This window comes from Lepus europaeus, chromosome 5 (assembly GCF_033115175.1).
Source record: "Lepus europaeus isolate LE1 chromosome 5, mLepTim1.pri, whole genome shotgun sequence".
In the NCBI taxonomy this organism is placed as follows: domain Eukaryota; kingdom Metazoa; phylum Chordata; class Mammalia; order Lagomorpha; family Leporidae; genus Lepus; species Lepus europaeus.
Genome location: NC_084831.1, coordinates 102,422,309 through 102,551,093, shown reverse-complemented (window position 1 = coordinate 102,551,093; position 128,785 = coordinate 102,422,309). Strand labels below are relative to the sequence as shown.

Below are 128,785 nucleotides of genomic sequence, written 5' to 3'. Positions count from 1 at the left end.
TATTCGGCAGGAAATAGCCTGAGCATATAGAAGCAGGAAAGACCAGGTTCATCAGAGGGTAAGGAGCCAGTAGATGCCCTGATGGGGGAGTAATGGCTGTGAAGTGCCTGAAATGCGAAGATGAAACGTTAGGAATTTGGTGACGTTTAAATCCAAGTGTTACATAATGACATCCGTGACCTTAAAGTCTGCTGTAAGATGCTAATATTTTCTGGCTTCGATCCGTTCTTCACAAGGTAGCCAGAGCCGATCCAAAAGCGCATCGCTGCCCTACTCAGACACTTGGATGACGCACCCTGTAGCATCCTCATTGCCAAAATGCAGTGACCTTTTTCATCCTTCATCCTATTTGATTTCTCTTTGTGGCACTTGTAAATTACTCTTTCTTAGAAACTTTTAGGTAAGTTTGAAGATGGTGATCTTCACTTCAGTGACACATACACAGAAGGAGGGAAGAGTATAGGACAGAAACCTCTGGGGAAATTCACACCTGGGTGAAGATGAACCAGGAGAGGAGAGAGAAAGACAAGCAGAAAAATAGGAACCAAACCAGCAGATAGGGGTGTAAGAGCATGCAAGGAAAGATAAAAATATAATTGAATGAATTGAGTAATGTTTGGCGCTGGACACAGTCCATAACTGATCACCCTTTCTAGTTCCTTTATTTTGCATTGTAGGAGAACTAAAGCTTTGATAGAAGTCATTTTCATTTTGTGCTCATAGATCTTGTTTTTCTATACAATGGTTTATATCAAACTAATTCCCAAGGAAAACTGATGATCCTATCCTCTATGAATTACCAAGTTAATTTTTTTTAACTTAGTTCTTTTTGTGTATGTACTTTTTAAAATATTTATTTGAAAGGCAGAATGACAGAGAAAGAGGGAGAGACAGAGATCTTCCATCTACTGGTTCACTGGTTCATTCTCCAGTGGCTGCAACAGCCAAGGCTGGGCCAGGCCGCAGCCAAGAGCCAGGAACTCCAGCGGTATTCAAGTAGTTGGGCCATCTGCTGCTGCCCTTCTAGCCATATTAGCAGGGAGCTGAATCAGAGGTGGACACAGCGGGGACTCCAACCAGAACTCCCGTATGGAATGCTGGTTAGCAAGTGGCAGCTTAACCTGGTGTGCCACAATGTTGGCCCCTGGGTATCTTTTTTTTTTTTTTTTTGGCTATAATAATAATAGTTTATTGAGTTTAAATAGTGACACTTTAATTGCCAAATGCTATGATCTTTGTAAATTCCTTGTATACATGATCTTTTCTGTCTTTCTTTGTTGCTTTTTCTTTTTGGAAAGGCTGAATTATAGAGTTATTCCATCTGTTGGTTCACTCCCCAAATGGCCCTAATGACTGAGGCTGGGCCAAGCTGAAGCCAGGAGCCTGGAGCTTTACCTGAGTGCCCCAGGTGGGTGCAGGGGCCCAAGCACTTGGATCACCCTCCACTGCTTCCCTGGGCACATTAGTAGGGAGGTGGATCACAAGTAGAGCAGCTGGGACCTGAACCAGCACCAGTATGGGTGCTGGCACTGCAGGCTTTACCTGCTATACCACAACACCAGCTCCTAAAAAGTCTTTACATGGTAAGTTATGCTTCCCCTTGCAGTACTGACGACCCTTATGGCACCAGTTCCAGTCCCAGCGGCTCCACTTGTGATCTAGCTCTCTGCTAATGTGCCTGAGAGAGCAGTAGAAGGTGGCCTAAGTGCTTGAACCCCTGCACCCTCATGGGAGACCTGGAAGAAGCTCCTGGCTCCTGGCTCCTGGCTCCTGGCTTTGGCCTGGCCCAGCCCTGACTGTGGTGGCCATTTGAGGAGTGAGCCAGTGGGTGGAAGACCCCTCTCTCTCTATCTCTCCCTCTCTCTGTAACTCTACCTTTCGGGTAAATAAAATCTTTTTTAAAAAAGTTTTTACAGGCCGGCGCCACGGCTCAATAGGCTAATCCTCCGCCTTGCGGCGCCGGCACACCGGGTTCTAGTCCCGGTCGGGGCACCGATCCTGTCCCAGTTGCCCCTCTTCCAGGCCAGCTCTCTGCTGTGGCCAGGGAGTGCAGTGGAGGATGGCCCAAGTGCTTGGGCCCTGCACCCCATGGGAGACCAGGATAAACACCTGGCTCCTGCCATCGGATCAGCGCAGTGCGCCGGCCGCAGCGCGCTACCGCGGTGGCCATTGGAGGGTGAACCAACGGCAAAAGGAAGACCTTTCTCTCTGTCTCTCTCTCACTGTCCACTCTGCCTGTCAAAAATAAAAAATAAAAATAAAAGTTTTTACAGTTAATTAATCCTCTTTTGAAAAATCCACACAATCACTGCAGCTAAATTGTTGCAAAATCTTCCATTCTGCTTTTTGCCAGCGCCAACCTTGGCTTTTGCACTCCCCTGATTTCCTTTATTTTGTTCTTGTTTTCATTTTTCTTCATAATTCATTTTTCTTGCATAATCCAAGGAATTGTAAAAGACACCAAAGCCAGCTGTCTTGCCGCCACCAAAATGGGTTCTGAATCTAAATGCAGCAATGACATCCAGTGTGGTCTTGTCCATTTTGATTAGTTTCCCCAAAATTTCTGTCTTACGGATTGTTGCCCCTTCCAGGGTAAAAGACGTGATGACCATTTGTTTCCTCTGAAGGAGCTGGTTGCCCATGAACTTCCTGGTCCAGATAGTTACTGTGTTGTTCATGATGGCTGTTAATTCTCAGGCACCAGGGATGAAAAGAGCATGGCTAACTTGTTGTGACATAGCCAAATTTCCTGAAGTGGTGGTCCCATTTCACATGCCACCAGCAGTGTGTGAGAGTTCCAGTTGCTTTATCTCTTCACCTTGTTTAGATTTTAGCCATTCTAAATGGGTATGATGTGCTACTGTGATTTTTTTTTTTTTATTTGACAGAGTTAGACGGTGAGAGAGAGGGACAGAGAGAAAGGTCTTCCTTCCGTTGGTTCACTCCCCAAATGGCTACAGCCGGAGCTACACAGATCTGAAGCCAGGAGCCAGGTTCCTCTTCCTGGTCTCTGATGTGGGTGTAGGCATCCAGGCACTTGGGCCATCCTCCACGGCCCTCCTTGGCCACAGCAGAGAGCTGGACTGGAAAAGGAGCAACCGGGACAGAATCCGGCGCCCATATGGGATGCCAGCGCCACAGGTGGAGGATTAACCTAGTGAGCCACGGCGCCGGCCCCTGTGATTTTTTTTTAAGAAATGCAGTTCAAGAAGATTGGTTTTTTTTTTTTTTATTTGAAAAGCATAGGGAGAGACAAACATACACAGGTATTCCATCTGTTGGTTTATTCCCCCAAATACCTGCAATAGCCAGAGCTTGATAAGGCTGAAGCCAGGGGTCTGACACTCAATCCAGATCTCCCAAGTACTTCAGCCATCACCTGCAGTCTCCTAGGGTCCAAATTCTCAGGAAGCTGGAATCAGAAACGGAGTGAGGACCCAAACCAAGACACTCAGATATGGGATGTGGTCTTCCCAAGTGGTAGATTAACCACTGTACCAGACACCTGCCCCTCATCGCAATTTTAATTTCTATTTTTATTACCACTAATGGCATTGAACATCTTTTTCAAGTGCTTATTACCATCCATGTATCTTTTATTGTAATATAAATGAAAAAAGTTTAATGTTCAAATCAGGGTAACTTAAAACATTTTCTCCATTTTCTTTTGTTGTTTTTATATTTATTTGCATGGCAGAGTGACAGAGAAGGGGGGAGAAGAGAGAGAAAAAGAGAGTGAGGGAGATATGTTTCATATACTGGTTCACTTCTCAAATGCCCACAACAGCTGGGATTATGCTAGGCTGAAAGCAGGAGCCAGGAACTCCATCCTGCTCTCCCATGTGTGTGGCAGTGCCCCAGGTACTGGAGCCTTCGCCTGCTGCCTTCCAGGTGTCCAATAGCAGGAAGCTGGAAGTGGAATGGGAACTTGAACCCAGGCACTCTGTTATAGAATGTGGGCATTTTACCACTGAGCCAAACACCCACCTGTTTGCCTTATAATTGAGTTAGAAAAACTCTTTTTTAAGAAAATATTTATTTGAAAGCATTACAGAGAGATATTTTCAACCACTGGTTCACTCCCCATATGATCACAACAGCCAGCACTAGACCAAGCGAAACCAGGAGCCAGGAGCTTCCTCCCACATGGGCCATCTTCCACTGCTTTCCCAGGTGCACTAGCAGGGAGCTGGATCAGAAGTGGAGCAGCGGAGATGCAAACCTGCACTCCTATGGAATGCTGGCATCATAGGCTGTACTTTACCCACTACGCCACAACCCTGGCCCTCAAGAGAACTCTTTACATGGTCTGTATGTGAGCCCTTTGTCTAATATAAGTGTTGCAAGTATTTTTATACGGTCTGTAGTTTGCATTTTAATGTTCCTGTAGAGGAAATACGGCCGCAACCAGAGACAAAGAAAGAGAAGCAGACCTCTCCTCCCAACACAGACCTTGAAAAGTGGCTGCTCACTGTTACCTTGTCCACGGAGGGAAGAAGTCCTAAGTTCTGCTTCTGTAAACTCCAGTCATAAATCTGTCCTAATAAATCTGCTCCGGTATCTCCTTTACAAACATACCAGGCCCACCGGCCACTGGAAGTGTGGCCCTAAGTCACGTAGGCTGCAATTTAAACCCACCAATGCTGTAACAACTAAAGTATGATGCTGATGAACCTACAGATATTGTAAGAAACTTGGTATTGTTGCTCAGTTCTCGGGAAATGATTCCAGCTGAGCCCGCTGGCGTAATAAACTGCTTGATCCTCCACTGTCTCTGGTGCCTATTTGACCAAAGGGAGTCTTCCCACCTCAGATTACTGTAACATTCCTAAAGGTGTCTTTCAAAGAAAGTTTAAAAATTTTACTTAAACAAAAATTTTTAAAGGTTTATTTATTTGGAAGGCAGAGTTAGAGAGAGAGGTACAAGGAGAGAGAGATCTTCCATCTGCAGAAGCCAGGAGCCTGAAACTCCATCTGGCCATCCCATGTGGGTGGCAGGGGCCCAAACACTTGGGCCATCTTCTGCTGTTTTCCCAGGCCATCATCGAGGAGCTGGATCAGAAGTGGAGCAGCTGGGACTCAAACCTGCACATATAAAGGATACTGGCATTGCAGGCTACAGGTTAACCTGCTGTGCCAAATGCTGGCCCCAAGTTTTTCAATTTTAGTAAAATCCTAGTTATCCATTTCTTGTTTTGCTTATGTTTCCTGTGTTTTCTGTATCTGAGAACTACCACTCCCAATCCTGTAGGAGGAATATCCATGTTTTCTGAATTTTTGTAGCTTGGGATTTCACATTGAGGTCCATGTTCTATTTTGAGCTAGTTTTTGGCATCAGGGAGGGTTGATTTTTTTTCTCCTGCACACAGATACATGGTTGATCCTGCATTGTTTGTTGGAAAATCTTTTTTTGCTTTTTTTGGCCAAAAAAATCAATCAGTCCACTAAGTATAGGTCTATTACTAGACTCTATGCTGTTCCATTGATCTTTATGCTTATCTTTTCAATAGTACAAAACTATTGAAATCACGTAGGGTAAGCACTCTAACTTCATCCTTTTCTTTTTAAAGTTGCCTGGGGGCTGGCATTTGGTGCAGTAGTTAAGATAACACTTGGTGTGATGGTTTGTTGCCTAGGAGTTCAATCAAACTTCCAGGGCCCCCTCAAGTGAATCTCAATCACCTACCTGTAAGGCTTGGGAGAGCTGCCCGAAATGAAGCATCAACTGTCCTTAACCCCACTGCAGAAACTGTCTTCATCCTGGGGTTGGTGAGTCCTAGAAGATCATGGCAAAGGTCTCCTGAGTGGCTCCAAGAATTAATGCCCAGGAGGGAGCCATCTGGCCACTTGCTTTTTGTTCCGTTTCTAGTAGCTGTGCCATTTCCTCAAGCTCTATTGTAAAATCAGTTACCTGGCCATTACATAAGCTAGAAATCAGACTCTTTCATCTACAGCTTTATCTTTAAGGCCTGTATCTCCTCCATCTGCTTTGTGGCTATTTTGTTAAAAGAAAAAACGTCAGCCCATCTGGCACCGTGTCTAATAACAACACAGAGTCTCTGTGATTTGCCCTGGATTCTTGCTGTGATGCCAAGATCTCATTGCCTCAAACTGGGTTGAGGTTCTTCCTCTCCAAAATGGCCTAAGAATTTTCCTGAAACTTCTCCAGCAGCTCTGCCTTTGGGGTCAGGTCCTTCAGCCCCCTCTGAGCTTCAGTCCACTTCTAGAGCTTGTTGACAGCTTCTAGGAGCTAGTTTTTATCCTGGAGCTCTCCCTCTGATTTTTCCTTGTTCGATGATGTGGCTCTTCCTGATGTTCCTCCCTGGGGCAGTATCTGCAGCTTGCATCTATCTGTCCATACTCGCTTTGCAGTGTGCTGATTTTTGTGGCATCATTCTTAGAACCTCCAGAATGAAGATGTCTGGAAATACCAACTTTTTTGGACTTAATAGGTCATAGACTCTTAGATGTGGCTGGAGTTTGTGTGTCTGCATCAGGTGGACAGGCTAACTATTTGCAGACCTGTCACTCTCATTCAAAATACTCTCAGCAGTGACCACTGCGCCACCAGCCAGGTCCTTTCCTTTTATAGATTTCTTAAAATAGAATTTATTGGGGCTGGCGCTGTGGCACAGTGGGTTAACGTCCTGGCCTGAAGTGCCAGTATCCCATATGGGTGCTGGTTCGAGACCCAGCTGCTCCACTTCCTATCCAGCTCTCTGCTATGGCCTGGGAAAGCAGTAGAAGATGGCTCAAGTCCTTGGGCCCTTGCACCCGCATGGGAGACCCAGAAGAAGTTCCTGGCTCCTGGCTTTGGATCGGCACAGCTCTGGCCATTGCAGCCGTCTGGGGAGTGAGCCATCGATGGAAGACCTCTCTCTCTCCCTGTCTCTCTGCCTCTCCTTCTCTCTCTGTGTAACTCTGACTTTCAAATAAATAAATAAATCTTTAAAAAAAAAAGAATTTATTTATTTTGAAAGAGTTATATAGAGAGAGGGAGGGGAAAGAGAGAGAGAGAATCTTCCATCCACTGGTTCACACCCAAGATGGCCGCAATAGCCGGATTGGGCCAGGCCAAAGCCAGGAGCTTCTTCTGTGTCTCCCACGTGGGTGGCAGGGGCCCAAGAACTTGGGTCATCTTCCATGACTCTCTGAGGCACATTAGCAGGAAGCTAGATCAGAAGCAGAACAGCCAGGACTCAACTATGGATGCCAGCATTGCAACCAGTAGCTTAACTTGCTGTGCCACCATGCCAGCCTGTTACACTATTTTCTGTTCTTCCATGACATGGCATTAGCTGAATTCTTGGACTGTTCTCATAGTTGTTGAAGAATTTGATTAAAAACAATCTAGATGGGAGTCTTTTTTTTATTTCCATCAATTTGAAAGTCAGAGCAAGAGAACAAAGAGATCTTTCATCTGCTGGTTCACTTCCTAAATGCCTGCAACAGAACCAGGACTGGATAGGCCAAAGCCAGGAGCTTGGACATCTCTCTGGGTCTCCCCCAAGGGTAGCAGGGGCCCAGTCACTTGGCCATCACCTACTGCCTTCCCAGGCCCATTAGCCATAAGTTGGTTGAGAAGCTGAGGAACCGAGACTTAAATCACCACTCTGGGTGGTTACAGGTTCCTGAATTTGGCCCGGCCCAGACCTAGCTGGTGTGGCCATTTGGGGAGTGAACCAGCAGACAGAAAGTTTCTCTCTCTCTGCTTCTCTCTTTCTGTCACTCTGCCTTTCAAATAAATAATTATATCTTTACATACTTTTAAATTTAAGAAATGAATGAATCTGAAGGATTTAAATGATGGTCATTTTATTATGGGACAGGATTATTTTAGACAAATTTACATGAAATTATTGAGGTTTATTTCAGGCTTAAATGATTAACTCTTAGTTACCTGGGGAAAAAATCCATCTCTCGATCATTTCTTATAATTGTGGTGTTAGACAAAAATAAGGACTATAGGATAACACAATTTTTATAGGCTCAGACTCCTTTTTTGAAGTTTTTAAAAATTTTTGCATATTTATTTTTATCTGAAAGAGAGAGAGGGAGACAGAGAGAGACAGAGAGAGAGAGAGAGAGAGCAAGCTTCCATTTGCTGGTTCACTCTCCAGATGCCTTCAACAACCAGGGCTGGACCAGGCTGAAGCCAGGATCCAGGAACTCCATCCGGGTCTCCCACATGGGTGACAGGGGCCTAAGTACTTGGGCCATCTCCTGCTGCCTTCCCAGGAGTGTTAACCAGGAGCTGGATCAGGAGCAGAGTAGCTAGGACTTGAGCCAGGCTCTCTGATTTGGGATGCTGGCGCCATAAGCAGCAGCTTAACCTATAGAACCACAACCACCGCTCCAGGCACAGACTCTTGAGCCAGACCGTCTGGGTTTTAATTCTGATTCCACCATTTTAATTTGGTAACAAGTGACTTCAGTTTCTCTCTGCTGTAGTTTTCTCATCTGTTGTAATGGGAATGCTAGCATCACCTACTTCGCAGGGTTTTATACGGATCATATCACTTGATGTAGCTGCATATGTAAGTGCTTAGGATGAGGCTCTGCACATAGTGTGGCAGAGTGATAGCCCTTAATGTTTTCTAAATAGCATTTAGCAATTTTATTACATTCTAAAGTCACCTTGAAAATGTTATAGAAGCCTTATTGCTTTCTAAGTCTAACAGCTTTAATTCCCACGAGGAGTCTAAATTCTGACACAATGTTTTGCCGGCAGCATTTTTGTATGGTTGCCAACCAGGAAGCGTGGCCAGGGCTGCAGATGGAAGGGATCTGCTCAGCAGATGGGTCATCCATTTGTTGGTACCAGATTCATGATAAGCTGCTGACAAGAAATAAGGAATAATCAGAGGTTGCATCTCAGACCTTTGGGAAAATCACACACAGGGGGATAACTGGTACAAGCTTTTACAAAACAGTTTTCTGTGCATCTGGTCAGAGACCAGAGGACCGTGCTGCCTGGGTGAGTGCCACACACAGGCCCAGATGAGATGGCTCATGGATTTCCTCCTGCTAATAGCTTCTGCTGAGACAAAGCCAGGGGCTGGGTAGTCCTCACAAGCCGCATCTCTGTTTGGCCTCCGCACACCCATCCACCTTCTGTGTGAGATGGCCTCACTCCTGGTGCTGTTGACAGCCACCCTACGTGGTCTTGATTTACAATACCCAGTGACCCTGGGCCTCTGGCCACACCCAGTTAGACCAGAGGTGGCACTGATCCACGTGCTGGTTGGTGGCCTGTGACACGGCTCCTTGTGAATAGATGAACTAGGCCTCCCAGATCCTCATGGGAATCAAGCAGTGAGCAGGAGGCACTAAGGAGGTTCACCAGCTTCAAGCCCAGATTCTGAGCAAGCAGTCACCAAAAGTGAGCAGGAGCTATGAGCTGGAGAAAAGATGAAGTTCTCAGGTCTGTACACTGAGAAAACGCAGGATCCATTTTACCCTTAGGGACTTCTCATAGGAAAAGGGGTGGTGCTTGGTGCATGCCCTAATTGAAGGTTCAAAGGTCACAGGGTTTGGGGTGGTGATCTCCAGGAAGCTGTCATGGCGCCTGGGGCATGAAGGAAAGTGAGGCTTAGCTGCATGTTCAGGATTGGGTGTGCCAAGCCTTCAGCCAGGTTGGGTCAGCATGGCAGGTGATGGGATTTGAACAGTGCACAGTGCTCTGGTGCTGAGAGCCCAATCTGCATTCAGATTGGCATTTTTATGGGTATGAGCTCACCATTTCTCTTCCTCCTGCATCCTTCTTCTGGGATATTGCTGGGTGGAGGGCTTACTGGACCAGAATTCATGAAATTCCTCCTGGGGCACTATCAGAGCAGTGTTATTGGACCTAATTGCTGCCTCCCACCCTGCCCCCCCCACCATGCAGGTCTGGGTCCCACTTACAAGGACATGGGCAGAACTTCGGTTGTATAAATCCTGGGCTGCTTCCAAGGCATGCTTCCCTCATTCAACTGCACAGACTTTTCGCTTCTCTGGCCCCTATCCCACGTGCATGCTAATGTCTTCTTCCCTAGCAGAAGATCTCTGCCTCTCCCTCTGTGTGTGTGCGTCACTCTGCATTGCAAAGAGATCTTAACGAAATACAAGCGTCTACTTGTGCAGAAAAGAGTTTACAGGGCAGATCAGAATTGATCTGGTGTCAGGAATGCAATTTCAGGAAGGTTCCATCACCAGTGAGTGGTAAGAATGGCTCACTGCAATGCAGCTCTGATGTGAGCTGTCTGGTGTTAGCTTAGACTTCACAAGGGGAGGGCAAAACCCCCCATAACATTCAGATACCAGCTGCAAAACTCAGGTTCCCAGACTATGTGACTTCTTGCTTTTCTGACCTATGGGTGTGGCGGGGTGACTTGAAGTCTAAATTGTCTACAGAGTATAGCATTCCCCGGGTGGCTATAGGTTATAGATTGCTTTGTTGGGTCACTTCAAAGCAGAGGCTGTGACCTTGCAAACATAAATATCGGTCTGTTCACTCGTTGCAACCAACATATTTCTGGCTCCTGTACCTCCATTTGCTTCATAATGGCCAAGGCCACCAGGATGTGAGAATATAGTTCCTGCTTTCTTCTCCTGGTTGCAGGTGGCATCAAGGTCAGTGACGCCATGTCTGACCACAGTTAGGTGTAAACAAGTCAGGGGTTAAACATCTTTAAAGACAAATAAAGAGAAACTGGCTGATTGGCTGCTTTCTGCTTCTGTAAGTCGCCTTCCCGCTTACACAAGCCTGCGCAAATGTGATTAAATGATAAGAAAAGAAGGTGGGGCGGGCACTGTGGAGTAGCGGGAAAAGCCACCGCCTGCAGTGCCAGCATCCCGTATAGGCACCAGTTCAAGTCCTGGCTGCTCCACTTCTGATCCAGCTCTCTGCTATGGCCTGGGAAAGCAGTAGGAGATGGCCCAAGTCCTTGGGCCCCTGCACCTGCATGGGAGACCTGGAAGAAGCTCCTGGCTCCTGGCTTTGGATGGGCCCAGCTCCGGCCATTGCGGCCAGTTTGGGAACTAGCACATGGAGGACTTTTCTCTCCCTCCCTCTGCCTCTCCGTAATGCTTCCAAATAAATAAATCTTAAAAAAAGAAAGTTTTACTTTAAAAAGCCCCTCTCACTGTAGTGGGATGCTGTCTTCTCTGGACGTGCTCTGTGAGAGGGCAGTCGCCAGCTGGCTAATAAAGACTCCTAATTTGATCTCAAACACCTCACTGTGTTTTTAATCTGTGCGCCCCACAACATGGGTTATACAGTTGGGTTTCTCACTATGCCCTGAAGTTTGACTATCTGCTAAAATGACTCAGAACGCAGAAAAATGTTCTTATAATTTATTATAGAGGACACAATCAGAACCAGTGAGATGGAGAGAGGGCAAAACCTGGAGAATACCAAATACAAAGCTCCCATGTCCTCAGGGTAGGTCATCCCCTCCCCAGCGCGTCAGTGTCTAATTACCAACCAGGAACACCCACCAGGCCTTGGGGCATCCAGAGTTTTTAGTGTGTGTGTGTGTGTGTGTTTTAATATAGGCCCAATTGATGGAATCATTGTCCTAGGGATGAAACTTAATCTGAAGCCCCTCCCTCTTCCAAGAATTCAGGCTCAATGCTCCAACCCTGTAACCCTGAAACTAATCTTTCCGGTGGGGCCTGCTCAGTGATCTCATTAGCTAAGATACCTGTGCGCCAACGATGAGTCACTTCAGTGGCATGAACTTTCTGGGTCAACCTTGAATAGCAAGGATAATCCTGTCACTCAGCGAATTCCAAGGATTTGGATTTTACTTCCCAGGAACCTGGGATTAAGTCAAGTCAAATTCCTTATTATACAATAGTATGCCTAAAACAACTTGTACAAACAAGATGGTTTATGATGATGAACACCTGCTTTCCTTCTGGGAGTCCAGAATCTGGGTACACGCCAATCATGGGGTGCCTATAGGATCAGCCCCCAGTGAAAAAACAAAACTCTGGACACTGAGTCTCCAATGAGTGCCTGTGGTTTGGTAATATTTCCCGGGAATTGTTGCAACTCATCGATGGAGCACTTGAGCACACTGTGTGTGATTCCATTGGAAAAGGACCCTTGGAAGCACGTGTCTGGTTCAGCCGAGGCTTGGCCCATGTTCTTCCCCTTTGTTGACTGTGCCTGGCATCCTTCTACTGTAAGAAGTCATGGCCATGCGTACTGGAGGGGGACGTGTAGTACCCGCCACAGTAGTCACGGCTGAAGTGAAAACTGATCCTCGGAGAAGCAGGAAGTTGTACTGTAAAAGCTGGGAACTACAATACCCCATCGATAATGGGCGGAACAACCAACCCGAACGTAAATAAGGAAACAGGTTTTTTTTTTTTTTTTTTTTTTTTTTTTTTTTTTGACAGACAGAGTGGATAGTGAGAGAGAGAGACAGAGAGAAAGGTCTTCCTTTTTGCCGCTGGTTCACCCTCCAATGGCCGCTGCGGCCGGCGCATCGCGCTGATCCAAAGCCAAGAGCCAGGTGCTTCTCCTGGTCTCCCATGCGGGTGCAGGGCCCAAGCACTTGGGCCATCCTCCACTGCCTTCCCGGGCCACAGCAGAGAGCTGGCCTGGAAGAGGGGCAACCGGGATAGAATCCGGCGCCCTAACCGGGACTAGAACCCGGTGTGCCGGCGCCGCAAGGCGGAGGATTAGCCTGTTAAGCCACGGCGCCGGCCTAGGAAACAGGTTTTAACTCAGTAATCCAAGTAGACGCAACACCAGCAATAGCACTTTTTTTAAAAAATATATTTGAATGACAAAATGACATAGGGAGAGACAGAGAGATCTTTCGTCTGCTGGTTCACTCTCCAAATGATTGCAACAGCTGAGGCTAGGTCAGGCTGAAGCCAGAAGCCCAGAACTCCATCTGGGTCTCCCACAGGGGTGGGCAGGGGCCCAAGTATTGGGCTGCTGCTTTCCTAGACACCTTAGCAGGGAGCTGGATCAGAAGTGGAGCAGCTGAGACTGGAATTGACACTCTGATATGGGATACCAGTGTCAAAAGCAGTGGCTTAACCTGCTGTGCCACAATGCCAGCCCAGCACCCACATTCTTCTCAGAGCTACATGGGACATTTTCCAATAGTGGACTCCAAATTAAGTCTAATAATTATTTAGATTTTATTTATTTGAAAGGCAGAGTGGCAGAGAGGAGAGACAGAAAGTGATCTCCCAAATTTCACTCTTATAACAAGACATTAACAAGAGAAAAGCAGAACACATTCACTGATTCAATGTTTAACGGGACAGGGGAGCCTTCAGAAATGAAGACCCAAAGACCTGGGGAAAACTATTTTTGTGTTCTGGTTCTGTAAAGGCAAAGAGTGACAAAGACTATTAACTGGATCGAAACGCAGATTTACTATGTGCCTGGAGACACGAACCCAGCAGAATTACCCAGCATTGTCCAGAAGCACATAGCCCCCATTTTCCTGTAGAGAAGGTGGGAAAGGGGCATGGTGACAATTTCTCAGTGAGGATCACTGCAAAGAATGAATGGGCCCGCAGACAGAAACTGGCTTGAAATCTGAATGGGCCCAAGGGACAGACGCCTTACAGCCCTGGCAAGTCCAGATGTGGTTCCATGGCTCAGTCTTCTTTTCAAAATGAGGCAGACGAGGAGATTTCAGGGTAGGAACGGAAGGCAGTTATGTTGCCTCTTGCAGTCTGGTCTTAAAACAAATAAGGAAGTTCCAGAGAGAGCTTCTCCCTGTGCTTGGGTTGGCAGAAGCAGCACAAGACAAGGCCCTTGATTCTGAGCCTGCCTGGAAGCCTTCTGATGTGACTGGACAAAAAGTGTGTGATCTAATGGTGATAAACTCGGGATGTGTGGGAACGTCTGGCACAGCATTTAAGCCATAGGTTGGGATGCCTACGTCCCATATCCAAGTGCTCCCCTCTCCATTCCAGCTTCCTGCTAATGTACATCTTAGGAGGCAGTGGTGATGTCTCAAGTACTTGAGTCCTTGTCACCCACGTGAGAGACTCAGATTGAGCTCCAGACTCCTGGCTTCAGCCTGGCCCAGCCTTGGCCACTGCAATCATTTGCAGAGTGAACCAGGGAATGGAAGATCTCTATTTTTCTCTGTCTCTCCTCACCCCTCTGTAACTCTGCCTTCCAAATAAGTAAAATAAATATTAACAAAAAAACTTTGTTATTGATAAACCTGGATTGGAAGTGTTAAGAAAAATTATCAAACTTAGAAATAAAGCAGGGGGGCTGGCGCTGTAGTGTAGAGGGTGAAACCACCGCCTGCAGTGCCAGCATCCCATGTGGGCACCAGTTTGAATCCCAGCTACTCCACTTCCAATCCAGCTCTCTGCTATGGCCTGGGAAAGCAGAGGAAGATGGCCCAGTTCCTTGGGCCCCTGCACCCATGTGGGAGACCCAGAAGAAGCTCCTGGCTTTGGATTGGCACCGCTCCAGCCATTGTGGCCATTTGAAGAGTGAATTAACAGATAGATCTCCCCCATGTAAGTCTCTCTATTTCTGCCTAACTCTGCCTTTAAAATAAAATACATAAATCTTAAAAAATAAAGCAGGAATATGAATGTTGTTCCACATGGAGAAGCAGTTGGGCCGTCCTCCACCACTTTCCCAGGAACATCTGGAGGGAGCTGGATCAGAAGTCGAGCAGCCGAGACTCAACTGGTGCCCATGTGGGATGCTGTCACGATAAATGTCAGCTTAACCTGCTGCATCACAATGCCAGCCCCAAAGATTATTTTTTTTTAAATTTTTTACAGAGTTAGATGATGAGAGAGAGAGAGAGAGAGAGAGAGAGAGAGAGAGATAAAGGTCTTCCTTCTGTTGGTTCACCCCCTAAACGGCTGCTATGGCCAGAGCTATGCCGATCTAAAGCCAGGAGCCAGGTGCTTATGTGGGTGCAGGGCCCAAGCACTTGGGCCATCCTCTACTGCACTCTCAGGCCACAGCAGAGAGCTGGACTGGAAGAGGAGCAGCCGGGACTAGAACCCAGCACCCATATGGGATGTGGGCGCTGCAGCCGGAGGATTAACCAAGTGAGCCACGGTGCTGGCCCCCCAAAGATGATATTTTTATCTCGTCTTCTGAGTTAGCTGTCATTTGATTGTGGATTCAGGCCCTTTGAGGGACCCCAAATCTGTTACACCTAAAATCGTTCAGGATCTGTTGTGTGGGGAGGGAGGCATCCGTCTCTTAGGCCAGAAAACAAGTGGCTTCCAGCAACCACAGCCCAGTGTTCTGGCGACGTTAGGCAGCGCCAGTGACAAAGCATTGTTGTCAAAGCCCATCACAGCAACCAAACAGCACAACGGTGGGTTTGTAGGGGCCAGAAGTATCCCTGTGTTTTTCCTCCACTCATCCTTGGTCTAAAGAGATTTAAAGGGGAGGACAGAGGCAAAAAGGAGCAGAATGGGGCAGGTGTCATGGCACAGCAGTCAATTTGCCACTTGGGACGTCTGTAGCCCACATTGGAGTGCCAGGTTCAAGTCCCGGCTGCTCTGCTTCAGATCCAGATGCCTTCTCACAAGCACCTTTGGAGGCAACAGATGGTGGCCGAAGTGCTTTGGCCCCTGCCACCCCCAGGGGAGATGTGAATTGAGTTCCAGCCTCCTGGCTTCAGCCTGGCCTGGCCCTAACTGTTGAGTTTGGGGAGTGAACCAGCAGATGGAAGACCTCTTTTCCTCTCTCTAGCTCTTTCAAGTAAAATGAGAAGAAATACATTTAAAAAAAAAAAAAAAGCAGCAGAGGAGCAGTATGGGAGGGTCTGATAGGATAGCCTGAAGACCCCAGCCTTGTGGAGGTCATTTTCTCACCAAAATAGGAAATGAGGGTCCCTCCTTTGAGCAGGGTGGGAGCCAAGCTCGCCTGGGCTCTCAGTCCAGCTCTGCTGTTTACAGAACTCATGACTTTGAGTTTCTATGAATCTCTAGTTCCCATCTGCAAAACAAATCAATGATATGCAGCTGGCAGGTTCTTTTAAAGAGTAAACAAATATTACCTGTGAAATATTTAGTCTCACAGTGCACATGCAGTAGTTGTTTAACAATTAAGTACAACAATTAAGTACTAATTAGGGACTAGCATGTGGCATAGTGGGTGAAGCTGCTGCCTGAGATGGTGGCTTCCCATAGGGACACTGGTTCAAGTTCTGGCTGCTCCACTTCTTTTTTTAATTTGTTTATTTGAAAGGCAGAATTACAGAGAGGCAGAGGTAGACAGAGAGAGGTCTTCTATCCTCTGGTTTACTCCCCAGATGGCCACAATGGCTGGTGCTGTGCCGATCCAAAACCAGGAGCCAGGAGCTTCTTCTGGGTCTCCCACACAGGTGCAGGGGCCCAAGGACTTGGGCCATCTTCTGCTGCTTTCCCAAGCCATAGCAAAGAGCTGGATCAGAAGTAGAGCAGCCAGGACATGAACCGGTGCCCATATGGGATACCGGCACTTCAGGCGGCGGCTTTACTCACTATGCCACAGCGCCGGCCCCTGGCTGCCCCACTTCTGATCCAGCTCTCCGTTAATGTTCCTGGGAAAGCAACGGAGGATGGCCCAAGAGCTTGGGCACCTGCACCCATGTGGGAGACCCGGAAGAAGCTCCTGGCTTTTACCTGGCCTAGCACCGGGTTTGTTGCCATTTTATGAGTGAACTAGTGCGCTCTCTATAACTCTTCCAAATAAATACATCTTTTTTTTTTTTTTTAGAAAAAGTACTAATTGTTCTTTTATAATTGTGAAATTAAAAAAAAATATGTATTTGAAAGGCAGAGCAACAGAGAGAGACAGAGACAGAGAGATCTTCCATTCAGTGGTTCACTCCCCAAATGGCTGGGGCTCCATCAGGCTGAAGTCAGGAACCAGGAACTCTGTCCAGGTCTCCCATGTGGGTGGCAGGGGTCCAAGCAAATGATCCACCTTACACAGCTCACTAGTAGGCAACTGGATTGGCAGCAGGACAGCTGGGACTCACAATGGCACTCTGATATGTGATGCTGGCATTTCAAACGGTGGTTTAACCCACTCTGTCACAGTGGCAGGCCCGATGATGGAATTGTTGATTGTGATCTAGCTCTTCTTGACTCTTCCTGTGGTTTCTGTGCCCTGAGGCATAAAGGTATAATTTCCTCTGGTAGCAATCATCAGTTGTAGCTTGGAACCGTAATTTCCCACACGAGCATATTTGTCCTCCTCCAAAAGCAGCCTCATCCCAACCCCTCAACTATTGTACATCCTAAGACTCTGGCAGCTGAAAATAATCTAGGCTCAACCCATCAGATACAGGCATAAGAGAAGTAGATTCACAAGGGAACTATGCATGAGAGTGACCCCACATCCAGGAATTAGCCTGTTGACACGCACAGTTGTGGTTGAGCTTCTGACATCCAATTCAGATCTTCAGCTGGGCCAATGGTGGTGATGGAGGCATTTTTGCTAAAGAATCCGAGTTGACAGAGTCTATTCCATGGCTTCCTGTGAGAACAGAATTCTTTAGTTCTCTGAGAGATGAGGTGAGGGTTCAAAATCCTACTTTTCTAAAGCGGCCTGAGTGAATTTTATTGTTTGTCACGAACAACCCTGACTGAATACACTTCTAAGTAAACAAATATGGGAAACTTTCTCACCACCCCACTGTTGCAGGAGTCTGTGGTTGTCACAATTCTTTTTCTTTGCTGGGCTGGTGTCTTATGTCCATGAAGAATGTGGAGCATAGACAAGGAAGAGTAAGTAAAGCAGAAGTAGTTTATCAAAAGAAAGCAGAGAAGTTAAAGGAAATACAAAAGAAGACCAGCGCTGTGGCTCAACAGGCTAATCCTCCGCCTTGTGGCGCCGGCACACCGGGTTCTAGTCCCGGTTGGGGCACCGATTCTGTCCCGGTTGCCCCTCTTCCAGGCCAGCTCTCTGCTGTGGTCCAGGAGTGCAGTGGAGGATGGCCCAAGTGCTTGGGCCCTGCACCCCATGGGAGACCAGGATAAACACCTGGCTCCTGCCATCGGATCAGCGTGGTGCGCCGGCCGCGGCGGCCATTGGAGGGTGAACCAACGGCAAAGGAAGACCTTTCTCTCTCACTGTCCACTCTGCCTGTCAAAAAAAAAAAAAAAAGGGGGGGGGGGAGAAGAAAAAAAGAAATACAAAAGAAAAAAACTCCCCGCAATGACCAAAAAAAAAAAAAAAAAAAAAAAAAAACTCCTTGAAGAAGGCAATTGTTTTGAAGTCTGATTGTCTAGGGTTTTGTAGGCTGAAAAAGGGGTGGTTCGTATGATTGGTCTGCAAGAGGGGCAGTTTTGATTGGTTAATTGGATGATAGCTCCAATCAAGACTCAAGAGAAAACACACGAAACTTTTCCCCACGATACACAGAATTTTCATTAGCTGGATCAGTTACAATAGCACAGAAGAGCCTTGATTACAAGGACCTGCATGTGACGTCAACATCCCTCACAAAAACCAATGGTCTGACTTTTCTCAGGTCCTCTGAGACTCATCTCCAGATAGTGGGGCTTAAGAGTTACTTAACATGAGGGTACTTCAACAAGTTCATGGAAAATCTGCATTATCTTTTTTTTTTTTTTTTAAGATTTATTTATTTGAAAGGTATAGGAAAGAGAGCAAGCTCTTCCATCCTCTGGTTCACTCTGCAAATGGCCCCAATGGACAATGCTGGGCCAGGAGGAAGCCAGGAACTTGGAACTCCATCCGGGTATCCCATGGGGTGGCAGAGGCCCAAGCACTTGGGCCGTCTTCTGCTACTTTCCTAGGTGCATTAATAGGAAACTGGATAGGAAATAGAGCAGCTGGGACTCGAATAGGTACTCATATGGGGTGCCAGCATCATAGGCGATAGTTTAACCCACTGTGCCATGATGCTGGCCCAAAGACTGTAAATTTTAATCTGTCACAATCTTCCTTCTGGCCACAAAGTATTTACATTTCTCCTTTGTGCAAAAATATGACCATCTTCTCCCAACACCTCCAAGTGTCTCATCCTATGATGAGCATCAGGCTCCAGCTGGCGCCCAGGAGGACTTCTGGTTACCCATTGCATGAGGGACACCTACACCTGCAGGATTGTTGAGCCCCAGGAGAGATCCTTTATCTGCCTTTTCCCCTCGGGCCAGTCCTGACGCATTATTAGCTGCTCTAGACACAGTCTGTCCTCCATGTCTGTGGGTTCTGCATCTGCATGTGGAAAAAACTGCATCTGTACTGAATATGCACAGACTTTTCTCCTTGCTGTTATTCCCTGGATAATACAGAACTGTTTACTTGTATTGGGTATTATCAGTAAGCTAGAGATGGCGTGAAGTGTATGGGAGGCTGTAGGTAAATTAGGCATACCCACAGATTTTGTTATCTGAGGGGGATCCTGTAACTTGTCTCCCCTGGATACTGAAGGACTACTAAATATTGATGAAATAGGTAATCTCACTTAATTTTCATTTCTCAACTGAAAAAACCCAACAACCCAACAGTCTGAAAGAATGAGTACATTTCCAAGGGTAAAGGAGTGACAGTAAAATCAGTTAAAGTCTATTTGGCTTCCAACTCATTCTGGAAAGATACAACATGGGCTGTATCTCACTGGGACTTAAAGCTGGTGGAGGGAGGTGTGATGAGCTGTGACAAAGGCTGAGGCATTGGCCACAGGGACAGAGCAGATGCAGCAGCAGCTTGAAGAGGTCAAGAGTTGGTGATTGTCCAAACGTGGGCAGTGGATAGAGCCAAGGAGGATTTTCAGACTCTGAGAGTAGCAGACCAGGAGAACGCTGAAATGAACAAATCGGTCACGAGGAATTCAGGTGAAAAAAAGGATCAACCAGCAGCAATTCTAAGGCAACAACTCTAGATCCAGGAATTCTGAATGGATAATTTGTTAACTTAGAAAATTTCCTTTAAAAAATTTAAATTATGATAAATATATATATATATATATATAAAGCTTACCATTTTAATGATGTTTAAGTGTACTGGTCAGTGGCATTAAGAATATTCACCTTGATGCATGATCATTGAAGGGGAACTTTGCCTTCATCCCAAACTAAAATTCTGTAGCCATAAACAATAACTCCCGATTTCCTCCTCCTCCTTCCAGTTTCTGGAGGCCACCATTCCACTTCCTGTCACTATGAATATGGCAACTTCTTGTAAGTGTGGAATCACAGAATATTCTTCCTTTTGTGACTGGTTATAGCACTGAACATAATGTCATTAAGGTTCATCCATGTTGTAGCAAGTGTTAGGATTTTACCCATTTTAAAGACTGAATATCCCATTGCATGTGTATGGCACGTAAAAAAAAAAAAAAAAAGTATTTGAAAGGCCCAGGAGAGGGAGAGAGAGCGCACAATCTTCCATCCACCATTTCTCAAATATCTGCAACAGCCAGGGCTGGGCTGGATGCCTCAGAGCTCCATCTGGGTACCTCCTCCCTGGGACATCATCTGCTGCCTCCCAGGCACTTGAGCAGGAATCTGGATCAGAAGCAGAGTAGCCAGTGTTTGACCTCTGCTGTCCCGTGTCCCGTCAGCACGTGGAGGTCCGAGGCAGCAGCCTAGGCCACTGTCCCATAATGCCCATGAGGCTGGATAACGCAGAAACCACTTTAGACATTTTCCTATTGATGGGCATTTGGGCTGTTTTCACATTTTAGCTACTGTCAACAACGCTGCTGTGAACTTGGATGTACAATATTTGAGTCCCTGCTCTCAACTCTTTTGAATATGTGACCAGAAGTTTATTACTTACTTAGAAAGTCTCTACCTAAATTATATTCTGTGGTAAGGAGTATGCTCTCTTAACAAAGACAGTGGGTTAAAACTGCAGCTGAGCCAGGCCAACAGAAGCCTCTTACACTGTGGGGTGACATTAACACTGCATCCCAGCGCCAGAAACAAGCTTTGTGTAACTCATCTTGGTGCATTCTTAAACCGTTAGCACAGTGCGCTGCCAGGGGTGTTGAACGTTTGAAAAATCCAGTTTCAGCCAGCGCCATGGCTTAACAGGCTAATCCTCCGCCTTGTGGCGCCGGTACACCAGGTTCTAGTCCCGGTTGGGGCACCGATTATGTCCCGGTTGCCCCTCTTCCAGTCCAGCTCTCTGCTATGGCCCAGGAGTGCAGTGGAGGATGGCCCAGATGCTTGGGCCCTGCACCCCATGGGAGACCAGGAGAAGCACCTGGCTCCTGCCATCGGATCAGCGCCGTGCGCCAGCCACGGCGGCCATTGGAGGGTGAACCAACGGCAAAGGAAGACCTTTCTCTCTCATTGTCCACTCTGCCTGTCAAAAAATTAAAAAAAAAAAAAAGAAAAATCCAGTCCCACTATAACGCTTATATTATTAGGCTGTGAATTCGATAATAAGTATCAGCTTTTGACTTATAAAATACTAGTTTTGGTGCTCCGTTCAGCAGCACATATAGTAAAATGGGAACCATACAGAGATTAGCATGGCTCCTGCGCAAGGGTGATATGCAAATTCCTAAAGCTTTTTACACCAGTTTTTTTTTTTTTTTTTAAGGGGGAGGGACTTTTGGGGACAGGTTAAGAGAGACCTGGTTCCGAGGCCCACAACCGTATTGGAGTGTCTGGGTTGCAATCCCAGCTCCCCTTGCAATTCTAGTTTCTTGCTACTGCATACCTTTGGAGTCTGCAGGTGTTAGCTCAAGTAGTTGGGCCGCTGCCATCCACATGAGAGACCTGGGATTGAGTTCTGGTGCGGGCATTAGAGGAGTGAACCAGCAGATCCAAGGTCTCTTTCAAATTAAATGGAAAAAAAAAAAAACAAAACTGAAGTAGTAATGTTTCCATCCTCCTCTGATTCTGCTTATGCCCTTCCATCGCACACGGAAGAGCAAGCACAGTTTACAAAGCTTCTACAGGCAAGGTACAGTAGGCCTTCTAATAGGTCAATTTCGTCCACAGCACGTGGGTTAAAAAAAGAAGAAAACGAGTTGGGGGGCGTGGAGGGAGCGGAGAAAGCGTGTTTTCGGAGTTCAGGTGTTACGGGACCAGCTTGGTGCAGCCCGGAGTCCCTCAACGCCCGTCCCCGGGGGCAGTCCAGGGGCGGCCGAGGCGGCGGCGAGCGCGGCCGCTTCTCCCGCCGCCTTCCGTCGGCCAGGGCCGGTTCCAGGGCTTGGCCCAGCTCGCCGCAGCGCCGCCTTGGCTCAACAGTCGCGGCGGCGGGCCGAGCGGGGGGGCCGCAGCGCGAGCCCGCGCGGGGGCCGCGGTCCCCGCCGAGGTTCCCGTGAAGACCTAGAAAATGGCTTCGCCGCATGCGCCTCGCCGGCCGTTGAGGCGCAAAACCGACGCCCCCGCAGCCGGGAGCCGGGAGTCGGGAGCCGGGAGCGCCGCGGCGGGCGCACGGCACGGCGGACCCCGAGCGGCCCCCCGCTAGAGGGCGCACCCAGCAGCGGGGAGCCCGGGGGCGCAGGTGTGGCGGGCGCAGGTGGAGCGGCGGGCGGGTAACGTCGCCTTGTGAGTCTGCGCGAGGTCGGGCGTCAGGGGCGGGGCCCGGAGTTAAATTGGGCGGCGGCTGGGTCTGGTCCGCCTGCTGCGCTTTGCCTTGCTTGGCCGCCTGGGAGTGCGCCTGGCTCCAGGGTCAGCGGTGAGGACGACCGGTGCTCGTGGAGGATAGGGCAGGGTGGCTCGCAGGAGCAGGGTTTCGCAGCAGACGTCGGGGAATTACTTAGAAGCTGTGATTGCCATGTTGCCTAGATTTCAGGTTAAGTTCTGGTTGTTGGAGACCAGAGTGCAATGAAGGACCGAAGTCGAGACCCAAGTCTGACAGTGAATAGAAGTGATGCTGCGGCCTGTCTGGTGTCCTAAGTCGTTTAGGGAACCGTCCCCCTCCGCGAAATGCCATTTTACCGATGGGTGGGGAGATCATTGATGGGAAACAGCTTGGAGGAGGTGCAGGCTCTTAGGAAGGAGACGGGCAGAACTCCCAAGGGTGTAATTTGTAGCTGACTTGAACTGGGGGATAGAAGGGGTGTCATTGTGCTTAGCTGGGTGGGGTGAGGGGCTAGGCTTCCCGAGCCCGTCTGCTCACGTCTGAAACAATACTTCAGTGGGTATTCCAGGCACTGAACGGCTTTCAAGGAAAGGGAGAGAGCACCCCCCCCGCCCCCCCAAGCTGTTTCTCTTGGGTGTCATTCTCCAAACGGCTTGTATTTACAGCGGAATCGCTGCTGAGTCTCTGGCGAACAGCCTGAAGGGACCATCTGCACTTTTCTCTCGGCGAAACTCGGACGGGAAATGGAAGGAGGGAAGGCACAGGTAACGCCACTCTCGTTTTTCTCGGAAGTTAAAACACCTGGGGGCAGCCACGAGCAGCGCCCGGCATCTCGGTTCTCACGCTTCCCAGGGTGGTGAGCGGAATGAGGCTGACGTAGCCACACCTGGCGTGTCTGTGTTAAGTGACTTTTTTAAAATCACCAGTTGTTAAAATAACAGTCTTGAAACGCTTTCCAAGCGAGGTGCCTCACTGATGGGTGTGCATGGATCACCTGGGGGTTTGAGTGGCTTTGAGTTCTGTCCCAGCAAGTCTGGGGTGAGGCTCAAGATTTTGGTTTAGTGACATTTCCAGGTAAAGACACGGGTATTTGGAGATCACACTTGGCGTACTCCAGCTGTAGATCCCTGCTGTCTGATTGGTCCACAAGGAAGTTGGGCCCTTGAAATGTGGCTAGGGCAATTGCGGAAGGAAATGAACTTTAATCTCATTAATTGAGGGGAAATAAAAATCTATACCCCCATTTAGTTTCTGAAGTCATGTGTAACTTAGATTTCTAATTTTTTTTTTTTTTTGGCTACATTTTCAGTGCACTAATGTGATTGGTAATAATCGTGAAGTTCCCAAGGAGAGAATAATAAAGTTTAAACCTCCACTGTACAGACAGCGGTACCAGTTTGTTAAAGATATAGTGGATCAGCATGAACCCAAGAAGGTAGGGCATCGCAAACACCGAATTGCTAAGATTGTCTTTTGAAGTGTTTTGTCACATAAAGCACACTAGTAAGAAGAAACCTTCTCAGACGGATTGTGGGAGTAGAAGGATGGTGACGTTGTGACGGCAAAGTCCACCGGTGTCTTCAAGAGTGGAGCCAGGTGTTTTCCTGACAGAGGAAGCTAAGCTGGGAAGTAGATGAGTCAGAGGCTGGTAGGCGCCCCCCCTGAGGCCAGCCTAAGAAGTACAGTCACGGGAATTCTGGTCTTGCTGATCAGTGAGGACAGCTGGAGACTTAATCCAACGCCTGTGGGGGAGGGGCTGTCTCCAGTGAGTCCACTCCTGGCCCACAAAGAACAGGTGACTTCCTGGAGCCATTTATGAGGAGTGCCGGGCTCGGGTAGCATTCAGTGCCGCCAGCCAGGTTCACACGTACAGTTGGATGCAGGCTCGCCTTTCTAGAGTAGTCGGAGCACCAGGCAGACTGGTACCATGGCCACAGAATTGTTTTGAAATTAGATGATAATGGGTCTCTAACACCTCAATGGAAAGTCGTCATTTCACACAACATACATATCTGCTTCCTGTGCTAACGCATGGGATGTTCTAGATGTATCCTAGTGTTGGGAAGCTGAGTATCTAGACTTTAATGTTCTGCCTGATGCTCAAGACCAAGATTACTGTGTGAGGGTTTCGTTTCTTCTACTGCACTAGTGTATTTTTGTATATGCACACAGAGTGCAGGTTTTTTTTTTTTTTTTTTAACATCTTTAGCCATCCAGACATGAACATTCAGTTGGAGCATCTAGAATTGCCTTTTTGGCAGTTTAAAGTCCAATATGGGATTTCATATGGTTTGATGTCATTCATGTGTCAAATAAGAAGTCAGAAATGAATGAAAGCAAATTTGATAAAGCTTTGCTTGCTGAAGTCTGATGCTGAGAATTTTTAAGGGTCCAGCTTGTGGTTCTGAATGGGAAACCTGGCTGCACACCTGGTTGTGTCTCTGTCAAATGCAGCCAACAGCAGTGATTCTACCTGACTTTGATCAGGTGGAAGTTCTTACTTGCCCACAGGCCTATGGACTCTGAGATGAATTTGCTTCCTGTTCATACTCTTCTGCCAACAAGCTACTTCCAGAGAGCAGCTCTGTTATTGCCATGAATGTCCCCCTCCCCAAATGAAGCTTTGGGTCACACTTCTGTGGCCAGCAGTGCCTATGAAATAACGCCGTGTCTCATTCTGCAGGTTGCAGACCTGGGATGTGGGGATACATCACTCATAAGGCTGCTGAAAGTCTACCCCTGCATCAAAGAGCTTGTTGGAGTAGACATTGATGAGGATAAGTTACGATGGAGAGGGTAAGGCTCAGGGCGAGGGCTTTGCTACGGCTTATTCTCCAAAGGTTCATTGGGGGCAGCCTGGTCTGCCAGGTGGCAATGTTGAGATGCAGGAAACCTTAAGGCCCTTCCTGAGGGCCTAGTGGAAGGGAATTAGGTGATGGGGCTGCACCCTGTTGAACGGATTGATGCCTGCGTCTCTTCCTGTGGAAGTCTGGCGTGAGTTGGAGAGTTGTCCATGCAAGAATGGTTATTAACACCATGGCGCCCCCTATGTTCAGCCCTTGGTTTCCATTGCTCACAGCCAGTTTCCATTGCTGCCCCCTGGTCATGCTGTGGTGCAACTGGGAACCAAGACTTAATTTCTGCAAGCGTCATGCCTTAATCTAAAACCAGTGGTATGAATTCTACTTGGAGAAAGGGTCAGTTTGTTACTGTCTATAACTCTCAAAAAAAAAAAAAGTGAGATAGAGAAAAGTCCTCCTTCCGTTGGTTCGCTCCCTAAATGGCCACCACGGCTGGCGCTGCGCCCACCCGAAGCCTTGAGCTTCTTCCTGGTCTCCCATGTGGATGCAGGGACCCAAGCACTTGGGCCATCCTCCACTGCCCTTCCAGGCCACAGCAGAGAGCCAGACCAGAAGAGGAGCAACCGGGACTAGAACCCGGTGCCCATATGGGATGCCGGTGCCGTAGGCGGAGGATTAAGCAAAGTGAGCCACGGTGCCGGCCCCAAGGGTCAGTTTTGTAGAGCTTGCTTTAAAATATTCAGACCTCTGGGGAGTCTCCAGCTCACTCAATGAGGCTTTGCCATAGCTATCATTGAGTGTATACTTCATGCACAATTCCTGTATTTTGTGTGTCTGCTTATACATGTAAAGCCCCAGTTAAGTCATTCCAGTAGTTAAGGCATTGAAAAATCAGTTTCAGGTGGCAAAGTCTCATGCATGCCAGGTAAAATGATTTCTAGTAGAGGATTTAAGAGGCCCCATAGTGCTGGACAAAGGCTCTAGGCCTCCTGGCATCTTCTTTGTAAAAAGATCTATCTATTTATGTGAGAGGTAGAATTACAGAGAGGGAGAGACGGAGAGAAAGGTCTTCCATCTGTTGGTTCACTCCCCACATGGCTGCAGCGGCCACAGCTGAGCCAGTCTGAAGCCAGGAGCTTCTTCCAGGTCTCCCACGTGGGTGCAGGGGCCCAAGGACTTGGACCATCTTCTACTTGTATCCCAGGCCATAGCAAAGAGCTGGATTGGAAGTAGAGCAGCCAGAACTCGAGTGCCCATATGGGATGCCAGTCCTGCAGACGGTGGCTTTACCCGCTACGCCACAGCATTGGCTCCAAGCCAAAAGCATTAAAAATGAGAATATTGGGGCTGGTGTTGTGGTATGTAGCTGGTTAAACAAGTGATGCTGGCAACTAGTATTGGAGTTCGGGTTTGAGTCCTGGCCTCTTGGCTTCACATTCAGCTCCATGCTAATGAACCTGGGAATGCAATGGAAGATGGCCTTTGTACGTGGGCCTGGGACACCAACGTGGGAGACCTAGATGGGTTCTTGGCCTCGTCTACCTTTGGCCACTGTAAATATTTAGTTAAAAAAAATCTTTTAGATTTCTTTACTTGTTCATTAGAAAGGCAGAGTTAGAGTGGGAGAGACAGATCTTTCGTCTGCTGGTTGACCTGCCAAATGGCTGCAATGGCCAGGGCTGGGCCAGGCCAAAACCAGAAGACAGGAACTCTATCCAAGTCTCCCATATGGGTCTCAAGGGCCCTAGGACTTGGGCCACCTTCCACTGCTTTCCCAGGAACACTGGCAGGAAGCTAGATTGGAAGTGGGGCAGCTGGGAGTGGAACCGACCCACATATGAGATACCAGTGTGCAGGTGGCAGCTTAACTTGCTGTGCTGTACCAGGTCCCCCTATTTTGAAAATCTTAATGAACAATATCAAATATTCCTTGGCAAGTAACTTTCCATTGTGAGAAAACTGCCCAATGTCAATTTTGTGTGTGTGTGTGTGTGTGTGTGTATTTAAGATTCAGGTATTTGAAAGAGTGCTAGCTTTCATCTTTGATCTGGTTTGATCTGGTTCACATCCCAGATGTCTGCAGTGGCTGGGACTGGGCCAGGCTGAAGGCAGGAGCCTGGAACTTCATCTGGGTCTCCAATGTGGGTGCAAGGGCCCAAGCACTTGTGCCATTCTCCGCTGCTTTCTCAGGAACATTAGCAGGAAGCTGGATCAGAAGGGGAGCAGCTGGGACTTGAACTGGTGCCCACATAGGATGCTGGTATCCTAGGTGGCAGTCTAACCTGTGCCACAACGCCAGCCCCAGCGAGGTGTTTAATACTTTGACAAAGCGAACAGGCTGTGTCATACTTCCAGAAACATAGGGAGAAGGTAGTTTTCAGAAAAAAACTGTAGCATGTGGGCATCTCCAGGTGGATTGTGTTCACAATGTCTCCCCGGCAATAATTGCTTTGCAGGGATCAGCTGTCTCCCTTCATGGGGGATTTCCTCAAACCACGGGATCTGGATCTGACCATTACCTTGTATCATGGCTCTGCAGTGGAGAGAGACTCGCGTTTGCTTGGATTTGATCTGATTACGTGTATTGAACTGTAAGTTTTAAACTGATTTCTACAATATAACTGTCTATTTGAAAAGACCTGAAAGAACTAGCCTCGGTAATCTCTGTGTTCTGGATAGTCAAGTCTTGGTTGGCATCTGTAAGAAAATTAGTCATCTTGGGAATACATTTTCCTCTTTCTGACATTTGATTTAGACATTTTAAATGTGCCAGTCCATTGGGAAATACAGCGACTGCCAAGGACATTTGTACCCCCCTTATTCCCATTCACCTTTTGTTAGCATTTCCCCTATCTGAGCCTTTGAATGCGTGCAGTCTCCCCATCCCAGCTGTCCCTCCAGTTCTTTCCCTCTGAATCAGTTCAGGATAGGTTACACATAGGACAGCTGTTTGCACGCAATGTAAAATTCAGTTTGTATTTCTGAGGCCAGAAATGTTACGTAGCTGGTCACCTGTGCCCTGTTTTCATTCTGAGTAGTCTGGATTTCGGGCTCCCGGCATGGAGAGTTGGGTTCTGCATCCTTGGAAAGCTGCAGAGCAGTGCAGCCATCCTTGCATCCTCAGGGCAGCCCCCCTGGAAGCACGCATCTGCCAGTCCTCACTGGGTTCATTGTAATCTCCCCAGTCAAGGTATTTGTTCCACCACAGTCACTCTTATCTTTGCCTTTTCCTCCCAGCTAGTGAGCAATCTGGGGAGTCCTGTGGAGATCATGCAGACAGATCCTGCCATTCAGCCATACTTGCCCGTGGATTTAGCTTCCTGATTGGTTCTTGTCTGAGCCAGTCATTATCACAGTAGTGGCAAATAACAGTTTTTTTTTTTTCAATTCCCGTGCATTTCCCAGTCAGCCCTTGGCACTTTACCATAAGCAATTTATTTGACGCATTTACTTTCCCGCATCTATTTGACGTCACTATGAATTTAGGAATTCCTGTGTTTTAATGGAGGATTTCTTTTTTCTTACTGCACTTTTCTTACTCGGATGTCCCAGGGTTGGCCAGTAGGGGGCTCCATCAAGATGGCTTTTGTGTCTTTCTGATCTGTCTCATTGTTATGACAGCCTGAAGTCTGGGGCTCCTCTTCTACTGGAATTGGTTATTTCTTAAAGTGTTTCCTCTGAAAGGGGCATGGTGTTGGGAAACCCAAGGTGTGTTTTTCTTAATGGTCTTTTGGTAGTTAAGGGGCTTGCTTGGGGCCAGCTTGCCTTGTGTGTTCAGGTTGATTTCCACGTTTTAGTATACCATTCCTCTCCAGCAGGGAGTTTGCACTGTATTTATTTGCATTTTCTACTGCCTGGCACATAGTAGGCATTTGTGTTTGGCATTCTTTATAAGAAAGACATTTACTGAACAAAGAAGCAATGGTTACAGTGAGAACAGCACCTGGCAATAAATTTTTTTAAAAAAGATTTACTTATTTGAAAGTCAGAACTAGAGAGAAGGAGAGTCAGAGAGGTCTTCCATCTGTTGGTTCACTTCCCAATTGGCTGCAATGGCTGGAGCTGCACCGATCCGAAGCCAGGAGCTTCTTCCGGGTCTCCCATGTGGGTGCAGGGGCTCAAGGACTTGAGCCATCTTCTACAGCTTTCCCAGGCCATAGCAGAGAGCTGGATTGGAAGTGGAGCAGCCGGGACTTTAACCAGTGCCCATATGGGATGCTGGTACTGCAGGCGGAGGCCTTACCTGCTACGCCATAGCGCTGGCTCCTGGCAATAAGAATTTGAGGCAGAGAGAGAGAGCTCTCACTCACTGGCTCTCTCCTCAAATGCCTGCAATGGCTAGGGCTGGGCCTAGCTGAAGCAGGGAGCTTGGAATTCAACTCGGGTCTCCACATGGGTGGCAGAACCAGCTGAGTCAACGTCACTGCACTCAGGAATTACTATGTATTAGCAGGAAGTTGGGATCCGGACCCGAGCCTGAGCTGGGGCTCAATCTCCGGCACTGATGAGGGGCAGGCATCCCAACAGGGGGTTAACCGCTGAGCACATGCCCACCCTTTGTTCTTATTGAGCTAAAGTGCACATAACAAAACTTACTGTCTTATCCATTTTAAATTCAGTGATACTGAATATGTCCACGCTGTTGGGCTCCCATCACTATCATCCGTCCATAGATTACGACTTGCATCCCTGAGACCATTAATAACTCCCAGTTCCCGTCCCTTCACCATTTTCTCTTTCTGTCTGAGTGGAATTCTGCATTACTTGCCCCTTTGCAATGGGCTTACTTCATTTGGCATAATGGCTTCAGGGTTCGCCTGGGCTGTGGCGTATGTCAGAATATCCTTGTAAGGCTGTATGTGTTCATACCAGTTTGTGCAGGCATTTACCTGTTGATGGGACTCTCGGGTTGCTTCTGCCTTTTGACTATTGTGCTTAGCCCTGTTATGCGCTGAGGAAAACACGTAGGGTTATGCCCTCTTTCATTTCTTTTGTAAATACACTCAGAAGTGGAATTGCTAGGTTGCATGGTCATTCTACTTGTAATTCTCTTTGAGGTGCTGCTGTCCTTCTTCCCTTAGCAGCTGTACCATCTCACTGTCCTAAAAGAAGAGTGCATGGGTTCTGATTTCTCCATTCTCGCCAAGTTGTTTTTCTGTGGCTTTGAATAAATTTGATTTATGTATATATTAGAAATAGAGGTATCTTACTGATTCACTGCAACAGCCAGGACTGGACCAAGCTGAAGCCAGGAGCCCTGAGCTGCATCTGGGTCTCCCACATGGGTAGCAGGGGCCCAAGTACTTGGGCCATCATCTGCTGCCTTCCCGGCTGCATTAGCAGGGAGCCTGATCAGAAACAGAACAGCTGGGACTCTAACCAGCACTCTGAAATGGGATACCAGTGTTGCAAGCAGGGGCTTAACGTGGTGTGCCACATGCCAGTCCCTGTCTCGTGCGTGTGTGTGTGTGTGTGTGTGTTAAGATTTTATTTATTTGAAAGAGTTACAGAGGTAGAGACAGAGGTCTTCCATCCACTGGTGCACACCATTCACATCCCAGGTGGATGCAACGGCTGGAACTGTGCCCATCCAAAGCCAGGAGCTTCTTCTGGGTCTCCCACGTGGGTGCAGGGGCCCAAGGACTTAGGCCATCTTCTACTGCTTTCCCTGGCTATAGCAGAGAGCTGGATAGGAAGAGGAGTAGCCGGGACTAGAACTGGTGCCCACGTAGGATGCTGGTGCTTCAGACCAGGGCTTTAACCTACTGCACCACAGTGCCAGCCCCTGTCTGTCTTTCGATAATTGCTTTCCTAATGGATGTGAAATAGTATCTCACTGTGGGCTTGATTTGCATTTCCCTAATCATCTTAACACTGAACATCACCTCATGTGCCTAATGGCCACTTGGATGTATTCTTGAAGTCTATTGGAGTCCTTTGCCCATTTCTTAATCGGGTTGCTTTTTTGTTGTTGGCGTCCTGAAGCCATCTGGGACCCAAATGCCATTTCCTGGGATGTCGGCACCCGCCCGTGTCATCGGAGCTGGGCCGCAGGTATTCCTGTTCCAGTCAGTGGGAAGGGAAACCTCCCAGCGGAGCGCATGCTGAATGCTGTAAGGCTCAGAACCAGAATGGGCACACGGGGCTCCCCTCCCCGTTCTGTGTGGGAGAACTTAGGCTGATGGGCACACCTGGCTGAACAGGAGGCTGGGCGTGTATCCTCTAGCTGGGCACGTCTATGCCTGTGATGACTCTTGGTGCGCAGAGGAATAGATGTCAGTGGACAGCTGTCTGTGTCTACCAGCGCAGTCATCACCCGGAAAGCCTGCTTAGCTGCTGTCCTGATTGGCACACCTGCTGGCCGTGTAGGAGGGAGTGCCTTCCTGCTCTGTGTGTCTTCTACAGGGTTGTCTTGTCCAGTGTCTAAAATCACTGACAGGCTGATACGAGGGAAGCGTGATCTTGGTGTGCTTTCATTGATGTTTCTCTGACGCCTGGGTGGCCACATTTCCATATGCACCACAGCCGCTTGGTTTACTCCTTTGAGCTGTATATACCTTTTTGAGTTTTCTTCTTGGGTTGTTGGTATTTTTCTAAGTCACTTGCTTTCTTTATGTGTTAGGGGAATTATTTGGGTAACTGAGAGAGCAGCTATGTTCTCCCAACTTTATAGTTTGACTTTAGTAGTTTTGATTTTAATAGTTTTATTTGAAAGGCAGAATGAAAGAAAAGTAAAGATGAAGTGAGGGGGTTGGCAGGGGCAGAGAGAGAATCTCCATCTGCTGTTTCAAGCCTCAAATGCCCACAACACCTAGGGCAGGGGCAGGATGAAGCCAGGAGCCAGGGACTCCATCGGGGTCTTCCACGTGGATGGCAGGGCCCCAAGTGCCTGGGCAATTACCCTCTGCCATCCCGGGTAGAATAGCAGGAAGCTAGATGGGAAGCAGAGCAGCCGGGACTTGAACTGGCACTCTGCTGGGCGAGGCTGGTGTCCCAAGCCACAGTTTAACCTGTTCCACCACAATGCCCACTCCAAAGTTTTTGAAAGTGTCATGCAGTAAAATATATGGGGAGGTACATTCCTGTGAATTTTAACACATGTATGGTTTGATGTAGCTGTTATCACAGGCAAGGTTCAAATGGCTCCATCATCCTAAACAGCTTCTTCCTACAACTTTGTGGTCAGCTACTTCCCCTTGGCTCTTGGCAACCTCTGTTCTGTTGTCCTTCACTGTCTTGTCATTTTGAGTGTGATGATGTAACCTTAAGTCTTCATTTGGCTAGTACTTTTTGAATTTTATCCATGTCTATGCATCAGGGGTCAGCTCCTTTTAACCCCTACATTATGCCTTTTGCGTGGAAGTGTGCCTTTTATCTCCCATCTCTTGAAGGATATTTAGATTGTTCCCACTTTGGAGTGGATTACAGATTGAACTGTTACACATTCACACGCAGGTTTTCAGGACAAGTTTCATTTCACTGGTGTGGAGTTACTGGGTCATGGTTTTTATTTTTAATTTTTAAGTTAATTTAAAATTTATTTTAAAAGTTACCGAGTGAGAGGGAGACACACAGAGATCTTCCATTCACTGGTTCATTCCCCAAGTGGCTGCAACAGCTGGGGCTGGGCCAGGCCAAAGTTAGGAGCCTAGAGCTGCTTCTGGGTTTCCCATGTAGGTGCAGGGGCCCAAGTACTTAGGCTCTCTTCTGCTTTCCCAGGCACATTAACAGGGAGCTGGATCAGAAGTGGAGCAGCCAGTGCCCATATGGGATGGCAGCATTGCAGGCTATGGATTTTTTTTTTTTTTTTTTTTTTGGACAGGCAGAGTGGATAGTGAGAGAGACAGAGAAGGGTCTTCCTTTTGCCGTTGGTTCACCTTCCAATGGCCGCTGCGGCTGGTGCCCCATGCTGATCCGAAGGCAGGAGCCAGGTGCTTCTCCTGGTCTCCCATGGGGTGCAGGGCCCAAGCACTTGGCCATCCTCCACTGCACTCCCAGGCCACAGCAGAGAGCTGGCCTGGAAGAGGGGCAACCGGGACAGAATCTGGTGCCCCGACTGGGACTAGAACCCAGTGTGCCGGTGCCGCAAGGCGGAGGATTAGCCTATTGAGCCACGGTGCCAGCCTCAGGCTATGGATTTACTTGTTACTATGCTGGCCCTTAAATTTATTTAAAAAAATTTTTTTTATTTGAAAGAGTTATGGGGGAAAAGGGAGATTTTATACACACACACACACACACACACGGAGGGGTAGGGGGGAGGGAAGGAGAGAAAGAGAAATCTATCTGCTGATTCACTCCCCAGATGGCTACAACCAAATAGCTGCAACAGCCAGGACTGGATCAGGCCAAAGCCAGGAGCCTGGAACTCTGGTATCCCCGTGGGTAGCCGGAGCCCAAGGACTTGGGCCATCTGCCACTGCTTTCCCAGGCACGTTAGCAAGGAGTTGGATCAGAAAGTGGAGCATCCAGGGTTAGAACTGGTGCTCATTGGATGCTGGTGTCGCTGGCTTGGGTCATGGGTTTAAGTGTGTATTTTGCTTTTAAAATATGCTCTATTTTTCTCATGTCAACATTTGAGTTTTACTTACAGGTTTTTCATCATATTTGGCAATCAATACTTAGGGACTTTCCATTTTTTCTGGCTTCTAGTGTAGGGTAAGGTGGCAGCTTCCCCTGTAGTCACATTAGGCTCTGACGACATGCTTTGATTGTATTATTTGCACTGGCAACTCAGGGTGGCTGGATTCCACAGCTTGGGGACCGTGACTGACTAGTGTAACAGTGTGAGTGGTCCTCAGGTTGCCCGCAATGCTTACCACTGACTGAAGGGTTGCGATGCTCTTCCTGTCACAATCCTGTTGAAATGGAGGCCCTCAGAGTGGTGGGGGTGTCCTTGCAGCCTGGCAGGGGAGACTTATCTCCCCCCACCTCTTCAAGGCTGCTGGGTTGCTTGTGATGCCTTCGTTTCTTCAGGGTGTCCTGACTTCAGCAGGATGTCAGCAATCCTTGGAGCTTTTGGGTAACACTGGAATTTTACATTATTGCAGATTTACAGAAGTTGCAGGAATGGAACAAAGAATTCTGTGCTTTACCCAGTTTCACCAGCTGTTTCCATGTGACCCTTTTAGCTTTCTTTTTCTCTGACTTCCTGCATGTGGTTTTCATATGAACCATTTGAGAGTGGGTTGGACCCCATTGTCTTCCTTTACCCAAGTTCCTGGGTATATATTTTCTAAGAAAAGACTCTTACATAACTATGGTATAACTACCTCATGAGATTAATTTTTTTTTTTTTGAGGCAGCCAGAGAGAGATCTTCCATCTACTCATTCACTCCCCAAGTGCCCCCAACAGTTAGGGCTGGGCCAGGCTGAAACCAGGAGCCTGGAATTTATTTTTTTTCATTTATTAAACTTTTATTTAATGAATATAAATTTCCAAAGTACAGCTTATGGATTACAATGGCTCCCCCCCCCCCATAACTTCCCTCCCATCCGCAACTCTCCCCTTCCCTGCTCCCTCTCCCCTTCCATTCACATCAAGATTCATTTTCAATTCTCTTTATAGGCAGAAGATCAGTTTAGTATATATTAAGTAAAGATTTCAACAGTTTTCACCCACATAGAAACACAAAGTGAAAAATACTGTTTGAGTACTAGTTATAGCGTTAAATCACAATGTATAGCACATTTAGGACAGAGATCCTACATAAGGAGTAAGTGCACGGTGACTCCTGTTGACTTAACAAATTGACACTCTTGTTTATGGCATCAGTAATCACCCTAGGCTCTTGTCATGAGTTGTCAAAGTGGAAGTTCTCTTCTCCCTTCAGAGAAAGGTATCTCCTTCTTTGATGACCTGTTCTTTCCACTGGGATCTCACTTGCAAAGATCTTTCATTTAGGTCTTTTTTTTTTTTTTTTTTGGCCAGAGTGTCTTGGCTTTCCATGCCTGAAATACTCTCATTGGCTTTTCAGTTGGATCTGAATGCCTTAAGGGCTGATTCTGAGGCCAGAGTGCTGTTTAGTGCCATTCTACAAGTCTGCTGTGTATACCGCTTCCCATGTTGGATCATTCTCTCCCTTTTTTGTTCTATCAGTTAGTATTTTCAGACACTAGTCTTGTTTATGTGATCCGTTTGACTCTTAGACCTATCAGTGTGATCAATTGTGAACAGAAATTGATCAAATGGACTAGTGAGATGGCATTGGTATATGCAACCTTGATGGGGTTGAATTGGAATCCCCTGGTATGTTTCTAACTCTACAGTTTGGGGCAAGTCAGCTTGAGCATGTCCCAAATTGTACGTCTCTTCCCTCTCTTATTCCCACTCTTATATTTAACAGGGATCACTTTTCAGTTAAGTTTCAACACTTAAGAATAACTGTATTAATTACAGAATTAAACCAATAGTATTAAGTAGAACAGACAAAACAATACTAAGAGGGATAACGTATTAAGTTGTTCATCAACAGTCAGGGCAAGGGCTGATCAAGTCACTGTTTCTCATAGTGTTCATTTCACTTCAACAGGTTTCCTTTTTGGTGCTTGGTTAGTTGTCACCGATCAGGGAGAACATATGCTATTTGTCCCTTTGGGACTGGCTTATTTCACTCAGTATGATGTTTTCCAGATTCCTCCATCTTGTTGCAAATGACCGGATTTCATTGTTTTTGACTGCTGTATAGCATTCTATAGAGTACATGTCCCATAATTTTTTTTTTTTTGACAGGCAGAGTGGACAGTGAGAGAGACAGAAAGGTCTTCCTTTTGCCGTTGGTTCACCCTCCAATGGCCGCCGTGGCCCGCATGCTTCGGCCGGCGCCACGCTGATCCAAAGGCAGGAGCCAGGTGCTTCTCCTGGTCTCCCATGGGGTGCAGGGCCCAAGCACTTAGGCCATCCTCCACTGCATTCCCGGGCCATAGCAGAGAGCTGGCCTGGAAGAGGGGCAACCACCAGGACAAAATCCGGCACCCCGACCGGGACTAGAACCCAGTGTGCCAGTGCCGCAAGGATTAGCCTGTTGAGCCATGGCTCTGGCCCCATAATTTCTTTATCCAGTCTACTGTTGATGGACATTTAGGTTGATTCCAGGTCTTAGCTATTGTGAATTGAGCAGCAATAAACATTTTTTATTTTTTATTTATTTTTAAATTTTTGACAGGCAGAGTGGACAGTGAGAGACAGAGAGAAAGGTCTTCCTTTGCCGCCGGTTCGCCCTCCAGTGGCTGCCGCGCTGCGGCCAGCGCCCCGTGCTGATCCGAAGGCAGGAGCCAGGTGCTTCTCCTGGTCTCCCATGGGGTGCAGGACCCAAGCACTTGGGCCATCCTCCTCTGCACTCCCGGGCCATAGCAGAGAGCTGGCCTGGAAGAGGGGCAACCACCAGGACAGAATCGGTGCCCCGACCGGGACAGAACCCAGTGTGCCGGCGCCACTAGGCAGAGGATTAGCCTGTTGAGCTACGGTGCCGGCAGCAATAAACCACTTTTAAGGTGCAGACCACTTTTTTGTTTGCCAATTTAATTTCCTTTGGGTAAATTCCAAGGAGTGGGATGGCTGGGTTGAATGGTAGGGTTATATTCTGGTTTCTGAGGAATCTCCAGACTGTCTTCCATAGTGGCTTAAGCAGTTTGCATTCCCACCAACAGTGAGTTAGTGTCCCTTTTTCCCCACATCCTCGCCAGCATTTATTTTTGGATTTCTGAATGTGAGCGATTCTCACTGGGGTGAGGTGAAGCCTCATTGTGGTTTTGATTTGCATTTCCCTGATTGCTAGTGATCTTGAACATTTTTTTTCATGTGCCTGTTGGCCATTTGGATTTCCTCTTTTGAAAAATGTCTATTGAGGTCCTTGGCCCATCTCTCAAGTGGGTTGTTTTGTTGTTGTGGAGTTTCTTGATCTCTTTGTAGATTCTGGTTATTAACCCTTTATCTGTTGCATAGTCTGCAAATATTTTTTCCCATCTGTCAGTTGCCTCTTCACTCTCCTGTTTCTTTTGAAGTGCAGAAACTTCTCAATTTGATGCAATCCCAATAGTTAATTTTGGCTTTGACTGCTTGCGCCTCCGGGGTCTTTTCCAGGAAGTCTTTGCCAGTGCCAATATCTTGCAGGGTTTCTCCAATGTTCTCTAATAATTTGATGGTGTCAGTCATAGATTTAGGTCTTTAATCCATGTTGAGTGAATTTTTGTGTAAGGTGTAAGGTAGGGGTCTTGCCTCATGCTTCTGCATGTGGAAATCCAGTTTTCCGCACCATTTATTGAATAGACTGTCCTTGTTCCAGGAATTGGTTTTAGATCCTTGATCAAATATAAGTTGGCTGTAGATGTTTGGGTTGATTTCTGGTGTTTCTATTCTGTTCCATTGGTCTATCCATCTGTTTCTGTACCAGTACCATGCTGTTTTGATTACAACTTCCCTGTAGTATGTCCTGAAATCTGGTATTGTGATGCCTCTGGCTTTGTTTTTGTTGTAGAAGATTGCTTTAGCTATTCGAGGTCTTCTGTGTCTCCATATAAATTTCAGCATTTTTTCTAGATCTGAGAAGAATGTGTTTGGTATTTTGATTGGTATCACATTGAATCTATAAGTTGCTTTTGGGAGAATGGACATTTTGATGATGTTGATTCTTCCAATCCATGAGCATGGAAGATTTTTTTCCATTTTTTTGGTATCCTCTTCTATTTCTTTAAGATTTTGTAATTCTCATCGTAGAGATCTTTAACATCCTTGGTTAAGTTTATTCCAAGGTATTTGATTGTTTTTGTAGCTATTGTGAATGGGATTGATCTTAGAAGTTCTTTCTCAACCGTGGCATTGCTTGTGTATACAAAGGCTGTTGATTTTTGTGCGTTGATTTTATATCCTGCTACTTTGCCAAACTCTTCTATGAGTTCCAAGAGTCTCTTAGTAGAGTTCTTTGGATCTCCTAAATAATCATATCATCTGCGAAGAGGGATAGTTTGACTTTTTCCTTCCCAATTTGTATCCCTTTAATTTCTTTTTCTTGCCTGATGGCTCTGGCTAAAACTTCCAGAAGAGCCTGGAATTTAATCCAGGTCTTCGACATGGGTGGCAGGGACCTGACTACTTGAACCTTCATCTGCTGCTTTCCATGGTGTTCTTGGCAGGAAGCTGAGAATGGGGATCCAGGCACACTGGGTGTGTGATGTGTACATCCCTACCTGGGACTTAACTGTAATGGGTACAGTTCTGTTGTCTGTAGCCCATACTTAACATTTGTCAGTTGTTTCATTTTTTAAGATTTACTTATTTACTTGAAAGTCAGAACTGCACAGAAGGAGAGGGGGAGAGATCTTCCATCTGATGGTTCACTCCCCAATTGGCCACGATGGCCAGAGCTGTGGTGATCAAGAGCCAGGAGCTTCCTCTGGGTCTCCCCGATGGGTGCAGGGGCCCAAGGACTTGGGCCATCTTCCACTGCTTCCCCAGGCCATAGCAGAGAGCTGGATTGGAAATGGAGTAGCCAGGACTCAAACCGGTGCCCATATGGGACGCGGGCACTGCATGCAGCGACTTCACCTGCTATACCACAGCACCGGTCCCCAGTCATCTCTTTTTATAGCTGTTATTACATTTAGCTGTAATCTAAAGTAGTCCAGGGCTGCATGGTGCTGCAAGTTGTCAGGTTTGCTTGGTCTCCTGCCCTCTGGCCTCGGTCTGCTCAGCCTCTTTGCCATCCTATTTGCCCTTGATGTTTCTGAAGAACACATACTAGTTATTTTGTGGGGTGTCCTCCAAGCTGGGTTTGTCTTTCCTCATAATTGGCCTCAGAGTGTGTGTTTTTGACAAGAATACTGGAGAAGTGATGTTACACCTTTTAGGTACATTACAGCAGGAAGGGACAAACTCATGCTTTAGGAGACGATGCTAACACAGCCCTAAGAGCACAGCAAACTGCCTTTGTTGGTTAAATGTGCACCATGGGCAGAGTGGAGAGTGGGTGTGATTGGACTAGATGCATAACTGTTCTTAGATCATCTAAGTACTACAACATATCCACAGAAGGAACAATCAATGTGTGGAGGGAAATTATGTTGCTACATCAATCAGGAAAATAATTCCAATTGAGGTTAAATGTGATCATGTCTTCTCCACTAACCATTTTAGAATAGAACATCTGGATTCGGGTGATCTGGCCAGATTTCCCGAAGTGGTATTTGGGTACATGTCTCCAGCCATGGTTGTCATCAGCACACCAAACTCGGAATTCAATCCCCTGTTTCCAACAGAGAACTTAAGAGATTCAGACCATAAGTTTGAGTGGGACAGAATGCAGTTTCAGACCTGGTAAGTTCAGAAACTTTTTTTGGGGGGGAGGGGCTTAAACCTCACAAAAGTCAATCTTGATGTGAATGTTGAATGTATTACTCGTTTTTTTTTTTTTTTTTTTTTTTTTTAAGATTGATTGATTTATTTGGAGAGAGGGTTTCCAGATGGCTATGACGGTCAGAGCTGGCCAGGCCAAAGTCGGGAGCTTCTTCTAGGCTGCCTATGTGGGTGCAGGGGCCCAAGGACATGGGCCATTTTGCTGGGACTTTCCCAGGCCATTAGCAGGGAGCTGGATTGGAAGTGGAGCAGCCAGGACACAAACCAGTACTCATGGGATGCTGGCATTGCAGGGGTGACTGTTGTACTCGCTATGCCACAGCACTGTCACCAGCCCCCGCCCTCCCCAAGTTGTCCTTACTTTCACCCCATGAAGTCGATTCCCAGTGTTCACTCTAGCACGAGATGAGGTCATGAGAGAACCAGGGCAGAACAAGGGCAGCAGGTCCCTTGGGGGTGAGGGCGTCTGTGTTGGCTGGAGACGAGGAAGCCGAGAGGGTGCCTGGGCTTCCTGTTCCTGCCCAGGGGGATCCCCTCGGGCTGTGCCTTTCCTGATGTGGTTCCACACTCACAGGTGTCGGGTTGTAGCCCTGTCGTCTGCTTGCCCACCCCTGCACGCTGATCTGCCCCCTGCTCTGATTTCAGGGCTTTGTTCGTGGCGAATCGCTATGGTTACTCTGTGGAGTTTACTGGTGTGGGGGACCCGCCAGCTGGAGCCGAGAGCGTGGGCTTCTGTACCCAGATAGGCATCTTCCGGAAGAATGAAGAAAGGGCCGCCGAATCGAGGGTTTCGGAGCGGCAGGACGAGCACGTGTACAAAGCTGTGAGTTCTCCAGGAGGGCGCGCTCGGGGCAAGACCGTGCACCTGTGGGCGGTGGCGCTCTGAGTGGAAATGAGTGTGCGGGAGGCTGGCTCCAGAACCCTTCGGGCCCTCCGGCTTTGGCAGGCGTGGGCTCGGGCATCCCTTGTGCCTGCCCGGCCTTAGCCCTGTCTCACCAAGCCTGTTACTCCGCACGACTTGTGCTGCAGATAAGACAGCCCTGCAGCCGCCTGTGGGATCTGTTGGGGTTATCAGCGGTAGAGGGGGCCCCACAGCAGCTCCTCCCCAGCTTGGCCCAGGAAAGGACTGCTAGAACTGAGCTTCCCAGACCCTTTTGGTGTAAAGACACAGGGTGAAGAAACACACTTTCCCTTTTAACTGAACCAGTTTTCCCGCCATCCTTTTGCTGTGATACCAAGTAGGAATATTGTATTAGTGTGAATTGGTAGAACCGTGGTTAGAAGCTGTTGAACATTAGAATTAGAAAGCTGATCAGATAATATCTTTTGCCTATAGATTGATGCTTATTATTTTAAAAGATACTTATTTGAAAGGCAGAGTTATAGAGAGCTTCCATCCTCTGGTTCATTCCCCATATAGTCACAACATCTGGGTCTGGGCCAGGCCAAACCCAGGAGCCTGTGACTCCATCTGGGTCTCCCACATGGGTGGCAGGGGCTCAAGCACTCGGCTGTCTTCCACTGCCTTCTCAGGTGCATTTAGAAGGGAACCGGATTGAAAGTGGAGCTGCCACGACTAAAACTGGTGCTCACTGCAGCTTAACCTGTGCCATAATGCTGGCCGCCGATGCCCATTATAACTGAGCCATTTATGATTAGCAGGATCTGACATATCCAAAATGTATATATCATAATCTTAATGTTATTTTTAGCTATTTGAAAGGCAGAACAGGAGATAGACAGAGACAGACATACTTCCATCTGCTGGTTCACTCCCCAAACATAGCCAGGGCTTGGCCAGGCTAAAACCTGGAGCTCGGAGCTACATCCAGGTCTCCCACATGGGTGTCAGGGGCCCAAGCACTGAGCCATTAATCTTGTCCTGCCTCCCAGGATGCATGATCAGGAAGCTGGATCAGAAGAAGAGGTGCTGGGACACAAGCAGGCACTCCAGTTATGGATATGGGCAGCCCAAGCAGTGGCTGAGCCCACTGTACTGCAATGCCCACCTCATAGTTTTATGTGTGTGTGTGTTTTTCTTTTTTTTTCATTTAAGTTTATTCTAGAGAGAATGACAGACCCAGAGCTCCCATCCTCTGGCTCACTCTCCAGATACCCACAGCTCCGGCTGAAGTTGGGAGCCAGGAATTCCATCTGGGTTTTCCGCTGTGGGTGGCAGGAACCCAACTTGTGCTGTCACCTCCTGCCTGCCAGGGTCAGCATCAGCAGATCTCTGGAGACAGGAGCAGAGCTGGGCCTTGGAGCCAGGAACTGTGATATGGGACGCATGGGTGCCAAACGGTGGCCTCAATGCTGGGCCAGGTGTCTCCTCCTCACAGTTACTTATTCCGTGGCAAAAAGTTACGGACGGCCTTGACGTTCTTCCTATATTCTAAGTGCCGCCTTCCCTTCAGGTTTTCACAGCTTCCTACCCAAGTCTACAGCAGGAGAGGTTCCTTAGACTTGTCCTAGTGAATGAAGTGTCCCGACAAGTGGAGAGCTTGCGGCTGAAGCACCTGCGAAGGCTGAGAGAAGAGGGGGAGGGGTTGCTGGGGATACAGCCACTGGAGAATGACAGCAACTTCCCCTCCTTCGGGCCGGTCTTCACTGACGCAGAGAAAGCCAGGATAGAGAATTCTCCCAAACCCTTTGTGGCGGGAAGGAAGTTCTTTGTGCCCCTGCGAAGACTCGTGGCCTATCCCAAACTGCACCGCATCTGCCCTAATGAAGACGTGATGAGGTCACTGGTGGACGACTGCGTCAGCTTGAGCAGCGATGGTTCTGCAGTGGTGGTTGACCTACACGATCATTACGATTACCTGTTTGAAATTTGAGCCATGCGTATTTCCTGAGATTCAGGGTCTTTAGTGATAGTTGGGCTATCACTACATTTTTAATTTTCTGTGTAGTCATAATTCAGGTAATTTTTTTAAGTTGTACCCCAAAAGTCATGTCCTTAGCAGGTAGACAGGTGAGTCTGACACAGAGCCAGACTCCTCTTCACCTAAGAAGGATTTAGCTAAAGGTGGTAGGTTTTCCTTTGAAACCAGAAGTTTTCTGTTTTCTCAGGAATGAAGAAGTTGGACGTGGTAATGTGTCAGTTTTTAACTTATGCATATATTATGTTAGAGTATGTTGTATGTGACATTAAAAGTTTTAAAAGAATGTTAGCATCTATTTTATTCAAAACTCTTTTCCCCCAAGGGTTCAGAGTAGCTCCCAAGTCTAAGACCCTCTATCCTGTGGACCAAATTCGCATCTGAAAATACTTAGTCTGAGACATCATAAAGAACGCAGGTGCTTGAAAGACAAGCCATGGCACCATGTAATCACTGTCCATGTCTTTTGGGTACCTTCTTCTCTGGGAGCTTCCAGGGTGGAATTGGGGTCATAGTAATACTGGGAGAAACAAAGATAGCTTTGCCGAATGGAGGAGAAATGGTGGTTTATTTGAAAGGAAGAATTAGAGGGAGAAAGATCTTCAAACCATTGGTTCACTTCCCACATGGCCACAATGGTTGGAGCTGGGCCAGGCCGAAGCCAGGAGCCTGAAACTCCATCTAGGTCACTCACATGGGTGGCAGGAGGTCAGGTACTTGGGCTGTCTGCTGCTGCTTTCCCAGGAACATTAGCAGGGAGCTGGATTAGAAATGGGGCAGCTGGGACTTGAACCAGTGTTGTAGGAGCATCTCGGGCAGTGGTTCAACCTGCTTTGCCACAATGCCTAGAAACCCTAGAAACAATGATTTAAATGAGACACACGGGCCCAGAGGTGAGCTGGCCAGGTACTGCAACAGCCTACCCTAGGGGCCCAGATGTCTGCCTTGCTTGGGGGGCATATTTTTAGGACGCCACCTGGAGGACAAAGCTGGCAGTTTCAACTGCAGCTACCACATGTGTGTTCCAAATCAGCAGGAAGGAAGAGAAGAAAAATGGGCCAGAGGCAAGCTGTCTGGTAAGTACTGCTCCGAGTTGTTGGGCAACACAGCTGCTCACTTCATGTTGACCAGAATGGAGTCTCGTGGCCACACACAGCAGCAAGGGAAGCTGGGAAGTGTGGTCTTTACTCGGGGAAGCCATGTGCCCACTTGGGGCCTGACAGACGAAGGGGAGAGGACATTTTGGCAACTGTGACAGCTCAGCCTCTGCAGTGGGCTGTGTGGCAGTGCAGGGGTGACGCCTGGAAAGGTCTCCTGGGGCAGTCGTTGTCAGGCTGAGTGTGGAAGGGTTAAATAAATGGAGAGTGGATTTGATGAGGGGATGGAGAGAGGCAGGATCCTGGAGGAGAACGGTGTTTCAGTCCTGTCACCATGAACCAGTGGATTTCTCAGGCTGCCACGTACCTACGCCGATGCCCTGCCAGCACTCAGGCCTGCCTGCCTCCTGGAGGTGTGCGTCACTCGTCCACACTGAGAGCTGGCTGGCCTCTTCCATCCAGGCCTCTGCACAGCCTTCCCCGGGGCGCTCTACCCATCACTGCTCTTGCATGTGAGAGCCATGGGTTCTCGCCAGGGGGAGCCGTTTCCAGCTAACCCATGACCTTTGTTGAAGCCCAATCAAATGAATCCCCAACCCAGAGGCCCTCCAGGGCGTGTGGAGCTGCCTCTCCATGTCTTTCTGCAATATCTATACCCTCATTCTCCTTTTTCCCCCCTTAAGATTTGAGAATCAGAGAGCTGCAATCATCTGTTGGTTTACTTCCCAACTGGCCACAATGGCTGGGGCTAGGCCAGGCTGAAGCCAGAGACCTGGAACTCTATCTGGGTTTCCCCTGTGTGTACAGGGGCCCAGGCACTTGGGCCATTTGCGGTTGCTTTCCCAGGTGCGTTAGCAGGAAGTCTGATTTGAAGTGGAGCAGCTGGGACTCCAACTGGCCCTCCAATATGGGAAGCCAGAGTCATAAGCTGTGGCTTAACCAGCTGTGCCACAGTGCTGGCCCCTGAACCTACATTCTTGAAGTTTGTCTTTTCCTTTCTGCTATGACACAGGTCTCTCCTTGCACACTGAAAGGTACCCTGGCAATCTAACGCCAGGGGTCAGCAAATGCTCTTAACAGAGTCCAGCAGCTCTCAATAAAAGCATGTAAATGAGTGGTGTGACCATGTTCACTTACATGTTAAAAAAAAGACAGCTGACAGATTTTGTTCATACTTTGTGGACTGGTTTTTTAAAAAATTTATTTGAAAAGCAGAGTTACAGAGAGGGAGAGACAGAGCTTTTATCTGGTGGTTTATTCCCCCAGTGGCTGCAATGGCTGGAGCTGGGCTGATCTGAAGCCAGGAGCCAGGAACTTCATCTGGGTCTCCCACATGGGTGCAGGGGCCCAAGGACTTGGGCCATCTTCTGTTGCTTTCGCAGGCCATAGCAGAGAGCTAGATTGGAAGTGGAGCAGCTGGGACTTGAACTAGTGCCCATTGGGATGCCAGCACTGCAGGCAGAGGCCCCAACAGCACAATTTTTTCTATAACTGCCTTAAAAAAATTTAAATTACAAGAGTAGAAGATTCAGGCAGTTTAGAGCCATGTAAAATTTTTAACTAAACCTCTTGATAGGGACTCTAAGTTAAATATTCACCCTTAATTCCTGCCTTCACAGCCTGCTGGGATCTTCCAGGTCATAAATTCTGCTTCTCGGGAAGGGAGCAGGTGCTCACCATTCATCATAGAATTCCAGTGGATAAGGTGCCCTTTTGTGATGCTGTTATTTCACCAAAATGCCATTTGCCATATTTTTCATGTACCTTTATCACTGGCAATATATTTTATTTCTGTACACTATTGATTTCCTGTGCCTTTACAAAACAGCGTGCAATAGTGCACGCTGAAATCAAGTTGCTCATATGGAGGTGGTGAAGAAATGAGGTATCCCTGAATAGTTTGCTCCACAGAGACAATTATCAAAGGCTTCTTCCCAAGTCACTGTAAGTGGACTCCAATTTTGCAAGATCCAGTGGTCTTTTTGGGAAGATTGTTCCTCTTTTAAGTGACAACCGTTTGAATGGGCCACATAGCTTGTTAAGGCAGAAATTTCAGGACCAGAAACTTAAGATATCTTTGGTCCAAGGAATTAAAGGGTATTGTATGGTAATGAAAAATGTGCTTCTGTATGAGGTGGAGTTTATTATTTTAAAAAACATTTAGAAGAGTTACAGAGAGGAAGAGAGAGACTCCCCAAATGACTGCAATGGCCAGGATGAGGCTGAAGCCAGAAGCTTGGAACCCCATCTGGGTCTCCCTTGTGGGTGCAGAGGTCCAAGCACTTGGGCCATCTTCAGCCACTTTCCCAGGCACATTAGCAGGGAGCTGGATCAAAAGTGGAGCAAGGGGAACTCAAACCATCACTCATATGGCATCTGGTGTCACAGGTAGTGGCTCAACCCGCCAGGCCACAGCACCAGCTCCAAGGAGGCCATCAAGGATTAAGTCAGTACCCTCCTTTAGAGTCTGAGTGCTGTGTGCCTGGCCCTGTGGAGGCGGTGTGGGGAGTAGTGGCACTGAGGAAACTTTTGAGGGTTTGGAGAACAATGGACCCTGCCTTCCTGGGGGGTGCTAGGTGACAGCTGCAGCACATGTGGTTCCTAACTTGATGGCCATCTTTAGGGAGCACCAGGAAAGGGGGGGGGTGGCAGTTAGGAATATTGTTGAGATCTAGCAAGTAAATTAGCAGGAGCTGGAGGTCATAAAAACTTGTACAATAAATAATAAATACAAGGTTTTTCTTTTAGATTTATTTATTTGAAAAGTAGAGTGACAGAGAGAAACAAATGGCTCCAACAGCCTGAACTGGGCCTGGCCTAAGCCAAGAGCCAGAAACTCCATCTGGATCTCCCCCGTGGGTGGATTCTGGCTTTGGCCTGGCCCTGCTCTGCCCTGCCCCAGCAGCCATTTGGGGAGTGAACCAGAGGATAGAAGGCATCTCTCTGTCACTCTTTCAAATAAATACATCTTTTTAAAAAAGGAACTCTAAGCCTTTCCTGGGTATTTCCTAATTTTTTGTTACATTTCTTAAAATGTGAGATGGACTATTGCCACCCATGATTTTCTACCTCACACCAATGAGAGGAAAGATTTCATTGTGTGCTGCCACCAGGTAAGTGGTACAAAGGTACAGGAAGGGAAGAGGTGAAAACAGGTGAAAGGGAAAGGGAAGGACAGGGGAGAGGAAGAGGGAAACACTAGGTGTTGAGGGAATGGGTGGGCTAAGTCATAGCATGGGGGCAGGCCTGGGAACTCCATGCCAGAGAAATGGCAAGGCAGTCTGAAGGTGCAGGGTAGAGGTACTGCCCAGTTCTGCTGTGGCCTGCAGTTATTCTGTGTGACCTTGTACAATCCCGGGTACTGGGGAGGAGTTGGAAGATTTTCCCTTGAGTGGTCACATACCCCCCCTCCCCCCTTTGGCCAATGAACAGGTGTGTTCTCATAGTCATATAACCTTTAATTTGAGAAGGCATTTTATGTACTATTATTTATTATTTTAAAAGTTTATTTTTTATTTATTTGGAAGGCAGAGAGGGAGGGAGAGGGACAGAGAGAATCTTCTGTCTGCTGGCTTACTCCCCAAATGTCCACAACAGTCAGGTCTGGGTCAGGCTGAGGCCAGGAACTCCATCCTGGTCTCCCAGGTGGGTGGCAGGGATCCACGTACTTGAGTCATCATCTGTTGCTTCCCAGGCACATTAACAGGAAGCTGGATCAGAAGTGCAGCAGTCAGGACTCGAATTGGCACTCTGCTATGTAATGTGGGTGTTGCAAATGGTGTCCTAACCCGCTGCACCAATGCTGTTAGCCCACATATAGGTTTTTTTTTTTTAATTAATTTAAAAAATTTATTTTGGAAGGCAGTGAGACAGAGAGGAGACAGATTTCTTCCATCTGCTGGTTCACTCCTTTAAGTGTCCACAACAGTCAAGGCTAGGCCAGCTCTAAGTCAGGAGCCAGGAACTCAATCTGAGTCTCCCATATCAGTGGCAGGGAACCACTTGTGCCTCCCTGGATGTGCGTTAGCAGGAAGGTGGAATTGGAAGTGGAGCCAAGGCACTTGACGTGGGATGTAGGCAGCCCAAGTGGCATCTTAACCACTGTGCCAAACAATCACCCCATGGTTTTTTTTTTTTTTTAAGATTTATTTTATTTATTTGAAAGGCAGAGTTGCAGAGAGGCAGAGAAGACAGAGAAGTCTTCCATCTGCTGGTTCACTCCCCAAATGGCTGCAACTGCCAGAGCTGGGCTGATCTGAAACCAGGAGCCAGGAGATTCTTCCGGGTCTCTCACACTGGTGCAGGAGCCCAAGGACTTGGGCCATCTTCCACTGCTTCCCCAGGCCATAGAAGAGAGCTGGATTGGAAGTGGAGCAGCTGGGACTTGAACCGGTGCCTGTATGAGATGCCGGTACTGCAGGTGGCAGCTTTATCTGCTGCACCAAAGGGTCGGCCCCATCCCCGTGGTTTTTGGATAATACGCATTTCTATGACCTTTTTGAAGACCTCTTGTATGCGTGGATTTCAAATATTTTTGCATCAGGGTCCAGTGCTGCGGCATAGTGGGTAAACCTACTGCCTGCAGCACTGGCATCCGATATGGCCACCAGTTCTAGTCCTGGCTGCTCCACTTTCATTCCAGCTCCCTGCTAATATGCCTGGGAAAGCAGCAGAAGATGGCCCAAGTGCTTGGGCCCCTACACCCATGTAGGAGACCCAGAAGCAGCTTCTGGCTCCTTCTTGGATTTGGCCCAGCTCTGGCCCTTGCAGCCATATTGGGAATGAACCAGTGGATGGAAGATCTGTCTCTCCAACACTCCCAACCCCACCTGCCAACTCTGCCTTTCAAATAGATAAGTAAATCTTAAAAAAAATATTTTCCCACTGAAACTTACCTTTTAAGTCCATTTTCCACTAACTTTTTGAAGCCCTCCTGTATGTGCAGAAGCTTTATGTAGACTCAGGTTTGTCTCAGTTCACACCTGTGTCCCCAGTGCTGCAGGGCTGCCCAGGAGAAGTCTGCACCTTTCTCAAGACCTGGAACTTAATGAAAGGAAACGCTCTGGGAAAAAGTTGTAGTGGTCTTCTCACTTCTGCTTTCCTATCCTCACACAATTTTCTGAACCAATTGATTTCTTTAAAAATTTCTGCTTATTTTTTTTCACTTTACTGGAAAAACAGAGAGACAGACGGAGAGAGACTTTTCAACCCTGGTTCACCTCCTAAATGCCTGCAACAGAAGCCAAGAGCTCGGAATTCAGTCTGGATGTCCCATGTGTGTGGCAGGGACCTGAGTACTTGAACCACTTATTACCTGCAACCTCCCAGGTACCTGTGAGCAGGAAGCTGGATTGGAAGCAGAGGAGCTGGAACTCGAATCATGTACTCTGATGTGGGATGTAGGTGTCCCCAGTGCTGACTTGACTGCTATGCCAAAGGCCTACCCCTTAATTGATTGTTTAAAAACATACAAAAAAATGCAATCTTTTAACATATGGTTTTTACTGAACATACATAAGATTCACCTTTATTATTAACACTTTACAAATTAAAAATTGCTTTTTGTAAAAAAAAATTCCAGGATTTATCATTGTACATTTGAAACAAAGAAATACATAAATATGAAGGTCATTCTCCAAGTATCAGAATACTAATGGAATCACTTCAATAAAATCTTACAAACACATTTGCATGATTAACCACACACTGTATCAACTTCCAAAGGATCAAATAAACACATGTGAGGAAGGTGATCCTTAAAATAAGATGTATTTAAAAAAAACCCATCAACTTGTATGAACTCTAAATGTCTTCCCCTGTATGGATTTGGTCAATGAGTATTGCCAGTAGGAAAACTTTTTGTTATATACCTAAGGTAAACATAAACATCTGAAAATATGACTATGTGGAGTAAACGGCTTTGTCAGCTTCGTGGTATGTGGGAGTAGCTATGCAGACCACCCACGTAACCATCTAAAATATACTGTGTACACATCATATGGAAAGCACATACACAAGGGAATAAAATAAAGCGTTTGTTTCCAGAGCAGTCTTACATCTGGCTTAACATAGGTATATTTTATCCTGTATATTTTAGACTTCATGTTCTTGAACATCTCAGCTATGAACATTATGTATGCATAGTACCTAGGCCAACACATGAGTAGTGGCATAACACAATTTCATCTTCAGTACTTGATTATATTCACAAGACGTACCATTGGAGAGAACAAGAGAGCTGAGCAGGCACAATTCCTGAACTGGCCAAGTTAAAGAGCATTAAGAAAATAAAATGCACCTCCTCTGCCCCAGACCTAAGAGCCCTGTCTGTCTCAGAGAAGTGTGATGTGACACTTCAATAAAATGTTTAATAATACTGTCAACTTGAGCTTACACAGTGGTCTAGTCAGCACGGAAATCTGAAAGCCTAAAATTACTCCTGCATGCTTTATTAAAACTTACTGCCTCTGGAATTTGAATATGTTTTGACTGGTGGTTAGCAGAGGTTGTTTTCTTTGTAGCCACAAATGGGCTAAGTGGTTGACCTCTGTGGCCCATAGTTTTGTACAAAAAAAGCATATACAGAAGACTCTATTTTAGATATTACTCTCATTTTTAAAAATATTTATTTATTTATATGAAAGAGAGAGTGATAGAGAGCGAGTGCGAGCAAGATCTTCCATCCGCCCTGTTCATTCCCCAAATGACCAAAACAGCCAGGGCTGGGCCATGCGGGTAGCAGGGACCCAAGTATTTGGATCATCATCTGCTATCCTTCCAGGCACATTAGCAGGCAGCTGGACGGGAAGCAGAGCAGCCAGGACTCACACTGGCACTCGGACACTAGATGGGAGCATCCTAAGCAGTGGCTTAACCCACTGCACCATTATGCCTGCCCCCTATTCTGCTAGTTTTACACTGGAATGGGATGGTGGAGTTTGGGATTCTTGGTCAAGGCTTTTTCAAATCATAAGCACAAATACACATTAGCTTGTTTGTACACAGAGAACTTCAAAATCACCAAGGAGAGTCAACCATAAAATGTAAACTGATGGCCTAGCACCTTCTCTCCCCTGTACTCCTCTCAGTCAACAGCTCAAGTCCCAGGGAGCAGGTCTCCAGGCTGGCCTGTGCTTTCTCCAAAACAAGATGCATAAGACTGTAATTTATCTCGTCATAGATATACAGCTTTGAAATATGTTCAGCCTTTTTCTCTAGGAGAGAATTAGAAGAAGTCCTATACATCTACAAATCCTCCAAGACTAGGTGATTGTAAATTTAACTTTAACATTTAAAAAGTCAATTATTAAGAATCTAAATTTTCAGTCCAATTTCCTAAACTCAAAACAGAATCAAAAGTGGACTTGGTATTTGATAACTAGATTGTTTTCAATAGCCACAGGGTTAAAATATTAGCAAAGCAAGCTCTATGAAGAGAAAAACTAGAAAGTAAGGCAGACAAGTAGGCAGCTCTCAGCACATACTTTGAAGTGGCTGTGCTCAAATCTGAGGGCAAAGCAGACCCACAGGGATGGAGCAGAGTAACTCCAAGCTTCCACTGACCTCCGAGGACATAACCATTAATCCTTTCTTTTTCTAGTCAGTGTTTATATTTAGTAAAATATTTGTTATATTTACTACTACAAAATAAATTTAATTGATAGCTGCTAAAATTATAAGGCCATGAAGTTTATACTTGTCAAAATCTCTGCACAGTTGAAGAATTCTGTACTATTCTGCATACTGAGAGTCAGTCTTACTTAAAGGTCACCAGGCCAAGGGCAGCCAAGGAGGAGAGAGACAGGAGGACAAGGGCCCTGTCCTGATCCCAGCACCTTTTGTATTTCTGACAAATGTCCTCAATGGACCCCACTTACAATATACATCGATTATTTTTAAAAGCATAAAAGCATTTGCAGAAGTGTTAATAAAAATATAGCTAAGAAATAATATTTTGAAAATAGAAAAATATGCTTTAAAAAGTCATAATAAATATTTCTTTAAACAATACCTTCATCTTTCTATTAAAAACTTTCTTTGACTCTTTCCATAATATATAATGAATTTTATTTGAAGAAAGAGAACAAGTCTTTACTACTTTTCCTTGTTTAAACTAAAATGTTCAGGTCAATGTTTTTCTTCAAAATAAATCTTAAAAAATAAAAAGTATAACTAATGACTCAGATGATTCTCTTTCAACATTCAAAATATTCTAAAACAGGGTGTCATCTTTTTAAAAATTTCAAAATCTACTTGTAAAAATAGTGTTTGATTTTAATATAGAATATCCAATCCAATCCTTGAAATATAAAAAAAAAAATAAGTCCTAACAAGAACTATTCAAAAATCTCCAAACCTTTACATTTGGATACTAAAAATAATATAATTTGTCCCTTATTTTGCCAACATGAAAATACTTCAACCAAAGTAATTCTATTCTGAAATATTATTGTCATTCTTGGGCATGATTTTGGAAGTGAAGACTGGGAAATGCTAGTGCTATACAATCCATCTTTCTTTAAAGACTGAGGGATTCTAAGAAGTGGAAACTGTTGTGTCGGATCAGAAAAACTCTTAAGGTTTATCTGCTGTGCTATTAAACTGGATCTAGACCACATATTGTGATTTTACAAATTCTATCCGTGCCCCCCAAAAATAACCAACCTCAGATACCATAAGGGAGAAAACATACAAGTGACACCTGGCCACGCGGAACTGAACCTCAGGTCTGCATCAGGAGCATCAAGCAGCTGTCCCTGTCTTCTACCCGCTACCACGTCAGGGTGGTTTTCATTTTCAGACAAGCCTGAATTTACATGGAAAAGGCTGCTCTGTTTCCATCATGTCACCATTTCCCTCTGGTTCAAAATTTTGATTTCTGAAACCTTCACATCTTAACGTTCACTTATTTAAAAGAGCTCTTCTGTTCAGATGCCTAATGGTAGCCTAACATTCAACAGTACACTTATTTTGAGTTTTTTATACCATACATGCTAGCGGGGCTCTGCAGCTCACCTGGTATTAACAATAAGCAACAACATACACTGCATAATAATGGTGTCATGTTCATTCACTTATCTCTGACTTAAACACATTTGCCATTTTGATTATATTCAGAATGATTATTAAGCATTTTACATGTTTAAATTGTAGTATAACACTTCCCCAAAGCATGAACACTCACATTTTATATCAATCAAAAAGAGTTCATAAACTTACTACAATACTTGTAGGTAGTATAATATGTAAGATTTCATTAACAGGAGCACAACTATCTTGACGGAATTATAGGGTTTAAATTATATTCACTATTGTCTCTCAAATGTAAATTTGAAATGAAAACATGGAGCCCAAACCTGTTGAGCACCATTGTCACAGATTTTACACCTGAATAACAAATGCAGATGCATCAAAGTGCTGTTTTCCTCACTGGGATGTTCTGAAAGCAAGAGCAGGCTTTTCACCTCTGTGTGCAGGACCACAGGAGCAGTGCTCTCCCTGGCATGCTGGATGATGACCCCTGCTTGTGGGAGGGGAAGGATGGTTGGTGGGCACTCTCCAAGAAGAAATCAGCATCAGCTTTCCTCCTGACAGACGGACTCCATTTCCACAGGTTCATTTTCTCTGAACAGCTTGAATGAAACGCCTGGACACATCAACTGCCCACACTTCAAATCCAGTGGGAAGTTTCTGCTTAGCAGCTTGACTTCTAGCGTTTGATGACAACTTGTTCATAAGCACCAGACCCTACCCTAAAATATCAGGGGGGGAAAAAAAACTTCAACATTTTCAGCTGCAGTATTTAGAATGGTTCTAAGTAGCAATACATTGTTGTTTTTTTTTTTTTTCATAATATACATTTTTCCACGAACTATTTGAAGATTCTTCTTCCTCATGGATTTAAAAAAATTTTTACATCTCGATAAATGAATCATCAAAGACACACATATAAAATGGAAAGATATTCTTTGCTCATGGATGGGAAGAATCAATATCATTAAAATGTCTACACTACCTAAAACCATCTATAGGTTCAATGCAATCTCTATCAAAATACTAATGACATGTTCCACAGAATTAGAAAAAGCAATTCTAAAATTCATATGGAATCACAAAAGACCCAGAATAGCCAAAGCGATCCTAAACAAGAAAAATCACAGGTCAATGGAACAGAATAGAGAGCCCAGAAATTAATCCAGACACACAGCCAACTGATTTTTGACAAAAGTGCGCAGACCATACAAAGGAATGAGGATAATTTCTTCAACAAATGGGGCTTGCAAAACTGGATGTAAATATGTAGAAAAATGAAATTAGATCCATGCCTCTCACCAAATACAAAAATCAACTCAAGATGGATCAAAGACCTAAATTTAAGATCTGAGACTATGAAGCTGCTGGAATAAAATGTAGGGGAAACACTCTAAGACATTAGTATAGGAGTTAACTTCTTTGACACCCCCAAAGCAAGGCAACAAAAGCAAAATTAAACAAATGAGATTATATCAAACTCAGAAGCTTTTGCACAGCAAAGGAAACATCAACAGACTGAAGAGACAACCAACAGAATGGGAAAAAATATTTGCAAACCACCCATCTGACAAAGGATTAATATCTAGAATATATCAGCAACTTTAAAAACTCAACAACAAAAAAACAACCAATCCAGTTGAGAAATGGGCAAAGGACTTCAATAGACATTTCTCAAAAGAAAAAATATAAATGGCCAACAAACAAATACATGAAAAAATGTTCAGCATCACTAGCCATCAGGGAAATTAAAATAAAAACCACAATCAGATATCACCTCACTCCTGTCAGAATGGCTAAAATCTAAAACATGGAGTAACAAACGCTGGAGAGGACATGGACAAAGGGGAACACTTACACACTGTTGGTGGGACTGTAAATTAGTGCAGCCACTGTGGAACACAGTGTGGAGATCTAAAAAGCTAGAAATAGACTTGCCATATGATCCAGCAACCCCACTTCTGGGTATATACCCAAAAGACTTGGACACAATGTATCAAAGAGATACCTGCACCACCATGTTTTATAGCAGCACTGTTCACAGTAGCTAAAATTTGGAACCAACCAAGGTGTCCATAATCAGATGAATGGATAAAGAAAATGTGTTACAAATATACAATGGGATATTATCCAGCTATAAAAAAGAATGAAATGCTACCATTTGCAGTAAAATCGATGCAACTGGAGGGCATCATGTTGAGAGAAATAAGCCAGACCCAGAAATACAAATACCGCATGTTCTCCCTTATGTGGGAGCTAAAATTTAAAAAACAAACAAAAGAAATGTCTATGTAACAGTATTGCTGCAAATATAGTTTTGTAAAACTCTGTTTTATAACTTTGTCAAATCAATGGTGAAGAATGCTATACTACTATATTTAATAATCTGTGATTATCTTAATATTTACTGTATATGGGTGAAATGGTCATCTTTCCATTCAATTATTGTTTATACCTATTGTTTACATTCCCTCTAAACCAGGTTTTTTTTTCACTTGTTAAACTTTTTATTCAATGAAATATTAAGGCTTTTTACTTTAATGTAAATTTAAAATGTGTTATCTTACAAACCAAAAAAAAAAAAAAAAAAAAGAGAGAAAAAGGGAGATGGAAGGAAGGAGGAAAGGAAGATCACTATATTAGAATTATGTCTATAAATCATACTGGATGTTCAAAACTAATTAAAAGTTAAAATTAAAAAATTTTCTTTGCACAAAAATAGACTTGTTTCTTTCCATTTCTTAAGAATGTTTTTGTTTTGTTTTGTTTCTCTCTCTTTGTAAAATTCTTTGTCCCTAAGAACATTCTGAAGTTCCCTTGTACTGACACTGGCAGTGCATCGGATCTTTTTTTTTTTTTTGACAGGCAGAGTGGATAGTGAGAGAGAGAGAGAGAGACAGAAAGGTCTTCCTTTTTGCTGTTGGTTCACCCTCCAATGGCCGCTGCATATCGCGCTGATCTGAAGCCAGGAGCCAGGTGCTTCTCCTGGTCTCCCAGTGCATCGGGTCTGGTACTGAGTTAATGATCACAGTCACAGTCTTCAGTTCTAACAGATGTATGGTGTCTTCTTTAAAAAAGATTGAGTTACTTATTTAAAATACAGATACATACATATACACACAGATGCAGAGGGAGGACAAGAGAGAGAGAGAGAGGAGGAGAGAGAGGAGAAGGAGAAGGAGAGAGAGAGAGAGAGAGATGGATCTCCCATTCACTGATTTATTCCCCAAATGCCTACAACAGCAGTCAGGCCTGTGCCAGGAGCCAGGAACTCAATCCGGGTCTCTTGCAAGGGTTAAGCCATCACCTACTGCCCACCAGGATGTGCATTAGCAGGAAGCTGGACGCAGTAGTGGACCCAGGACTTTAACTCAGGCATTCTGACATGGGATGAGGGAGTCCCAAGTGGCATCTGAACTGTCACACCAAATGCCTGCCTGGGGTGTCTTAATGTACCTTTCTAGAAAGTCTGAGCATTTTTTTAAGTCAATACACAATTGTCTTCACATGTCTTCACAGTGTTGCAAATTATTCTTGCATAATGCAGATTTAGAGAAAGTAGCCTGAAGGAGGTTTAAGAGACTGTCAGTTGTCCCTTTAAATCTATTCCCCTCTTCTTCATGGTTTTAAATGGGTACAGGCTGCTTGGGTAGGGCCACAATTCCTAAACTCGCATACTTCAAAAAAGATAATGGAGGGGTTGGCGCTGTGGCATAGTGGGTAAAGCTGACGCCTGCAATGCTGGCATCCCACATGGGCGCCGGTTCGAGTCCTGGCGGTTCCATTTCCGATCCAGCTCTCTGCTATGGCCTGGGAAAGCAGTAGAAGATGGCCCAAGTCCCTGGAACTCTACACCACGTGGGGAGACCTGGATGAAACTCTAGGCTCCTGGCTTCGGATCGGCACAGCTCTGGGTGTTGCGGCCAATTGGAGAGCAAACCAGTGGATGGAAGACTTCTCGCTCTCTCTGCCTTTCCTCTCTCTGTGTAACTCTGACTTTCAAGTAAATAAATAAATCTTTTTTAAAAAAAGACAGGGTTAAAGATAATTTCTAGATTTTTTAAAAAAGATAATGGAGAATGGAATTAAAAATGTTGATTTTAGTGAAAAAATGTTTAAAATCCATGCATACACAGCCTTTTCAAATTATACATTTTTCCATGAACTTTTTGAAGATGCTCTGTAGGTGTGGCCAAATATTTAAGCTTTCTTCTGGCCGGCGCAGTGGCTTAACAGGCTAATCCTCCGCCTTGTGGCGCCTGCATACCGGGTTCTAGTCCTGGTTGGGGCGCCGGATTCTATCCCGGATGCCCCTCTTCCAGGCCAGCTCTCTGCTATGGTCTGGGAGTGCAGTGGAGGATGGCCCAAGTGCTTGGGCCCTGAACCTGCGTGGGAGACCAGGAGAAGCACCTGGCTCCTGGCTTCGGATCAGCGAGATGCGCTGGCCGCAGCGGCCATTGGAGGGTGAACCAACGGCAAAAAGGAAGACCTTTCTGTCTCTCTCTCTCACTATCCACTCTGCCTGTCAAAAAAAATAAATAAATTAAAAAAAAAAAAAAGCTTTCTTCTATGACAGATGAATGGAAGAGGTGTGCCAACTTCTATGCTGCTTGTTTAAAGGGAAACTGCTTGTCCTGGACTGGGAGCAATCCAACTTTGACAGTGCAGGGTATCAGGATGGTGAAGTAACAAAGTGGAGGGTCAGTGACTCGCCATCTGGGGCACATTTTTCTCATCAACCTGCCCAATGTATTTTTGGGTATTTGTTACAGCAGCTTAGCCATTATCCTAATATGTCTGAAACAACTGACTTCTATTAATGAAATATGACATTTACCAAAAGAATTAAAATTTGCAAGCATTGGGAGTAAATTCCCAGATAGGCTATTTAAGCTAAGCACTGGCCTCCTTGGCAGAAGGGTTTACTGTTGCTGCTGGTGCACTTGGACTTGGGCCTATGTTACAATGGAATGAAACCCGCATCCTCCCTCTGCTGCCCCTTGGTCTGGCAGGGTGAAAGTTTCCTAAAGCCTGTGAAGCAGCGCAGTGTCTTTCAGATGACACCTGGCTTTAGATCTGTGGGTGTGGCATCAGGGAAGAGCCTTACTGTTTACAGTCATCACCATACCCATTACTTTATCTGTACAGATGTCCGCTACCTGACGCTGCACAATGCTGGCCCCTTGCCCTATTTAATTAAAAAACCTTATAAATCTTATGAAGTACCTCCATTAAACTACTATTTTACAGAGAAGATACTAAGGCAGAGGGAAGACACCAAGGACACATAGTTCAAGTAAGCCTGTGTTGTTAACCTCAGTGATGTAATTTTTCTTTTTTGGCAGCTAGAAAAAAGATGCTGTCTGCCACGATCATGGGTGGACCTGACTAAGCCAGGTCACTAAGCCAAGACAGGGATGAAGCCCACATCTGTCCACCCCATGGCTCGTTCTCTTTGCACTAGGAGACATTATCACTAACATTCCCCAGTCTCCCTGTAGCACCAATATTAATAATCCATGTCAACCTCTAATGATCTGTTTAGGCTTTCATGGACTGGGTGATCATTCCAACATTCATTTAAAGAAGGTGGGAGCCAATATGCCTTTACATCCTAGGTTCCAGATGATCTCTCAACTAGAAATCATCTTTCTCTCTCTTGAATAACACACTAATGGTGAGCAGCTTTCTGTGTGCCGGATACTGTAGACTTTACCTAAGTGCTTTTGAAAAAACACTTTTACAGAAAGTCTGCACAAAGATCCTGAGTGAGGTAATTTATCACTTTTGCCTTACAGGTCAGGAAACAAGGTTTACAGAGGCGAATGACATCAGTAAACAGAAGAGCTGGACTTGACCTCAAACAGCCTGGTTTTTATCATTCACCATCCAAATTCCCTTTGGTTGGAATTATATATATATACATATATATATATTTTTGCTGTTCTTCTATTCAAATTGATAATGGCCAGGACTTACTGAGTATATTATGTCATCTGCCCTTTAGAACAACCCCAAAGGACAAGCATGATTATCTCCACTTTCCAACAGAGGAACTAAAGTCCCATGGAAGTGACTGATTCACCCAGGCCCCAAAAGTGGTCTGGCTAGGATGTGAATCTAAGATGCTTGAACTCCAAAACCCATGTTCTGTCCACCACTCCTATCACTGTCCTCACAGACATTACTTTCCTTCCAGGTTCTCTGTCACTTGTCTCTTGTTCTCATTTACCCTTCAAAATCATGGCTAGTTACTTGTCTAAAATGCCAGTATGATAGGTCACATCCTGGCAAGAATAAATGGCAGCTTCCCACTGGACAAATGAGTCATGGCCAATGGCTTCCCATTGAACACATAAGAAAAATAATATGTTACGGCAACAAAGGCCTTTTAGAACCTGGCCCCAAGACACCTGCCAACTTCATATCCCCAAACTCCCCTGCACTTCCCTCTTTTCTCAGACAATCTGTTTATTGGCAACTAAGTAGGTTACATTATTCAAAAGCCAGTAAAGTACAGTGGTTAAGAACAATGGGCTTTGAACTCAAGGAGATATGAGTTTGAATCTTGGTTTTACCAGTTACTAGTGGTTTTTTTTTTTTTTTTTTGAATACTGGTAGGTGTTCTAGCTTTATTTTATTGAAATTTTGTTTATTTATTTGAAAAGAAGGGAGACAGACAAGAAGAGAGAGTGATTAATCTTTCATTGCTACTTTACTTTTCAGATGCCCACAAGTGCTGGGACTGTGCAAAGTTCAATCTGGGAGCCTGGAACTTGATCTGGGTCTCCCATGTGGGTGGCAGGGACTCAAGTACTTGAGCCATCATATTCTGCCTCCCAGGATGCACAGCAGCAGGAATCTGGACTGGAAGCAGAGCAGCTGAGATGTAAACCAGGCACAGTGATATGGAGTGATATGGAGATGCCCAAGTGGCTTCTTCAATACTGTACCAAATGCACACTCCCCTACCCCCTCCCTTTATTAGTTCTAAGGCTTGGGTCAAATGATTGGTACTTCTTTATATCTTTGTTTCTATTTAAAAATGTATTCATTTATATATTTTCATTTTACTCAGAAGGCAGAGAGATAGAGACAGACAGAGAGAGATCTTCCAACTGCTGGTTCATTCCCCAAATGCCCATACAACAGGTAGAGCTGAGTCAGGCTGAAGCCAGGAGTCTGAAATTCACAGCTGGGTCTTTCAGGTGGGTATCAAGGTCCCAAGTACTTGGATTAAAAAATATTTACTTATTTGAAAAGCAGAGTAACACATAGAGGGAGGGAGGGAGAGAGAGAAAGAGAGATCTTCCATTCGCTAGTTCCCTCCGCAAATGGCTGTAATGGCCAGGGCTGGGCCGGGCTGAAGCCAGGAGCAGGGAACTCTATTCTAGTCTTCCTCATAGGTGGCAGGAACTCAAATACTTGAGCCATCATCTGCTGCTTCCTAGGTGCAATAGCATGGAGCTGGATGTGAAACAGAATCGGCACTTCGGTATGGATGCAGGCATCCTAAGCAGTAGCTTAACTGCACCACAATGCCCTCCCAGCTGCTGCCTCCCAGGATGCATCAGCAGAAAGCTGGATTGGAAGCAGCATAGTCAGGACTCGAACCAGGGACTCCCATATGTGATGTACACATCCCAAGTGGTATATTAACTGCTGTGCTAAATGCCTGCCCCACTTACTAGTTTTGAGGCTTTGAACAAATTATCTCTGCTTCTTTGTATTTTTGTTTCCATTTAAAAAAGACTAATTATACTATGTTGTAAGCATTCAAAGAGATACTGTAAGACATGAATAAAATATATACGTCTGCCTGCTCCATAAGCAACAAATGCTGAAAATTACCTATAATTAATGTTTATTACTATATAATTATGTTTTAATTATTATACCTATACATTCTACTTATCTTTCCCATACTCGCCTGGCAAGTTCCCACTCATCTTGCAATCTCCCAAAAGCTCTCTAAATGTCCACTATTCCAGGCAGTTTTCTTTGGCTGAGTCTGGTCCCATCTCTCTTGTCTAAGATTTCCTTGTACTTCTCTGTATTGCAGTTCTTCCCATATTATTACAATTCTTTGTCTATCTCATCTGCTAGAAAGGATCAAACAGTAAATAATTAGACTGTGTGGGTCATATGGTCTCTGCCGGATTACTCAACTCTGTAGAGTCAAAGCAGCCACAGGCAACAAAAATAAGCAGGCACTGTCGTGTTCCAAGGAAACGTTACAAAGAGTGGGTCAGCTTGGCTCACAGCCTCTGTCTGCCAACCCCATGTGCTAGCTCAGGGCAAGAGCTAGGCTAATCCTCCGCCTTGCAGCGCCAGCACACCGGGTTCTAGTCCCGGTCAGGGCACTGATTCTGTCTCTGTCCCGGTTGCCCCTCTTCCAGGCCAGCTCTCTGCTGTGGCCAGGGAGTGCAGTGGAGGATGGCCCAAGTGCTTGGGCCCTGCACCCCATGGGAGACCAGGAGAAGCACCTGGCTCCTGCCATCGGATCAGCGCAGTGCGCCGGCCGCAGCGCGCCTACCGCGGCGGCCATTGGAGGGTGAACCAACGGCAAAAGGAAGACCTTTCTCTCTGTCTCTCTCTCACTGTCCACTCTGCCTGTCAAAAAAAAAAAAAAAAAGAGCTGGATCCTTCCTGCTTGCATCTTTGTCTACAAGTTGGTCCAATAAACAGTCAACTGAACTTAATGAGCAGAGGAGTCAATGACAGTTAATGAAAGCTCTAAACTGTGCCACATCTACAGACCCCTTTTCAAATTACTCCCTCATAGCATTTTTGTATCTCCTCCTCTTAGCTACTTATCATATCTGACTGTAGTTAGCTGATGTTAGGTGTTTGCTGTTAGACTCTACCGTTGTATCTTTTGGACCTTGCAGGGTTCTACACATAGGAGGGACTCCTTAAAATGACAGTTGGTGGGAGAAATGATTGAAAAATTCTTTCAGGCTTTGGGCATGAGAATAGTATAACTGTTTTAGTCCAAGGGGCTCCAATCTCTTCAACTCTGCCTTATTCAGTGGTTGAGTAGGGACTGTACATGAATCAGTGTAGAAAGAGTAACTATCAGGAGAGCACAGAAAGGCAGAAACCAGGCAGTGGGCAAGCCAGGAAGTGGCCATAATTCCCAAGGTGTTCTCAGCATCTGGACTCACTACCATTTGAAACAGTTCTGAGAACAAGAGGGGCAAGCTGTCTTCATCGGAATCTGAGTAAGTATCAAACGGTGTTTGGTTTTCACAACTTTTCTTAGTATGGATGTTAGAGTCTATGGGGTAGGTAAAGGAGGGTACAAGAAAGGTTAGTATCAGTTTATGTAACTGAGTGGCTGTTTAAATGTTCACAACAGATAAGTGGCTGGAAATGTAATTTTGTTTTGTTATTTCTAAAATAAAGACTAAGAACACAGGTGTTTGGCCTAGCAGGTAAGATGCCTGCACCCTCTATCAGAGTGCCTGGATTCAGTGCTCACCTCTGCCTCCTGATTCCAGCTTCCAGCTAGTGCAAATCCTGAGAGGCGGTAGTGATGTCTCAAGTGATTGGGTTACTGCCATTCATGTAGGAGACCTGGACTGGGTTCCTGGGTTCTGGCTTTGGCTTTAGCTCAGCTCTGGCCATCATAGGAATTTGGGCCATGAACCAGCAGATGGGAACTTGTTCTCTCTTTGCCTTTCTGCCTCCCTTTCTATTCATTTGCTTATCAAATAAATTAATTAAAATTTTTAAAAAAGATAGATACCCAGAATGAGGAAAACTGAACCTCAACTCTTCTCTTAGTAATGACTAGTATTTGTATTTTCTAGCACCAGTCTACTAAAACAGTGAAATCTTCATCCTCTATTCGTGAGCATTGTTTTTAAGTTAGTATATATTTCAATAAGATACTGATTGGACTACGTACCTATTTGGAAGATGATGACTGCCAAAGGTTGTACTTCCCCCAGGACCCACAAACAACCTCAGTCCTTCTTCTGCAACACACATTCAAAATGTTTGTTATAGGTGTAATTAGTAATTACCAAATAATATTCATATTGTAATTCATATTTTACCCAGCTTTTTAAAGAAATAAAAAACTTCAAAATTAAAATGAAATACGTGTTTTAAAGCAGTTATTTCCCTTCAACTCCCCGAAAGTTCTTTCTTTTAACTGAGTAACAAGGACAGCTCTTCCTACAAATTTGCAAAACAAGTAAGGTTTAATTATTTCTCTTTATAACAAGTTACATAATGAGACTAGGTCCACTGTTAAGTACTCTATGTTTACTCTGGAAAGAGTAATTACACCTTTCAAATTGGTGGCATATAAATTTTTAGTTCTGGGGAAAGAGCTAAAGAGGGAATGAAGGATTCCGTTTTTACCACTGTTCCAGACCGCCACTTTAACCCTCCAATCTGTAACAGTGACTGGAAGCCTTTACAACAGATGCAGACACAGCAACGAGAGAGCCATTATTACAAAAGATAATAAAAGTTCTCTTTAAAATTGATCTCTTCTAACTGAAGTTTGCTGCTTTTCCAGATGGAATATTTATTCTCAGAAACAAATAAGCTACAAGTTATCTGGAGAATTTTTTTTACCTTGAGATTTTTATGGGCATAAAATGATTTTACAAATAAGCAGCGGTTAGTATCACGGTGTGCTGCCTCTTTACTGCTGACCACCTGGATTATAGACATTTTCACTTCACAGTTATCTGCACACCTTCTGCACTGGAATCCAGGCTGAAGTCTTGACTCTGCAGTATTTTCTCCACAACATCATCGGCATCCACTCTGGTGTCATCAACTCGCTTCAGCTGAGATTCCACAGAATCTTGTTTCACTGGGCATCTTTGGAAAGAATTAAATTTTTCCACCTTTTTATTATGTTATGAAAACAAAGGGTTTTTTTTGTGTGTGTTTGTGTGTGTGTGTGCTTAATTTAAATTTATCCTTTAAAGTAAAAGGATACCTGTTAAGTTTTTCTGAAGCCATATCTTCTTTATCAGTTGTATCAAGATTGGGTTCAGCTATTTTTGGCTCGATCTCATCACATGGCTCTAGAATACTTTCAATTCCTGTTGATGTACTTCCCACTGAGGTATTTCTCCTGTGGCACAGCTCTGAGAAACTAGATGACCGGGAGTGACATGAACTATACCCTGTAGGAGAAAACCACTTTGGATATAATACTTAAATCAAATCCCCTGCAACTTAACATCTTTCTCCCACACCATAGCAGTTCCTAGACCCTTTGGAACAATAAAGAATTCAACTTCACTGTTATCCTCTACCTGATACTTTTGACTGCTGGCTTGCATAGCTTGATGTTCTAGAATGTCCACAGGCACCGAGTTCATCTGGAACAGAGGTACTCTTTGCTGAAAGATCTGCAATATGTCACACCATGATGTTACTATCACTGCCAACAAGTTAATGGTCAATTTACATTCTAATCTGCAGCTTTTATAAACTGTCAAGTTCATTTTCAAGAAAAATAAGGTACAAAGTGATAGATCTTTTAAGTACAACAGATGCAATGTTACGGAAAAAAATACAAAGTACTTAAATATTTTTGTTCACTGAGGAACTGCAATATTTTTTATAACATTTAACAGCACTTTTCTCTTAAAACTATTACAGTTTTTTATGTTCAATATTTCTTTAATAAAATGAATTGGGTTTTAGTATTTTTTTAAGATTTATTTATTTATTTGAAAGGCAGAGTTACAGAGAGAATGAAAGAGAGAGATCTTCCATCTGCTGGTCCAACTCCTCAAATGGCTGCAAAAAATGCCCTGCATTTTTTATTTAGTAATAATTATTATGTAATAATAAAATTGCCAGGTTTTAGTATGGTTTTTGAAGAAATCCTGCTTTCTCAAAAACCTATCACAGCAGTAAACTAAAAAGCACTTTATTACTTTAAATTTTTAAAAAAACATTTGTTTATTTGAAAGGCAGAGTTACAAAAAGAGAGGGAGAGACAGATATCTTCCATCTGCTGATCCACTACCCAAAGGGCCTCAACAGCTGGCACTAGGCCAGGCCAAAACCAGCAGCCTGGAATTCCACTGGTTCTCCCACATGAGGTGGCAGGTGCCCAAGCCCCTGGGCCATCTTCTACTGCTTTCCCAGGAGCATTAGCAGGGAACTGGATCTGAAGTGGAGCAGCTGGGACTTGAACTGGTGCTTATATGGGATGTCAAGCATCACAGGTGGCAGCTTTACACACTGCATTACAACAAAAGCTCCCTGAATTACTTAATGCTAGCGTTGCTAATGGTAACCTATAATTTGGGCAATATCTGTGGCTTACATCAACTCAGCATGAAATGTAGCACTGAGAGTAAAAGTTCTTAAGAAATTGACTAGTATTCAATGTCAAAGTAAATGTACCAAAAATCAGTGCCATGGCATTTATGGTAGTTCTCTGATCAACTGCATGGTTTAGATGCAGTTACATGTGTCCAGAACTAGGGCCCTTCCAAAGAATACAGAAGTGTGATCATTTTCATTAGGGTGAAATATTTGGAAGCTAGAACCATTTTTAACTCAGAAGCAAAAGGAAAGCAACTGAGTAATACAGCTGTTACAGCAGTAGTTCTAAGAATGCTACTGAGTGCATTTGAACAATAAATGCTGCCAAACAAGTAAGCTCCTGGGGTGGTCTGGCCCTTCTGCAAGGTTTCTCATTTTCAGATAGACCCTACATATCCCAAGCATCTGGTCCCAAATCCAAGGTTTGCATCCCAACAAAAATCTGATATCAGAGAATTGGTTCATACCAAGAATTAACAGACTTAATTCTTTACTCCTGCTTTGGCTCAGATCTTAACTCATCCCTTTATCTTCTGGTTTTCAAAAAGTCTATTCATTCAATAAATATTTATTAAGCTCTCATACCAAGTTAGGTGCCTGATACTGTACAAAGTATAGCAGGTGAAAAATACATAAGACAAAATATATAAATAAGGCAGAAGTAAGTAGTTACAATACAAAATGGAGGGCTGGTGTTGAGGCATAGTGGGTAAAGCCACTGCCTGCAGCACTGGCATCCCGTATGGGTACCAGCTGGAGTCCCAGCTGCTCCATTTCCAATACAGCACCCTGCTAATGTACCTGGGAAATCAGTAGAAGATGGCCCAAGTCCTTGGGCCCCTGTACCCAAGTGGGAGACCCAGAAGAAGCTCCAGGCTCCTGGCTTCAGATTGACCCAGCTTCAACTGTTGTGGCCATTTGGGGAGTGAACCAGTGGATGGAAGACCTCTCTCTCCTTCTGCCTCTGCCTCTCTATAACCCTGCCTTTGACAGGCAGAGTGGATAGTGAGAGAGAGAGAGACAGAGAGAAAGGTCTTCCTTGGCCGTTGGTTCACCCTCCAATGGCCGCCGCGGCTGGCGCGCTGCGGCCAGCGCACCGTGCTGATCCGATGGCAGAAGCCAGGTGCTTCTCCTGGTCTCCCATGGGGTGCAGGGCCCAAACACTTGGGCCATCCTCCACTGCACTCCCGGGCCATAGCAGAGAGCTGGCCTGGAAGAGGGGCAACCGGGACAGAATCCGGTGTCCCGACTGGGACTAGAACCCGGTGTGCCGGCACCGCAAGGTGGAGGATTAGCCTGTTGAGCCACGGTGCCGGCCAATAAATAAATCTTTAAGAAAAAATACAATATGGCAAGTATTAAAATACACGCACTGGGTGGGGATGGCGATGTGGCACAGTGGTGTAAGCCACTGCTTGGCAGACCACATCCCATACTGTAGTGCTGGGATTGAATCCTGTCTTCACTTCTGAACCAGCTTCCTGCTAATGCACCTGGGAGGCACTAGATGATAGCCCAAGTACTTGGGTTCTTGCCATCCACCTCAGCTGAGTTCCTGGCTCCTGGTTTTGGACTGGCCCAGCCCCAGATGTTGCAGGCATTTTGGGAGTGAAACAGTTAGTAGATCTCTATCTTTGTCCCTCTGCCTTTCAAATAATTAAATAAAAACTTTAAGTGGAGGAAAGACCTTGTGGAGGAGGTTTACTCTCCAGACTTTAACGATGTAAGCAATTTCTCAGCTAGGTGAGGCAGGCAGAGGCACTGGCACAGGAGAGAGGATGCCTTTCTGCAGAGAAGCAGCTTGCTACGTTGGCAAACAGGGTGGTGGCGTAGATAACTGAGGGGAAAGGAGGACGGTGAGATGGGCGGGTGCCTGCTGACTCAGGGCCTTCCACGAGCCTAAGGAAGGAAGCAACTGAGTGGGTCTAAGCGAGGGTGTGACACAACCAGATCTGTGTTTTGGGAAGATCACTTTGGGATCTCTGAATTTCAGTTTTAGGGAGGCATCCAGGAATCCTAACTGAATTTAGAGGACAGAGTTTGAGGAATTCCCTACCCATCCTGCCTCTGCTTCATCAACTTTTACCTGGATTTCTATCTTGCCAGACAAGCCTACAAAAAATTACAGGCTGTTGGCTCCCACGATTTGCTTGAGCCAATTCTTACAACATTTATTTAAAAAATCAGACCAGAATATATTCTGACATGAGAACAGGTAGGATCCTGGGCCCCCTGAGCAAGTGCCAACCCGCCTAGGCCTAAACAGAGCTGGAAAGTCTTGACAGGGTGAGAGAGAATCTGACTGGTTTCCTTAGAGAGAATTACACTGGCATTTCTCCTGAACTTGAAGCCTCTCATATAGGGCTGGCCTGGGCTATGGACGTTACTGCCCTATTTGGAAAAATTCCTACCAATTCTAGTTCCAAGCTACTGAGGGATTGCTGGGTTCTCTCAAGGTTTAAATACTCCCCATGTTCCAACAAATGTTCCAAGGATAAGTTCCCACTGAACTACCAAAAAGGACGAGGGAAACACTTTGAGATCAGCAAGGGGCTCTGCCACTGAAAGGATTTACTTTTGAAGAATATTTGAAAGAGGGGGAGTCTTTTACCTTCAATAGGGAGAGCTCTTTATTCACCCTGTGACACAGCCTGAACTCTAGTCACTAGGCTAGAAGTCCACAAAACCTCTTAAAGTATGGATAAACATGTAAAAGTCAATTCTTTAAAAATCATTTTTCTGTGCCAGAAGTTTATCATTCCTTTAGGAATTGTGTCAAGGCAGGTTTTCAGCCTAGTAAGACACTGGTTGAGATGCATGTGTCCCACACCCGGGTGCCTGGGTTTGGTGCTCAGCTCCCAATTCCAGCTTCCCGCTGCTGTGGATTCTGAGAGGCAGCACGTAACGGCTCAAGTGGATGGACTGAGCTCGTGGCTCTGGGCTTGGGCCCACACCAGTCCTAGCCATTATGGGCATTAGTGGATTAAGCCAGAGAATAGGAATTCTCTGTCTCTCTACCTTTCAAATAAAAGTAAACAAATAAAAATTATGCCAATTACATGCTTAGTGGCATTTTGTGGTGACCTTTCCCCTGTCCACCTTAGTACCTATCTCCCTCTTGACCAATTTTGTTATCCCCTTTAATAAATTCATATTGTTTTATTTAAAAAAATCTAAATTCAATGAATTTCATTATGCCGAGGATACAATGACAAATGAGACCTGATCACAAAGAACTTAGAGTCTAGAGGGGGAGAAAGATAAACAGACAGATTGCAATGTAACATGTAGGGGCCAGCACTGTGGCGTAGTGGGTAAAGCTGCCACCTGTAGTGCTGGCATCCCATATGGGTGCCAGTTCTAGTGCCGGCTGCTCCACTTCAGATCCAGCTCTCTGCTATGGCCTGGGAAAGCAGTACAATGGCCCGAGTCCTTGGGCCCCTGGTACCCTCGTGGGGGGTGAGTGGCTTCGCATAGGTCCAGCTCTGGCCATTGTAGCTATTTGGGGAGTGAATCAGTGGATGGAAGACTTCTTTCTCTCTCTGTGTGTGCCTCTCTGTAACTCTGCCTTTCAAATAAATAAATCTTTAAAAAACAAAACAAAACAAAAAACATGTACATAAACTGGATCTTTCAAAAAGCATTTGGAAATTTGTACCTGGCATTCAGGGGGGAGGTCCAGAGGCAACACAATTTGTGATTTTACACTCATTGGTAGTTAAATCCAAGTGTATAGATGGTATTGCCTAGGAAAGGGAGAAGATGGGACCAAATCCTGTGGTTTTAAGGGGAAGTTGGGAGAAGATGGAGAAGTCTCCATAAAGCTAGGAAAGGAAAAGTTAGACAAGTGGGATCAAGGGAAGAAAAAGCTTCAGGAAAGAATAAGTATCCATGTCAGATGAGGACAGGTAAATGCCCAGAGGATTTGATGATCATGTAACCGGAGATATCACCAAGGGAGAGAAGACAGGAGCTAGACTGCAAAGGTGTTTAAGGATAAGTGGGCTTTATATTCTTTCTATAAATCTGGCTAAAAAAATTGTGTGATACAAATATCATTTCATGATGCTGTCTCTCTTTTTATCCATCATATGTATGTAAATATTTGCAAAGAGAGGGAGAGATGGGGGCATGGGAGGGGAGAGCAAGAGCATACCAGCCTGCTGGAGCCTATAGCAAAACAGAGCTAATGAATTTTTATTTTTATTTATTTTTTCAATATGAGAAGGAATTCAGAATATTTAAATGCTGAATGGACAGAGCAAATGGAATGGTTTAAAAGTACAAAAGATTCACTGATCCTAAATCAGGAAATTTCATAGTCACTACTAAGGTGGTGAAATTTTTATCACATTATATCACCTTTCTTTTCATTCTGTCAAATATATCCTGCTTACCTAACTTGGGACTCTCTAAGTCCTTTCCCTCCAATCTGGCATTTTCTCTATCTTGCTGTAAAAAAAAAAAAATATATATATATATATATATATATATATATATATATATATATAAAATTTATTTTCATTCTAAAGGCAGAGAGCCAGAGAAGAACTTCCATTTTCTCATTCATTCCCCAAATGCCTGAAACAGCTGTGCTGAAGTCAGGAGCCCAGAACTCAATCAGGATCTCTCAGGTGGGTGGCAGGGACCCAAGTACTTGAGCCATCACCTGCTGCTTCCTATGGTGTGCATTAGAAGGAAGCTGGATTGGAAGTGGAGCTGGGACTCAAACCTGGGCATGCTGGTATGGGCCCAAGTAGGGTCTTAACTACAGGGCCAAACACCAGGCCCTGTGCCCTGTGCCCTGCTTTTGACTCCTAAAGCAGATTATGATTGTTGCTGCAAGTGTGCCTGCAGAAATGGATCTCAAGGTGTGGTCCAGTGACCAACAGCATCAGCATCACCTGGGAATTGTTAGTAATGTGAAATTTCAGACCCAACTCAGATCCATGGAATGAAAACCTCTGGCTGTTGTCACAAGCAGTCTGTGTTCTAACAAGCATTCCAGGTGATTCTGATAGACACTGAGGCCTGAGAACCAGGGACAGGGGAATGTGACTCCTGAAAGAGAAACAGTATCTGAGAAGTGATTGGCAGAAGTTGTTTGGCCTGGGGAATGGGGAAAATTCTGCAGTATTTGCTGTATCTGTGGGGAGTAAATGCATATAATGAGAGTGGGGGTGTCACTGCACATTTAACTTTTAACCTGCCAGAGCACAACACTTTTTTTTTGAAAATATTTATTTATTTGAAAGTCAGAGTTACTGGTTCATTCCCCCAATGGCTGCAATGGCCAGGGCTGGGCCAGCCCAAAGCCAAGAGCTGCATCTGGGTCTCTCACGTTGGTGGCAAAGGCTCAAGCACTGGGGCCATTTTTCTCTGCTTTTCCCAGGCCACTAGCAGGAAGCTGGATCAGAAGTGGTGGAGCTGGGACACAAACTGGCACCCACATGGAATGTTGGCATCACAGGCAGCAGCTTTACTTGCTACACCACAATGGCAGCCCCTGTGCACAACACTGTAGACAAAGTAAGTCATTGTCTTAACCAATAATTGCACAATTAAAACCCTGCTGATTCTTATTGGCTCATGTCAAGTCATATGCCTGTAAGATTTTTTTTTAATAAAGATTTTTATTTATTCATTTGAGAGGTAGAGTTACAGACAGTAAGAGGGAGAGACAGAAAGGTCTTCGGTCCATTGGTTCACTCCCTAAATGGCTGCAATGGCCAGAGCTGTGCTGATCTGAAGCCAGGAGCCAGGTGCTTTTTCCCAGTCTCCCATGTGGGTGCAAGGGCCCAAGGACTTGGGCCATCTTCAACTGCTTTCTCAGGCCACAGCAGAGAGTTGGACTGGAAGAGGAGCAGCCGGGACTAGAACTGGTGCCCATATGGGATGCCGTTGCCACAGGTGGAGGATTAGCCTACTGTGCCATGGTGCCGGCCCCATGCCTGTAAGATTTTTAAATCTAGAAAGGCTTTAGGAATCTTCTAGGACAGCAAATAGTATTGTTTCTTTCTTCTTATTTTTTTAAATCACAGATTGCCTTTATTCCATCCATTTTTTTCTTAAAGATTTATTTTTTATTTATTTAAAAGGGAAAGTTAGAGAGAGAGAGAGAGAGAGAGAGAGAGAGAGAGAGAGAGAGGTCTTCCATTCACTGGTTCACTCCCCAAATGGCTGCAATGGCAGAGGCTGTGACAGACCGAAGCCAGGAGCCCAGAGTTTCTTCCCGGGTTCCCACATGGGAAAAGGGGCCCAAGCACTTGGGCCAGCTTCTGCTGCTTTCCCAGGTGCGTTAGCAGGGAGCTGGATCAGAAGTGGAACAGACTGGACATGAACCAGTGTCTATATGGGAAGCCAGTGTTGCAGGCGGTGGCTTAACCCACTGCACCACAGTGCTGGCCCCTACTGTTTCTTCCAAGGTAAAAAAAAAAAAAAAAAAAAAAAAAAAAACCAGTAAATTACACAACTGTACCTGCTATTCCAAGATGGACTTTCAGGGTCTCTCCACCTTTTCTATCTTCTTCCAGGGACTCAGATTCGCCAGCAATTGGTATAGACATTGATGTAGAGGGAGGCCTGTAAATAAACATTGCTAAAGATCAGAACTCCAACTATGGGTGAGCTTGAAAGTTTGAAATACTGTTGGAGGTGAGCTGTGTAGTCAGGACACAGTCTTAGAAAACCATCTGGTAATGTTATTCCTTTGAAGATGAAAGTTATAAAAATCAAGTACTTGGATCCCTGCCACCCACCCGATTGAGATCTGGGCTCCTGACTTCAGCCTGGCTCAGCCCTGGCTATGGCAGGCATTTGGTGGATTGAACCAGCAGATGGAAGATCTCTCTCCATCTGTTTCTGTCTTCCAAATAAAAACAGAAAAACAAAAGTAATACAAATAAACAAGTAATGTATAAGCATCTTTTCAAAACAAAGTTCATGGTGGGGGGAAGGTGTTTTATACAGAAAAAGGTGAGACTAGAAAGTTCTGAAAAGGCAAGCCTCCATCAGTGTGTACCCACATGGTAATGGAGGGGGCTTGCAACTCTCAGCTCAGTGCAGAACAGGGGCAAGGCTTCTCTGAACAGGAGAAGGAGGCACCAAGCTCTTTGTATTTGGGACTGGAAGGAAAACCCCTCATGCCTCCTGCTGCAGAGACTAAGCTCTCTTGCTGGCCCCACTAATAAATGGAACCTATGGTTCATCCTGGTTTCCACATGAGAAACCAAGTAGTTCAACCACCTTCCGCTTTCTTCCCAGACAGATTAGCAGGAAACTGGATGCGAAGCAGAGCATCTGGGACTTAAACCTGCACTCCTATTATATAAGATGTGGACATGGCAAGTGGTGGCTTAACCTGCTGTGCCACAACACTGGCTCTAATTCTTATTTTTTCATGCCAGTTCCTTTGTTTTCCTTTCCCAAGTGGCCTCGTTACAGTCTCCATCCCTCCACCTCTCAGGCTCATTTTCCAGTCTTTCAGAACTCTCAACCTTGGGCCTCCCCTCTCTCCTATAGGTCTTCCCTGGCCAGCACTACCCTCCATCTGACATCCTTGTTCTGTATCAAAAAACCTGAAGAACTCCACCCCCTTAGGAGTGTCAGCCATCTGTACCACCTGCTCTAGCCCTGGGGCAACTGAACATTACAGAGAAAATGAACTGACCATGGGGATGGACATCGCAGCAGCTTTAGAATCCAAAATCATGGCTGGGCCTTGGCAGCTCTCCTGTCTCCCTAGACAACTCAGTCTCGTTCAATAACTACTCAGCTGAGTGTCTACCCTGTGCCAGGTTTTTTCTTTTTCTAATACTCCTTTTGTTCTGAAAATTTTTTTAATATTTCTTTTTTTTAAAGATTTATTTTATTTATTTGAAAGAGCCACAGAGAGAGGCAGAGACAGAGAGAGGCAGGAGTTACACCGATCCAAAGCCAAGAGCCAGAAGATGGCCCAAGTCCTTGGGCCCCTGCACCCATGTGGGAGAACCAGAAGAAGCTTCTGGCTCTTGGCTTTGGATCGGTGCAGCTCCAGCTGTTGCGGCCATCTGGGGAGTGAATCAGCGGATGGAGGACCTGTCTCTCTGTCTCTACCTCTCTGTGTGGCTTTCAAATAAATAAAATAAATCTTAAAAAAAAAAAAAGAGAAGAAAAAATATTTCTTATCACAAATGGCTTAATGGAGTTCAATTATAGGATGAAAGAGATGGGATTATTTTAATTTTAGAGTAATGTTAAGAACATATGAAAAGGGGCAGGCGCTATGGCATAGAAGGCTAAGCCTCTGCGGGCAGTGCCTGCATCCCATACAGGTGCTGGTTCGAGTTCTGGCTGCTCCATTGCTAATCCAACACCCTGCTAATGCACCTGGGAAAGCAGCAGGAGATGGCCTAAGTGCTTGGGTCCCTGCACCCATGTGGGAGATCCAGAAGAAGCTCCAGGCTCCTGGCTTTGGCCTGGCCCAGTCCTGGCTATTGTGGTCATTTGGGGAGTGAACCAGCAAATGGAATACCTCTTTCTTTTTTTGCCACTCTGACTTTCAGATAAATAAAGTTAATCTTAAAAGAAAAATCGCTGTCTAGATAATTTACACCATTCTTTTCTGCTCTAAAATAATGTGATTTTTATCTATTTGATATATATTCAAAAATAATGTGACAAAAATAATTTACCTTTTGCATCAGTAGTTCAAATTATATTTAATAAAGCATGTGCAAATGCATGAGTATGTTACAACTCTCTTTTTCTCCATTGACACTTGAGCAATTTCAGATATTCAAAAGAAAAACTAGGGCTCGATTCTTCTGAAAAAAACTTTTATGTGTTTGAGATTAGGTAATGTCTGTTTATTCCTATGAGCTACAAAAGTCTTTCTCTATAAACGCTACCCTGTCAGAAGTACTTTTGTGAAGATAATGCAGAATATTAGATGATCTCCTTTTGAACTCTGCATTATCTGGGTTTCACAGAGAGAGAAAATGGCAGAGAAAGGCACAAAAGGGGAATATCCAAAGTTCATGAGAATGCATTTTCTTCTATTAAATTTTGCTGATAATTTTATTCCATCCTAAGATGATTGCACTAGAAAAACAAATTGTTACCTGAGAGACCAAAAACAGAGTAACAAAAATGATTCAGTTCCAAGGGAATAACAAGCAAAGAAGCCAAGAAATTATGTTTTGTGAGATGATAGCACAGGAAGGCTAAATTATAGGGAAATGTATATTTTTAATCAAGAATTGATGTGTATTAAAATATGTATTTTCTTTTTCTTTTTTTTTTAAAGATTCATTTATTTATTTGAAAGGCAGAGTTGCAGAGAGAGAGAGGTCTTCCATCCTCTGGTTCACTCCCCAAATGGCCACATCGACCAGCACTGGGCAGATCCAAAGTCAGGAACCCAGAGCTTCTTCCAGGTCTCCTTTGTGGGTGCAGGGGCCCAAGGATTTGGGCCATCCTCTACTGCTTTCCCAGGACATAGCAGAGAGCTGGATCAGAAGTGGAGCATCCAGGACTCGAACTGGTGCCCATATAGGATGCTGGCACTGCAGGAGGCGGCTTTACCCACTATGCCATAGCACTGGCTCCTAAAATAAGTATTTTCATCTTTATAAAATAGAATGTAAGTAAAGAATTAATTGGACATTGCTTTTACAGCAAGAGCTATTTAAACACAAAGTTGACATTTGGGGAAGTATTGCTTACAATTCTAAAGATAATTTTCTCAGATTTTTTTTTTTTTCTCTTTTAAAGAGGCAGGGAGAGAGAGAGAGAGAGAGAGAGACAGACAGAGAGACCATCCTGATGATGTTAGTTTTATCCCCAAATGCCTGTAATAGCAGGACTGGGCCACTTGAAAGCTGGGAGCTGGGATCTCAATCCAGGTGTTCCACGTGGGTGACAGGAAGCTAACTACTGCAGCCACTGCTCATTAGCAGGAAGCTGAAATCAGGAATCAAACCCAGGCCCTTCAGTGTGGGCTGGGGGCATCCCAACTGGCCACTGCTGCGCTCCACGCTTACCCCTCATCTTCTATCGTTAATGTCTTCACGACGGTCAACAGCAGTCCTACTGTCCTTGCCCATTCAATTAATTCTTTTTTTTTTTTTTTTGACAGGCAGAGTGGATAGTGAGAGAGAGAGACAGAGAGAAAGGTCTTCTTTTTTGCCGTTGGTTCACCCTCCAATGGCCACTGCGGCTGGCGCATCGTGCCGATCCGGAGCCAGGAGCCAGGTGCTTCTCCTGGTCTCCCATGCGGGTGCAGGGCCCAAGGACTTGGGCCATCCTCCACTGCCTTCTTGGGCCATAGCAGAGAGCTGGCCTGGAAGAGGGGCAACCGGGATAGAATCCGGCGCCCCAACCAGGATTAGAAACTGGTGTGCCGGCGCCGCAAGGCGGAGGATTAGCCTGTTAAGCCACGGCGCCGGCCCCCTCAATTAATTCTTAAACTCTCAGAGAAGACTTCCACACATTTCCTTTTTCCCCAGACCCTCACTTTACCTTCCACTTCCTTGTTCTCTTATGATCACTTTGTTTCCTATTTCCCTAAGAAATCAGGAGCAATTAGAAAAAAGCTGATTTACGGTTCTACTTTGCACACATGTGCATCAGTAGCTGTGTTCTCTGCCTTCATCCCCTTAACAATCCAAGGATACTGTTCTATAAATATCCCTTTTTTTCTTCTACCCATCAGTGTACAAATATGACATTCTCGATTCAATCTTAAAAATAAACTAAACCTGTTGCACCCCACATCCTCTCTTTACTTAGTTTCCCATCTTCCCATTCCTTCTGGTACATTTTTAGTAAAGTTCCTCGTAAGAATTGTTTATACTTGATGTCTCCAATATTCTTCTCCAAAATTCTCCAACCCACTCCAAAATAGCCTTAGTCTAAAAGCATTTTTTTAAAAAAGATTTTATTTATTTGAAAGGAAGAGTGATAGAGAGATGGAGAAACTGTGGTGGGGGGGAAGGGAAGGGAGCGATACAGAGAGAGAGAGATAGAGACCCCTTCCATCTGCTGGTTCACTCCCCAAATGGCTACAATTGCTGGGGTTGGGCCAGGCTGAAGCCCAGACCCCAGAACTCCATCTGTATCTCTCATGTGGGTGGCAGGGTTCAAGGTGGCCATCTTTTGTTGCTTTCCTAGGCGTATTAGTAGGAAGTTCTGTCAGAAAGCAGAGCAGCTGGGACTTGAACAAGCACTCAAATACAGGATACTTGCATCACAGGTGGTGGCTTAACCTGGTTGCACTACCATGCCAGCCTGTCTAAAGGCATTCTACCAAAGTACTTGTCGAAGTCACCAACAGTTTGCATATTGCAGATTCGAGGTCATTTCCGAGAGCTACTTCAGTAATGGACGGCACAGGTGATTAATCCTCCTTTCCAAAACACTTTCTTCACGTGGTTTTCAAGGCAGTTCCCTTCTTTGCATTCTTCCTCCTATTTCACCTGTTGTTCCTTTGCTGGTTCTTCCTTACCTCTAGAACCTCAAACACACAGACATGTCTAAACTTCAGTCTGTAGTCCTTTCATTTTCTTAAATCTACGCGCACTCCTTCTAGATCACTTTATCAAGTCTCATGGTGTTAATTACCTTCCATACGCAACGATGCAATGATTTCTACATTTATATCTCCAACCTGGGTCCCTCTACTGAACTCTGCAGCAGACACACCCAGCTGCCCACCTGACATACCCAGCTGGATATTAACCGGGGATCTCAAACACAACATGTCTAACACCTACGCTCCCAGCCTGTTCCTCTTGTAGTCTATGTTGTCAGTAAAAACAAAACAAAACAAAACCCATCATTCTTCCAGTTACCCAGAGCCCAAATCTGTTCTGAAACAGCCTCACCTGTCTACGTCTGTCCCCGTTCCCTTTGTTGATCTCTCAAACTATTTCCTACTGAGCATCCCTAAATCAGGTAATTTTATTCCTCTGCTCGAATCCTCCACTAGCTTTTGTCTCCTTCAGAGGGTAAGTGGAAGCCTGACTCTCTCTGGCTTCATCTTCTATTGTCCTCTTCATTCATTCTGCCCTAGACACACGGATCTCCTGGCAGCTACCTGGACATACCACAAACTCACTCAACACTTCTGTCCTCTTCTCCTCTACCCTGAACGCTCTTCCCTACATATCTGCAAGGCCTGCTTAACCCCTCCTTCAGGTTTCTACTCATATATGATCTTAACAAGGCCTTTCCTGACCGACTGGCATAGAATAGCCACATTCTCTCCATTACTGCCCTGCAACCCCGCCTTACTTTTCTCTACAGCATTTAGTATCTTTAGAAAGATTTATTTATTTATTCAAAAGGTACAGTTACAGAGAGAGAGGGGGAAGGTGAAGAAGGAAAGGGAGAGGGAGAGGGAGAGGAAGGGGAGAGAGAGGGAAAGAGAGGGGGAAGGGGAGAGAGGGAAGGGGAGAGAGAGAGAGAGAGAGAATTTCTTCTATCTGCTGGTTCACTCCCCAAATGGATGCAACAGCTAGGATTGGATTAGGCTGAAGCCAGGAGCCTGGAATTCCATCAGGGTCTCCCACATGGGTGTTCGGGCCCAAGCATTTGGGCCATCTTTTTCTACTTTCCCAGGAACATTAGCAAGGAGCTCAATCAGGAGTACAGCATCCAGAACTTGAACCAGAGCACATATGGGATGCTGGCTTCTCAAGTGGCAGCTTAACCCACTGTGCCACAATGCTGGCTTCATCAGTACCATCTTTATATTATATATTTACTTGTTTGTTTGTTGCCTATTTTCCTCTTAGGATATAAGCTCCAAGATGGCAAGGATTTAATATATTTTGTTTACTGCTATTTCTCTAGTAATTAATTGCAAAATTAATAGGCATTTGTTGAAGAAATGAAACCATTCACAGAAATCAGATTAAAAATTTTAGTTTGCATAATTTTACTCAAAAACTGAAGATGTCTTAAATAATTTATAGTGTGGACAGCTCATTTGGTAATAGGTACAAGTAACTTCTTTGAGGGTCAGGTCAGTCTCCCAGGAAAGGAACTACCCCTTCACTGGTACTCACCTGTAAACATTACAAAATAGTATTGTAAACATCTAAGGAAACTAAGCTCTGTTATATTTTCAGATAGAAAGTCCATTTCTTGGGCATCAACTTACGTTTTAAAACATGGATCACCAGACATCAGCTGCATACTTATTAAAACCTAAACACAAGAACAAGAAATATCAGATTATAAAAGATTTCAGAGCAGAAGTCATGTTCTGCTGATCTGTGCTTTCACAGCACCACATCTAATATTTTCTATTTAGAAAGCATTAAATAAAATGATTGTTGAGTCTGATTATGTCTAATGTGAAAGAATTCCTTTATTCAGATACACAGTCTCATGCCGCACGATGATGTCTTGGTCAGTGACAGAAGCGTACAGGACGGTGGTCCTGTAAGATGATCGTCTGGTGATGTTGTAGCCATCACAGTTTGTGTAACAACGACAAAATCACCTAAAGATGTTTTCAAGAATATATTTTCAGAGCTGGCATTGTGGCATAGAAGGTAAAGCTGCCACTTGTGACGCCTGTATCCCATAGGGGTGAAGGCTCATGTCCCAGCTGCTCTACTTCTGAACCAGCTCCCTGTTAATGGCCTGAAAAAAGCAGTGGATGATAACCCAAGTGTTCTGGGCCCTGCTACCCTGGTGGGAGAATTGAATGGAGCTCCTGACTTCAGCCTGGCTCAGTCCTGGACGTTGCAGCCATCTAGGAAATGAACCAGCAGGTGGAGGTTCTCTCTTTCTCTCTCTCTAACTCTTTCAAATAAATATATATTTTTTTTAAAAGAATGTATTGGGTCGGCACTGTGGCATAGTGGGTAAAGCTGCCACTTGCAGTGCTGGCATCCCAAATGGGCACTGGTTTGTATCCCAGCTGCTCCACTTCCGATCCAGCTCTCTGCTATGGCCTGGGAAAGCAATTAGAAGATGGCCCAAGTCCTTGGGCCCCTGTTCCCGTGTGGGAGACCTGGAAGAAGCTCCTGGCTCCTGGCTTTGGATCAGCTCAGCTCTGGCTGTTGCAGTCATTTAGGGAGTGAACCAGCAGATGGAAGACCTCTCTCTGTCTCTGTCTCTCTCTCTGCCTCTCCTTCTCTCTTTGTGTAACTCTTTCACATAAATAAATACATAAATAATTCTTAAACAGAATGTATCTTCATTGTTAAGTGATGTATAACTACAGTAAAAATCACTTTTAAGAGTCAAAACTTTATAATTGCAAAAATCAGAATGGAAAAGATGGAAGCAGAGTGAATGCTTCACCTCACCTTCCTGTGGGTGTGCGGCTTTGCTGATCCAGCTTCCCTGCCTTTACTCCCAGATTCCTCTGGGGTGTAAATGCCTGAATGTTTCCCTATACCCTGCCATGTGGATGTTTCAAGGGATGCCTGCTGGTGGCTTCTAAGAGCAGAAAGCTTCCAGCCTTCAGCTAGAACCTTCGAATGCTTTCTGCAATGCTGCCTGTCTTTACCTGCTGACCACCATTTAAAAGGCAGCCACAGGACCTTTTCACGTCCTAATTGGAGTAATAATAACAGGAACAATAACATTAACAATCACAGTTTGAGAATTCAATACGTACCAGGCATAAGCAGCTGTCATATATGCATTATATATTATATATTATTGTGTTCACAGGTATAATTTCATGTAATCTTTGATACTTCTATGAAAGAATAACACTTTCACTTTAAGTCCAGAGAGTTGGCGTGATCTTTTTCAGGATTAGACAGTGATAAAGGGCAGAACAAAGGTCTGAATCTAGGACTACGTCTACCTAAATTCATGATCTTAATGGATAAAGCAGGCTATGGACATTCCTGCATGTTTTCCAGTTGATGGCTGTGATGTCTCTTCTATAACCTTACTCCACTCAAATCTCTTCACTCCAGTGACTCTACTATTCTTCTTTTTCCCTTTCAATGCCAAACCTATCTGCTGTGCTACTTTTCTCATCATTTCTTCTTTCGTAGATCCCCACATCTTGCTTCCAACATCAGAACAACACTCCGAAGCAGATGGAGACAGAACTCAAAGCTTTTAAGCAATTGTGTAATGAAGTAGAATAAAGAAATGGGTTGGAGGAGATGAAAAGGTGGTTTTTACCTTTTGTTTAAAAAATACAGGGGCTGGCGCTGTGGCGCAGTGGGTTAAAGCCCCAAGCTGCAGTGCCGGCATCCCATAAGGGTGCCGGTTCAAGTCCTGGCTGCTCCATTTCCTATTCAGCTCTCTGCTATGGCCTGGGAAAGCAGTAGAAGATGGACCAAGTCTTTGGGCCCTAACCCTGTGTAGGAGACCTGGAGGAAGCTCCTGGCTCCTGGCTTCAGACCAGGTCAGCCCCAGCTGTTGCTGCCATTTGGGGAGTGAACTTGTGGGTGGAAGACTTATCTCTCTCTGCCGCAGCCTCTCTGTGACTCTGCCTTTCAAATAAGTAAATAATAAGCACTAAAGAGAAACACCTTAGGGTCATAAAGTGGAACATTTGCTCTCTTCACTGCTTCTGTAATTGGGATAGGTTTTCACCCTAGCTGGCTAAATATTTCAGGGGTGTGGTCAGTGTATGATTTGTTTTTTTTTTTTAAGATTGATTTATTTATTTGAAAGTCAGAGTTACACAGAGAGAGACGGAGAGGCAGAGAGCGAGAGAGCGAGAGAGCGAGAGAGAGGTCTTCTATCTGCTGGTTGACTCCCTGAAATGGTCATGACGACTGCAACTGTGCTGATCTAAAGCCAGGAGCCAGGAGCCTCTCCCGGGTCTCCCACGTGGGTACAGGGGCCCACGGACTTGGGCCATCTTCCACTGCTTTCTCAGGCTACAAAAGAGAGCTGGATTGGAAGTTGAGCAGCCTGGACTCGAACTGACGTCCATACGGGATTCCGGCACTGCAGGCGGCAGCTTTACCTGCTACGCCACAGCGCCAGCCCCAGTGTATGATTTTAATACTGAGTCACTTTTTGTCTTTGATGGCTCAAGGGTGTTTCAAAAAGTTCCCGTTATCTGGGTTTAACATCTGGCTCTGGCTCTTGTCTTTAGTTTCCTGCTAACGTAGACCTGAGAGGCAGCAAGTAGTTGGGTTCCTGCTACTAACATGGGAGACCTAGACTGAGTTCCTAGCTCCTGGCTTTGGCGTGGCCCAGTTCTGGCCAGTATGGGCATTTGGGAGTGAACTAGCAGATTTGAAGCACTGTCTCTCTCAAAATTAAAAACTCATAGTTTTATTCAGATTTCATTAGTTTTTACCCTAATTTCCTTCCTTTAAGATTTATTTATTCACTTGAAAAACAGAGAGAGAGAGAGAGAGAGACAGACAGACAGACAGAGACAGAGACACAGAAAGAAATACTTTCCATCTGCTGGTTCATTCCCCAAATGGCTACAATGTTCAGGACTGGGTCAAGCCAAAGGCAGGAGCCAGAAACTCCATCCAGGTCTTCCACATGGGTGGCAGGAGCCCAAGAATTTTGGCCATCTTCTGTTGCCTTTCCAGGTACATCAGTGGGGAACTAGATTGGAAGTGGAGCAATCAGGACTAGAATAAGTGCTCTGATGTTGGCGTTGCAGGTAGCAGCTTAACCTGATACCAAGACACCAGTCCCTATTTCCTAATTTTAAAAAAAAGTTATTTATTTATTTACTTACTTACTTATATTAAAGATAGAGTTAAAGAGAGGGAGAGGGAGGGGGGATAGGGAGGGAGAGAGAGCAAGCGAGCGAGCGAGCGAGAGCTCTTTCATGCACCGGTTCACTCTCCATATGGTTGCAACATCTGGGGCTGGGCCAGGCTGAAGTCAGGGGCCAGGAACTCAGTCCAGGTCTCCCATTTGGGTAGCAAGACACCAATCATTTGAACCATCACTGCTGCCTTCCCTGGGTCTGCATTAGTAGAAAGCTGGATAAGGAGCTGGAGCCAGAAATCAAACCCACGCACAACGATGTGGTATATAGGTGTCTTAACTCGAAGGCTAAATCCCCACCCCATTCATGCTTATTTGAAGGCAGGGAATCTCATTTGTTGAAAAGGAAATCTTGAAATGTGCTTACTTTAAGAATGGAGTTATCCTGTCTTGTATTTTTGGTATCATAGCCTTCCAGTAAACAGCGCCGAGTGGTATTTCCTGATCCAGCAAATTCTGCCAGGTTTAGATCTGCAAAGCCCAGCTATGAAAAGAAAGAGAATTACATTAACAGAATATTTAGCAGGCTTCTATCATATTCTCTTAAAAAAATATTCAACCCATGCCCTAGACAAGTTCAGTTGTATGAAGTTTTTGTCATTTTAATAATACCATCCTATTTCACTTGCTTTATATATGCTTTTAAATTGGTTCACTTTTCATAAAAATGTAATACCTACTCCATTCTTTTTTAAATTAAATTTATTTATTTGAAAGGCAGAGTTACATAGAGGTAGAGGCAGAGAGACAGAGACAGAGAGAGAGAGAGAGAGAGAGAGAGGTCTTTCATCTGCTAGTTCACTCCCCAAATGGCCACAATGGCTGGAGCTGGGCTGATCTGTAGCCAAGAGCCAGGAGCTTCCTCTGGGTCTCCCACACGGATGCAGGGACCCAAGGATTTCAGCCACCTTGTACTGTTTTCCCAGGCCATAGCAGAGAGCTAGATCAGAAGTGGAGCAGCTAGGACTCAAACTGGCATCCATATGGGATGCCGGCACTGCAGGCAGTGGCCTTACCCACTATGTCACAGTGCCAGCCCCACCTATTCCATTCTTATCTTAAACAATCAGATCTTTGAAATCACAGATTTCATGTGCCAAATATATTCTTTCTACATATATTAAAATAAATATATTGCTGTTGAAGTAAAAATAATATGTATCAACCCAAAAATCCTTACAAGTACGGAAGCACTAGCAAATCCACAATGATCATCTGTATACACAAAAAGAAAAGCATGAGACTCTCCTTTCTCTATTCTGGCTCATGTTCTATGCTGAGGTGACCCCTGGGAACTGTAGAGAACTGCAGGCAGCTGCAGGTTATTGAGTTCTTACTCTCCATGCAAGAGCTAGAATGATCTCAGTGAATCACAACTTTCTTTAGTATAAGTCCCTTCTCTTTCACCACCTTCCATAACATTTACTCTGCTTATCATTCTTGAGCCGAATCTCTCTTTATGGAACCCACTTCCTCTCTTTCCCATAGTTCTTTCCCACATGAACCCCTTCTATGGCTACCCAGAAGTTCAGATCAAACCCATTCCTCCTCATTATTACTACCCAGGTTTGGCCTTCATTTTCTGCAGCTACAAAACATTGCCCTACAGTTTTCTTTTGATATGGCTCAACTCTATTTCTTATTTCCAGGTGGTACAATGAATCAGTCTCATTCTACCATCATTTTTAGAACAAACTAAGTCTACTCCATATCATTGTTTATAAAGTCTTTTGTTGACAGCAACAAAAGAATGGAATGTGCAATTAAGTATATCTGTGAATATGTAATAAAAAGCATTATGTATTTCAACACTACTGATATTTTAAGCTGTTTAAGATTTTAAAACACACAACAAACAAGTACAAATGGCACTGAAGGGGTCGGCATTGTGGTACAATGGGTTAAGCTGCTGCCTGCAATACAAGCATCCTATATGGTACCAGTTTGAGTCCCTGCTGCTCCACTTCCTATCCAGCTCCCTGCTAATGCACCTGGGAAAGTACTGGAGGATAGCTCAAGTGCTTGAGTCCCTGTCACTCATATGGGAGACCCAGATGGAATTCCAGGCTCCTGGTTTTGGACTGGCCAAGCCCGGGCTGTCGCAGCCATTTGGGGAGTGAATCAGCAGATGAAAGGTGTTCTCTTTCTCTCTCTCCCCTCGCTCTCTTCCTCTCTCCCTTCTTCCCTCCCTCCCTCTGTGACTCTGCCTTTCCAACCAATGAAATAATTCTTAAAACAATGAATAATGACATCGAAGATGACGATTTTAACTGCAGGCTGAAGCAAGGTTGTAGTAACTTTTAACTGGTATAAAAGGAATGAAGAATAAGAACTTAGAGAGCAGTTGAATCCCCAAATTCAGTTAAGTCAGGCACACAAACTACTTCAAACTATAGGCAGCATATTAATTTTCACAGTTATTCTGGTCTTACTGCTTCTTTCAGGGGACTAACAGATCACACTTGTTTGGACATGCTCAGGGCAAAGCCACTCTAACTGAGGATGAGAACACTCATGTGACTGTTTGATTACACATTATCATTATGCCATTTTATACATTTTCTTTTCTCTTTGAAGCTCCAACGTTTCTTTCCTGTCCTTACTCTCTGCTGATGACCTTGCTTTCCTATTCTACTCAGAAAATAAAAGCAATCCAAAGAGCACTTCATTCCACAAGCTCTTACTGCTAGCCACACTTACTCACCTACCTACACTGTGCCTGCATTTGCCTCCCCACTTACAGTACTGTGGCTGAACTGGCTGTGCTTCCGCCTGGGGCCAGCTGCTCTCCTCTTGCCTACTCAAATTCATGACTTCAAGCAAATCTTTCTGCTCTTTTGCCTTCTACAATTCCCCTTCTTTACTGGATCATTCCCAAGAGCATACACACATGCTGGATTTTCTTCCATCTTAATGAATAGAAGAAAACAAAATCGCACCCCACATGTCACTCCAGGCTACTGGACTATTTTCAGCAAAGCTCCTGAATCTTCTGTCCCTGGCCACCTGCCCAACTTCATCTCCTCCCTCTCTCTCACTCATTTAGTCTGTTAGCCACAATGTCTTCTTCCTTGAAAATGCTGAGAGCACCTCGAGCCATTAACCGTCCTATTCTTTTGCCTGAAACATTTTCTCTTAAATGGTCTTACAGCTTTCTCTTTTATTCCACTGAGGTCAATGTTCAAATGTCATCTCTCTAAAGGAGGCTTCTCTGATCCTCCTAAAACATAGCCCTCTTCTCTCCTTTATGCTGTAGCTGTCACCCTACACCTCTACCCCATACCTGCCCTATCTTTCTCTTTTGTTATCATCATAATATGGATACACATACTTACTATTTATTTTGCTTACTGGCTGATCCTCAACCTCATGTAAGAATATAAGCTCCGCAAAGGCAGGGAGTTTTGCTTGTTTTGTTCTATATCCCTAAGACTTAGTGCCAGAAAAAATGCCTGGCACATGGTAGGCACCTCAGGTGAGGACATTTCAAAAAGCTGTGGAAAAATAGAATTATAAAATATGAAGGCTCTTCAAAAAGTTCATGAAAATGCATATTATGGGAAAACTATGCATGAGGTACTTTCCAGTGGTGGGCAGTTGGCACAGTGGTTAAGATGCTGACTGGGACACCTGCATCCCATATCAGAGTGCCTGTATTTGAGTCTCCGTTCCAGCTTCCTCATACTGTGCACCTTGGGAGGCAGGAATGATGGCTCAAGTACTTGGGTTCCTGTCACATATATGAGACCTTACTTGAGTTCTAGCTTCCTGGCTTTAGCCTGGCCCAGCCTTAGCTGTTGCAGGCATTTTGGGGAGTGAACCAATGGAGAAGTTTGTTTCTGACTTTCAGTTAAATAAAAACATTTAATGCCATTTTCCATGAACATTTTAGAGTACCCTCATATTTTCTGAATTAAAAACTGTCCACTGGTTTATTATCCACTGCAATATTGCTAGCATTATTGTGTCACTAAGTTTAAACAACAGAAAAAACTGATCAATCTGTTTTGAACTGCATGTTGTATCCCCCAAAACTCCCAGGTTGAACTCTAGCATTCATTAGGATGGTATTAGGTGATGGGTGGGGCTTCGGGAGGTAACTAGATAAAAGAATAGAGCCTCTATGAATGCCTCTATTAATGCCTTTTTTTTTTTTTTTTTTGGACAGGCAGAGTTAGAGAGAGAGAGAGAGACAGAGAGAAAGGTACTTGGGGTACTGGCTAGCTTTAATTTTCTTTACTATTTTCTGGAGGGAGGCACCATAATGAGTACTTTTAGCCATGTTGTTCCACTTAAGTCTGAGTCTAGAGAGGATAATATCCGTTTTGATGTTCTCAAAGAATTAACTAATCTTGGAATAGTCCTATCTCACATCTACTTGCTTTGTTACTTGTAGTCAAGACCATCATGTTCTTGCAATCAACTAGATTCTGGGGAGTTAGGTAGATGTGGTGGTTAGAATTAGTGCCCAGGCTCTCAGCATGGATGACTTGACTTATGGGGACACCAGTCACAGAGACTGGAAGTACAGTATATAGGTTTCTAGTGCCATAGGCTGAATATCTTTTATTCAAGACTGGAAATGTTTTTGGTATTTTGGAATATTTGCACATACGTAAAGAGCTATCTTGGGGGTTGGGCCCCAGTCTAAACATGAAATTCATTTATGTTTCTTACATACCTTATACACATAGCCTGAATGTAATTTAATATTTTGAAATATTTTTGTGTATGAAACAAGGTTTGTGTGCACTGAGCCACCAGAAAGTGAAGGTGTCACTATCTCAGCCAACCATGTGGTTGTTTGGAATCACTATCATTCCTGACTCTAAACTTTTTTTTTTAAAGATTCATTTATTTATTTGAATGTCACAGTTAGAGAGAGAGAGGGAGAGGGAGGGGGAAGGGGGAGAGAGGGAGAGGGAGAGAGAGAGAGAGAGCGAAATAGATAGATATATTCCATCTGCTGGTTTACTTCCAAAATGGCTTCAAAGGCTGAGGCTGAGCCAAGCAGAAACCAAAAGCCTGGAACTCCATCCAAGTCTCCCACGTGGGTGGCAGGGGTGCAAGTACTTGCGCCACCTTCTGCTCTTTCCCAGGCACATTACTAAGGAGCTGGATCCAAAGTGGAGTAGATGGGACTTGAACTCGTGCCCACATGGGATGCTGGCTTCACACATTATAGCACCGGGGCCAACAATCATTCTCTTTCTTATACTTCCTCATAAATAAATATGTAAGAGTAAAAATATGGGACCCTATTAATACAGTGAAAAAAAATAACATGTTCAGGGTGATTGGGCAGGACACCAGCATCACCAGCAATAACAAACAGGTGGCTTTCAGTACCCACCTATGATGCTGTATTTTGACAAAGCAGCTATTATGCACTGAATGAGTATTTTGTTTTTCTAAGTGAGGAGAAACATCAGAACAACCGAGGGACTGGGAAGTGGGTTTTCTAGGTATGACGAATTCTGCTGGATGGCTTTTAAAAGTGTTTCCTTCAGAGTCATCTGCCTCATTAATAATGGCTTTTGACTTCATTTTATAAACTGACATAATATCTTGCTTTGTTGTGAATGCACACAGCTCTCGTCCTTCAATAAGCCTGTCACACTTTTACTATGTTGCCTATAGGCCTGGTTTCTGCAGCATTACCATCACCTTCAGCATTAGTACCACGACATTCAGAACCAATTAGGCTATTTCATCATTGGCTAATAATGAACAATGCAGCCTCATTATCGGTGCTAAAAACTTTGATATTCACTTCTTTTAACTTACTGATGGACTAGGAAGATACTCCCTTCGAAAACCTGCCAGATCCACACCTCTGTTCACTGTTTCTAGTATGTTGTTCAAAACAGTGCTAATATATATTTAAATTTTGCAGGAATCATCACTATTTTTAAAATTTTAATTTGAAAGATGCATGATGGGGGGGGGAGAAAGAGAGAGAGAGAGAAAGATCGAGAGAGAGAGAGAGAGAGAGAAAGAGAGAGAGAGATCTCCCATCCATTAGTTCACTCCACAAAAGACTACAATAGCTAGGGCTGGGCTAGGCCAAAGCTAGGAGCTTGGAACCCAATCTGTGCTTCCCACATGGGTGTCAGGGACGCAACTACTTGAATCATCACCTGGTGTCTCCCAGGGTGTGAGTTAGTAGGAAGCTGGAATTGGAAAAAAAGTCAGGACTCCAAACCAGGCACTCCTAAATGGGATGCAGGTACCCTAAAGCATTTTTTTTTTACCCCAAAGCACCTTAACACTGTGTCGAACATCTGCCCCTAAACATTAGTTTTTATGAGAATTTCAGCTGCAGGATGAGCAGGACAGTTTTCAAGGAAAAACAAATCTTGCAGTCATCATCTAGTTCAGCTTCCTTGCAATGAACATAAGATGTTGGTACGAAATGCTTATGAAATCAATCAGAAAAGACATTCCTGATCCAAAACCTGATGATCTAAAACCACAATAATGCATTGGTAAGAAATTCATTCTTTCAAAAGTGTGAGGAAGCAAGCTTTTGCCTATCACAGCAAGTTTACAGCTGTGCCTGCTGCATTAGCACATCCCAGTTATGCAGTCCTTTGCATCCTGAATTCCTGCAGAGGCTGTTTCATCAGCTGTAGTCAGAGCTTTTCTGGGGCAATAACACAAAAAAAGTGTTTCATCAGCATTACAGACTCGTCCTGGTGACAGATTTTCATCAATGGCGACTTTAGCAAACTGGTTAATGAATCTTTCTCTTGCTTCTTTATCAGCAGATACTTTATCACCAACAAAAAATGAATGCCTTTTCTTTTTTTTAAAAGATTTATTTATTTATCTGAAAGTCAGAGTTACACAGAGAGAGGAGAGGGAGGGAGGGAGGGAGAGAGAGAGAGAGAGAGAGAGAGAGAGAGAGAGAGAGAGAGAGTGAGTGTCTTCCATCTGATGGTTCACTCCCAAATTGGCCACAACAGCCGGAGCTGTGCTGATCCGAAGGCAGGAGCCAGGAGCTTCTTCCAAGTCTCCGATGCAGGTGCAGGGTCTCAAGGACTTGGGCCATCTTCTACTACTTTCCCAGGCCATAGCAGAGAGCTAGATTGGACGCGGAGCAGCCAGGACTCGAACTGGTGCACATATGGGAAGCCAGAGCTTCAGGTCAGGGCATTAACCCACTGTGCCACAGCGCCGGCCCTGAATACCTTGTCTTTTCTTAAATTTCTGCAACCAGCCTGTTGAACATGCACAGCTCCCTTTGGTTTTTCAGTATAGTGTGACAGACCTTTGCTGTTACATGCTCAGCATACTGTACAAGTGGCAGGTGTTTACTGCAACAATGGCAGATCCACTTTTTCAACAATGATCAACATCTTAATTTTTAACTTTGTGCAGTGTTTTTCTTCTTTTTAAAAAAGATTTATTTATTTGAAAGGCAGAGCTACAGAGAGACTGAGGCAGAGAGCGAGAGAGAGGTCTTCTATCCGTTGGTTCACTTCCCAAATGGCAGCAATGGCCAAAGCTGGTCCAGTCCAAAGCCAGGAGCTTCTTCCAGGTCTCCCACGAGGGTACAGGACTTGGGCCATCTTCCACTACTTTCCCAGGCCATAGCAGAGAGCTGGATCAGATGTGGAACAGCCGAGACTCGAACTGGTGCCCATATGGGATGCTGGCACTGCAGGTGGAAGCTTTACCCACTACATCACAGTGCTAGCTCCAGTGCAGTGTTTTTCTATTTTTCATTAACTTCATATCATCACTTTCAGCACTGAACGTCAATAGTTTCTCCTGTTTCTTTTGGTCATATGTGGGGGTCATTTCAACAACACACTCTTCTAAAAGATGTTTCACTGGGGGAGCTGGTGCTGTGGCTCACTTGGTTAATCCTCCGCCTGTGGCGCTGGCATCCCATATGGGCGCAGGTTCTAGTCTTAGTTGCTCCTCTTTCAGTCCAGCTCTCTGCTGTGGCCCGGGAAGGCAGTGGAGGATGGCCCAAGTGCTTGGGCCCCTGCACCTGCATAGGAGACTTGGAGGAGGCTCCTGGCTCCTGGCTTCGGATCGGCGTAGCTCTGGCTGTGGTGGCCATTTGGGGGGTGAACCAACGGAAGGCCTTTCTCTCTGTCTCTCTCTCACTGTCTAACTCTATCTGTCAAATAAAATAATAAAAAAAAGATTTATTTAAAAAAAAAGATGTTTCACTTGATGGGGCCAGTGCTGTGGTACAGCGGGTAAAGTCACCGCCTGCAGTACCAGCATCCCATATGGGCATCGGTTCGAGTTCTGGCTGCTCTACTTCTGATCCAGAGCTCTGCTATGGCCTGGGAAAGCAGTAGAAGATAGCCCAAGTCCTTAGGCCCTTGCACCCATGTGGAAGACCCAGAAGAAGCTCCTGGCTTTCAACCAACCCAGCTTTGGCCACTGTTGCCATTTGGGGAATGAACCAGTGGATGGAAGACACCTCTCTCTCTCTCTTTGTATGTGTGTGTGTGTGCACGCTTCAGCCTCTCTGTAGCTCTGCCTTTCAAATAAATAAATAAAAATTAAAAAAAAGATATTTCACTCTTACACTGATGTCTAGTTTCTCCAACAGCTTGCCTTTCTGTGCTATAGATAAATATAAAATTTTCCCCTGTTACTTTTCACTGTTACTCAAAGGGATACCTGCAGGTCCTTTTGATATTTTCAGTAACATATTTACACCACACAACACAGAATAAGCAAAAAACAGACAAAAAAAAATCAGTGAGTAACGCATGTAGGCCTTGGTCCCATGCGGGAAATCTGCCATTGCCATGCCAGCCTGCACATGTACCATTTTATTAGCCTTTTGCATATGTGCTTGCATGCAGGAAACTGGGCATACAGGGAAAAGATACACTGTAGATGAAGGAAGCTGAGGTCTTCTTTTTGCTTTGGGAGATACTAAGTAAATAGTGTGATACCCTTGTGGATTTAAAAAAAACAGCTTTATTTTTATTATTTATTTTCATTGTATTTAAAAGGCATTGAGGCAGAGAGACAAACAGAAAGAGAGAGAGAGGGATCTTCCATCTGGTCAGTTCATTCCCCAAATGCCTATATCAGCCAGGTCTGAGTCAGGCTGAAGCCAGCAGCCTGGAACCCCATCCTAGTCTGCCACATGGGTGGCAGGGTCCCAAGCACTTCAGCCATCTGCTGCTGCTTTCTCAAGAACATTCACAGGGTGCAGGATGAGAAGTGGGATTCCATGACTTGAACCAGCATTCATATGGGATGATAGTGCTAATCTTCTGTGCCACAGTGCTGCCTCCTCCATTTTAATTTTTTAAAAATGTATGTAAGAGGCAGAGAGACAAGGGAGGGAGAGAGACAGAGCTTTCCCAACTGTGAGTTCATGCTGCAAAGGCATGCGATGACTGGGACCAGGCTGGTCCGAAGCTGTGAGCCAAGAACTCAACCCGGCTCTCCCACATACAGGAGCCCACCTACATAAATCAAGATTGCTGCCTGCCCCCATCCCCTGGAATCCGCACCAGCAGGAAGCTCGGATCAGGTGCTGGAGCAGGGAATTGTACGCAGGAACATTAATGTAGGGTATGGCATCCTAATCAACATCTTAACCCCTAGGCCAAGTGACCATTTTTGTGCCTGTGTTTTGATTGATATCCATCATAGGAATTCAGGTGTGGAATTTTCCACTTGTGGTATAATCTCAGCACTCAAAAAGTTCTAGATTTTGGTCAACAGCCAACCAGCCTGATTTTATCTGCTCTCAGAAGCCACACAGGGTTGGACCTGGCTACCATCTGGATGAGAGACTGCCTGGAAATATTGGGTGCTGTAGATTTAAAAAATTTTTTGAATTTTTGACATTGACCTTTGAGGTTAAGAGATGCTCATGCAATACTCTTATTACAAATTCTTTCTATTCAGAAAAAGATGAGCACATTTATTAGAAATTCCACACAGCTAGTAAATGTAACAAAGGACAACAGAGTACTAAGAGAGCACAGAGGGGTCCTCCTATATTGGGAAGAGGTAGGTACCAGAATACAACCCAGGTGACACTGTTTAAATGATCGGCTCCCTATAGATTAATGCAAGCCACAGCTCATCCTCTCTAGGGAAGCTGAAATGAAAGAATGACATCCTTTGATCAGTATTAGGATGACTATGCCTATAAGTTATTGTCAGATTCAATTGTTCAGCTTCCAAGTTGCTTTAGTTAAAAACAGCCAAGATTTCACAACTAGAAAATAATTTCATTTTTAAGTCTATAAATAGCAATGAGTGATACTGTAAGTTCCAAAAGAATTAAAGAACACTTACTTACCTTTGCATATGCTTTTCCGCCTTTTAATTCCTGCCAAGGAGAAAAAAAACACTGTAAGGATATAATATAAAGGTTTACAATTAAAGGCATGTCAAATCATTCAGAAGTAGAATTTATATGTTGGCACATATCATAGACAGTAAAATTCTGATGATCCTAAATCCAACTATTTGGACTCCCATAACATCTCCAAAATTATCAGAACTTTTATTTATTTTATTTTTTAAGAAAGCTTTTGTTTAATGAATACAAATTTCATAGGTATAGCTTTAGGAGTATAGCGGCTCTTCCCCACCATACCCACCCTCCCAGCCACATTCTCGTCCCACCTCTTACTCCCTCTTCCATCCCATTCTTCATTAAGATTTATTTTTACTTATTTTTATATACAGAAGACCAACTCTATACTAAGCAAAGATTTCAACAGTTTGCACCCACACAGATACACAAAGTATAAAGTACTGTTTGAAGACAAGTTTTATAGTTAATTCTCATAGTACAACTCCTTAAGGACAGAGGTCCTACGTGGGGATTGAGTGCACAGTGATTCCTGTTGTTGATTTAACAATTGACACTCTTATGTATGACATCAGTAATTGTCCGAAGTTCTTGTCATGAGCTGCCAAGGCTATGGAAGCCTTTTGAGTCCACAAGTTCTGTCAGTATTTAGACAGGGCCATAAGCAAAGTGGAAGTTCTCTCCTCCCTTCAGAGAAAAGTACATACTTCTTCGACAGCCCCTTCTTTCCACTGGGATCTCACTCACAGAGATCCTTCATGTAGATCATTTTTTGCCACAGTGTCTTGGCTTTCCATGCCTGAAATGCTCTCATGGGCTTTTGAGCCAGATCTGAATGTCTTAAGGGCTGATTCTGAGGTCAGAGTGCTGTTTAGGGCATTTGTCATGAATTTTTATTTAATGTGTAATTTTAATCCAACAGAAATGGTGAGAAGACAAGCTAATGGTTTATTTATTTGCTGAGGAAGAAATCACTCAAAAGTATCCTGGGCTCATTGCAAAAGCCTAAGTTGCCAAAGCTAAATTTCTTTCTTGGTTAGTTAAGTACACTAACACGTTATGGAAGGGTTTCAGCAAGAGTTGAAACCTCATCCCAGAGACAATGTTCTTATTTTTATTATTTTTAAAAAAGATTTACTCATTTATTTGAAAGGCAGAGTTACACAGAGAGAAAGACAGAGAGAGAGAGAGAGAGAGAGAGAGAGAGAGAGAGAGACCAGCGCTATGGCGCAGCAGGTTAATGCCCTGACTTGAAGCGCCAGCATCCCATATGGGCGCTGGTTCGAGACCCGGCTGCTCCACTTCCTATCCAGCTCTCTGCTCTGGCCTGGGAAAGCAGTATAAGATGGCCCAAGTCCTTGGGCCCCTGCACCCGTGTGGGAGATTCGGAAGGAGCTCCTGGCTCCTGGCTTTGGATCAGCACAGCTCTGGCCGTTGCGGCCAACTGGGGAGTGAACCATTGGATGGAAGACCTCTCTCTCTCTCTCTCTGCCTCACCTCTCTCTGTGTAACTCTGACTTGCAAGTAAATAAATAAATCGTTCTTAAAAAAGAGAGAGAGAGAGAGAGAGAGAGAGAAAGAGAGAATTCTTCCATCCAATGGTTTACTCCCCAATTGGCCGCATGGCTGGAGCTGTGCCAATCCGAAGCTAGGAGCCAGAGCTTCTTCTGGGTCTCCCACGTGGGTTCAGGGGCCCAAGGACTTGGTCCATATTCTACTGCTTTCCCAGGCCATAGTAGAGAGCTGGATGGGAAGTGGAGCAGCTGCGTCTCGAACTGCAGCCCATATGGGATGCTGGTGTTTCAGGCCAGGGCATTAAGCCACTGCACCACAGCGCCGGCCCCAATGTTCTTATTTTTAAAGATGTATTTATTTATTTGAAAGTCATAATTACAGGGAGGGGGAGAGAGAGAGCGAGGGAACGGGCGAGAGCTAGATAGATATCTTTCATCCACTGGTTGACTTCCCCTGTGGCCACAGAAGCCAGTGCTAGGCCAGTTTGAAGTCAGGAACCAGGAGCTTCATCCAGGTCTCCCATATGGATACAGGGGCCCAAGGATTTGGGCCATTCACTGCTTTCTCAGGTGCAAAAGCAGGAAGACAGATTGGACATGGAGCAGCTGGGACTCCAACTGGTACCCATATATAGATGGCAGCTTAACCTGCTGCACCAGAGTGCCGAACCTAGTATATGCTTTGTTTTTTTTTTTTTTTTTAAGATTTATTTTATTTATTTGAGAAAGACAGAGTTACAAAGGGAGGTAGAGAGAGAGAGAGAGAGAGAAGAGAGAGGGAGACAGAGGAAAGAGAGACAGAGAGGTCTCCCATCCTCTGGTTCACTCCCCAAATGGCTGTAATGGCAGGAGCTGGGCTGATCCAAAGCCAGAAGCCAGGAGCTTCTTCTGGGTCTCCCACACAGGTGCAAGAGCCCAAGCACTTGGCCATCATCTACTGCTTTCCTAAGCCATAGCAGAGAGCTGGATCAAAAAAGGAGCAGCTGGGATACGAACCGGTGCCCATATGGGATTCTGGCGCCACAGGCAGAGGCTTAGTCCACTACTCCACAGTGCTGGCACATTTGATTTTAACTTAAAAATATATAAATGTACATTAATTGGCCAAAGTTTTGGATTTAGAACTTCACAGACAATAAAGTATAAAATAGTTAGAATGCTAGCACACAGGTACTCCGTATGTGTTCACCATCATTATTAGAGCCAAGATCCTCTCCCTGCATCCACTTTTAAAAAATGTCTATTTGGCCGGTGCTGCAGCTCACTTGGCTAATCCTCTGCCTGTGGTGCTGGTACCCTGGATTCTAGTCCCGGTTGTGGAGCTGGATTCTGTACTGGTTGCTCCTCTTCCAGTCCAGCTCTCTGCTGTGGCCTGGGAAGGCAGTGGAGGATGGCCCAAGTGCTTGGGCCCTGCACCCGCATGGGAGACCAGGAGGAAGCACCTGGCTCCTGGGTTCGGATTGGTGCAGCACACCGGCCATAGCGGCCATTTGGGGGATGAACCAACGGAAGGAAGACCTTTCTCGCTGTCTCTCTCTAACTCTGCCTGTCAAAAAAAAAAAAAAAAAAAAAAAAAGAATGTCTATTGGGGCCAGCGCTGTGGCAAGTAAAGCCACTGCCAGCAGTGATGGCATCCTATATGGGCTCCTCTTCAAGTCCTGGCTGTTTCACTTCCACTCTCTGCTATGGCCTGGGAAAGCAGTAGAAGATGGCCCAAGTCCTTGGGCCCCTGAAACCTCATGGGAGACCCAGAAGAAGATCCTGGCTTTGGATTGGTGCAGCTCCAGCTGTTGCAGCCATCTGAGGAGTGAGCTAGCAGATTGAAGACCTCGATCTCTCTCTCTTTCTGCCTCTCTGTAACTCTGCCTTTAAAATAAATAAATCTTTAAAATAGGTCTATTTATTTATTTTGGTTATTTGAAAGACAGAGATCTTCCATCTACTGATTCATTTTCCAAATGGCTGCAAGAGCCACGGCTGGGTCAGGCTGCCACCGTGAGACAGGAGCTCCCCCCAGGTCTCCCATGTAGGTAGTAGAAGCTCAAGTACTTGTGTCATCATCTCTGCCTTCAGGCAAATTAGCAGGAAGCTGGAAGAGAAGTGGAGGCAGGATTTGATTCCAAGTACTCTGATATGAGATGTGGGCACCCCAAGCCATGGTTTCATGTATTGTGTTACAACACCCTGCCCCCTCTACTAACTTGTAAAACACGCTTGGAATTGTCTCTTATCTTTCTTTCATAATCAGATACATAATGCATTACCTATTATTCCCATCTTTAGAACAGTGAAATTAAATGAACTGAGAAGCAATTTATATGAACTCTATTTATTACTGTTCACGAATACTCCCTGCTCCTCCCTTTTGCTGCCCCAATGATGCCAGGCGTGGCCATACCACTAGATCTACCCTGTTAAGAATGTACAAATCTTTCTTCATTGCTAAGTCTCAACATATTCCTTAATATCCCCCTCCATTAAACAAACAAAACTTCCTTCAGATAATCCTTGTCCCTAGCTGATTCTTCTCTTTGCTCTCCTCTAAAGCCAAACTGCTCAAAAGATTTATCTGTGTTTGCTGTGCCTCACTTTCTCATTCAGATGGGTTTTGGTCTTGACTTTCCCTCTGTCTTAAATCTTAAGAATACAGGCCGCTGCCGGGGCTCACTAGGCTAATCCTCTGCCTGCGGCGCTGGCACACCGGTTTCTAGTCCCGGTTGGGGTGCCGGATTCTGTCCCAGTTGCTCCTCTTCCAGTCCAGCTCTCTGCTGTGGCCCAGGAAGGCAGTGGAGGATGGCCCAAGTGCTTGGGCCCAGCACCCAATGGGAGACCAGGATAAGCACCTGGCTCCTGGCTTCGGATCAGCGCGGTGCGCCGGCCGCAGTGGCCATTGGGGGATTAACCAACGGCAAAAGGAAGACCTTTCTCTCTGTCTCTCTCTCTCACTGTCCACTCTGCCTGTCAAAAAAAAAAAAAAATCTTAAGAATACAAATGATCTTATTTGTTAAAGCCACAGGTTGTCTTCATGCTCTTTACCTCTCAGCAGCAGAATGTTAGCTGAACTCTAATTTTCATTTCTTCCTCTACAGAAACAGACTCCTCTACCTTTACTTGAGCATCTGATTGCCCAAACGAATGCCCTTCTGTGTGTTATAATACATGCTAAAACTTAAGTGTTTCTCCCTAGACCCACAGCCACCCAGGTGATTGGCCTCTCCAGTTCGTCCTCCTCAGCAGCAGAAATGATATCATGGAAGATCACGTTTCTCTTTATAAAAATCCTCCAATGGACTCCCAACTACACTTAGAATAAAATATACGCTCTTTACCAAGGCCATAAAAGCCCAGCTGGACCTAGGATGTCCACCCTTATCACCAAGAACTTCCTCTGTTAGTGTTTCCCATGCTTCAGCCAGCCTGGTCATCTGTCATTTAAATATCTTAATACTTTTGAATCTGTTGTCTTTTATGAAGTTTGGAAGAATTTCAGCCACAAACTCTTCTTCTGTGGCCCAATTACATGTACGTTAGACTTTTATACTGTTTTCTACATGTCTTATACTTTTTTCCTGTACATTCCACCCTTTCCCTCCATGATTTAATCTGAATATTTTCTCCTGTCTTATTTTTCAATTTATCAATGTTCTCTTCAGTTGTGGTAAACCTGTTATTAAATCCATTTGTTAGGCTGGTGCCGTGGCTTAACAGGCTAATCCTCCGCCTTGCGGCGCGGGCACACCGGGTTCTAGTCCCGGTTGGGGCGCCGGAATCTATCCTGGTTGCCCCTCTTCCAGGCCAGCTCTCTGCTATGGCCCGGGAAGGCAGTGGAGGATGGCCCAAGTCCTTGGGTCCTGCACCCACATGGGAGACCAGGAGAAGCACCTGGCTCCTGGCTTCAGATCAGCGAGATGCGCCGGCCGCAGCGGCCATGGGAGGGTGAACCAACGGCAAAAAGGAAGACCTTTCTCTCTGTCTCTCTCTCTCACTAACTCTGCCTATCAAAAAAAAAAAAAAAAAAAAATCCATTTGTTGGATTTTAAATTTGTTGGATTTTAAATTTGTTTGGCTTTAAATTTTAGAAAATGCATTCTTTGAGTTCTAGAATTTAATCGCTTTTTTCTAGTTTCTAGTTCTTTGATGAAATTTTCCTCTTGCTCACTAATCAGTTATTGTAAAATTATCTTTGAAGTTTCCAAAATCTGTATCTTTCATGATTCTGTTTTTGTCATCTATTTTTTTTATTTGATTTCTGATCATGCAGCCATGTCTCACAGGAATTGTATATGAAAACTGGAAGCAATAACTTGAGGTTCAGAGTGACGTTTCTGTCAGAGAAGATACATATTTGTGCCTGGCAAGCAGTAAGGTAGATGCAGATTAAGTCTTATTCAAGAAGTCACTGAGCAGATGGGAAGCTGGAGTTTAGTCTTTGTAAGGGCTGCTGTATACAAAACACTCCTCCTAGGTAAATACTCTTAGAGAGCTCAAACTGAAAGCTTAGGCCATTTACTACCAATTCCCCCTTTCCTTATTGGGCGCTGGGCTCTATTTTTGTCTCTTTAGTTCTGTAAGATTGTCGTAATTTCAGCTCAGCTTCTTTGCCACTCAGCCATTCCTTACAAGCAAACAAATGCTTCATGGATAAAAGCAATTCCAAATACCAGGCTCATCTCTTTATGCTCACCTTCATGATTCTAAGTCCCTTAGGTCCTTACTACCTTGGTACCTGTTATTTTTTTGATACTACTTTATTTATTTATTGTTTTTTTCCTAAGAAACTTTTTATTTACAAATACAAACCTCATGCATTTCCTTGGTACCTTCTGATGCATTCAAGAAGCTGTTGATATTTTTTCTAGCTTCTCTGGTTATTCTTAGAGAGAGGGGTGGTCTGCAATAAGCTAGTCCTTTAATTTCAGAAGAATAAATCTCCAGGTTTATTCTACTCTTGGGGCTTGGTATGGGTTGAATTGTGTCTCCCCTCCCCTCAAAAGATAGGCTGAAGTCCTGATTTCCAGTGCTTTTAGAGGTAATCAAGTTAAAGGAGATCCTAATACAACATGACTGCTGTCCTAATAGGGGAGGAAATTTGTACAAGGACAGATACACAGAAGGAAGATGATGTGATGATACAAAGGGAGAAGACAGTTGTGGAAATGGAGTGATGTATTTGCAAGTCAAAGAATGCCTGAGGCAACTGGAAACTGGAAGAGATGAATGTTTCCTCTCCAGTGCCCTCAACCAGAAAGTACAGTCCTTAAGTGTAGGAACTCATTCCAGCTCCCACTGTCATGCCAGTGCCTAGATCGGTATCTGACACACTGCACTGAAGGCACTCACAGATCTGCTGACAGGTGACTGTTTCCCTGTGTCTTTGGTAACAGTGTGTATTATCAAACTTTTTAATCTTCGTCAAATTTACAGGTAAAAAACTGCTATCTTTTTTTTTTTTTTTTTTTTGACAGGCAGAGTGGACAGTGAGAGAGAGACAGAGAGGAAGGTCTTCTTTTGCCGTTGGTTCACCCTCCAATGGCCGCCGCGGTAGCGCACTGCGGACGGCGCACCGCGCTGATCCGATGGCAGGAGCCAGGTGCTTCTCCTGGTCTCCCATGGGGTGCAGGGCCCAAGCACTTGGGCCATCCTCCACTGCACTCCCTGGCCACAGCAGAGAGCTGGCCTGGAAGAGGGGCAACCGGGACAGGATCGGTGCCCCGACCGGGACTAGAACCCGGTGTGCTGGCGCTGCAAGGCGGAGGATTAGCCTGTTGAGCCACGGCGCCGGCCAACTGCTATCTTTTGTAGTTTTAATTTATATGTATGAGATTGAGTATATTTTTTATTTGCTTAAACGCTATTTGCACTTTCTTTTTTATAGAATGTGTATATCTGTGTTTCTTGCCTATTTTTCTGTTTCTTTCTTTTTTGGAGAATCTTTATTACTCTGTACAGGGAATTCAACAGTGTACATTTATCTAAGCTTTTTGGCAAGTTCTCTAGCCTTGGTCTTTTCCAGCTTGGCAATGACAACCACAGATTTGGGAGCCAAGACGTTGCATCCCCAGCGACGGTGGATCACATTGTATCTGTCACTGTGATTGGTCCTGATGGCTTCTTCCACCACCTGCCAGAGTCACCCTGTGTTCCGAGTTCACTTGCATGAAGATGACAGTGGTGCAAATCTTCCTGTGACCAGATTCCCCAGCCGGGCCTTTCCCTTGAAGATGTAGCAAGGAACCCCCACCTTACAACACAGGGTGGGCAAGAAGACAACTGACTCAATGAGATCCACATCACGTGCAATCATTACCAGCTGTGCCTTCTCATTCTCCACCAAGATAGTGGCAGTGTTGATACTTGCCCAGAGGACAGGCAGTCTGGGTGGGGACGTCCCCTTTGCTAGTAGCTTTCTTCTTGGGCTGGACCAGCAGCCTCTGCTTCTTTTGTTTCATCTCTGGCCTGTACCCAAGGGCCAGTTTCAGCAGCTGAGTAGCTGTCTGGCAGTCCAGGGCCTGGATGAACTGGTTAATGTCAGGAGGCACCTTCAGCCACTTACATAGGATGGCCCTCTACCGCTGCAGCTCAAAGTAGTGGGGCAACTTGACAAAATGGATGAGGTCCCTCTTGGCTGGATGTCCTGTCCAATGCCAAAGTTCTCAGACCTTTTCTCAAACAGAAGCTTTACCGTCTTCTGGACTCCCTGCTTCTTCATGACAGCAGAGACCGGGACCACCTTCTTCCTCTTGGCCCCGTCCAATGTCTCTGTGCCAGGTGCAGCAGGATTCTTCTACACTGGGTAGAGCTGGGGAGCTGCACCACTGTGTCCAGAGGAGGATGGCAGCAGATGGAGCCCAGACCCAAATCCCCTTGCCTGTTTTTCTAAAGGGTTGTTCATCTTTTTCTTATTGATCAATTTGAAGATGCTCTTCTTATACTAAATAAATTAGTTGTCTGATGTCATTATAGCTTTTTTTTTTTTTTTAAAAGATTTACTTATTTATTTGAAAGGAGAATTATAGAGAGGCAGAGGCAGAGAGAGAAGAGAGAGAGGTCTTCTATCTACTGGTTCACTCCCCAAATGGCTGCAATGGCTGGTGCAGAGCTGATCTGAAGCCAGGAGCCTGGAGGTTCTTCCAGGTCTCCCACGTGGGTACAGGAGCCCAAGGACTTGGGCCATTTATCACTGCTTCCCCAGGCCATAGCAGACAGCTGGATCAGAAGTGGAGCAGCCGGGACTCAAACCAGTGCCCATATAGAATGCTGGCACTGCAGGTGGCAGCTTAACCCACTAAGCCACAGCGCTAGCCCCTATAGTATTTTTTAATACAAAATTTTCTTTATTTTTTTTAAAAGAAAGATGGAAAGGAAAGAAAGAAGGAAGGAGATGCTTATAGTATTTTTTGGTAAAGCATAAAATATACACTTGAGGTTGTTAATTTGTCAAAATGGCTTCTCATTTGTTTATCTGAAATGCAGAGTTTACAGAAATGCAGAGTTTACATTCACGTGGGAGACCAGATAGAGTTTTATGCTCCCGGCTTCTGCATGGCCCAACCTCAGTCATTGTTGCCACTTGGGGAGTGAACCAGTGGATGGAAGACCCCTCTCTCCCTCTCTCTCTGTAATTATGCTTTTCAAACTAATAAATAAAAATCTTTAAAAATTTGAAATTTATTTTCTTACTGTGTTTATCTTTATTCTAAATCTTTCTCTATTTAATTTTTGATAATATATACACATTTTAGCTTGATAATTTTCAAAGTGTATATAAAATGTGAAATATAGAGTTTACATTTTAAAGCTGGTCATTTAATTTACTAGTAGTGGTGACTAATGGATTACATGGATTACTGTTTTTTACCCAAAAAAGGCAAGATCACATACTTATGTTGGCCATATGAAACTGTCACCTTTGTAGATTATTGGTAATATGCCTCAACCTAATATATGAAAAAATATATATACATACAAAAAAAGACACAGATTTGCAATCAGAAATATTTGTGTTTGAGTTCCTACTTGATTATTTATTAGCTTTGCAAATATGGGCAAGTAATTTAACCTTTCTGAACTTTGGTTTTTGTGAAAACGGGGAAAATAATACCTAATACCTAATTTTAGGGTTGTTATTAGACATAATATATACAGACTCAGAACCATGTCTAACAAAATACACGGCAGAATATAGACCTATAGACATATAGACTAGTACAGATGAGGTTAATACATGTAAGTTCAGTGATAGTGAGATGAAGCTCCTCAAATAATATTTTGATTTTTAATTTCAGCATATTTGCCACAGTAATTTCAATTATCGCTATAAGTGTGAAGATAAATTACATATCACATATTCTAACAATAAAGGTAAAACAGAGGTAAATAAAGTGATGGTTTCTGAAAGAGGAGACATTGTAGGCTAATTTTTTTACCTTCCTCACAGACACTCTGTAGATACAAGGATCCAGGATGCCCGTGGTGGCACTTGCACTCATTTTGCACATAAATGAGAATTTCTTTCTCCAGTGAACACAGTTTGCTTGTACCACTTCCCTAAAAGGGGGAAAAAGATCCAATTAATTATTATTGATAACATATTATAAGCACACATATATATATTTCAGTCATCTGTAATACAAAAATGATATTAAAAGCCAGTATTTGGAAACAGGAAGAGGAAGAAAACAAATTCTTAACAATGTGATCTGAAAATCTTTGGAAGGTTTTAATCATGCACAAGGAAGATAAAAAGATACCAAAAAGAGTAAATTTATGCATTCAATCAATATAAACTGATGCTCTACTATTTATTTATTTAAAGATCTATTTGAGAGCAAAGTTACAGGTAGAGAGGGAAAGGCAGAGAGAGAGGTCCTCAATCTCCCCAAATGGCCACAACAGCCAGAGCAGGGCTGATCCAAAGCCAGGAGCCAGGAGCCTCCTCCAGGTCTCCCATGCAGGTGCAGGGGTCCAAGCACTTGGGCCATCTTCCACTGCTTTCCCAGGCCATCAGCAGAGAGCTAGATGGGAAGTAGAACAGTCGGGACTCAAACAGGTGCCCATATGGGATGCTGGTGCAGCAGGTGGAGATCCAGTCTACTATGCCACAGCGCTGGCCCCAGATGCTCCACTATTTGACAATGTAATTGAGGTCTCACTAGTTAGCACACAATGTACACCTATTTTAAGTGTGTTGGGTATGTGCTAGATGTTTAAAATAGAAGAGGGAAGAACAGAGTTCCTAACTTTGTATGGCTTATGCTTATAGTTAGTGCAAAGGGACAGAAATATAAACACTTATTCTAAGTATAAACAAATATTTATTCTGAGATGAGCTATAGTAAGTAATCTTACTGCAGTGACAAATACAACAGGAGCTAACATTTACTGAGAGTTTGAAACATGCTCATTAATCTCAGCACCACTCTAGGAGGAAGCTGGGATCTTACTCACTTCATAGATAAGGAAAATGAAGTCCAAGGACAGAAGTTAGAAACAAATGATCATTGAGGTAGAAAGTAGCAAAACAGGCATTCAACATAAGGCCTGTTCAGCTGTAAAGCTTGTCCACAAACAGAAATCTGCATTTTTCCCCCAACAACTTCACGTTTTCAAGTTTCCGTGAACATGGTGTTCTATCATTCTGTATAGGCAGAAGAGGGCTCAGGTTTAGAAAAGAAGGATTACTCCCCTAATAAAGAAAGAAAAGAAAGATGATGCATGATTTAAAGAAAGGAAAAGAGAAAGGAAAGAGCCCAGGCTGCATGGTTTTCATTTTCTTAGGAAAGGAGTTATGTGCAGTCACTGCCATGGAGTGACTGATGGGACTGAAAATTTAGACAAAGGCTGAAGACGGGAAAAACGGCTGCAGTAAACGTGATAATTTGTATTAGGACGAGTTAGCATTTACGGATCTCTTCATCAATATACAGAAAACCAAGAATAAGAATTTTAAATGAGACAAAACAAAATAAAACAAAACCAAGTATGTGTTTGCATGTGGCATGTGCAGGTGTTTACTTACATACATATAAACAGATACAGAAATGCAAGAGGAAGGAGTGTATTTTATCATGTTTCACTATGATAATTTTAGCCATTTAATGTTTTGTCATTAGGAGCCCTTAGGTGACTTAATGAATTATAGTATAAAGAGTATACGTTGGCTGGTGCCGCAGCTCACTTGGCTAATCCTCTGCCTGTGGCGCTGGCACCCCGGGTTCTAGTCCCGGTCAGGGTGCCGGATTCTGTCCCAATTGCTCCTCTTCCAGGCCAGCTCTCTGCTGTGGCCTGGGAGTGCAGTGGAGGATGGCCCAAGTGCTTGGGCCCTGTACCAGCATGGTAGACCAGGAGAGGTACCTGGCTCCTGCCATCGGATTAGCGCGGTGCGCTGGCTGCGGTGGCCATTGGAGGGTGAACCAACGGAAAAGGAGGACCTTTCTCTCTGTCTCTCTCACTCACTGTCCACTCTGTCAAAATAAATAAATAAATAAATAAAAATAAAAAAAAGAGTATATGTTATGTGTTACAGGAAACTTTCCATTGAAATCCAGGAGGGGTGCAATTTATTGGTATGGTCACAGCACAGGCAGAATGAGAGTTATCTGGCAAAGGATGGATCTGGAGGTACCTACCGGGCAATCTGAGGCATCCCCAGCAAGAAAAGCAGTAGCTAATCTGTACACTCAAAAATAAGTTTCTTTAAAAAAGTACTGAATAATAATGAAAACAATAAGTAACAAAAAAGACAGGATTATTTTTAATGTTGCTTCCCTCCTAATATCTCTTGGCCTTAAGACTTGCTGAAGACATCAGGCACAGCCTCTGGAGCTCCCCCAGAGCATATGCAGATGTACTGCAGGTGTGTTCCGAGCTTCAAGGCAGTTGACTGCTCCTGTCACTGAGACCCCTGATGAATGATCAGAAAACCAAAAGCAACACTTGAAAAACCTGTTATTTCATGCTTGTTATAAAATTCTATGGAAACTTCTAGTTAAATATGGCAGGTTGATTGCCTGTATTAGCCTTTGCTCCATCCCCCAAAACTCACTACAAAAAGTAAAGGGATTATCTCAATAGACAGAACCATAGAGGAGACAAAAAATGAGTGGCCAGGGCCAAAAAAGTGGAAACTGATTTAGTGTACTAAAGAAATCCGAGTTTTACACTGGTAATGTCGAAAGCTAGGGGCAGGAATCTTAAATTGCTCTTCAAATAGAATAATGTGGAGACAAAGGCAGGGGGCTTGACTGGAAACCGTTTTATTAACCTGCCAACTATCAGATCCTCTCCCTAACTCTCGCAGAAGACAGACGTGCTCTCCCGACAAGGAAAACAGGGACCTCTGACTGCCTGGTTCGAGAGCAGGTATCAGAAATAACAAACAGCACAAGGGCACAGTGGGGGGAGTGACAGATGAACGCTGAGACTTCCAGCCTCCTTCCCCTCTCCTGGCTCCTCACACTCCTGGAGTCAGGCATATATACATCAACATGTGGGAAGAATATTCTCCGGGGAACCCAGCCAGCCTCAAAGGGAAGAGATGGATGTTGATAATTCCAACAAAATAGCCCTGCCAGCTCACCCTACAGAAAACACCCGAGATGATAAGCTCCTCCTCAACGGCTAGAGCCGCAGGTAATTACGAGCAGACACCGGAGCAAGGCCTCTTTGGCAGGGGTCAAAATGAAAAGAAACGTTGACTTCAACAAAACAGAGCCTATGCTGGAAGAGAAAAATCCTCAGAGGAAGAACAACAAAGAGACTGCATGTATCAAAAAGAACAGAATGCTATAAACAAAGAACATACAATGGAACTAGAAAGTGCTCACATGGGCCAGCGCTGTGAGATCTTTCTCTCTGTCTCTCTCACTGTCTAACTCTATCTGTCAAATAAATTAAAAATAAAAAAAGTGCTCACAGAAACCAGAGCTATTGGGATCGAAGTTGTTTGTCATTCTAGTCTGACTCCACCCTTCTTCCTGGCCCAGGAAGAAGTCCTTTATGGACTTGCATCAATCAGGATCTCTTTTCTCTACAGGCACAAACACCAGAAGCATGGAGGGGAGGAGGAGAGCGAAGTCCATCCAGTTGCTCTCTTACTCCTTCCCCGTTAGGTAATGTGATGGGACTGCAGGTTCCCAAGATATGCTCTGTAGTGCTCAGACTCTACACAGTGTGCATTTACAGCTTTGTCAAAATAAAAAACAAATTAACAAACTGAAAAGCGTTATCAAGTACTAAATAAACTGAAAATGGAACAAAAGTGTTTAACACTGCAAGCCATACTTTCTAATTGCTTAAAAAAACCCATAGGAACTTTTTTATTTTTAAAAAATATTTTTAATTTATTTAAAGGGAACATATTTCATATATTTCATATATACAGTTTTAAGAATATAATGGTATTTCCCAACCTCTTTCCCTCACTTCCACTCTCTCCTCCTTCTTTTATTATCTTTTAATTTTTGTGATGACATACTTTCAGTTTACTCTATAATTACAAACTTATTGTAAATGCAGTGAAAATTTTAAATAAATGCAGTACAAAATTTCATATATTCATGAAAATTTTGACACATAGATTTACTGATATGAAAATAAAGCGTATATTCTTATTTTTTCTAATATGTGAAAATTAGATGGTACCTTAGAATGTTATCAAGGCAATTAATCTACAAATTATATCCTAAGTATCAAACATATCTATTAATACTCATTGCAAAGCCCTAAAACTTCACTTTATGATCTGTCACTTTCCAGAATAACAGTAAATCCTTGACAATACTAACTATAGAAATACATCTTACATTTTTATGTAGTTTGAAACACCCTTTTAATATAGCAGCTTTTAAACACCAAAGAGTACATGCTATCATTTGCACAATGATATGCAATAGAGGGCAGCTTTTGCCTGAATAACAAAAATTAGAACAAATTAACTGAACTACTAATGCTGAGTGTTTCTCTTACAAAACCAAATGAAGGCAGGTGTGTTATGGGGCAGTGGGTTTAGATGCTGTTAGGACACCTGCATCTTTTTTTTTTTTGACAGGCAGAGTGGACAGTGAGAGAGAGAGAGAGACAGAGAGAAAGGTCTTCCTTTGCCGTTGGTTCACCCTCCAATGGCCGCCGCGGCCGGCGCGCTGTGGCTGGCACACCGCGCTGATCCCATGGCAGGAGCCAGGTGCTTCTCCTGGTCTCCCATGGGGTGCAGGGCCCAAGCACTTGGGCCATCCTCCACTGCACTCCCTGGCCATAGCAGAGAGCTGGCCTGGAAGGGGGGCAACCGGAACAGAAACCGGCACCCCGACCGGGACTAGAACCTGGTGTGCCGGTGCCGCAAGGTGGAGGATTAGCCTGTTGAGCCATGGCACCAGCCAACACCTGCATCTTCTATCAGAGTGCCAGTTTGAGTTCCAGCTCCTCCACTTCCAACCCAGCTTTCTGCTAATGCGCCTGAGAGGTAACAAATGATGGTCCAAGTACTTGGGTCTCTGCCACCCATGTGGAAGACCTGGATGGAGTGCCTGGTTCCTGGCTCTGGCTTGGCCTAGCTCTGGCTATTGTAGGTATTTGGGGAGTGAACTAGTGGAGAAAGACCTCTCTCTCTCTCTCTCTCTCTCTCTCTCTCTGCTTCTGCCTTTCAAATAAATAAATAAATATTTTAAAAAATGAGCAGGAAAGAAATATTTGCAGAAATACTTATCTATTTCAGTTATAAAGTACAAGATGCCAATGTTAAGTCTGGTGGGCTAAGAAAGAATAGAGATTAAGACTTTTAAGCACAGTATTACAAACATGGGGGAATAACTGAAATTATAGTGTTGAACAGAGATGAGAATAATCTTTTTCCCACATTTTATTTATTTGGTAGAGAGACAGAGAGACAACAGAGATCTTTCACCTGTCAGATCACTTCTCAAACGACCACAATAGCTAGGGCTGGACCAGGCTGAATCCAGAAGTCCAAAACTCAATCCCGAGTCACCCATGTGGATATTAAGGAGCCAAATACTTGAGCTATAACCTGCAGCCTCCTAGGGTAGGCATTAGCAGGAATGCTGGATTGAAATGGAGCAGCTGAGAGTAAAATCAGGCACTATGAAAACAGGATGTAGACATCTCAGGCTGGGACTTTAACTGTGCTACACATCTACCCCTTTATCTGAAAGGCTAAGTGACAGGGGGAGGGAGACACACAGAGAGAAAGAGAAAGAGAGAGAGAGAGAGAGAGAGAGAGAGAGAGAACGCCTCTTTTTTTTTTTTTTAAAGATTTTATTTATGTATTTTAGAAGTAGAGTTACAGACAGTGAGAGAGAGAGACAGAGAGAGGTCTTCCTTCTGTTGGTTCACTCCCCAGATGGCCGTAACGGCTGGAGCTGTGCCGATCCGAAGCCAGGAGCCAGGAGCTGCTTTTGGGTTTCCTACGTGGGTGCAGGGGCCGAAGGGCTTGGGCCATCTTCCACTGCTTTCCCAGGCCAAAGCAGAGAGCTGGATTGGAAGAGGAACAGCTGGGACTAGAACCAGCACCCATATAGGATGCTAGTGGCACAGGCAGAGGATTAACTTACTGCGCCACGGAGCTGGCCCCAAGAGAACTCCTTTTAAAACACAGATTTGATGTCTGTTTAAACTCTTTCACTGCTTCCTTATATCTTACGGGGTTAATACCAGCTTCCTAATGGCCTCTCCATGATTAATCCTATACTTCACTCTATGTCCCACAGTGCCTCACGCTATTTCCTACGTGTATGCACTTCCTTTTGCTTCTATGTCGAATGCTCTCCCTCCCAACTTCCCACATCAGTTTGATTCTAACTCATTTAGTTCAGGACCTGCCTCCTCGGAGAATCTTTTCTCTATTTAGCATTCAGTGGGAAGCCTGGTGTCCTCCCTTTGCCACCCTAGAGCAGGTTACCTGAGGTGGGGGGTTGTGGAGTGGGTAGTGAGGCTGGGAGGAGTTAGCCCAGTCGGCTTGCTCCAACATGCCATCCACTTCTCATCCCCTAGGACAGGGTTCTAATTCCCTTTCTCCTTGTCTTGTTTCTGGAAGACTCTCCTGTGTGTTTAAATACATTTCAAGTGAATAAATATTGTATTTATTTATTGAAAAGCAGAGTGACAGCGGTAGGGGGACAGGCACATGCATGCACAAGAGAAAGACAGTGGGAGAGGGAGAGAGGGGGAGGGAGCGAGAGAGTGTCTTCCATCTGCTGGTTCACTCCACAAATGGCCACTATGGTTGTGCCTGAGCAAGGCAAAAGTCAGAAGCCAGGAACTCCACCTGGGTTTCCCTTATGGGTAGCAGGGGCCCATGCACTTGGGTCATCTTCTACTGCTTTCTCATGCACATTAGCAGGGAGCTGGATCATAGCAGCCAGGACTCCAACCAGTGCTCCAATATGGGATGTTGGTGTTGCAAGCAGTGGCTTAACCCACTGCACCACAACACCAGTTCCATTATAAATGAATTTTAAAAATTCGTAGGAGCAGGCATTTGGTCTAGTGATAAAGACGCTGGTTAAGATGCCTACTTCCCATATTGGAGTACTTGGGTTAGATGCTGGGCTCCTGCTCCTGATTCCAGCTTCCTATTGATGCAGATCCTGGGAGGCAGAAGTTGATGATTCAAGTGGTCGGGCCCCTGCTTTTCCTGTGGGAGACCTGGACTGAGTTCCCAATTCCTGACTTTAGACTGGCGCAGTCCTGTACGTTGCTGGTATTTGGGAAGTGAACCAGTGGATGGGAGCATGTGCTCTCTGTCTGTCTGTCTATCCATCTGTCTCTCTCAAATAAATAAAAATGCATAAGCTTTAACAATTGCACTTTTTTTTTTTTTTAAATCCTACAGGTGCTTTTTTTTTTTTTATTATTTTTATTTTTGACAGGCAGAGTGGACAGTAGAGGGAGACAGAGAGAAAGGTCTTCCTTTTTGCCGTTGGTTCACCCTCCAATGGCCGCCGCGGTAGGCGCACTGTGGCCGGCACACCGCGCTGTTCCGATGGCAGGAGTCAGGTGCTTCTCCTGGTCTCCCATGGGGTGCAGGGTCCAAGCACTTGGGCCATCCTCCACTGCACTCCCTGGCCACAGCAGAGAGCTGGCCTGGAAGAGGGGTAACCGGGACAGGATCGGTGCCCCGCCCGGGACTAGAACCCTGTGTGCTGGCGCCGCAAGGTGGAGGATTAGCCTACTGAGCTGCGGCGCCGGCTTAATTGCACTTTCTTAATAAAAACTATAATCTTTTTAGTTTTGTAACACTAAAATAATGGTACTGAATTACTGAACAATCTCTAAATAAAAAAGGCTTTGTTTATGTGCCCCAGGCAATTATTCAGAATATTTTGCGTTAGTTTTTAATGTGCATGCACATACACACACCTGTCAGAAAGCTGTCCAAACTAAACTAACAGAAAAAGTGAGTTCGTTTATGACAGTTTGCTATACTGATGGGTTACCATGGAAACAAACTCAGACTACTTGGCAACTGAGACAAAAGTCACATTAGTAAATGCTTTCCGTTACATGAGTCATTAGTTTCCTATGAGTTTTATACAGTTGCTTAACCACTTTTAAGAAACAGCAACAGAATATGATTTGTGTTGATACTGTGGAAGGCCAAGTATTTGTGAGATAAAAGGATGAACTGCTGAAAATGTGACATAAAATAAGCAGAGGACTCAGAAAAAGATAATGTTGTTATGGCCATTGTTTATGCTTTGAAAAAGTCAAAGAAAATCTAGAAGGCCCTTAAAAGGTACTAGAAAATAAAATAGGAATTATGAATCCATTTTTGTGACTTACTCTCAGAATAACATGCATTTGTATACTCGAGGCACATATTTGGAATTATACCATGTGTTGGTAATTCAAAGTATTTTTAACTTTTTAAAAACAGAGAAATCTGTTATGAGAAATGCAAGCTGTTTGCCAGAGAGTATAGCACGGAGATTAAGAGCTTATATCTATTCAAATCCTGTCTGTTTGGGTTCAAACCCTGCTTACCACCTGCTACTGGTCACACTGGACACCCGCCCTGACCTCTCTACAATTCCATTTCCTCCTCCATCATGCAGGGGTGGAGAGAGGGGGGAGGTGATCACCGCACTTACATGTGAGGGGAATCTGGGGGAAAAATGAAATATTACACAGTGTTCAGAACCATGCCTGGCTTACAGTATTATCTCGGTGACAAATATCTATCAGAAGTTGTTATTATCAAAGATATATGTATTTCTTTTTATTTATTTATTTATTTATTTATTTGACAGGTAGAGTTACAGACAGTGAGAGAGAGAGAGAAACAGAGAACAAGGTCTTCCTTCCGTTGGTTCACTCTCCAAATGGCTGCCACGGCCAGTGCTATGCCAATCCGAAGCCAGGATCCAGGTGCTTCTTCCTGGTCTCCCATGTGGGTGCAGGGGCCCAAGCACTTGGACCATCCTCCACTGCCCTCCCGGGCCACAGCAGAGAGCTGGAAGAGGAGCACCCGGGACTAGAACCAGTGCCCATATGTGATGTCGGCGCTGCAGGCAGAGGATTAACCAAGTGAACCATGGCGCTGGCCCCTGTATTTCCTTTTTTTTTTTTAAAGATGCATTTATTTATTTGAAAGGTAGAGTTACAGAGAGGCAGAGGCAGAGAGAGACAGCGAGCAAGCGAGCGAGTGCGAGCTGGATCAGAGGTGGAGCAGCCAGGATTCAAACCCGCACCTGCGACCATACAGGATGCCACTGCCGCAGGTGGCAGCTTCACCCACTACACGATAGCACTGGCCCTGATATATGTATTTCTAAATCTGCTTTAGTGTTTCCACCAGAGTAAAAGAATGGTCAAAGTTACAAGCAGAGAATTTTCTTCTTCAACATTAATGAATATTTCTATATTTAAAAACAGGTGAACTAAAGACAAAAAAAAAAAAGCAATCTTTGGGAACTGAGACAAAAATGAGTGCTTTATGATTCCAAGAATAAATTTGACCTATAAAAGTATGGCTTTTTAATCATAACACTAAGGATAATGAATCTCTCACACTCTGGAGGTATTTCTAGCTTGAATAAATGGGTGAATACTAATTCACTGAGGAAAGCTGAACACAAGAAGACTGTACCTTACTTCTTCTTCTTCTTTTTTTTTTTTTTTTTTTTTTGACAGGCAGAGTGGACAGTGAGAGAGAGAGAGAGAAAGGTCTTCCTTTTTCCATTGGTTCACTCTCCAAAGGAGCTACCGCCGGTGCGCTGCGGCTGGTGCACCGCGCTGATCCCATGGCAGGAGCCAGGTGCTTCTCCTGGTCTCCCATGGGGTGCAGGGCCCAAGCACTTGGGCCATCCTCCACTGCACTCCTGGGCCACAGCAGAGAGCTGGACAGGAAAAGGAGCGACCGGAACAGAATCCGGCACCCTGACCCGGGACTAGAACCTGGTGTGCCGGTGCCGCAGACGGAGGATTAGCCTATTGAGCCACGGCGCCGGCCTGTACCTTACTTCTTATTTTTCATTTGTGCATTCATTTTGCTAGCAGGGTTAGGGAGTGAGGGAAATGAAAATCCAATTTGGGACATTTTGAGGTTGAGGATCCTGTGAGTCTCTAATTTAGAAATGTTCAGTTAGCAGATGCACAGTCCTAGAACTCAAAGGAGAGATCAGGGCTGAATGCAAAGGTGAAAATCCTGAGCATGGAAATGGTTGGTGAAGCCTCAGGAATGGATGAGGACATTCAGGGGACGGGGTAGAGGAGGAGGGGAAGAGTGGAGCCTGGAACTCCAGGGCACACCGAGAATAAGGGGGTTGGCAAAGGAGAAAAAACCGTCAACAGAGGGAAAAGCAAGATTATGTCATCCCAGAAACCAAGGGGGCACATTTTAAAGAAAGAATTGTTCAGCAATATCAAACATGGCAGAGGTCAGATAAGATAAAGACTCCAAAGAATCCGGATTTAGCAACAAAGAAGTCAGAGATAACACTGGCAAGTGTAGTTTCAGTGAAAGGGTGGGATAGAAACTGGATTACAATGGGCAGGAGAAACAGGGAACCCAGACCAATCAATCAAGGGTTTTAGTAATAAACTAGAGAATACTGGAGTGGCAGTCAGAGGGGCACATGGGAGGATTTCATTTTAATGTGCACAAGACTCAAGCATGCTTTAGTGTTGCCAGGAAAGAACCAGTGAAGAGAAAAAACTTGGAAGATTTGAGAGTTGCTGTAGGAAATCTGTCCCTGAGAATGTCAGGGTTAGAGTTAGGCTTGTGGTTGGGCTTAGGGCTGGGGTTAGGGTTACCAGCACAAAGCAGTGAAGTGGAGCAGCTGAATATGAATCAGCACTCATACAGGATGCTGGCACTGCAGGTAGCAGCTTTATCTGCTACACCACAATGCCAGCTCCCTCCACTAGTATTTTCACAAGTTTAATTACCCAAAGTAAAAACTGTAGTACAGAGTACAATCAGAAGAACAGCTAAGATAGAGAAGGGAAATATTAATTATAGAATGTTTACATTCTTGAGATCAGGAGTGAAATAAGCCACAGATCCAGTTGGACTAAGACAAAAGAGCACAAAGTATTACAAACAGTACCGTGAAAGCTTTACTCTAGCTGTCTTGGTCATTCTTATAATAATATTACAATGATCCAAACTCATGCAGATGGAGTAAATTATAATTAAAGGCACATCAACACTGTCCAGCTAGTTCCACTTTGAAGGAATGTCTGGGAGTAGAGTGGAAGGGGTCTATGCATCAGAGCAAGGATGAGATTCCACGGAGGTTGTATAGAAAAGGACTGTCTTGGGGCCGGTGCCATGGCACACTACGTTAATCCCCTGCCTGCGGCGCCGGCATCCCATATGGGCACTGGTTCTAGTCCCGGTTGCTCCTCTTTCAGTCCAGCTCTCTGCTGTGGCCCGGGAGGGCAGTGGAGGATGGCCCAAGTGCTTGGGCCCCTGCACCCACATGGGAGACCAGGAAGAAGCACCTGGCTCCTGGCTTCGGATTGGCGCAGTTTCAGCTGTTGCGGCCACTTGGGGGGTGAACCAATGGAAGGAAGACCTCTCTCTTTCTGTCTCTCTCAATGTCTGTAAGTCTACCTGTCAAATAAATAAATAAATAAAATATTAAAAAAAAAAAAAAGAAAAAGAAAAGGACTGTCTTGAGTATCCTTGCTGGGATATTTCTTGAGCAGCATGGGGCTGCTATGGTATCTCCTGCTAAAACTGACCACAGTCAATATAAATACACTTTGTGTATATGCATCACTCTGCATTACTTGACCTGTTTGATACCAGTCTTCACATAGAAAGAAACCGCACAGGGAGCAGGGTAGATGAGTTGGGAAAATTGCAATAAATACATTCAAATTTTTAAAAAATCTATTATTTATTTTCATTTTATTTGAAAGGCATAGCAGTAAAACAGCCAGTGCTGAGCCACACTGAAGCCAGGAACGTAGAGCTCAATCTTGGGCTTCCACTTGGGTGGCAGGGATCTAAGTTTTTCAGCCATCACCCGATGTTACCCAGGATGTGGGAGCAGGAAGCTGGAATTGGGGGTGGAACCAAGACTTGAACTCAGGCACTCTGAAATGGATGTGGGCATCCCAAAGGGTGTCTTAACTGCTGCATCAAACATTCACCCAGCAGTAAATATTTGAAATGACTTCTTAATTATTTTGCATGCTGGACTGATGTTTCTTTTAAGGCAATACAGTATTAGCACATGTGGCAGCAAGGTTTTATATTAGTTACCTGAGCAAAAAAGGCCCTCAAAATAATTTAAAACTTATAGTATTTATTTGAGAGGCAGAGAGAGAGAGAGTGAGGCAGAGAGTGAGCTCTGATCTGCTGGCTAACCAAAATGCCCACAATGGCTGGGGCCAAAGCTGGGAACTGGGAACTCAATGCAGGTCTCCCACCTGGGTGGCAGAACCGCATTATTTGAGGCATCACTGCTCCCTCTACGGTCTGCACTGGCAGGAAGCTGGAGTCAAGAGCCAGAGTCGGGAATTGAACCCAGGCACTCTGATATGTGATGTGGGCATCCTAATTGCTGGTCAAACACCTTTTCTTCAAATTCATTTTTGACTCACCACCATCTGGAACTGACTTACAATTCATCAAATGAGGAAAGGGTAAATGTTAACATTGCGATTGTTACTGAGTTCCTGGTTACTTCAGAATGGCTTATACTTTATTGGTATAATAAGAGAGTTTATAGTTTTCAACTGTATATAATTACAAATGCATATTATTTGTATAACTAGCTTAATGATTAAGTTTAGTAATAGGGATTATAAAGGTAATTTATGGTTGCTTATAAAAAGATCATTTATTTAGCCTAAAGCAAAATTTTGGAAACATTTACCTCCTTTTGTAAGGACTAAACAATCTTTTCTAACTGTTCTCCTGGGGCTGTTATTTCTAAAATTTGTTTCTGCCTTGTACATAAAAACAGTGTTGTCCACAGGACTGTCCAAGCAAGAAACTTGTGATCTTTCTGGAAGTCACACCTTGATCATAAGGAATGATCAAACTGCCCAGGAGAGATACCCAGAGGTGACATTTTAAAAATACAAAACTGTATGGGACAACTAAAGCCTCAAAGAGGTAATATTTGAAGATAAAATGTTAATAACTTTATGCTTAGACATCAACACTACAGAATTCTCAGAATGGTTGCAGTTTGTGAACAAGGAAATATGTAACATTTTAACTAGAAGGAAAATGTCACTAAATGAGTTCATTCTAATGCTATGCTAGTGATGACTCACTTGCATGAATCAAAGTAAACACACAAAGTCCAAAATCAATATTATGGGTAGTTCCTCCTTTCATTACGATAAAATAAACCTTGAGTGTAAGCCAATTTCTAAGCCACAATGCTTGAAAACAGCATTTAATTAGGAAAAAGTTTGAGAATTTCTTCTGAAACCAGTAATAGTTCTTTTTTTTTTTTTTTTTTTTTTATCTTCATTTGAAAAGCAGGGAGACAGAGAGACTCAGACAGAGATCTTCCATGAGGTGGTAAACTCTCCAAATGCCTACAAGAGGGCCTGGACCAGGCTGAAGCCGGAAGCCTGGAATCTAATCCAGGTCTCCCATGTGGGTGGTAGGAACCCAAGTACTTGAGCCATCACCTACTGCCTCCAGGGTACGCATCAGCAGGAAGCTGCATGGATAGTGGAGGTGGAACTCAAACCCATTCTGATATGGAATGTGGCTGTCCCCAGCAGTGTTTAACCACTGTGCCAAACACCTACCACAGTAACCAGATTTTAAGATAAAAATAAAATTTTAAGACAGAAGATAGGAAAATGGGCATCTAGTCTAGTGGTTAAGACACCTACATCCCATATTGGAGGGCATGGGTTAGATTCCCAGATCCAGCTCCTGATTCCAACTTCCTGCCAAGGCAGACCCTGGGAGCTCGCAGTGTTAGCTCAAGTACTTGGATTCCTGTTACCTACATGTGAGATCTGCACTGAGTCCTTGGCTCCCAGTTTGGATCCTGGCCCAACCCTGTCTATTGCAGACATTTGGGAGTGGAACAGCAGATAGGAGCTCTTGCTCTCTGTCTCTCAAATTAATTAATTACTTTAAAAATATATAGCAGATAATACTTTCACTGATCAATTTGCTTTTAATATTTTCATCCCTATTTTTTATGCTGTTCCTTTGCCCCAACCTATAATCATGTTCATATCTCTATCCTAAAAATAAATACGTGAAATAAAATTGCTATGTTTTCCTCTTTTTAGTTAATTCCATTTTTCTTAACAAACCTCCCAAAGAACAGTTATTGTCCATACTTCTACTGCTTCACCACCTGCTCACTCCTTCATTCCCTGAAACCTAGTTTCTGCTCCTACAATTCCCTTGAAACTCCTTTCTCAAAGACTTGCTGATTACCAAAGAGAGCAGCCCTCACACTACTACATCTGTCTACACTATGGCAGAGGTGAGCACCCTCTCCCCCAGCTCTTCCCTCACTTAGCTTCCATGACACGGTATTCCTCTCCAATGTTTTGGTCTACTTTTCCTTAATTAGGTCTTTTTCTACCAAGGTTCTATTCTCTGGGCTTTGTGTTTTGTTCTATATGCTGACCCAGACTTCAATATTTTCTGCATGTGGATTGCTTTAAATTCGTGGTCTTCAGTCCTAACTGTTCTGCTTTGCCTCAGACATAACCTCTCAGCCACCTACTGTATATCATCATATCCCTTGCTTGCATCTTATATTCAAATGTTCAAGCTAAGGGGCCCAGTATCAGAGACAAAAGGAATAAATAGGAAACAACAGAAATATCCAAGCAGAATTGTTAATTCATTAAAGTATATTACGTATTGAACTTTATATATAAAGTTTTTAGTAACATGGAAAGTGCTACTAATACAATGTTCAGGGAAAAAAAACAGGAGAAAAAATTTGTATGTAATTTGGTTTCAACTGTGCACAAAAATGAATTGCAAGAAACTGGTAAACTATATCCCAAAATGCAAACAGTGGTTACGTTTCTTTCATGAATACAATTTTCTTCTTAATTTTTGTTTATTTTCCAAATTTCTATACTGATGTAGTGTTAATTTAACTAATTAACTAATTAATTCAAAAGGCAGAGCAACGAAGAGAGAATCTTTCAGCTGCAGGCTAACTCCCCAAATGGCCACAACAACCTAGTCTGTAGAGTAAAACGCAGCGTTCATATTGGTCTTCAGTGCACCCTTCTGGCCTCGCCTTCACCACAGCCCTCAAACATTTGTGCTCTGCTCCCTCCTCACCACCACGGACTCCACAGTGTATATATATTTATGGTGCTGTCTGGGTGTTTATTAAGTCTGCTTTTCTCCTATATCAAAGCAGAACAATTCAACCCTGTAGATCATTGCTCCTTAAACCTTAGAGGGCAATACTAAAAAATCTTGGGTTAGTTAATAAAGAAAAGAATTGTGTAAGCCTTTTATCCAATCCATAATGAATATTATTGGTACTAAATACTAAACATAAAATTCACTGGCTAAAATGGCACAGGACAATGTTTACACTTGACTATAAATTGCTATGGAAATTAACAATTCCTAACAGAATTTAAGTATGTAAAATCCAATCCTGAAAATTGGACTTAATAACGATAGGCACCATACAGATTAGATTAAGAAAAATTAGGGGGGCCGGTGCTGTGGCATAGTAGGTTAAGCCTCTGCCTGCTGGGCCGGCATCCCATAAGTTTTTAATGTTAACTTACTTTATTTTCATTTTATTTGAAGGGGGAGAAAGAAGAAGAGGAGAGGGGGAAGGGGTTCTGGGGGAGAGAGAGTGACAGGAAGAATAAATGAAAGAGAGACATCTGGGCCAAACTGAAGCCAGGAGACAGGAACTCCATCCAGGTCCCCTTTGTGGGTGGCAGGACCCCAAGCCATCACTTGCTGCCTCCCAGGGTGCACATCAGCAGTAAGCTGAGTCAGAAGCAAAGCAAGGACCTGAACCCAGGCACTCCAGTATGCAGTGCAGGTGCTCCAAGCGGAAACTCTGCGGTGCCAAATGCCCACCCTATGTAGATTTTTTTCCTCCGAGGAGTTTGGATTAGATTGTAATTGAGGGAGCTGGAAATTAAAAGGGAATGCAAAGACTCAGGGAAATGGCCAGAACAGGAGGAAGAATGCTTCACTCTCTCCAGTTAGCGCTAAAAGACTGGGGAGGATGAAGGCAGAGGAGTACGAGCTAGAGAGACACAGGAGACAGCAGGAGGCAAGACTCATAAGAAGCAAATGGTAAGACCTAACATGACTTCATTCTTAAACTCCTTAAGCAGCAGCTGGAGAAACTGTCCTGTATCACCTAGGCCTTGGATATGACATCCACGTTGGGAATCTCCAGGCTTGTCAGTTCTATCACTACCTTTCATCCCTGTAATGGACAGGAAAAGAGTAAAATGAAAGACCTGGTCATCTATTCTCCCTTATTCCCAGTCTACTCTGTTCTATGCTTCTGTTCTTTCTAACTCTGACTCATTCTTCTATTGGGTGTTCTCTTTTCCAACCCATTCTATCATCCCACCTGAAACCCTTGTTCTAGGGTTACACAAACTCACTCATTCTCAATCTCCTTGAAGAACACTGCACTCACTGCCTAACTGAAACCTGGCTCTCATGAGGACACTACTTGTATTGTAAGCCTGCTCTTTCACAACCACAGGAGGTAGTGCCAGCACTTTCCTAACTCTTCAATGCCACTTACAGGCTGTAACTCTTCTATGGGCAAGCTGAAGGCTTAAAAGCTTGAGGCTCATGATACTTGGCTATGTCACGCTCTTTCTCTCCTAGATGATGTCACAGTGAAGTATCTGCTTTGTAATCTTTCTCTCTTCATTCATGACACTCATACTGGCTATTTTAATATCTTGCAAATAACACGCTAGACTCTCTGCCTTGTCCTGGTGTTTTTGTTTGTTCGTTTTTTTTTTTTTTTTAAGATTTATTTATTTATTTGAAAGGCAAAGTTTCAGAGAGAAGGAGAGATGGAGAAATCTTCATCCTCAGGTTCACTCCCCAAATGATGCCACAATTGGGGCTGGGCTAGGATGAAGCCAGGAGCCAGGAGTTTCCTCCAGGTCTTCCACTTGGGTGCAGCAGCCCAGGGACTTGGGCCATCTTCTGCTGCTTTCCCAGGCACGTTAGTAGGGAGCTGGATTGGAAGTGGAGCAGCTGGGACTCAAACCAGAGCCCATGTGGGATACCAGCATTGCAGGCCACAGCTTAACTTGCTGCACCACAGTGCGGGCCCCCGTCCCAGTCTTTACGGCACTGCAGCAACACTCATTCTCTGAACCTTGCCAACTTTCTAGACTGCTTCACTGAAGTAACCACAAGCTTTTTAAAGATTTATTTTATTTATTTATAAGTCAGAATTACACAGAGAGAGGGAGACACACACACACACACACACACACAGAGAGAGAGAGAGAGAGAGAGAGAGAGAGAGAGGGAGGGAGGGAGGGAGGGAGAATCTTCCATCACTGGTTCACTCTCCAAATGGCCACAACAGCCAGGCTGAACCCGGAGCCAGGAGCTTCTCTCAGGTCCATGATCCAGTGGATAGGAGCTCGCTCTCTCTCTCTCTCTCTCAAATAAATACATAAATTTTTAAAATTCTATTATAATAAAAGGAAAGGGACAACAAATATCAGGGACAATTAGCTTGTGCTCTTATTTTAAAAAATTTATTTTCATTTTATTTGGAAAACCAAGAAACAGAGAGAAATCTTCCATCCATTGGTTCACTGCCCAAATGCCCACAAGGCCTGAGCTAGGCCAAAGCCAGAAACCAAGAATTCAACTGGGGGTCTCTTATGTGGGTAACAGAGACCCAGGTACTTGAACCATCACCTGCTGCTCCCCTGGGTGCATGGTCAGGAAGCTGGATTACAAGTGGAGTAGTTCGTATTCAGAACCAGGCACTGCAGAATGGGCTGAGGGTGTCCCAAGTGGCAACTTGACCATTGCACCACATACCCACCCACACTTCTTATTTAGAGATGAGAATGTTGATCCTTGGAAAGTAATTTGTTCAAGGTAGAAATAAAAGTTATTTGGAAAATTGTCCCATTAAGAGGGAATAAACTTGGGCTTGATGCATCAGAGAGCAGAATGAGGACCAATGGGGAAATATAAAAAAAGACATATTTCTACTCAGTATCATATTAGAAGAAATACTATTCACTACCTCAGTACTACCCACAGCTGAATAACCTCGCCCATTTGTGAGAAGTTTATTCTTCATCAGGAGGTTGGGTCACCTAGGGGATGACTATGGCTCTTTTTAATGTCAACCTTTTCTAATTAAGCTTTTAGTGTTCCTTCCTAGGATCACTCTTCCTAAACCATTCGTTTTAGCAGGGATGGCCAGTTTATATTACTAAATATGTATGCATTTCTGTCTCCTTGGTATCCTACCTTTCTCCCACTTCTTCATCCTTTTTCTTTTAGTCAATCCAGATCCTAAATATTCTTCAAGATCTAGAACAAATATCTCGTCAGCTTTATACCTGTACCTGTCACAAGTACTCAAGCAAATGTTAGCTAATATTATTACAGATATTATAATAATGTGAACTGATGACCTCATTTCTGGTTAGGATATAAAGAATTATTTTTAAACTTATTTAAAGTATAAACAAATAAAAGTTGTATATATTTACAGTGTACAAATGTGATGTTTCAATATATGCACTTACTGTGAAATGATATAATCAGGCCAATCAACATATTATCAACTCATATACTTATGGTTTTTTTGTCAGAACGTTTACAACCTACTCTCTTAGCAATTTCAAACATACAATACAATAACTGTGGCACTACACCAAATGATACGTCTCTGGAACTAATAACTAAAACTCTGCATTTCCCCAGCCCTTTATTCCTGGCAATCATCATTCTCCTCTCTGCTGTTGTGAAGTCACCTTTTTTATACTCCACATACACATTTAAGATTATGCAGTATTTGTCTTTCTATGTCTGGCTTATTTCATTTAGCATAATGTTCTCCAGGTTCATTCACGTTGTTACAAAGACAAACAGAAGTAGGAAATTCTTCTCTTTAAAGGCTGGGCAGTATTGCACTGGACAGATTACATTTTCTTTATCCATTTTTCTCTTACAGACACTTAAGTTGTTTCTACATTTTGGCTGCTGTGAATAATGCTGCAATAAAGCATGAGAGTGCACATATATCTCCAACATACTGGCATCAATTCTTTGAATATATACCCAGAAGTGGAATGCCAGATTCAGGTAATAAAGAGTTCTGTGCCATACAGTCAAACATCATTTTGTAATACTGGTCACTTCTGATGTTTTCTATTATTACTAATTTTTATCTTAAAAAAATTTAATGCACAGAAGCACAAGTTGGTAAGATACAGCAAAAGCCTTGTGACTCAAATCCATTTCTAAATGTTAATCCTAAATAATAATTTGGATGTGTCCAAACTTGGCTATAAAGATGCATACTGTAGTTTATTTATAAAAATATTATAAAAAAGAAAGAAGGCTATTGCAAAAGCAATTTGGTTCAATAAATTATGGAAATCCATAATAGGGTAGAACTATATCAAAAGAATGTTAAAAAAGATTTATTTATTTGAAAGGCAGAGTTACAGAGAAAGGGAGAGAGGGAGGGAGAGAGAGGGAGAGAGAGGGAGAGAGAGGGAGAGAGGGAGAGAGAGAGAGGGAGAGAGGGAGAGAGGGAGTCTTCAATCTGCTAGTTCACTCCCTAAATGGCTGCAATGGCCAAAGCAGGGCTGACGAAGCCAGGAGCCAGGAGCTTCTTCTGGGTCTCCCATGAGGGTACAGGGGCCCAAGCACTTGGGCCATTTTCCACTGTTTTACCAGGCCATTAGCAGGGAGCTGGATAGGAAGTAAAACAGCTGGGATTCCAACCAGTGCCCATAAGAGATGCTGGCACCACAGGTACAGACTTAATCTACTATGCCACAGTGCTGGCCCACTATTAAAATAATTTTATAATTATGGGAAATATTAAGTTTAAAAAGTTTAATATACAGTATGATCTCACTTTGGTTAAAAAATGATGTGATAACAGTGTGAGGGAGGATGGGTATTTATTTATGTAAGTGAGTGGATCAGTAAAGGTTTCTATACCAGAATAGACCAAAATATCAGTGATAGTCATTATCTTTCATTAATGGGCAATTTTCATTTTCTTTTTTGCTTTTCTAGGTTTTCCCCATGAATCTATATTACTTTTGCAATAAGGAAAAAAAATCACCAAAAGGATTACACAATGTATGATGAACTAAAATTTTGAAAACATAAATGTACTATGGTCAAAAAAGAAAAAAAAAAATCCGTTCAGCTTGTTTACCAAGTACAGATCCAGTACACAGATGTGCTTACTAGTTTCCTGGACACTCCTGAATCCACATGTGTTTTTGCCACAAGTGCATGCGAAACTTAGAAAAGTATTTAGCTATCAGCAAAAAAAAAAAAAATAAAATAAAATAAAAATAAGGCCGACTGTGGAATCCTACAAAAGTGTAAAAAATGTTTTCTTATTACTTCTTTATTTAATTAGACCAAAACTGTACTTGTTCTCAAAGTCTTAATAAGCCTCAAAGATAATTTAAATGCTATGCCAAAGGAAGAACTATAAAAAGAATTAAATAATGTAATATTCTGCCTTTTTGAAAGATCTTCAAAAATATTTTATTAGTCAAATATTTGTCTTCAGTTGATTAGACCACTATAATTGCACAATATATTTTCCAAACATTTTAACTATTTTACATAAAATCTGACTACTTTTCCTGATTACTTCAGTAACATTTGTTACAAATAAATGCCAATTAGCCTTAGTATTTTTCTAAACCTTTCATTTGAACAAACCTTTCCAGGAAAAAATGGATACTTCTAAAATTAATTTACACTAATCATCTATAAAAAAACAAAATGGTATAAGGCAATTCTAACAGAGAAGTTCAGTGAGCAGGCTTGTGTGGTTCCAACAGACTGGAATGTAAAATCCTCATTCCATAATTTATATTTTTCTGAACAGGCTCTCTATCACCTCAGCTATAGTATGTTATATGTAAAACTTAACTCTTCATATCTTCCAGTAACATAAAATACCCTCCTCAAACAGAACAAAAAAGAATTTTGACTTTTTTACTTCTGTATGGAATCACAGCATCTGTCATCATTCTTTAACCACTTGCTTGAGAAACTTGAGTACAGGTTTTCAATAGCTCCTCCCTTGGTTATTTTAATAACTTTCAAATAATTTGCCTCCCCATCTCTAATCTGTCCCAACTTGAACATCAGCCTGCCGGCCAGTTTAAATACCACTTCAATCACATTACAACCCAGTTCATGAACTTAGATGGAATTTTATCCTACATGCAGTAGAAGCAAACTCTTTATAAACGGCATTCAAAACCTCTTTTTAAGCTTAGCCTATGCTTCTGTTCAACCTGAACTCTGCAATCAGGCTGATTTATCACCAATTCTGTTAACAAGGACTTGCTCAAGTTGTCCTCCCATGCTCACCTACTTTAGCATGCAAATCATCCTCCAGCACACTCAACTGAAATGTTAATATGGTTTTCAATAACCATTACAGCTGTAAATAAACTCTTCCTTAAAAATTTCACCAACATTCACATATTGTCTGATCCACTGATTAAGCATTAAGTCACACTGTCTCCTACTGTCAATTATATGGGTATACCTAAAACCTAATTAAGTAGAGGTAATTCCCTTGTGCCCTTGACAGATGGCTGGAAATTTGGTAAATGTAGAATTAATATCTGGTGAACAAAGAATGATCTGCATGTTTAGTTTTTATACAACCACATGTAAATATGTGTGTATGTGTGCATAGGTCTTCAAATTGTTCATGAAAAATGCACACTATCTTTTCATTATGTTTTCCATGGACTTCTTTAAGCTCCCTCATATACATTCACATATATATATATATATTTAAAAATAGACTTGGTTTTACACATGGGTATGCATATAATAATTATATGTTATATAATTTTCTTTCAGAAATATTTATTTATTTGAAACGCAGAGTTACAGAAAGGGAGGTCTTCCATCCTCTGTATCACTCCCCATATGGCCACAATAGCTAAGGCTGGGCCAGGCTAATGCAAGGAGCCAGAAGCTTCATTTGGGTCTCCCACATGGCTGCAGGGGCCCAAGAACTTGGGCCATTTTCCACTGCTTTCACAGGCACATTAGCAGGCAGCTTCATTAGAAGTGAAGTAGCCAGACTCAAACCGGTGCCCATATGGGATGCCAGTGTTGTAGGTGGTGGTTTTACCCTCTGTGCCACACCAGCCACTATTTTCTAGGTACCTCAAAGACTTCTAGCAAAATGAATGTTGTTTTACATAGATTCATGCATGAGGGTTCCTAAGACCATACCTCCAGGTTTGATAATTCATTAGGAAGATGCGGAGGACTCAACATATGCATGGCTTACTCATGGCTATGATTTATTACAGCTAAAGGCTACAAAACAGATTCAACACACATTTAATTTCCCTAATACAAAATTATGAAAATATGTACTAGGGCTGGTGTTATGGCATAATAGGTTAAGCTGCTGCCTGTACTGCTGGCAATCCATATGGGTGCAAGTTTGAGTCCTGGCTGCTGTACTTCCCATCCAGCTTCCTGCTAATGCTCCTGGAAAAGTGGTGGAGACTAGAGTACTAGGGCCCCTGCACCCATCTGGGAGAATGGGATGAAGCTCCAGTTCCTGGCTTCGGCCTGGCACAGTGCTGGCTATTGCAGCCATTTGGGGAGTGAACCAACTGGATGGAAGATCTCTTTCTCTATCCCCCCCCCCCCCCCCCCCCCCGGTAGCTCCTCTTTTCAAATAAATACAAAAAGAAAAGAAAATATGTGCTGACTACCAAGGAAACTCATTAGAGACTTGGTGCCCAAGATTTTTATTAGAGTTGGTCACTGAGGCTTCTTTTGTCTAGCATGGATGAAAATTTCAGCCTCTTAGGTATTTAGCATAAAAAACACTGTACAGAATAGGTGAGCCACTCTTATTTAGGTAGTTTGGGATCATGTATGGAACTATTTACTATTCAAGTTCCCAGATACCAGCCAAGGGTAACCTTGTAAGTAGGTTTTTCTAAGGACAGCAGCCTTGGGCTTGCTATATGAACTCTTTCCTATATAATTCATTCCTGATTTTTTATGGGAGAAATGGTAGTGTTCACTCTATGTAAACTCGAAGGGTCACATAAAGTGATTTTTTAAAAATTAAAATCTAGTACTTAATTAGAGAAGCTCTGCCTAGACAGGGAACTACTAATTAAAAGTTATGCAATTCTGCGATAATTTACTTGCTTTAGGTATTTCAGGTTTTCTTTTCTTTTCCTTGTAAAATGAGGTATCTTTTGCTAACCAGTTCTTCTGTAGTCATCAGGGTAAAGGAATCCACATAACATCTAAAGGAAACAGATCTTGGGTGAGTTACTGGTCTTCTCTTTGAAGAAGAGAAGTGCTGGGTGCCAAAGCACTGATGGGTGTTCCAGGTACAGCATCTTACCAAACCCTCACAATGACTCCATTTGTAAGTGACTGTTTCATGTTACAGACAGAAGTTCTGAGAGGCTTCCTTATGCCAGGCTTCCTCACTACAGTGTACTCAGGATTAGGATTAAGGCTTAGACTTGCCTTCTTCCAAACCCTTGCTCTTAGCTTTATACCAAAAACCTCTATCAAACTTGAAAGGCACAGGCCCCGTGCTAAGAATTATTTCCCTCTATCAGTATATTTTTTTTTATTTTGATTATTTGGTTATGAGACAGTATTCTTAACAGGATGCAGTGCCAGCATCCCATATGGGTACAGGTTCAAGTCTCAGCTGTTCCACTTCTGATCCAGCTCTCTGCTACGGTCTAGGAAAGCAGTAGAAGATGGTCCAAGTCCTTGGGCCCCTGCACCCACATAGGAGATCCAGAAGAAGCTCCTGGTTCCTGGCTTCGGATCGGCGCAGCTCCGGCCATAAGACTATCTGGGAAGTGAACCAGAGGATGGAAGACCTCTTTGTCTCTACCTCTCTGTAGCTCTGCCTTTCAAATAAATAAATAATTTTTTAAAATATTATTTATCTGGATTAAAATCAGGTTTTAGTTGAAAGAGAATGGGATCAGGATACTTGACTTTTTCATTTCCAAGTCTTTCAAAATATACATCACACCTCTGGCTCATTAAAGCCATTGGGAAGCTTCTTGTTCAGAAACTTCTTTACAACCCGTTTGTTTCCCTTTATCTGCCATCACCTTTTTTGGGGTTAGACAGACCTGTACCAGAATTTTGACACTGTACTTAGCAGCTGTGAGAACCTTGGGGAAATCAGTCATGCTTTCTATACCTCGGTTTATTTATCCACAAAATGGGGATCCCCATCTCATAGACCTGCTGTGAGAATTAAATCAATCAGTACATTTGAAAGGCCCACGTATGTCTGCTGAATAAATGCCTGCAACCGTGAAATAATGGACTTGTGAGAAGCCAAATCAGTATTTGGAGGAAGAAGGAGGTAGTGGAGGAGTGTCCCAACCACCAGGTGTCACCACTGGTCCAGGAGCACGGGTCTAACTGTCCCAGCTGGGGTGTGGGACACCGCAGGGGAACTGCCTAGGCCTCAGGAGAAGGCTGTCACCTGCACCCACAAGACACTGTCCAGCTACCTTACGCTCTTCAACGTTGTTAAGAGCTGGAGCCGTTCTAGTTTACACTGTCAGGTACATTAAAAATAACTATAATATAATTAATTAGTTGGAATGCCACAAATTTGTCATCACAGCTTAAGGACAAAAGCTATCCGTGGAGGACATTCTTAATTTTGAGAATCAATAGTGTTTCATCTCTCCTTTGGCTTAGCCAGTGAGATATTTTCGGCACCTACAGGCTTCCATAATGCCACTGCCAACAATCTTCTGGCCCCAATTCCACAACTTATTGACATTATTTCCTGTATATTATTAATACGATGACAAATAAAAGTAGAAGGCTTTTTAGGGTAACAACGAAGACTATGCCCAGTCTATTCGAGGACAAAATAAACATTAACTATTAATCCTCCTTGATCTCAGGAACTCTAAAGGTCACGTTAAAAAATGCTTTTGAAAATCTTCTTGGAAAGAAAAACACCTTTGGGGGTAATCTGTCAACCTGTGGCTAGCCCTGAAGTTACTCAAGGGACAGTGCCACACTGGCTCATTCTGTAACCTGCTCACAACCCCCTCTCCTCTCCCCGGGAGTGAGCTCCTTCCTCAAGGAGGGCAGGGCCTGGACTCCCCTTCTGGGGCTAAGCCCTCCACACCGAGCCCCACTAGTGGCCACTGCCAGATGGGTAACTCAAGGAGGATGCGCCGCTGCACGATGAGACCAAGACTTGCGTCGCCCGCCAGGAACAGTTGACTCAAGTCAAGCCTGACCAGGCCAAGCCCGGCCTCGAAGTGTGCGCCCAAGTCCCCGCCTAACCCACAAGGGACAGGCAGTTAGGCTAAGCACAGGCTCGGGCAGTCTGCGATATTTTTTTGTTTGTAACAACAGCTCAACCCCCTCGTTGCACTGCACCAACGTCTTAAGAGAACACAGAAGCATCCTCTCCCCGTGGCCATCGCTCCCGTTCCTAGTGAACTTGGGAGGGCACGGCGGCCACCAGATGCCATCCCGAGGGAGGAGCGCAGGAGCCAAGGCCATGGGGATGAACCCGTCTGCGAAAGCACTTCGTGCCGATCAATAACTCCTCACTGATTGCAGACGGGGCCCGGCCGAGCGCGGCGGGCTCCCGAGGCTGGAGCGGAGGCGCCGAGGCTCGAGATGCTGCCCCGCCGCCAAGCCCCTGAGGGCGGGCGGCTCGCGAGAGCTGGGGGCGCGGGGGGCGCGTTACCTGGAGGACTCGGCCGTGAAGCTGCCGCCGTCCAGCAGCCGCATCTTGCAGAAGAGGACCCCATTGACGAAGGGCACCGAGGAGAGCTCCTCGAGCTCGAAGTCCACCTTAAACTTAAACTTCTTCTTCTTCATCATCATGAGAGCCAGGCGCCGGCGAGCGGGGTGCGGGGGTGGCCCCAAGGGGCGCGCAGGCAGGCGCCGCCGCCTTAGCTCGGCCGAGCCCCGGACCCGCCCAGCCCCATGGCCGGGGCCGCGAGCTGCGCGCGGGGGCGCGGCCGGGGGGCGCCGCGGGCCGGCCGGGGCCGAGGCCGCCGCCGCCGCCGCCTCTCGCGGCAGTCCGGGCCGGAGTGAGGCGGCGGCTGCGGCGCGGACCCCGGCCGCCCGCGGGGGCTGGTCGTGCTGCAGCTCGCCCGGGGAGGGGGACGCCTTTTCGGTGCTCAGCTCCCCGCCGTCGCCGTTCGTCTGAGAGCCTGGAGAGGAAAAGCTCGGGGAACGGCCACCGCCGCTGCCGCCGCCTCAGCGCCTCGGGGCCTCGGGCGCCCCCAGCGGCCGCGGCCTGCAGTGCACCCTGGGGCGGAAGCGGGAGGGAGGGCGGGGAAATTCGCGGCGGGCGGACGCTTCGCGGGGGAAGCTAACCCGCGACGGCAGTTAGCACGTCACGCCTCTCGGGGGTTAAAAAAAGACAAACTCAACCAAAAAAAGCTTCCTTCTACAGCTTCCTCTCCGCCTTTCCTTTCAGCTTTTGCACCGCCTCTTTCCTCTCCCTCCCCCTCCAATGATTCTTTTCCCTTGGGTTTGAGAGACCTGGGTTAGGAGGCGCAACC

At 44.5% G+C, this 128,785-nt stretch overlaps 2 protein-coding genes, 1 non-coding gene and 2 pseudogenes across 4 annotated transcripts; 2 read left to right on the top strand and 3 right to left on the bottom strand.

The window, feature by feature from the left end:
* Positions 1-5,776: 5,776 nt before the first annotated feature.
* Positions 5,777-10,628, bottom strand: LOC133759165 (small kinetochore-associated protein-like; annotated as a pseudogene).
* Positions 10,629-21,397: 10,769 nt separating this feature from the next.
* LOC133761273 (U6 spliceosomal RNA) lies at positions 21,398-21,506 on the top strand. Its single transcript, XR_009866076.1, has one exon. It is a non-coding gene; the product is annotated as a U6 spliceosomal RNA (small nuclear RNA).
* A 1,007-nt stretch (positions 21,507-22,513) lies between these two features.
* On the top strand, positions 22,514-42,797 carry HENMT1 (HEN methyltransferase 1). 2 transcript variants are annotated; one of them, XM_062193458.1, is made up of 8 exons: positions 22,514-22,606; positions 23,179-23,277; positions 23,823-23,948; positions 25,197-25,309; positions 27,771-27,905; positions 39,447-39,626; positions 40,311-40,488; positions 42,080-42,797. In XM_062193458.1, the coding sequence occupies exons 2-8, from the start codon at positions 23,257-23,259 to the stop codon at positions 42,497-42,499; spliced, it is 1,173 nt and encodes a 390-aa protein (XP_062049442.1). In that variant the 5' UTR covers positions 22,514-22,606; positions 23,179-23,256; the 3' UTR covers positions 42,500-42,797. The 2 variants fall into 2 exon arrangements, with proteins under 2 accessions (XP_062049442.1, XP_062049443.1); XM_062193459.1 differs by lacking the exon at positions 23,823-23,948.
* Positions 42,798-48,841: 6,044 nt separating this feature from the next.
* EEIG2 (EEIG family member 2) lies at positions 48,842-128,161 on the bottom strand. Its single transcript, XM_062191862.1, has 11 exons — positions 127,960-128,161; positions 101,956-102,076; positions 91,997-92,026; positions 82,064-82,180; positions 78,131-78,177; positions 71,465-71,568; positions 63,960-64,055; positions 63,638-63,827; positions 63,389-63,516; positions 62,585-62,654; positions 48,842-53,393 (listed from the first exon to the last, which is right to left on the bottom strand). The coding sequence occupies exons 1-11, from the start codon at positions 128,097-128,099 to the stop codon at positions 53,351-53,353; spliced, it is 1,086 nt and encodes a 361-aa protein (XP_062047846.1). The 5' UTR covers positions 128,100-128,161; the 3' UTR covers positions 48,842-53,350.
* Positions 99,498-101,423, bottom strand: LOC133760502 (large ribosomal subunit protein eL8-like; annotated as a pseudogene).
* Positions 128,162-128,785: the final 624 nt, after the last annotated feature.

Bases quoted from the DNA above. Each gene is read 5' to 3' on its own strand.
- HENMT1 (XM_062193458.1), top strand. From the start codon at position 23,257: ATGGAAGGAGGGAAGGCACAG. The intron at 23,278-23,822 runs GTAACGCCACTC...CTACATTTTCAG, and splicing joins TGGAAGGAGGGAAGGCACAG to TGCACTAATGTGATTGGTAA. The intron at 25,310-27,770 runs GTAAGGCTCAGG...ATTGCTTTGCAG, and splicing joins GATAAGTTACGATGGAGAGG to GGATCAGCTGTCTCCCTTCA.
- EEIG2 (XM_062191862.1), bottom strand. From the start codon at position 128,099: ATGATGATGAAGAAGAAGAAGTTTAAGTTTAAGGTGGACTTCGAGCTC. The intron at 102,077-127,959 runs GTAACGCGCCCC...TCCCCCTTTTAG, and splicing joins TTCACGGCCGAGTCCTCCAG to GGAAGTGGTACAAGCAAACT. The intron at 62,655-63,388 runs GTGTGCAGATAA...TGTGTGTTGCAG, and splicing joins CCTGGATTCCAGTGCAGAAG to AAGAAGGACTGAGGTTGTTT.